Consider the following 138,275-nt stretch of genomic DNA (forward strand, 5'->3'; position numbering starts at 1 on the left):
AGACTGAGGCAGGAGAATCACTTGAACCCCGCAGGTGGATGTTGTAGTGAGCTGAGACTGGGCCACTGCACTCCAGCCTGGGTGACAGAGTGAGACTTCATCTCAAAAAAAAAAAAAAAAAAAAAAAAAAAAAAAAAAGCTTGGGTATTTATTGGCCCACATAACTGAGGAGTCCAGAGGTTGTTCCAAGCTTCAGGCATAGTTGGATCAGAAGTATGGCTTTTCTTCTTTCTGCCATTATTTATGCCATCTGCTGTCTTTGTACCCAGGCTGGCTTCCATCATGGTTACAAGAGGGCTCTCAGCAATAGGACTACTTGTTGGAAAATAATCTTATTATTTCATTGCAGGTTTAATAAATTGTTTTACTTTCCTTCAAAATCTAGTACACACTGCATTACACAAAAGCAGGGTCTTTGACAATGGTTCTTCAAAGTTTCAAAGTGCTGACGCATCAACCCTCTGATAATAGGCAAAGGGTAAGGGGTAAGGTATCATGGGTGCTGTGGATGTCCTCATTGTCCAGTCCTATAGGGTCTCTTCAAGCTGGATAGCTCTGCTTGTCATATGTCAGGGCAGCACCCAGACCTTAGCTTAATTGGGAGCTCTGGCACACAGAGCTAAGCCTTCTTTTGTTGCCGGAGTTCCTCCATTATTAGTTATTTTTAAGGGATTTGGAAAATAAAGCAAAGGATATAATAAAATATTGAGACTGATTTCTGTGGACATTGAGGAAGCCCAAAACACATTGTGAAAAGAAAAACATTTTAGTGTATCATTTTCTATTTATTATATTTTAATATACAGGATTGTTCTATTTTTAGTCCAATTGTTAGGTAGATGAGTTAATTTGTGTAATTGCTGAAACAGTACTGAAGACATTTTCTCTAAGGTATAACCTGTATTTCTTTGGTGTGTGGGTGCATATGAATGTGCAGACTGTATGTGTGGTAGGGAGGTGGGTAGTCAGGGAAGTGAGAATTTGATTCCGCTTCTGAGCTAAGTGGCAGGTAACATAAACTAAGCACAATTATGTGCCAACCACAGTTTTAAGCTCTTTATATACATTATCTCGCTTAATTCTCCTAACTACCAAATGATGTATGTTCCATTATTATTCCCATTCACAGATGGAGAAACTGAAGTTCAAAAAGGCAAACAAATTTCTTGAGGTTGCAATAGCTAGAAAGGGGTTGAGCTGGGATCTGCGTCCATACCGTCCATCTCCGAAGCTTGAAGACTAAAGCACTAGTCTGGACTGTCTTCCATCGCTCTTTCCCCCAAAGTGTACTGTCTGATGTTCCTTAGTAATATGACAAAAGATGTCTCACAGCTCCAGAAGTACTCTCTGAAAAGCCTTTTCCCTGGGAATTCCTTAGACTTATGGTTCAGCATCAATAACAGAAGAGCTTGTCCAAGCCTTTCCTTTTCAGGGAAACATTTCCTTTCTCCTGGTATAATGACCCTTTTCTCTTTTCATATAGTTCAACAGGTTTCAAAACTTACACAAAGAGCTACTGTTTGATTCTTTAAAATATATTTTTCTCATCATGAAGGAAATACATGCCAGTTGAAAACTTCCTAAAGAAAGAAAACATAGAAACACATAAAGAACCACATAAAAATCTCCTAAAACTCCAGAGATAACTGTTAACACTTTTGTGCATTTTCATTTAGGACATACAGCTTCATAATGTGTTTTTTCCTATGTGGTTATGTGGTGAACATTTTCCCATAATTCTTGACGGCGACAACTGTGTATATCTTGAGCAATGTTATATTTCCAGGGCCTAGAACAGTACCTAGCATATAACAATTAGCACCTAATTAGTAATATCTAATTATTTTATTTAATAAATATTTGTTGAATGAATGAGTGACATATGTTCCTCCAAAACGTTTTAAAAGGCCACATAACTATGAATCTATGAAATACAATGTAACTGTCAAATCACATTAAGATAGTGCATAACTCACTTTCAGAGGTTTCTCCAGAGTGAAAGCAAAGTAGTAACACAGAGCTCTGGGGCAGGAGTCAGGCAGGCAGCCTCTAGCTTAGAGCAGCCGTTATAGGCGTAACAATACAGGCTCCATTTTACTTCCTAACACTGCGGTTTCTTCATTAGTACTATGAAGGAGTTGACTGAACTGTTTGCTAAGATTCCCTTCGATGTTTACACTATGTCTTTATTTTATTTTATTTTTTTGAGACAGAGTCTCACCTGTTGCCCAGGCTGGAGTGCAGTGATGCAGTCATGGCTCACTGCTGCCTTGACCTCCAGGGCTCAAACTATCCTCCCACTTCAGCCTCCTGAGCAGCTGGGACTACAGGCGCTCGCCGCCACACCTGGCTAATTTTTTTTGTATTTGTAGAGATGGAGTTACACCCTGTTGCCCAGGCTGGTGTCAAACTCTTGAGCTCAAGCGATCCACCCACCTCGGCCTCCCAAAGTGCTGGGACTAGGCGTGTGAGCCACCGCACCCAGCCCGTGTGTGTCCTTTTTTAGTCTTTGAAAGAGTGTTCCTGTTTTTTAAAAAATGCAGAAGTAGTATGTAAATATACTTTATTTTAAGACTTTTAAGTAATACAGAATTACATAGGGTAAAATATGAAATTGAAATTCCTCTTTTACAACTACCCCCTTCCCAATAGCACTCTCTTCAAGGACTACAACTGGTACAGTTTGGTGTCTGTATGTTCTTCCATCCTTTTTCTATGCTTGAATATATGTCCAAATAAAAATGTGTAGTTGAAAAGAAACACAAATGGAATCATATGATATGTATTATTCTGAGAATTGCTTCTCTCCCTCCCCTTCTCTACAATATGCCTTTGGGGCCTTTTCTGAGTCAGGGCACCTAGATTGACTTCATTTTGACAATATGGTTGTTTAACGATCCCACTAGTGCTAGACATGGGCTGTTTCTAGTTTTACACCACTATAAACAATGCTACAATAAATATCCTTGTATTGCATAGCATAGTGGTTAAGAGCAGGGGCGTTGGGATCAGACTCCCTGCCTTCAAATCCTGGCTCCACCTCTTCACAGCTGTTACTTAACCTGTCCCTGCCTCAGCTTCCTCATCAATAAAATGGGGATCACCAGGCCGTTTTTAGAGATAAATTAGTCAACGTATGTAAAGTTCTTGAACTGCACCTAGCCCATAGTAAGTGCTAAATGCTATTATCATTATTATTAAAACTATTATAAATAAAATTTTTGTGTGCATGTGCAGCCTTTCTGGGGAACTTATATCTAGAGATGGAATTGCTGGGTTGAAGTTATGCACACTTAAAATTTTGAAAGTTTTTTTTTTTTGTTTTGTTTTACCAAAATGCCTTCCAATAAGATTTTAACTATTTCTATTTCCATCAACAGTGGTTGAGCGTGTCTGTTTGTTGTCTTCTGCCCTTGACACCCCAGTTGTTATACATTTTAAGTGTCTGCTCCATTATTAGATATTTATACATTTTTCAAATTGTAGGCTAATTAGCTGATGTTATTCTTAGTGTCTTTTCCTGTCAAAATTGAAACCTAAGACTTCTGATAGTTAAGACAAGTTTGGGCCATTGGCTTTTCACCAGGGTAGCTTTAGTCGGAAGTTTTAGGTTGTGTCTCATCCATACCCATTACTGCCTCTCCCTAGTGGAGCTCATGTGCCCTTAAACATGTATGGTGATTCTTTCTTTTTTGTGTGGTTTATGTAAAATGAAATTAAAATCATTGTTTACCTCCCAAATAGCTGAAAACAAAAGCAGAACACAAAACAAGTATCAAGGGGTTAGTACACATTATGAAATGTTGAAGGTTTAGCAGAACATCACATCTGAGGTGAAAGAAGTGTTATATGTTAGGGAAATGTGTCTGAGCTTGCCCTTTAGCAAAGTGCTGTGCTGTTGTCTTCTGAGTCAGGACTTAAATCTACGCCTGGCTGAAGGAATGCTTCAGGCTCCACCCAGCCCTTTGGGATTGGGGGGCCCTTCAATAGCCCGAAAGCTCTCTAGTGCTCTCCTCTGGTCAAAATAAGGAGGTACAGGCTTCAAAGAACCGTTGTGTTTCTTACTGCCATTGAGTATTTGTTTACAAAGCATTTTGTTTGTTTTTTTTTTTAGTTTTTTTGTGGTTTACAAAGTTAATGTCAAAGAGTTGAGGAGGAAAAAAAATAGTGTTCTAAGAGAGAGAAATTATTTTTGAATAAATGGCCGAATGAAGTGTTCATTAATACGTATTTTTTCAATTGAGAAAAACAAAAGGAAAAAGAAATACAATTACATTTCACAGCATCCTGGTGTGTACCTCCAAAATAATATAAACCAAATCTCCACCATACAAAACTTCCAAAATACCTAAATCCCCAGTGTACTCATTTAGTGTTTTCTGACCGATGTGAGACTTATTTATTCTTATATAGGGAAATATGAAAATAATGTGTTAGTATTCGACTTCCTAAAACTGTGTTACTACTAATTTATCTATGTTCTTTATATCTGAACTGTACCCTGCGGGAATGACTTGGTAATGGAAAAAACTTTCCTTATTTTGCAACCGTCAAAGTCCAAGATTTTCCTTTTGACCTCCTTTAGATCTTCACTCAAACATCATCTTATGGGTGAGACCTTCCCTCTGTGCTCTGTATAAAAATTATATCCGGGGCCTACTCTCCAAAATGTCCTCATCCCTGCTCTGCCCTATCCATCTCCATATTTTTATCATTCTCCATAGCACCTAACTATCATATAATGTGCCATAAATTTTACTTCTAAAAATTGAGATATAATTCACATACCATACGGTTCACCCATTTAAGCATACAATTCAATGGTTTCGGTTCCCAGAGTTGAGCAGTCACCATCACAATCAGTTATAGTACATTCTCATCACTCCCAGAAAGAAATCTTGGGCCCATTAGCGGTCAGCTCCCATTCCTTTTCAAACTCTGCCCCTCTTCCCTGGCACTCCCCCGCAACCCCCAGCCCTAGGCAACCACTAATGCACTTTCTGTCTCTATCGATTTGCCTATTCTGGACATTTTATATAAATGGGATCATATGTTATATGGGTTTTTGTGACCTCATCTTCTGTCATTTAGCATGTTTTCAAGGTTCATCCATGTTGTAGTATGTATCAGCAGTACTTTATTCCTTTTTAAATAGCCAAATAGTATTCTATTATATGGCTATACCACATTTTATTTATCTGTTTATCAGTTGATTGACATTTAAGTTCTTTCCACTTTTTAGCTATTATAAATAATTCTGCTGTGGATGTGAATGGACAAGTTTTGGGGTAGATATGTGTTTTTATTTTCTTGACAATTTTAGGTAAAAAAAATCATGTTTATTGTGTCTTCCGCACCAGCACCAAATACCATGCCAGCACAGAATAGGTGCTCAATACATATCTGTAAAATAAATGAGGTATTCTTTCTCCTCTGCAGAATCTCAAGCCTGTTGCCAATGAGATCCTTCAGTTCCTTTTAATTTTGGTCCCAACTTTTTACCTAAAGCCAGTTTAAAAGTCCTTACTAGAACAAAGGGGAGGTGAGTCCTCCAGGTCACTGCTGTCTCTTCAATACACCCCCCACCCATTCCAGAGCTGTTTACATTACACTCCAGCCCCTATTATGCCTCTGCTCTTATATCAAGTAGATCTGCTTTGCTGTCAACCCCAAGTCCCTACTCCAGATAATAATGAAATATCAAGGAAACTCTGAGTCTGAGTGGATCTCTGAAATGTCAGTGACTGTTATCTATTTTGTTTTATTGAGAGCCAGCTATTATTACTTATTAGTGCTTAGCTTTTTCTTTCTAAAAGAAAAAAGATCTCAAAGAGTTATATGCCCAGAGACTGCAGGGTTGCAGTCCCAGAGACTACTTTCTGCTTTACAGTGAACCAGGAAGAATATAAGTTTTGATAAGAATTTTTTGGTAGAAAATAGTGACTTCTAATTTTAAAATAAGCATGTATAACTTAGATCATTCCTATGTGGAAACAGCCTGCGGATTTAACCCAGAGCTTTCCCAGACAGCCTAACCCACAGATAATAACAGCATACAAATATTCACACTGATTTATAGAATTTAGCACACATCTGTTGAGAAGCTGTGGTGTGACAGCCCTGTGCGAAGTAAACTCTCCAGTGGACATAAAGATGAACAGAACCTGATCCTGGCGTCAAGGAGGTCACAACCTGGGGGTGAGAGGAGGACAGATACACATTTCAGCCCAAATATTGGGGAAAAAATGTACCCATATAGTTGTACAGTTCTTTAAACTTTCACTAGTAGATGTCAAGCATTGTGTTAAGTACTGGGGATGAAAAGATACGAATGTCATTGGGCTAGCACATGAAGTGTTTCCAGTGTATAATATGGGGCAGAAAGTACTCTGAGAACATGAAGGAGGGAAGGGTTGATTTTGACTAGGGCCACGTATCAGAACCTGACCTAGAAATATTTTGGTAGGTGGAGAGAAGTAGGAATGGCATTCCATGAGCAAGCCAGGAGAATGGCTACTGGTTAGATCCTTGGGAACAAGAGATAAAGAAAGATGCCCAGGACCTTAAAATTCTCAAATTCAATTCTGTCATAGCCACATATTCCATTCAAGGTCTTTGTGAGAGCAAGACAAGACCAGGAGTTTTTGGCCACAAAACCTAATGTGGAAACTAGCCCTTGTATGCAGAAACCAAAGACCCTCCTGTTGCTCTGAAGCAGGCCTGGTCCCTAGTGCCCACACAAGCCCAGCAGCACCCTCCCCTTTCTACGCAGGCCCCCACTCGAACATCAGGCTCACTTGAGCCCACTTGAACTTCTGCTTCTGAAGATGACAGCCACCACTTTCAGGATCTACTCCTGGCCACTAATCCAATAAATAGGGTTAAGACACAACATAACTGGCTGGGGAACTGCTGAAGTGGCTAAGGGAGGAAAATAACTATACCCTGAAGGAGCTAGTCAATATATACTGGCAGGAGGTAGGATAGTTTATATGGGAATGAATGCTGAGGGTGCTAGAGCAGGGGTGGGACACAAAGTTGAATAAGGGTGAGTTTATCAGTAAGGCTAGAATTCAACTTCTTAACATAATACACGTGATTCTTTGTAATATGGCTTATGCATATCTCTACAGCCTGAGTTTTTGTCCCAAATTGTCCTCTCTACTCCTGTTATATTCAGCTACCTAGACCAAGTTCTTTTACCCCTGGATAAAGCCACTAACTACTCTCTCTGCTTAGAATATTTACCTTACTCCATCCCCACACTCTGTCCCTGCTTTAGGTGCCTATAGTTTCCTTCTCTTTCATAACTCGGCCAACCTGAGAATTTTATCTGCTAACAGAAGTAGAAATTAATTACATTCTTTTTGGAAAACAGCTTGGCAATACTGAGAGCATTAAAATGTTTCTACATCTTGACTCAGTAATCCCACTTTTCCCTAGAGGAATATCTGAAATATAAGCAAAATCTTAGGCACAAAGATATTCAAAATGGCATATTTGATGCCACAGAAATTAATGTAGCCCAAATGCTTGAAAATATAGGATTATACTCCTTCCTTCCTTCCTTTCTCTTTCCTTCTTTCTTTCTTTTCTTCTTTCTTTCTTCCTTCCTTTTCTTTCTCTCTCTTTCTTTCTTTCTTTCTTTCTTTCTTTCTTTCTTTCTTTCTTCCTTTCTTTCTTTCTTTCTCTCTCTCTCTTTCTTTTTCTGTCTGTCTGTCTGTCTGTCTTTCTTTCTTCTTTCAAGATGGTCTCCCTCTGTTGCCCAGGCTGGAGTGCAGCAGCATAATCTCGGCTCACTGCAACCTCCCTGCCTCGGGCTCCCGTGATTCTCCTGCCTCTGCCTGCCGAATACCTGGGATTGCACGCGCACACCACCACGCCTGCCTGGTTTTTGTATTTTTGGTGGAGAGGGGGTTTTGCTGTGTTGGCCAGGCTCGTCTCCAACTCCTGACCTCCAGTGATCTGCCCGCCTCGGCCTCCCGAAGTGCTGGGATTACAGACGGAGTCTTGCTCATTCAATGTTCAATGTTGCCCAGGCTGGAATGCAATGGCGTGATCTCAGCTCGCTACAACCTCCACCTCCCACCCACCTGCCTCGGCCTCCCAAAGTGCTAAGATTACAGCCTCTGCCCGGCCGCCACCCCGTCTAGGAAGTCAGGAGCATCTCTGCCTGGCCGCCCATCGTCTGGGATGTGAGGAGCGCCTCTGCCCGGCCGTCCCATCTGGGAAGTGAGGAGCGCCTCTGCCCGGCCACCACCCCGTCTAGGAAGTGAGGAGCACCTCTGCCTGGCCGCCCCGTCTGGGAACTGAGGAGTGCCTCTTCCCGGCCGCCCTGTCTGGGAAGTGAGGAGTGTCTTTGCCCGGCAACCCCATCTGGGATATAATGAGCGCTTCTGCCCGGCCGCCCCGTCTGGGAAGTGAGGAGCGCCTCTCCCTGGCCGCCCATTATCTAGGATGCGAGGAGCGCCTCTGCCCCGCCGCCCATCGTCTGAGAAGTGAGGAGCATCTCTGCCCGGCTGCCCCGTCTAGGAAGTGAGGAGCGTCTCTGCCTGGCCGCCCCGTCTGGGAAGTGAGGAGCGCCTCTGCCTGACCGCCCCGTCTGGGAAGTGAGGAGCGCCTCTGCCCTGCTGCCCCGTCTGGGAAGTGAGGAGCGCCTCTGCCCGACCGCCCCGTCTGGGAAGTGAGGAGCGCCTCTGCCTGGCCACTGTGCAACCTTCCAAGTGTGAAGTGATGGCCTTCCTTGTAGAATGGATGAAGACACTGGCACTGATTATGTAACACCTTGGCAGCTATCTCAAGTCATTGATGGTGGAGGTATTGGAATTATAGAAGAAAGCAAACACACAGATTTGACTAAAGGCGATTTTGTGGCTTCTTTCTATTGGCCCTGGCAAACCAAGGTTATTCTGGATGGAAATAGCCTTGAAAAGGTGATATATATATGAACGTATCTGATCTTTTTTCCCCGTATAATTCTTACTTTGTGCATTTGATATTCAGTTGTGTTTGTAATCACGGAAAAATAAAAGCATATATAAAAAAATAAAAAAGAAAAAAGAAAATATAAGGTTATACAAATTATATTTATACCAAGAAATTACATGCCACTCTTGAAAATTATGTGTTAAAGTAATTTTTAATGATATGAAAATGCTTATCTAAATAGAAAAACAAACTATAAAATTTAATATGATCTAAACTTTGTAATAATGTGATAGAAAAAAATACTAAAAGAAAATATACCAAAATCTAGTAGTAGTTATTGCTGAGCGTTGGAATTACAGTTCATTTAAGTTTTCTTCTTTCTTATGCTTTTCTGTATTGTCCAAACTGGCTCAGGGTAGAGGCATTGCTTTCATAATTAGTAAAAAGTAGGTCGTCGGCAAGTCCTGTCCTCTTGCTCTCCTCTGCAGACAGCATGAGCTTCACCACTTGCTCCACCTCCACCAACTACCAGTCCCTGGGCTCTGTCCAGGCACCCAGCTATGGCCCCCTGCCAGTCAGCAGCACAGCCAGCATCTATGCAGGCATCGGGGGCTCTGGTTCCCAAATCTCCGTGTCCCGCTCCACCAGCTTCCAGGGCGGCATGGGGTCCGGGGTCCTGGCTGCGGGGATGGCTGGGAGTCTGGCAGGAATTGGAGGCATCCAGAACGACAAGGAGCCCATGCAAAGCCTGAACCACCTCCTGGCCTTCTACCTGGACAGAGTGAGGAGCCTGGAGACCGAGAACCGGAAGCTGGAGAGCAAAATCCAGGAGCACCTGGGGAAGAAGTGACCTGGCCCAGAGACTAGAGCCATTACTTCAAGGCCATCAAGGACCTGAGGGCTCAGATCTTCGAAAACGCTGTGGACAATGACTGCATGGTTCTGCAGATCGACAATGCCCATCTTGCTGCTGATGACTTTAGAGTCAAGTATGAGACAGAGCTGGCCATGCGCCAGTCTGTACAGTGACATCCAGGGGCTCCGCAAGGCCATTGATGACACCAGTGTCACTTGGCTGCAGCTGGAGACAGAGATCGAGGCTCTCAAGGAGGAGCTGCTCTTCATGAAGAAGAACCACGAAGGGGAAGTAAAAGGCCTACAAGCCCAGATTGTCGGCTCTGGGTTGACCTTGGAGGTAGATGCCCCCAAATCTCAGGACGTTGCCAAGATCATGGCAGACATCTGGGCCCAATATGACGAGCTGGCTTGGAAGAACCGAGAGGAGCTGGACAAGTACTGGTCTCAGTAGATTAAGGAGAGCACCACAGTGGTCACCATGCAGTCCACTGAGGCTGAAGTTGCTGAGATGATGCTCACGGAGCTGATACATACAGTCCAGTCCTTGGAGATCAACCTGGACTCCATGAGAAATCTGAAGGCCAGCTTGGAGAACAGCCTGAGGGAGGCGGAGGCCCACTATGCCCTGCAGATGGATCAGCTCAATGGGATCCTGCTGCACCTGGAGTCAGAGCTAGCACAGACCTGGGCAGAGGGACAGTGCCAGGCCCAGGAGTGTGAGGCCCTGCTGAACATCAAAGTCAAGCTGGAGGCTGAGATCACCACCTACCGTGGCCTGCTGGAAGATGGCAAGGACTTCAATCTTGGTGATACCCTGGACAGCAGCAACTCCATGCAAACCATCCAAAAGACCACCACCCGCTGGATAGTGGATGGCAAAGTGGTGTCTGAGACCAACGACACCAAAGTTCTAAGACATTAAGCCAGCAGAAGCAGGATACTCTTTGGGGAGCAGGAGGCTAATAAAAATATCAGAGGTTAAAAAAAAAAGCAATAAAAGTTATTTTAGCTCTCTTGCTTCTGCTCCAGCCATGTAAGATGTGCCTGCTTCCTCTTTTCCTTCCGCCATGATTGAAAGTTTCCTGAGGCTTCCCGAGAAGTCAAGCAGGTGCCAGCATTGCTGTACAGCCTGTAAAACTGATGGTTCTAGGCAAGATGTTATAGACAAATGAGAATGATGCCATCCCTCAAAATGTTATAAGGACATTTGGGTAGGGACTATCTAGACGAGTAGAATGGACGGATACTGGCTAGATGGAGGAAGGACATTCTGGAATTTGGGGCTAAGAGTTGAAGGCACTGAAAAAAGAGACTTGGTACTTGAACCCTTGTCCTGCCTGGCATCTTATCCTGCAACCTTCAAGAAGTTGACTACACCATGAGAGTCAAGCCAAATTTGGGAAGTGAGAAAGAGACAAGACTTTTCTGTCAAGAAGAGGGACAGTGGCTGTGCATGCTTCACTTTTCAGGACCACGTGGAAGAGTGCGAAAAACTCTTCCACCCCTTTCTTCTTATATAGCACAGAGTAGTTTGATAGTGAAGAAAGAGAGGAGTCAGGCTGAGCACAGTGGCTCACTCCTGTAATCCCAGCACTTTGGAAGGCCGAGGCGGGCAGATCACTTGAGCTCAGGAGTTGGAGACCTGCCTGGGCAACATGGTGAAACCCTGTATCTACTAAAAATACAATAATTACCCAGACATGGTGGTGCATGCCTATGGTCCCAGTTACTCGGGAGGCTGAGGCACAAGAATCGCTTGAACCAGGGAGGTGGAGGTTGCAGTGAGCCGAGATTGCGCCCCTGTACTCCAGCCTGGGTGACAGAGCAAGATTCTGTCTTGGAAAAAAAAAAGAGAGAGAGAGAGAGAGAGAGGGATCCCTTTCTACTATTGTGCTTTTATCACTCTAATGGGTGCTATTGTTATTCATCTCCCAAGAGTATATGGGAAATCTACTTCTCACTCAGTCCATCCTCTTGTATCTGCAGGGAGACTCCAATGTTGCACACTGTTTTGAATTAGCACATTTCTTTGCAGTCCCCCGTATCCACCAGGATACATTCCAAGGCCCCAGTGGATGCCGGAAACTGTGCACAGTACCATACCCTATATATGCACCAATTACTTTTTTCTTCTTCACAATTTCACAGATAGAACATTTGTTCTTACCGTAGATCTTCACAACTTTAGTCGAGAGTTTTCTCTCTTTTTTTTATTAAGTGGAGAGTTAGTTACTTACTTAGAAATGTTTCTTTTCTTATTAAGGTTTGGTTTTTTTTTTTTTTTTTTTTTGAGACAGAGTCTCATTCTGTCTCCCAGGCTGGAGTACAGTGGCGTGATCTCTGTCTCCTGGGTTCAAGCGATTCTCCTGCCTTAGCCTCCCGAGTAGCTGGGACTACAGGTGCCCACCACCATGCTTGGCTAATTTTTGTATTTTTAGTAGAGATGGCGTTTTACCATATTGGCCAGGCTGGTCTTGAACTCCTGACCTTGTGATCAGCCCGCCTCGGCCTCCCAAAGTGTTGGGATTACAGGTGAGAGCCACTGTGCCCAGCCTTTATTAAGTCTTTAAGTGGGAAGCTTTTCTTTTCACTTTTATTTTATTGAAACATTATAACAAATCATTGAAGAAGATAGTGTTATCATTCCATTCTGGTAAAACCAATTAACTTATCCAAGCATGTGCATGCTGTACACAGAAGAGCCATGGTTAAAAAGTCCCTGTTTTTACTTATATTTTTTAGATTCAGCAGATACATGTGCAGGTTTCTTATATGAGTATATTATGTAATGCTGAGGCTTGCACTTTTAATGATCCAGTCACCCAACTAGTGAGCATGGTACCAAATACATAGTTTTTCAAGTCTGCCCCCCTCCTTCCCTCCTCCTTTTTGGAGTCCCCAGTGACTGTTGGTCCCTTCTTTGTGTTCAGGTGTACCCAATGTTTAGCTCCCACTTATAAGCGAGAACATGTGGTAATTGGTTTTCTGTTTCTGTGTTAATTTGCTTAGGATAAGGGCCTCCACCTGCATCCACGTTGCTGCAAAAATCTTGTGCCTTTTCACAGCTGTATAGTATTCCATGTCGTATATGTACTACATTTTCTTAATCCAATCCACTACTGTTGGGCACCTGGGTTGATTCTATATCTTTGCTGTTGTGAAGTGCTCCATTGGACATACAAGTGCATGTGTCTTTTTGGTAGAATTATTAATTTTCCTTTGGATATATACCCAGGAATGGGATTGCTGGGGTGAAGGGTAATTCTATTTGTAGTTCTTTGAAAAATCTCCAAACTGCTTTCCACAGTGGCTGAACAGATTTACACTCCCACCAACAGTGTGTAAACCTTCCTCTTTGCTCCACAATCTCACCAGCATCTGTTAATTTCTGACTTTTTAGTAATAGCCATTCTGACTGGTGTGAGATGGTATCTCATTGTGAAATTCCCTATATTTTTATATGATTCTCAGGGGGTATCATGGGTCTGTATACTGACCCATGCCCTGGGCATGACTTCCACATTGCAGAATTGAGAATTTGACCCAGAAATGCATTTCAGGCTGAGCAGACAATTATCAGAGGAGCTGGCTAGACCACAGCTGTGGTCAGATGTGTCACAGGGACCATGGCCTTTCTGTAGGCTCATGGTCAGAGGTGGAGAGGAGCTGTGAACCTTCTTGTGAAAAAAGTCAAGGTGAAAGCTGCCCCATGGTGATGGGCGCTGGGCCTCACCCACCACATACTGTGCATCTCCTGGCCTGCTGGGCTCAGTCCCCACCCTGCTGCTTGGCACTCGCCTGGCAGAATCTGAGCGATGCCTTCTACACTCCCTGCCCTGCTCTGCCATTGGCTGTGTCTGAGCCAGAGGATCAGTGCTCAGCAGCAGACTCTTCCAAAACCCATCATTTGGGCTGAACCCAGTTCATGATTCCAAATGAAAAGCCAGTGACCATCTGTCACCCGGGAAATTCTGGGGCTGTTGAATACCAGCTGTACTTTGAAGGAAGCCTTTCTGCCATGGAGAGACCAAAACCCCCTGAATGGATTAATAAAGTTGAATTCCATATCCTACTCATGACCTCTCGCATGGCAGGGCTATACAGCTGCTTCTGTCTGGCTGGGGAGCTCTGGTCGGAGCCCAGTGACTCTGTGGATCTGGTGGTAACAGGACGGAAGATCCAGCTGCGTACAGCGCAGATATGGGAATGTCCAGGCGGAGTTCCCCATGGGTCCTGTGACCACAGCCCACAGAGGGACATACCGATGTTTTGGCTCCTATAACAACCATGTGTGATCTTTCCCCAGTGAACCGGCGAAGCTCCTGGTCACAGGCGACATTGAGAACACCAGCTTTGCACCTGCAGACCCCACCTCTTCTGGCTCTTGGGACACCTACCTTTTAACCAGAGACGGGACTCCAGAAAGACTGTGGCCTCTGAGACCACACTGCCCAGAATCTCCTTCAGATGGGCCTACCTTCCTGGTCCTGGTGACTCTGGTGTGATTCCTGTTGAAGACTGGCTCAGCAGGAAGAGGACTAGAGGGCGAGCCAACAGAGCTTCCACTTGGGAATGCGGGAGAAGGTTGAGAACACAAAGACCCCTTGAAGAATGACCAAGAAACACAATGGCCATGGGTGGAACTGAAAACCGATCTTGAGCCTGGGCATTGGGAGCTCTGTGTTGGACCCAGGGAGAAGGGAGTCATTGTAGGAAAAAGGGACAGTGGCATTCCATTTGTCAAAGCATCCTGGAGGAGATAGGAGGTGGGAGAAACAAGCTAAATTTCTTTGGGAGGCAGAAAAAAGAAAAAAGTTGTTTTAAAAACTCAGCTTAAGTATCCCTTCTTTGGAGAAGAAAGGTCCTTTTCTCCTACAATGTGGAATACACACACACACACACACACACACACACACACACACATATACACACATAAATAAATAAATACAAATTATTTGTGTGTGTATATATATATATGTATGTATTTATGTATATATACATAAAAGCATGGTCCTTACCAAACACAATCATCTACTGACCCATCTGTATCTTTCACTAGGATTATGAGGGCGGGGATTTGGTCTTTTACCTCTATAACTGTGGCATCTATGCATTGTGTGGCATGTAACAGATTTCTAACAAGTATTTGCCTTTTGGAGGAAAAGGGAGCTGTTGCTGTTTTTAAACTTTGGACCAGGACAGGTGGTCTTTATTATTCAGAACCTAAGAATTAAAAAACCCATAATTTATCAAAAACAAACTTTTTTGAAGAAACACTAGAGTAAAACATTTGTATGTGTGTGTGTGTGTGTGTGTGTGTGTGAAATATGCAGAGTTAGTATCCTTATAAACAAAGTCCAGGACTCAACGAAAGGAATAAAGTAAGAATAGAGTCGAAACATGATGCATGTTGTAATTATTCCCTAAACTACAGTAACATGATGTTAATATTTTCCTCAAAATAAACTCAGAATTTAACATAGTGTTCTTCCAGACGAGTGTGAAGGAAGGCAGGTGTTTTCCCAATGCTATTCTCCTTGGGAGCTGTCAGCTTCAGTGCAGTATTTCACAGCTAGACTGTAAACAAACGTTAATTCCAATTGGCTCAATATACATTCAACAGTGTATAACAGGAGTGAGTGGTCTCTGTTGTTCTCCAAAATGTATGATCTTGAACAGACTTTTATCGTGAAAATGTTCATAGTTTGCACACATCACTCCCAGCTGGAAGTTGTTGTCCAGTTTAACAGTTACATAATATCTTTTATGTGAGAATTTTGAATAGCACAACAGAGACAAGAAAACAGACTAGCTTCTCCTTGGTATTACCACATCTTGGCAAAAAATGAGAGTCCTGTTTAAAATGTAAAGGAAATCCTATTTGGTGAACCCTGTAATAATAGGTGGGGGATGAGGGGGAAATCTAGGTTGCTAGATTTGTCACTAGGGTTTCCTCTAGTAATAACCAGAGGGTTCCAGTTAGTGTCACCTCCCAGTATGAAAACAAATTTTCTTTCAGGCTTGCTTTGTGGAGTGGTAGGTGGAGCATTTTTTTAGGTCCTGATGACCTGGAGGGTGACTCATAATCACCCTGAAACGTATGAGGGCCCTAAGGAAACCTCCCCTGGGGTAGACAGAGGGCTGGGGTTAGAGCCAGTGCGTTGGGGCTCGACTGGCACCTTCTGGTTGGGCGGCACCTGGTGAGGGTTCGGCACGGAGCCGCACTCAACACTGCCCCGGGCCCCCGACCCCTGTCCTGAGCCCAGGCGCTTGGCCCTGTCCCACCTGGCTCTGAGGAGCGCCCCCCAGCACCCTGAATGCCTCTGCAGGACCCCGGGCTCTACCCGCAGGCCCCCACCCCCTAGCCCTGGGCCGCGCGTCACATCCCTCCCCGAGCCGCAACACCCCACCCCGTGGGACTCCGTGGAGCAGCCGCTCGTTACGGGCCTGAAGCACAGCGCGCCTATTGGCCAGAGCGGCCGAGGGCGGGAAAAGTGGCCAACGGCTGCCCCGGCCCTTGGGCTGCTGAGGAGATGGCGTCGGGCTCCAGGGCCTCGGTGCCCACGGACTCATTCTGCACCATCAGCCCCGACAAGCGAGGCGAGAAGGCTGCCTCCGCTGTCCCTGGGGACACGGCGGCCGCGACCACCCTGAAGGGCACCGCGATCCCTGTGCGGTCGGTGGTGGCCTCTGCTCGCCAGGTGAAAGGGAAAGCGGGCCTGCCCGCGGCTCAGGCCGAGGACCCGGGAGAGGCGGCGGCGGCGGCGGCGGAGGAGGAGCCCCTGCTGCCAGAGCCTGAGGATGAGGTGGAGGCACAGCCCCTGCCCCCAGTCTGCGTGTCCCGTATGAGGGGGATGTGGCGGGACGAGAAGGTGTCACTGTATTGCGACGAAGTGCTGCAGGACTGTAAGGTGAGCAGATCCGGGACAGGAAGACGACGGTCGGAAGCTCGCCGGAACCTGGGGACAGGCATCTGGGGCTTCCCTCTTAGGCGGATGGGGGTCCACAGGGCACAACGAAAACTTGCGTTTCAAAAAAGTAAATGGAGTCAACATGTATAGAGCGTTCACCTTGTTAGAGGTGCCCGCGTCCTGCCCTAGAGGAGTTAAGGTTCGAGTTTCTGACAAAATTCGTCAGTTAACGGGACAGCCCTGAGAGAGAATTTTCTGAGAGCTCCTAAAAAATGAAGATATATTGGCCTTATCATTGCACAGGCATGAATCTTGGTACCTTTATTTAACAGTTTATGTCCAAACATGAGTAAGATCACTTAGCCTTGACACACTAGAATGCTAGAAATTAAGGGTACTTCCCACTTAGCAGTCCACGATGCGGCATGATATATATATATATATATATATGTGTGTGCGTGTGTGTATATATGTGTGTATATATGTGTATATATGTGTGTGTGTGTATATATATATATATATATGGAGTTTCATTCTTGTTGCCCATGCCGGAATGCAGTGGGGCAATCTTGGCTCACCACAACCTCCTCCTCCCAGGTGCAAGCAATTCTCCTGCCTCAGCCTCTCGAGTAGCTGGGATTACAGGCATGAGCCACCACACCTGGCTAATTTTGTTTGTTGTTTTTTTTTTTCGTACAGACAGGGTTTCTCCAGTTGGTCAGTCTGGACTCGAACTCCCGACCTCAGGTGATCCGCCCGCCTCGGCCTCCCAAAGTGTTGGGATTACAGGCGTGAGCCACTGTGCCTGGTGGCATGCTGTTTTTTTAATAGAAAACACATATCTGATAAAACGGAATAGAGCAAATATTTCATGTTTCTAACCTATTTTTTTAAGTTGTAGCAGAAGAATTCGTGTACCTGAGTATTCACTGCAGTGATATTTATAAAAAGTTGAAAATTAAGACATAAACAATAACTAGCTGTCTTATCTATGAATTATTCGAGTGAATAGATTGCTTTTAAGTTTAATTTTTTGTTGGTGATGTTATCCATTAGATGTGGTTTCAGTTAAAATCTGTAATTTTCCAGGTCATTCATTGTTTAAGGCTATATTGGTTCCATTTTAAAATAGAAATCAGTTAAAAAAAAAAAAAACCACTTGGTTAAAAATCTATAATTTCATATATTTATACGTAGATCAATTTTTTCTCTTGTTAGGCAGAAGATGCTGATGAAGTTATGGGTAAATACCTATCAGAAAAATTAAAGTTGAAAGACAAATGGCTTGGAGTCTGGAAGACTAATCCCAACGTATTCTTTGTGAAATATGAAGAAGCTTCTATCCCTTTTGTTGGTATACTAGTTGAGGTAAATAAATTTTATTTGATCTTTTTTTTTTGAATCGGTTCTTTTAAAGACTAAAATATGACTTTATTATTTGGAGATTGATACACAAGAGTTGACACATTTTACTTCTGTTTTAAGTTTCTGAGAAAATTAATAGTGTAAAAAGAAGGTTAGGGGAATATTAGTGCCTGTAAACCATTATCATTAAATGCAATCTAGTAGTATCAGACAATATTTATTAGCCTAGTTTTTGCTCAACTAATGTAAAAATAACAAAAGTGCATTTCTTATGAAATTAGTAATTTAGTCTTTAACAAACTTGGGCCTTCTTTTTCTGTCTTTTCCCTTTAATCTTCATTTATCTGAATTATGAAGTTTAGTTCAGATGAGGAAAGAAAAAGAAATGGATCAGAAAACTACTGGCAAAATTTGAATTTTTTTTTCCTTTGAAAAGTACCTTTTCGGGAGGCTAAGGCAGGAGAATGGTGAGAACCAAGGAGGCGGAGCTTGCAGTGAGCTGAGATCGTGCCACTGCACTCCAGCCTGGGCAACAGAGCGAGACTCTGTCTCAAAAAACAAAAAAGTACCCTTTTAGTATAATATCTTCCAAGCCTTTATCTGACAAAATTTTTCTCTTTTTTTTTCTTTTGAAACAGAGTTTTGTCCTGTCGCCCAGGCTGGAGTGCAGTGGTGTGATCTCGGCTCACTGCAACCTCTGCCTCCCCAGTTCAAGCGATTCTCCTGCCCCAGCCTCCCGAGTAGCTGGGATTACAGGCACATGCCACCATGCCCAGCTAATTTTTTGTATCTTTGGTAGAGACAGGGTTTCACCATGTTGGCCAGGCTGGTCTTGAACTCCTAACCTTGTGATCTTTAGTAGAGAAGGCGTTTCGCCCTGTTGGCCAGGCTGGTCTCGAACTCCTGGCCTCGTGATCTGCCTGACTCAGCCTCCCAAAGTGCTGGGATTACAGGCATGAGTCACTGCGCCCAGCCCTAATAAGATTTTTCTTTGTTAGGCCTGTAGGCTAAACATTGTGGCATGTTTGATTCTGTTAAAGGTTAATTATCCTTATATAGAAATTAATATTTATAATCACAAATGATACCCTTGCCCCAGATAGATAATTTAAATCTGTATTTTTGGGTACAAGAAAAACTTATGTATGTAACTCATTATATTATATACTACTTGAAAACAATTTAAAAATATGTGTTCTATGGAAAAGTCAGTGTCAGTTTTACAGACAAAGAATGGCGGCTGGGGCCAGGTGCGGTGGCTCACGCTTGTAATCCCAGCACTTTGGGAGGCCGAGGCGGGCGGATCACGAGGTCAGGAGATGGAGACCACGGTGAAACCACGCCTCTACTAAAAATACAAAAAATTAGCCGGGCGTGGTGGCGGGCGCCTGTAGTCCCAGCTACTCCGAGAGGCTGAGGCAGGAGAATGGCGTGAACCCGGGAGGCAGAGCTTGCAGTGAGCTGAGACTGCGCCACTGCACTCCAGCCTGGGCGACGGAGCTAGACTCCGTCTCAAAAAAAAAAAAAAAAAAAAATGTCGGTTGGGCGTGGTGGCTCACACCTGTAGTCCCACCACTTTGGGAGGCCAAGGTAGGTGAATCACATGAGCTCAGGAGTTAGAGACCAGCCTGAGCACCATGGTGAAACCCCATCTCTACCAAAAAAACAGGCACACACCTGTGGTCCCAGCTACTCAGGAGGCTGAGGTGGGAGGATTGCTTGAGCCTGGGAGGCAGAGGTTGCAGTGAGTCCGGGCGACATAGTGAGACCCCATCTCAAAAAAAAAAAAAAAAAAAAAAAGAATACCATATTTTCAGTCATAGAGATTACAAAGGAATGTAAAAGATTATTGGGATTAGTTAATTTTTCAATAAGTCTATTAGTTAATTTTTCAGTAATACTGTTTCTTTTCCTTTTTCTTTTATTTTTAAGATAAGATCTCACTCTGTTGCTCAGGCTGGAGTGCCGTGGTGCAATCTCAGCTCACTGCAACCTCTTCCTCTCGGTTCCAAGCAATCCTCCCACCTCAGCCTCCTGAGTAGCTGTGACCACAGGCGTGCACCACCACACCTGGCTAATTTTTGTATTTTTAGTAAAAACGGGATTTCACTATGTTGGCCAGGCTGGTCTCGAACTCCTGACCTCAAGTGATCCACCCACCTCAGTCTCCCAAAGTGCTGGGATTACAGGCGGAGCCACCATGCTCAGCCAGTAGTACTCTGTTTTTTAGAGGTTTGCTCATCTTCAGACTTTGAGTAGCTTTGCCGAGATCTTTCACAACTTCTCTGGATTTTTTTTCATCTGGATAAAAATGGTTTTCATCTGGCTTTATGGCTTTTTTTTTTTTTTTAGCAGTATAAGTTTGTGGGTTTTTTTTCAATCAGGTTTTATGTGGAAGCTTAACATTAAAGCAGAACATTTCTGATTGAAATGGACGATGGTGTCTTAGCATCTCTCTCAATACCTCATGATAGCCCCTATACTCCATAAAACTTTTCAAGATCTCTAAAGTTCCATGGAAACTCAGTAGATTAGGTAAACTAAAAGTTCTATCAATTTCTAAGGTTTTACCTGCAATACATTGATTATTTAATCTGTCCCTGCCTTGCTTTAGAATCTGTGAGGGTCTAGTAATGTCCTCTAAATGTTAGAAAGACAGGATGAAACATAAGAACAGAGGAAAAAGCAGAGCAGTATATTGGCAGATTCTAATTCTTTTGTGGCAGAAAAACAAGTGAGAATGGCTCTTGGGACCTCTTAAGATAGTGCTGCACAATTCATATTGTTGTTTTATCTGACTCTGCTTCTTTAGTCTTACTTCAATTGAAGTATTAATAATGCTATATAATACTCTTTGTTCTGATGTCACAATAATTTATTCCTATGGGCCCCTGATCGCTTTTTCTTTAGATGCTGTATTAGTTTTCTATTGCTGCCACAGCAAATTACCACGTTCAGTGGCTCAAACAATACAAATTTATTATCTTACAACTCGGTAGGTGAGAAGTCTGACATGGGCCTAACTGAGCTAACATCAAGGCGTATGCAAGGCTGCATATCTTTATGGAGGCTGTGTGGGAGAATCTGTTTCCTGGCCTTTTTTAACCTCTAGAAGCAGCCTGCATTCTGTGGCTCATGGCCCTCTTCCTCCATCTTCAATGTCCTTCTCACATTGCATCTTTCTGGTTCACTGCAGGCTAAAAAGGCGGTCCCCTTTTAATAGACTCATGATTAGAATGGGCCCAACTGGGTAATCCAAGATGACCTCCACATCTCAATGTCTTTAGTTGTAATCACATCTGTGAAGTCCATTTTGCCATGTAAGGTAACATATTCACAGGTTAAGATTAGGGAATGGACGTCTTTGGGGGCCATTATTCTGCCTATCATGAATTCATACAATAACCAACTAACAAACAAAAAACTTAGAAACATAGTGTTGACTCCTGAACAGTGCAGGGCCCTGCACAGTCAAAAATCCGTGTATAACTTTTGACTTCCCAAATACTTAACTAATAGCCTACTGTTGACTGGAAGCCTTGCTGATATCATATACAGTTGATTAACATATTTTGTATGTCATAAATATGATAAACACTATATTCTTACAATAAAGTAAGCTAGAGAAAAGAAAATGTTATTAAGAAAATTGTAAAGGCAGGGCACAGAGGTCTGTGCTTGTAGTCCCAGCATTTTGGGAGCCCAAGGCAGGAAGATCGCTTAAAGTCAGAACTTTGAGACTAACCTGGGCAACATAGCAAGACCTCATCTCTACTGAAAATTTTAAAATGAGCTGAGTGCTGGTGCACACCTATATAGTCCTCTCTACGTGAGAGGCTGAGGCGAGAGGATCACTTGAGCCCAGAAATTTGAGAGCAAGACCCTATCTCATAAAAGAAAAATCACAAGGAAGAGAAAAATAGATTTGCTATTCATTATATAGAAATAGATCAACATAAAGATCTTCATTTCTGTTGTCTTCATGCTGAATAGGCTGAGGAGAAGGAGGAAGAGGAAGAGGAGGAGTTGGTCCTGCTGTCGCTAGGGTAGCAGAGGCAGAAGAAAATAGGCATATAAGTGGACCCATCCAGTTGGAACATGTGTTGTTCAAGGGTCAACTGTACTTGATGGGAAGGAAATCTAGCATATCCTTAATTTTGGTTATAAAATGGTCCAGAAATTAAGAAAACTTTTTTATAACTTCTGTACAAAGCAGTTTGGCAAAATATATCAAGAACTTTAAACTAGCACTTTATTTCTGGAAGGGTCTTCTGTGAAAATTGGAAACGTGGAAAAACATTGCTTCTTGGCCTTTTGCCTAAGATCCAAGTGTAGAAATGCAGAAAAAGATTTAGGTGTTAAGGTGATCATGGTGATTTTTTTTTTTTTTTTTTTTTTCCTGCCTCAGCCTCCCAAAGTGCTGAGATTACAGGCATGAGCCACCATGCCCAGCCACCTGGGCTTTTCTTTGTATCATATATTCTAGATGGGGTACTAGAAGAGCTAACAACCTGGTAACATCAACATGTGTAAAACAGCAACAACAAAAAGCAGAATGAAGGCAGGACAATTATTGTACTTGAAGATAGAAAAATAGAAATTATCAAATCCTAACACCATAAAGAAAATAGACTTAAAAGGACAGAACCTCAGGAATATGTTGGACTATAACAAAACACCTAGCATTCATGCCTTCAGAGTTCCAGAAGGAGAGAAGAAAGAGGGAGGGCTAAAAAATATTCAAAGAATGACAGAAAATTTACCAAATTTGGCAAAACATATAAACCTACAAATTTAAGAAGCCAACTTGAGGAGCATGGTTAAGGGTAGGAGTACTCCCATTGGGAAGAAGGGAATTACATGAAAATTTACTGGTACTGAATATTGGGATCCTCTATATTCTACCCTCCAACTCTGCTTCTAGAACACAGTCAGCTAAGGCATATCACTCCAGGAATGAGATTTGAAATATTTTTGTATGATCATATGTTAAAAAAAAAAAAGACCTAATGATACTGACTTACTACAGAAAGAGCCTGGGTGGATCAACCAGTGAAGAGGAGATGAGGAGGAGAAGAAAGGAAGAGAGAAGAGAGACGGGGTAAGAGGTTGGTGGCAAGAACAGAAGAAAGCAAATTGTCAAATTGTAAAAGTTTCTCAGAACCAAAGGACATAAATTTCTAGACTGAAAGGGCCCACTTAGTGTCCAACACATAATGAAATCTGGGAATACTGGGACCAAAGAGAAGGTCCAATAAGATTCCAGAGAGAAAAAAGATAGGTTTGTATAAAGAATTTTTGTATAAAGAATGGCATCAGACATCAGACCTTTCCTTTTTTTTTTTTTTTAAGACGGAGTCTTGCTCTGTTGCCCAGGCTGGAGCACAGTGGTGCAGTTTGGCTCACTGCAACCTCCACTTCCCAGGCTCAAGCAATTCTCATGCCTCAACCTCCCGAGTAGCTGAGACTGCAGGCATGCGCCACCATACCCAGCTAATTTTTGTATTTTTAGTAGAGATGGGGTTTCACTATGTTTACCAGGCTGGTCTGGAACTCCTGGCCTCAAGACATCCTCCCGCCTCGGCCTCCCAAAGTGCTGGGATTACAGATGTGAGCCACCACACCCAGTCCAGACTTTTCAAAAGTAATTCTTAGTTTTAAAAAGCTATGAAAATATTTTCAAAAATTTTAGGGAAAGTGATATCCCACTGTATAATTTTATACCTAGTCACACTATAAGTTAAGAGTAGAAAAAATACATTTTCAAATATGTGAGGTCTCAAAAGTTATGTCCAATGCACCTTTTCTTAGGAAGTTAATGGATGTCATCTACAGTCAAGGGAGTAAATCAAGAAATATGAAGACATCAGATTGAAAATGTAGAGAAGCCACAACATAAGAGAAAAACAAAGGGAATTCCTGGGATGATGGCAAAGTGATAACAGTTATGTACATAGCAGGCCTAGAGAGCCACTTCAGAATAGAACTGGTCAGAGAACTCTGGAAGAGTGCTTTAAATAAAATGAAACCAGTATTTTATTTCAAACACAATCTATTGGCTTTGAACATATTGAAAGGAGATTTTTATAACTTAAGGAATTTGGGGCTAAATTAATGAAAGCCACATAGAAAATGAGCAAATGGCTGGGTGCAGTGATGCACACCTGTAATACCAGCACTTTGGGAGGCCAAGGCGGGTGGATTGCCTGAGGTCAGGAGTTCGAGACCAGCCTGGCTAACATGGTGAAACCCCATCTGTACTAAAAATACAAAAATTAGCCGGATGTGGTGGCACACGCCTGTAGTCCCAGATACGTGGGAGGCTGAGGCAGGAGAATCACTTGAACCCGGGAAGCAGAGGAGTTGCAGTGAGCCCGAGATCACACCACTGCACTCTAGCCTGGGCGACAAAGCAAGGCTCCGTCTCAAAAAAAAAAAAAAAAAAGAAAAAAGAAAATAAGCAAATGAAAAGCAATACAATTATTGACTGCTGGGAAAACAACATTTTTTGCAGGAAAGGAAAATCAGTTCACACCATATGGCTCACCTGTGAATCACATTTTTCAAACATATTAAGATAAATGCTGAATACTTAAGATATAACCATATTGGTGAATGAAAGGCCAGGAAAGAGTGGCTGTATATTACGGAAATGAGGCAAAATGAAAGAGACAACTAAATTCTTATCTTTCAGAGTTGGAAGTCAATATCCAATGCCAAAAACTGGGAACAAAACTTTAAGTAGCAATATAAACATATTATTTAATGATAAAGATATAAATGTCAAAAAATAATCAGCTAAAAATGTTAAAAATGGTTGCCTCTGAGGAGCAAGAATTAGAGGGTGATAGAAGACTGTCAAGGAATTCTATTTTTCTTTCTTTCTTTTTTTTTTTTTTTTTGAGACTGAGTATCATCTACGGCCATACCACTCTGAGCATGCCCAATCTCGTCTGATCTCGGAAGCTAAGCAGGGTCGGGCCTGGGTAGTACTTGGATGGGAGATGGAGTCTCGCTCTGTCACCCAGGCTGGAGTGCAGTAGCGCGATCTCGGCTCACTGCAACCTCTGCCTCCTGGGTTCCAGCGATTCTCCTGCCTTAGCCTTCCACGTAGCTGGGACTACAGGTACACGCCACCATGCCCAGCTAATTTTGTATTTTTAGTAGAGACAGGGTTTCACCATGTTGGCCAGGCTGGTCTCAAACTCCTGACCTCAGGTGATCTGCCTGCCTCGGCCTCCCAGCCTCTTTTATTTATTTATTTATTTATTTTGAGAAGGAGTCTTGCTCTGTTACCCAGGCTGGAGTGCAGTGGTGCGATCTCGGCTCACTGCAACCTCCACCTCCCAGGTTCAAGCTATTCTCCTGCCTCAGCCTCCTGAGTAGCTGGCATTACAGGCACGCACCACCATGCCTGGCTAATTTTTGTATTTTTTAGTAGAGACAGGGTTTCACCACGTTGGCCAGGCTGGTCTTGAACTCCTGACATCAGGTGATCCACCCGCCTCGGCTTCCCCAAGTGCTGGGATTACAGGCGTGAGCCACCATACCCAGCCTGAATTCTATTTTTCATAGCAAACCTGGTACAGCTATTTGATTCTAAACGTATGCATGTATAATACTGAAAAAAATTAAAACTAGGCCAGGCCAGGTGCAGTGGCTCACGCCTGTAATCCCAGCACTTTGGGAGGCTGAGGCATGTGGATCACTTGAGGTCGAGAGTTTGAGACCAGCCTGGCCAATATGGTGAAACCCTATCTCTACTAAAATTACAATAATTAGCCAGGCTGTGGTGGCGCATGCCTGTAATCCCAGCTACTTGGGAGGCTGAGGCTGGAGAATCGTTTGAACCTGGGAGGCGGAGGTTGCAGTGAGCTGAGATTGCACCACTGCACTCCAGCTGGGGCAACAGAGTGAGACCCTGTCTCAAAAAACAAAAACAAAAACAAAAACAAACAACAAAAAAACTAGGCCAGGCATGGTGGCTCATTCCTGTAATCCCAGCACTTTGAGAAGCTGAGGCAGCAGGATCACTGGAGGCCAGGAGTTCAAGACCAGCCTAGGCAACATAGTGAGACCCTGTCTGTACCAAAAAAAAAAAAAAAAAAAATCGAGCATGGTGGCACAGGTAGTGCTAGCTCATTGGGAGGCTGAGCAGGGAGGATTGCTTGAGCCCAGGAGTTCGAGGCTGCAGTGAGCTAAGATCGTGCCACTGCACTTTAGCCTGGGCAACAGAGTGAAACCCTGTTTCTTAAAAAACAGAGAGAGAACTAAAATATTAAAATATAAAGATCGGTATCATATTTCATAATGACTCTTTGGAAATATATTTTTGTCCTGTCACAAATATGGATTGCAGATCATTTATTATCTTCAAACACCCAGTTTTAAGTTGTTATTCTATTTTCTAAGTTTTCTTCTGTCCCATAACTGCTTTGAAGAACACAATTTATATTAAATTAGTTATAAACTTTCAAAGTTTGGTTAGTGATTTGAAGATATTTCCTGTATTTAAAAGATTATTGTTTTATGTGCTGATGATATAACACACTGATATTTAAAATATTTTTTGTGACATAACTCTACCGAAAAATAAAGAATTTCATTGGCTGTACTTGAAAATTTTCAGAACAGATTTTGGAAGTGTTTGTGTTAATACTAATTTTGTGCCAACATTTTAAAATTTGTATTAATATGTAATTTATTAAATTTTTTAAAAACTATCAACTTTGGTTCTGAAGCACTGATTTTCAGACAAGTGCAGGGAAGTATCACTATACTATGGTGAAATAAGATGAATAAACAATATAGCATGTTATTCATGAAGCTAAATCAACTTAAGAATTTTACTCTTGGTGGGTCTCAGTAGCTCGGGCGGCGGGAGGAGTGGCAGCGGCCAGGCAGCCCAGTTTCGCGGAGGCTCTCGGCGCGCCGCGGCCCGCAGGCACCCGGCACGCGCCCTCCCCGCCTCCAGGATGCCCAAGAGGAAGGTCGGCTCCGCCGAAGGGGCCGCCAAAGAAGAGCCCAACAGGAGATTGGGCGGTTGTCAGCTAAGCCTCCTGCAAAAGTGGAAGCAAAGCCGAAAAAGGCAGCAAAGAAGGATAAATCTTCAGACAAAAAAGTGCAAACAAAAGGGAAAAGGGGAGCAAAGGGAAAACAGGCCGAAGTGGCTAACCAAGAAACTAAAGATTTACCTGCAGAAAATGGGGAAACGAAAACTGAGGAGAGTCCAGCCTCTGATGAAGCAGGAGAGAAAGAAGCCAAATCTGATTAATACCATATACCATGTCTTATCACTGGTCCCTGTCTCCCTTCTTGTACAATCCAGAGGAACATTTTTATCAACTATTTTGTAAATGCAAGTTTTTTAGTAGCTCTAGAAATATTTTTAAGAAGAAGGGAATCCCACCTCATCCCATTTTTTAAGTGTAAATGCTTTTTTTTAAGAGGTGAAATCATTTGCTGGTTGTTTATTTTTTGGTACAACCAGAAAATAGTGTGGGATATTGAATTATGGGAGGCTTTGACTGTCTCGGGTGTCAGCTGAACATTCCATAGGTGGGGGGTTAGTTTTTACATCCTATAATACAAGGCATATTAAATGGCAGTATGGAATCAGTCCTGCATTTAATGTCTTGAACATTTAAAATTATTTCCATTCCCATGTTTTTTAGAAGAATTGTTTCGTAAAGAAAACCACTCTTTGATCATGGCTCTCCCTGTCAGAATTGTGTGCACTCTGTAACATCTTTGGTTGCGGTAGTCTTGTTTTCCTAATAACTTTGTTACTGTGCTGTGAAAGATTACAAATTTGAATATGTAGTGTAGGTGCTATTCAGTTGTGAACTGGTGGGCCGTATGTAACAGCTGACCAACATGTGAAGATACTGGTACTTGATAGCCTCTTAAGGAAAATTTGCTTCCAAATTTTAAGCTGGAAAGTCACTGGAATAACTTTAAAAAAGAATTGCAATAAATGGCTTTTTAGATTTTCGTTACGTATGTTAAGAATTGTGTACAAATTGAAATGTCTGTATTGATCCTCAACCAATAAAATCTCAATTTAAAAAAAAAAAGAATTTTACTCTTTATGTCTTTTCTCCTTTTTTTTTTTTTTGGTGTTTGAATAGCCATTCTTCTACCAATGGTGTAATACAGATAGCAGGGCTTTTTTTTTTTAACATGCTTTTGTTTGTTTGTTTGTTTTTTTGTTATTATCATTGTCATTTTTATTATTTTGCTACTTTATTCAGTGCTTACTGTATGCTAGATGCCCACTGGAAGCTTATAATTATGATTTATTATATTTAACATGCTTTTATGGCAAAATTTGTTCAAAAATTTTTCGATAATATTAGCTGGGCACAGTGGCATGTTCCTGTAGTCCCAGGTCCTCAGGAGGCTGGGGTAAGAGGATGGCTTGAGCCCAGGAATTCGAGGATTAGTGTGCAATGATTATACCTGTGAATAGCCGCTGCACACTAGCCTGAGCAACCACAGTAAGACCCTGCCATATATATACACACACACACACACATACACACACACACACACACACACACACACACATTGTTTTATGAAATCTCAAAGTCAGGCAACTCAATCTTAGAAACAAATAATGTAGGAGATACAGAATTCCTTTCATGAAACTGAAAAAAATGTGTTTAAGAAGTAGGGTTTGAAAAACTATTGATAGTATATTTAATATTGATCTATAATTATTCTGTATGTTGATTGTTGAAGAATTCATAAATTTAAAAGAAGAAACTTTATAATGAGCTCATATATGAGAAAGAAATCCTGTGGTTTACTGATATTTGTAACTATATCTCTTATCTCTTATGATATTTATCTTAGGTAACTTGTGAACCATACGAAGACTCATCATCTCGTTTCAAAGTTACTGTTTCTGTTGCTGAGCCCTTTTCTTCCAACATTGCAAATATTCCAAGAGATTTGGTTGATGAGATTTTGGAGGAACTGGAACACAGTGTGCCTCTTTTGGAAGTGTATCCTGTTGAGGGACAAGATACTGATATACATGATATTGCTTTGGCCTTGGAAGTTGTCAGGTATTAGGGCCTTTACTTTTGAAAGTTAAATTTATTATATCCAAAAGTTAATGTGAAGGTTTTGCTCATATAATCACTTTATAAGCATTTAATGATTTAATTTTCACTCACTGCTGCTGGATTAAATTTGTCCATTTTAAATTAACATATTGTATTTGTAACTTTTAGTAAAAACATTTCCTTGCAGAAACATTATATATGGGTAAGGAAAAGTTTGCAATTTTTTGATCTTGCATTTTATAAAAATAAAATTTAAAAGAATTCTTGAAATAAGTAACATTAACTTCTATTCATATTTAAGCATCTTAAATTTATTAGCATTCATTTCTCAAATTTAAAGGCATTACAAATACTAGATATCATCATTCACATTATGATTGCTTCTTATAAGTTGATACAATTTGAGGGAAGCTATCCACAAACGAAATACAGAATATTTTTTGGCATGTTTTTGTTTTTCTAATGTTTTCCTCCCATACAAATTTGGTAGTATCTTACATATTATTTATTTTTTGAGCAAATAATAGCCAAAATCTATAAAATTTAGAAATGGAATTTTACCGTCCCACTCATTATCTCGTTTACCATAACCTAAAATAGAATGCAAATCATCTAACTTTTAAAGTTTTACCTTTTATTTTAGTTCACTCAAAGGTCATTTTAAAATATTTTGCTTAAGAATTAAGATTGAGGTAGAGAATTCTGACATCAGAATATCTGTTTAGCTCTAAATCAGTAGTGGCTGTTTTTGATTACTGTCATCTTAATTTGGTTTATCGTAGGTTTTTTTATGACTTTCTTTGGAGAGACTGGGATGATGAAGAAAGTTGTAAGGATTATACTGCACTTATTGAAGAAAGAATTAATTTGTAAGTATAGTTTATAAACTTATACCACACATTAGAAAAAATAAACATTGTAATTATGTTGATAATTTTCAGGTGGTGTGATATACAGGATGGAACAATACCTGGTCCTATCGCACAACGTTTTAAAAAAACTTTGGAGAAATATAAAAACAAACGTGTCGAGCTCATTGAGTATCAGAGCAATATTAAAGAAGATCCATCTGCAGCAGAGGCTGTTGAATGCTGGAAAAAATACTATGAGACAGTCATGCTCTGTGGATTATTGAAAATGTGGGAAGATTTACGCCTCCGGTAATAATTTACTCTATTTCAAATAGAAGCAAAAGTTTACATGGTTATTATTTTATCATAGCACTTAATTTGTGGTATATGTTCTGATTAAAGTGAAGTATAAAATTAGATGTTTAATTTATGAGGTAAGCACAAGGTACAACTATCAGTATTGGAAAATTATATTAGCTGAATTCACTGAAATCATTGTTTTTTTGACCAAAAGAACTCATTAATCCATTTCTTTCCTTATCTTTCATTTTAACTCTTTTGATTTTGGCCAAAGCGTAAGAAAGGAAGAGGTAGACCTCCTCTATATATAATACGTGAAGTAAATAAGATAACTGGATTATAGCTAAAAGAGTAGCAAGACACAGACAGAGTCTGTCTACAGAACAGTTTTTGAATGAAGCACAAAGACAGGTTAGATATGGTGGCTCACACCTGTAATCCCAACACTTTGAGAGGACAAGGTAGGAGGATCACTTGAGGCCAAGAGTTTGAGACCAGCCTTGGGCAGCATATTGAGGCCCCATCTCTACAATAAACAAACAAATTTTTAAAATTTAGCTAGGAATGTGGTGGGGTGTGCCTGTAGTCTCAGCTACTTGGGAGGCTGAGGCAGGAGGATCACTTGAGCAGTAGAGTTTGAGGCTGCAGTAAGCATTGATCATGCTACCGCATTCCAGCCTGGGCAACAGAGTGAGACCCTGTCTCTTTGTTGTTGTTGTTGTTGTTGTTTGTTTGTTTTTTTGACCCTGTCTCTTAAAAGAAAAAGATAATAAGAAGAAGCACAAGCCAGGCGCGGTGGCTCATGCCTGTAATCCCAGCACTTTGGGAGGCCGAGGTGGGCGGATCACCTGAGGTCAGTAGTTTGAGACCAGCCTCAACATGGAGAAACCCCATCTCTACTGAAAACACAAAATTAGCTGGGTGTGGTGGTGCATGCCTGTAATCCCAGCTACTTGGGAGGCTGAGGCAGGAGAATCGCTTGAACCTGGGAGGCGGAGGTTGCGGTGAGCCGAGATCATGCCATTGCCCTCCAGCCTGGGCAACCAGAGCGAAACTCCGTCTCAAAAAAAAAAAGAAAGAATAAGAAGCACAAAGACAAGACGGAGGACAAAAACAAGGAAACTAGAGGAATTTGAAGCTTCTGACACCTACAGCTATAGTACCCATTAAACACAACCTGGCCAGATTAATATAAAACCTCACACTAAAGACCTTTTAACCTGTTCTGTTACCTGATTTGTTATGTTGGGCTTTGAACAAGAAATTATAAGGCATGCTAAAAGGCAAGAAAAAAAAAAAACAGTTCAGAGAAACAAAGCAAATATCACAAAGAGACTCAGGTGTGATTTTGGAATTCATCAGTCAGAGAATTTAAAATTCATCAATAGCTGGGATACATGATCTATTGTGGGAAGAAATAATTAATGAGTTTAAAGATTTGTCAATAGAAACTTCCCAAACTGCAATGCAAAGAAAAAAGAATGAAAGAAACTGAAGAGAACATTTAAGAACTGTGGGACAGTTTCAAAAGGTGTTAACATATGTGTAATTGTAATACCAGAAGAAGAAGGAAGAGCAAATGGATCAGAAGAAATACTTGAATTAATAATGATGAGAATTTTCCAAAATTAAATACAGACACAAAACCACAGATCCATAAAGCTCAGAGAACACCAAACAGGATAAATATCAAAGAATCAACACCTACGCATATCATATTTAAACTGCATAAAACGACAAATAAAGAAAAAATATCTTTAAGGAAGCCAAAGTTAAAAACCCACATTACCTACTATAGTGAACAAGAATTTCTCAGAAGGAACTATGAAAATAAGATGAGAGTGGAGAGAAATATTCAAAATGTTGAAAGAACCACCAAACTAGAATTCTGTATCTAGTGAAATTATTCTTCAAATGTGAGCAAGAAATACTTGCTCAGACAAAACAAAACAAACAAACAAAACTGAGAGTTTATCATTAGTAGGCCTGTTCTGCAAGAAAGGTTAAAGGAAGTTCTTCAGGGAGAAGAAAAATGACAAAAACTCATGTCTACATATAATAAGGAACAATGTGGGAGAAGGAATAAAGGTAAAATAAATTATTTTTTTTTATTATTATTTTATTTATTTATTTTTCTGAGACAGGGTGTTGCCCTGTCACCCAGGCTGGAGTGCAGTGACGTGATCATGGTTCACTGCAGCCTCGACTTCCCAGGCTCAAGTGATCCTCTCACTTCAGTTTTCTGAGTAGCTGGGACCACAGGTGTGTGCCACCATGCCTGGCTAATGTTTTTATTTTTATTTTTGTGGAGACAGGGTCTCACTATATTGCCCTGGCTGATCTCAAACTCCTGGGCTCAAGTGATCCTCCCACCTTGACCTCCAAAGTGCTGAGATTACGGGTGTGACCCACTGTGTCCAGCCTCTATTTTTCTTATTGTTGATTGATCTAAAAGATAGCTATTTAACATAATAGTAGTAATGATTCATTAGGTAATTAAAGCTTATGGATTACTGAAATAAATGAAACAATATCATAGAAGATGGGAGGATAGAATTGGAATGCTCTGTTATATGGTATCTGCATGACATGTGAAGTAGTATAGTGTTATTTGAAAGTGGACTTAAATTAGTTAAAAATATATGTTGCAATCCTAGGGCAAATATTAATTTTTTTCTAAAAAGAAGTATAATTGATTTAAGAGAGTAGATACAATGGAACAAAATAAAATGCTAAATTAAAACTAGAAGAGGCAGGGCCAGGTGTGGTGGCTCATACCTGTAATCCCAGCATTTTGGGAGGCCAAGGTGGGCGGATCACCTGAGGTCAGGAGTCCAGACCAGCCTGATGAAACCCTATCTCTACTAAAAATACAAAAATTAGCCAGGTGTGGTGGTGCATGCCTGTAATCCCAGCTACTCAGGAGGCTGAGACACAAGAATCACTTGAATCTATGAGGTGGAGGTTGCAGTAAGCTGAGATCATGCCACTGCACTCCAGCCTGGATGACAGAATAAGACTCTGTCTCAAAAAAAAAAACAACAACAACAAAAACAAAACAAAACAAAACAAAACAAAAAAGCAACCAAAACGCTAGAAGAGGCAGAAAAGGAAAGGGAAAAAGGAAACAAAGGACAAGTGCAACCTCTGTATTAATAGAAACCAGCTACAATATAGTAAATGTTAATTATGTCAAAATAACTGTAAATGTAAATGGTCTTAATAAAAAAGCAGAGATTATGAAAATGGATTTAAGAAAACAATATCCAACTATATGTGATCTGTAAGAAACCCACTTTATAAAGGTTCAGATATGTTCAAAGTAAAGGGATGGGGAAAGATATTTCATGCTCATGCTAATTAATAAAAATCTGGTGTGGCTATATTAATTTCAGATGAAGCAGCCTTTAAGAACTAGGACAATTATCCAGGACAAAAAGGGATATTTCATGATGATAAAGGGTTTGGTTCTCCAGGAAGATGTAACAATTCCTTACCATTCCTATTCACCTTCATACTAGAAGTTTTAAATAATGCAATAAGACAAGAAAAAGAAACAAAATGTCTACGGACTGGAAAAGAAGAAATAAAACTATCTTTATTTGCAGATGACATAATTGTCTATGTAGAAAATCCCAAAGAATCAAAAAGGGACAAAACTCCTGAAACCAATAAATGAGTATAGCAAGTTTACAGGAAGCAAGGTTAATATTAAAAAATCAACTGCTTTTTTATATACCAGCAGTGAACAATTTATTTTAAATTTTAAAAATTATTGACAATAGAACCAAAAATGTGAAATACTTAGGTATATACCTAACAAAATATAGGACCTATAATGCAGAAAGCTACAATACACTGATGAAAATAAATGGAGAGATATCTTATGTTCTTGGATTGGAAGACCCAATATTTTCAAAATGTCATTTCTTCCCAACTTGATCTGTAGATCCAGTGCAATCCCAGTGAAATTCATAGCAAAATATTTTGTAGAGATTGGCAAACTGTTTCTAAAAGTCATGGGAAAGGCAGGAAACCTAGAATAGCCAAAAAGTAGAAGGACTCATACTACTCGATTTTAAGACTTACTATGAAGCTGTAGTAATCAAGACAGTATGGTATAGGTGAAAGAATAGATTAATGGAAGAGACAGATAGATCAGTGGAAGGAAATAGAGTCCATAAATAGAGTCCTTTTATAGTCCAGATTAGAGACTCCATAAGATCCACACATAGAGTGGACTGACTTGACAAAGGGCGAAAGAAATGTAATAGAAAAAGGATATCTTCTTCAACAAATGGTGCTGGAATAATTGAATATCTATATCCAAAAACGTGAACCTAGATACAGACCTTTCACAAAAATTCACTCAAAGTGGTCCATAAACCTAAACGTAAAACTCAAAACCATAAGACTCATAGGAAATTATAGATATTCTTGTGTTTGGCAGTGGGTTTTTAGGTACCACAACAGTACTTTATGTTCTGTGACAGAAAAAAGTCATAAGTTGGACTTTGTTAAAATTGAAAAGTGCTCTGAAAAATACACTATTTAGAGAATGAAGAAACTAGCCACAGATTAGGAGCAAATATTTGCATAATGCATATCTGATAGACTTGTATCTAAAATATACAAAGAGGTCATAAAACTCAAACATAACAACCCAATTAAAAATAGGCAAAGATCTGAATAGACATCTTACCAAAGAAGATATACAGACAGCAAAAAAGCATATAAAGAGATGCTCAACTTCATTTGTCATTAGTATGTTGCAGATTAAAACAGCAATGAGATGCCATTACATACCTATTAGAAATGGCTAAAATGCAAAAAGCTGATAATATTAATTGCTACTGAGAGTGTTGAGCAAAGGAACTCTCATTCTTTTTTGGTTAGAATGCAAAATGGTACTGCCTCTTTAGAGCACTGTTTGGCAGTTTCTTACAAAGTGAAACATAGTTTAACCATAGGACTCAGCAGTTGCAATGCTACTTGGTATTCACCCAATTAATTTGAAAACTTAGGTCCACATAAAAACCTACACTGAAATAAAAAGGATTACAAAGGAATAGTATAAATAAGCCAACAAATTAGATAACTTAGAATAAATGAACAGATGCCTAGTAAGAAACAATCTACCAAAAATGGTTCAAGCAGAAACGTAAATTCTGACTGGCTCTATAACAAGTTAAGTAGATTGAATTAGCAAATGAAAAACTACTCACAAAGGAAAGTCAAGGACTAGATGTCTTCACTGGTGAATTGTGACACACATTTAAAGAAGAATCAACACTAATTCTTCAAAAACTCTTCCAGAAAATAAAAGGTAACAATTTCCCAACTCATTCTGTGAGACCAATATATTATTCTGAATCCAAAAGCAAAGACATCACAAGAAAAGAAAACCTACACGAATATCACTAATGAATATAGATACAAAATCCTCAAGAAAATACTAACGAATGGAGTCCGGCAACATATAAACAGATCAGACACTATGACTAAGGTGAGATTTATCCCAGGAATCCAATGTTGTTTTAAAATATGAAAATCAATCAGTATAATAATATTAATAGAATAAAAAAACAAGACACACAGTCATCTCAATAGACACAGAAAAATCATATGACAAATTAACACCCTTTCATGATAAACACTCTAAAAAAAACTTGGAATAGAAGGCATTTTCCTCAACCTGTTTAAGGCTATCTATGAAAAACTCACAGCTAGAGTCATCATTTTTTGTGGTGAAAGAATAGATGTTTTTTCCCCCTACAATCAGGAGCATGATAAGGATATTTACTCTTGCCACTTTTATTCAAATTGTACTGGAGATTCTAGCCAGAGCAATTAGACAAGAAAAAGAAATAAAAAGCATACAGATTGGAAAGGAAGAAGTAAAATTATCTCTATTCACAGATGACATGGTCTTGTATATAGAAAATCCTATAATGAAATATTACTCAGCAATATAAAGAAGTAAATTGCTGGCCGGGTGAGGTGGCTCATGCCTGTAATCCCAGCACTTTGGAAGGCTGAGGCAGGCAGATCACAAGGTCAGGAGTTCGAGACCAGCCTGACCAACATGGTGAAACCCCGTCTCTACTAAAAATACAACAATTAGCCAGGCGTGGTGGTGTGTGCCTGAAATCCCAGCTACTCAGGAGGCTGAGGCAGGAGAATTGCTCGAACCTGGGAGGCGGAGGTTGCAGTGAGCTGAGATCACGCCACTGCACTCCAGCTTGGGTGACAGAGTGAGACTCTGTTTCAAAAAAAAAAAAAAAAAGAAGTAAATTGCTAACACACAATAACAATAACATGGATGGATCTCAAAAATAGGCTGAGTGAAAAAAGCAGACACAAAAGAATGCATAGTATATTATTCCACTTTAAAATTCCATTGAGAGGCTGAGCAGGATGGCTCACGCCTGTAATCCCAGCACTTTGGGAGGCTGAAGTGGGCAGATCACCTGAGGTCAAGAGTTCGAGACAAGCCTGGCCAATATGGCAAAACTCCATCTCTAATAAAAATACAAAAATTAACAAGGCATGGTGGCGCAGGCCAGTTGTCCCAGCTACTTGGGAAGCTGAGGCAGGAGAATCGTTTGAACCCGGGAGGCAGAGGTTGCAGTGAGCTGAGATCGTGCTGCTGAGATCGTGCCACTGCATTCCAGCCTTGGCAACAGAGCGAGACTCCGACTCAAATAAATAAATAAATAAATAAAATTCCATAAAGAGTTCCTAGAAAGGTGTGGAGCAACAGGAATTCTCACTTATTGCTGGTGGGAATGCAAAATAGTATAGTCACTTTGGAAGACAGTTTAGAAGTTCCTTACAAAACTAAAGATGCTCTTATCATATGATCCAGCTATCATATAATTACCCACGAGTTGGAAACTTATGTTCACACAAAAACCTGCACATGGTTGTTTATAGCAGCTTTATTCATAATTGCTGAAACTTGGAAGCAACCAAAATGTCCTTCAGCAGGTGAATATATAAATTGTGGTACACCCAGACAAGGAATGTTATTCAGCACTAAAAAGAAAAGACCTGTCAAGCCATGACAAGACATGGAAGAAACTTAAATGCATATTACTAAGTGAAAGAAGCCAATCTGAAAAGGCTACATACTGTATGACTCCAACTACATGACATTCTGGAAAGACAAAATTGTGGAGGCAGTAAAAAAAAAAAAAAAATTCTGTGGTTCCCAAGTATTAAGGGAGAGGCAGAGCATAGAGAATTCTTAGGGCAATGAAACTCTTCTGTCTTCTGTATTATACTATAATGGTGGCTACATGTCATTATACATTTGTCCAAACTCCTACAATGGACAACATCAAGAGTCAACTCTGATGTAAACTATGGACTTTGGGTGATAATGATGTGTCAATATAGGTTCATCGGTTGTAATGAGTGTACCACTCTGGTGCCAGATGTTGATAGTGGGGCAGGTTGTGTGTGCAGGGGGAACAAGGGATACACAGGAACTCTCTTCCTTTTGCTCAACTTTGCTGAAAATCTGAAACTGCTCTGAAAAATAAAGGCTATTAAGAAAAATTTGAAGAAAGGGACATACCTAATGACAGAAAGCAGACCAGTGTTTGTTCAGGACTGCAAAGATGCATGAGGAAACTTTTCAGTGTGATGGAAAGTGTTTATATCTTTATTATTGTGATTGAGTTAAAAGCATATATACATTTGTGAAATCTCATGGAATAGTTCACTTACAATGAATACCTTTTATGTAAATTATACCTTAATAAACTTGACTAAAAACACCTATATATACCTTTGATTTTAAAACTAAGATAGCATGATAAACTACTGTGGTTTCCTGAATGTTTAGGATGTCTTACTTTTGGAGCAGCGAATTAACTGGTATATAGCAAAAAAAAAAGTACGAATGGTTCCCCGTTTCTCAAGATCAAGACCACTTGCTTAAATAGATATAAAAATGCTGAGTGGGTTTGATTTTGAAATGTTTAATGAAACTTTTGGAGGATACTGCTATATGTTTAAATTCAGTTTTTTAATAACTTGCATAGAAAATTATTAGAAAGTTTCCTGAAATCATAAGTTTTACAAAAATATATAATAATTGAGATACAGCTCAAAAATATTGGTACTGGCCAGGCTCATGCCTGTAATCCTAGCACTTGGGGAGGCCAAGGTGGGAGGATTGCTTGAGGCCAGGAGTTCAAGACCAGCTTGGGCAATGTAATGAGACCCTGCCTCTTAAAAAAAAAAAAAAAAAAAGCCGGGCAAGGTGGCACATGCCTGTAGTCCTAGCTACTGGGGAGGCCGAGGTGGGAGGATTGCTCGAGCTGCAGTAAGCCATAATTGCACCACTGCACTCCAGGGCAAGACCCTGTCTTTAATAAAAAATATGTATATATATATACATATATATATATGTATATATATATACACACTTCAGGGCAAGACTCTGTCTTTAATAAAAAAAAATATATATATATATACACACACACACACACACACACACACACTAAAGCCACATCCTCTTAGCATAAAGCAATAATCAAAGTGCTGCAGAGAATGCAAAAGATTATACTAAAGAGATTACTGGTAAATCCATATCTACTGGAAAAAGAGTGTCCCTTTTGGCGGACAGTAATGATAAAAGCCAACAGTTATACTGAAACTTTTTATCTGACTTTCTGTTGAAGACACTTAAATGATAGAGATAGGAAACAGGAAACATAAAGAAAAGCAGGAAGAAGAGAAAGAACTAATTAGAAGTGCTGAATAGCAAACAATATAAAAACAACTAAGAGAGAAGCTGGAACAGTTCTGCTGGGAGGCCAACAGCCAACAATTTTATGGAGATAATATCCTTTGAAACAAAATGATATGTTAATTGAACATAGTATCTAAAATTAGGCATATTCGAAAATATTCTGATGCCTCCTGTCACAGGCATAACCCATCTTTGTGTGAGTCTACAACTCAATGGATTATGAAAGTACACCCAGGAAATTTTTCTACTGTATTGGAAGGTTGAGATAGCTGAGGCAATGGTTGCAGAGGGTTGCATGCAGATTTCCAGGTACTATCAATTAAAATGAAAATATTTTAGAGTTTAAGGATTTAAACATGCAGTTATCTAAAAGATCTGCTCTCAAGTTGCTCATTGCTCTCAAGGAACTTATAATTGATGAAAACTATTTCTCAAAGATGCTTAGTACCAAGTTTTTATTTAAAAGTAAGGACAAGGTCAGTCTTTTTCATGTTAATTTAATTATAACTAAATATTTTCAACTATAGAGTTCATGGACCTTTCTTTCCAAGAATTCTGAGGCGTAGGAAAGGAAAAAGAGAATTTGGAAAGACTATAACACATATTGTAGCAAAAGTGATGACTACTGAAATGGTAAGAAATAAACTATTCTTATTTGTTATTTAAGTATTAGCTGTGTATAATCGGAAAAGAAGCTCCCTGAGGGTGGAGTCCTTGTCTAATTATTAATGCCTTATTTTCTCAACTACCTCCAGCTCAGTTATTCCCATATAATAGATACTAAATAAATAAATGGTGACAACTATTTACTGAGTACTAACCTTGTAGCCAGGTACTATGTTAGTTGCTATGGTGAAGATGAGACATAAACATGAGAAAGACTGCATTTAGGGGAGACAAAATGTTGATCCAGACCCACAGTCTTCCTTCTTCACACATTTGAAAATTTCAAGCATGGTGGAAATATGGACACAAGTATATAGGCAATTACAATTATGACACAGAATGATAAATGCTATGATAAGCGTATGTACAGGGTACATGTAGGATGGGTACATAAGACAGAATTAGGAGTCTGGAAATGCTGGATAGAAGAAATAACTCAGCTGAATCCTGAAGGATGAATATAAATTTATCAAGCTCAAGAACAAACAAATGTTCTAAGCCAAAGAGCAAATATTTTCATTTCACTTGACCTCTCAGTAGCATTTCAAAGCTCTCTCATTGAAATAATCTCTTTCATTGTTTTATGTTAGTATACTTTCCTAGTTTTCATTCTCTCTAGTTACTTTTTTCTCCTGTCCTCTAAATGCTTGGTACTTGTCTTTTTTACGCACTATATTATCCTGAAGTGATTTAGCTAACCTTCTCCCATAACTTCACTTATATATACAGGTACTTTTCCAGAGTGTATTTGCATAGCCCAAACTTTTGCTCTAAGCCCCAAACCTATGTGTCCAACTGCCTATTGCTTATGACCACTTAATTGTCTCACCAGTACATCAATTAATTGTCTGCAATTAATTTCATAATCTTATTCCGTTGACTTGCTTTCATTCTGGAGTTCTCTGTTTCAATAAATGGTACCATCATCTACTTGGTTGCTAATAACAATTTTCTGGGAGTTATCTTGTTCATATTTCTCATCACTTTCATACACACTCACTTTTTTCCTTCACTCACCCCACATCCTGGGATAAGCTGTGTTGTTTCCTCTGCCAGCTGAGCCACTGTTCATCCTTCAGGTCTTGATTTAAATATTTCCACAGGAAAAGGCTTTCTCAACCTTTCATAATACATTAGACTGCTGTATACAATTATAGTACCTTGTATTTTTCCCTATTGGCACTTTCCTTTATCATGACTACATTTAACACTTTTGTGGCTATCTATTTAATGTCTGTCTCTTTCACTAGTATGTGAGCTTCGTGAGAGCAAAGAGTATTTACCACTCATCCAGTCACCTAGTATGATTCTTGGTACACGGTAGGTGCCCAGCAATTTTTGGTGAATGAATAAATTAGTGTATGTGACAAGAGAGGTTAGTACATATAAGGAACTGAAAGAAGGCCACCAAGGCTGGTGGTTAACATCTAAGAGAGTGATGAAAGATAAAGCTGGCATATTAGACAGTCTTGTCTGCTATTCTACCAATTTTTATTCTTTTCAACAAAATTTAATTTTCCTTTTAATTACTTATTGGAGCATATTATTCAATCATGTTGATTATTCTACCAACATCTTTATAAACACCTTTTAAAACATCTTTTTAAAAAGGTATAAATCTTGCTTTTATCCTCAGCTTTATTTTGTCATTTTTATTTTTACTTCTCCTTTTCACTTTTAAATAGGTCCTGGCTTTATTCACTTTCTTATATGACAGAAATTTCTATGATTTTTTTTGTTCAGTGCTTTGCAATCCTGTTTTCATTTGTGTAGTTATACCTAAACTTTGGAGGCCAGAATAATTAGAGGGAGACTACTGTGAGGAGAAAGTATCATCAGCTTCCACTTTACTTAGACCTTGGATTTTAGATTTACTTTTGAGGTTCATGAAATATTATAGTTTGATAGTAGTATAGCTGTGCATATAAGCTTTCTTTTTTTTTTTTTTTGAGACGGAGTCTCGCTCTGTCGCCCAGGCTGGAGTTCAGTGGCACAATCTCGGCTCACTGCAAGCTCCGCCTTCCGGGTTCCTCCTGAGTAGCTGGGACTACAGGCGCCCGCCACTACGCCCGGCTAATTTTTTGTATTTTTAGTGGAGACGGGGTTTCACCCCATTAGCCAGGATGGTCTCGATTTCCTGACCTCGTGATCTGCCCTCCTCAGCCTCCCAAAGTGCTGGGATTACAGGCGTGAGCCACCGCTCCCGGCTGCTGTGCATATAAGTTTTAACAATTTCTTCATCTTTGAAGGTTTTTGACTGAGAATTCTTGTTCTATACCCACCCCTTAGATGCAGTTTATTCATGCCCATCATCTTATGTTGGTAATCTTTATAAGCAGTGCAGTGGAAAGGCATGGACTTTGTAGTTAAGTACCCAATGTTCAAATACCCTATCTGAGACCACTTAATAAGTAATCTTAGGCAAAGCGCATAACCTCTAAGCCTCAATTTCCTTACTTGTGGAATGCTTTAAAAAGAGAGAGAGAAAAATATATATATATATACACATATATATACTGTGCCAGTTAAAAGCATGGGCTCTAAAGACAAATTGCCTGGATTCTTGGTTTTGCCACTTACTAGTTAGGTGATTTTCAGCCAATTATTTAACCCATCTGTACTTTAGTTTCTCATATGTAAAATTGGGATAATAATCCTATGTTCCATATTTATAGAGTTGTTGTAAAGATTAAATGAGTTTATATTTGTAATATGCTCAGTATAATGCCCAGCACATAGTAAGTGCTCAATAAATGTTTACCACTTGTTTCAGTTTCTGAACTAAAGTTGAACATTAGTCATTCTCCCAGATCTAGGAGAAACAGTGGTATCCCCATTGTGTATCAAAGGCCTTTATCCTCTTGTTGATCACAGGCTGTTCCTTCTTTCAATCTAGGGATGGTATATTGTGATGTTGGAGAACACAGACTTTAAGATCATAAAAACCTGGATTTGATTCACAGTTTTGCTTCTTAATATTTCTATGAGATTAAACAAATTACATGGTTTCTCTTATTTCCTCATCTGTAAAAGAGAATAATGAAGTCTGTCCCATAGAGTGTTAGGCTTAAGTGAAATAATTTATATAAATCTTTTAGCAAAATGCCTAGCACATAAATAAATGTCAACTGATATTATTATTACTATTTTGCAGTTTATATCCCAATAGTATAGTCATCATTTTTGCCAGATTTTTCCTGAAGTGCTACAGAAGGTGATAACCACGTCTGAAAATATACAAAGTACAAAGAAGAATTTAATCAGTTTTCTTCCATCTGTACTGCTGATTCTGTTGCCATCTGCCTCCTCAGAGACAGTGTGCTCTCGGTTATTCCTTCTTTCTTTTTGTATCTTTTTTCCTTTCTTAAAAAACTTGAGGTGAAATTTACATAGCAAAATTAACTGTTTTAAAGTGACATTCAGTGACATTTAGTAGAGTCACAATGCTGTGTACATCTGTCTGGTTCCCAACCATTTTCATTACCCAAAACCAGAACCCCATACCTCCATTTCCCCTTTCCCCCAGCTCCTGACAACCAACCATCTGCTATCTCTGTAGATTTATGATTCTGGATATTTCATATAAATGGAATCATAAAATATCTGACCTTTATGTCTGGCTTCTTTCATCTAGCATGATGTTTTTAAGGTTCATCCACATTGTAGCATTTATCAGTACTTCATTCATTTTTCTGGCTGAATAATATCCCATTGTATGTATATACAACGATCTGCTTATATATTCATCAGTTGGTGGACATCTGAGTTGTTTCTGCCTTTTGACTATTAGGGAAAGTGGGGCTGTGAACATCTGTATACAAGAGTTTGTCTGACTACCTGTTTTCGATTCTTTGGGGTATATACCTAAGACTAGAATTACTGGGTCATATGTGCAACTTTATGAGGAATTGCCAAACTGTTTTCCACAGGGACTGAAACATTTCACATTGTCATCTGCAAAGTATTAGAGTTCCAATTTCTCCAGTCCTCACCAAAACTTTTATCTTTTTTTATTATTTATTTTTTATCTTTCTTTTATTTTTAAAATTACAGTGATCCTAGTGAGTGTGAAGTGGTATTTCATTGTAGTTTTGATTTTCATTTATCTAATGACTAATGATGTTGAAGATGTTGAACATCTTTCCATAGACTTGTTGGCCATTTGTTTATCTTCCTTGGAGTAACGTCTATTAAATTCATATCCCATTTTGTAATTGGGTTGTCTTCTTGTTATTGACTATAAGAGTAATTTATATATTCTGAATACTAGACTTATTAGATATATGCTCTGCAAATTTTTACCCCCATTCCTTAGGCCTTTTCACTTCCTTTTGTGCTCTTTATTGCCACTTAGGGGATGCTAGGAGCATTGCCTGCCCATGATCACTGTCATTGCCATTAACCTTATTCACTATTTAATACGCGATCCCTCTTGCTCCCCCTTTCTTTCTTTTTTCCCTTCTTTCCTTCCTTTCCTTCTCTTCCTTCCTTTCCTTCCCTTCCTTCCCTTCCTCCCCTTCCTTCCTTCCTTCCTTCCGTCTCTCTCCCCTTCCTTCCTTCCTTCCTTCCTTCCTTCCTTCCTTCCTTCCTTCCTTCCTTCCTTCCTCCTTCCTTCCTTCCTTCCTTCCTTCCTTCCTTCCTTCCTTCCTTCCTCCCTTCCTCCCTCCCTCCCCCACCTCCCTCTCTTTCTCTCTTTCTTTCTTTTGTACTTGGATCGGAATAGCACTGAATCTGTACATTGCTTTGGGCAGCATGGTCATTTTAACAACATTGATTCTTTTGGCGGGGCGCGGTGGCTCACACCTGTAATCCCAGCACTTTGGAAGGCCAAGGAGGGCTGATCACAAGGTCAGGAGATCAAGACCATCCTGGCTGACAAGGTGAAACCCCATCTCTACTAAAAATACAAAAAATTAGCCGGGCATTGTAGCGGGCGCCTGTAGTCCCAGCTACTCGGGAGGCTGAGGCAGGAGAATGGCATGAACCCAGGAGGCGGAGCTTGCGGTGAGCAGAGATCGCGCCATTGCACTCCAGCCTGGGCGGCAGAGCGAGACTCCGTCTCGAAACAACAACAACAACAAAAAAACCTGTCTTGATTCTTCTTATTCTTGAGCATGGAATGTTTTTCCATTTGTTTGTGTTGTCTCTTAATTCTTTCAACAGCATTTTGTAGATCTGCGATTCTTATTGTAGAGCTTTTTCACTTCTCTCTTTAGCTGTATTCCTAGATATTTTATTTTGTGTGTGTGGCTATTGTGAATGGGATTGTGTTCTTGATTTAGTTCTTCAGCTTGGACATTGTTGGTATATAGAAATGCTATGGATTTTTGTACATTGATTTTCGTATCCTGAAACTTTGCTAAAGTTGTTTATCAGATCTAGAAGCTTTTGGGTAGAGGCTATGGGGTTTTCTAGATATAAAATCATATAGTCTCTAAAGAGATAATTTGACTTCCCCTCTTCCTATTTGGATGCCTTTTATTTCTGTCTTTTGCCTGATTGTCTTTTACCTGATTGCTCCAGTACTGTGTTGAATAGAAGTGGTAAGAGTGGGTATCATTGTCTTGTTTTTCAAGGGGAACGCTTCCAGCTTTTGCCCATTCAGTATGATGTTGGCTGTGGGTTTGTCATAGATGGCTCTTGTTATCTTGAGGTATATTCCTTAAGTGCCTAGCTTGTTGAGAGTTTTTAAGATGAATAGATGTTGAATTTGTAGAAAGCCTTTTCAGCATCTGTTGAGATGATCATGTGGTTTTTGCTTTTAGTTCTGTTTGTGTGCTGAATCACATTTATTGATTTTTGTATGTTGAACCAACCTTGCATAAAGCTAATGTTATCATGGTGGATTAGCTTTTTGACTAATGGCCACTTAGGTCATTGATGTGCTACGAGATTCAGTGTGTTAATATTTTGTTGAGGATATTTGCGTCTGTGTTCACTAGGAATATTGGCTTGAAGTTTAATTTTTTTGATGCTTCTGCCAGGTTTTGGTATCAGAATCATGCTGGCCTCGGAAAATGAGTTAGGGAGGAGTCCTTCCTCCTCAATGTTTTGGAATAGTTTCAGTAGGATTGGTAGCAACTTTTATACATCTGGTAGAATTCAGCTGTAAATTTGTCTCGTTCAGGGCTTTTTCTGATTGGTAGGTAGGCTCTTTATTACCGATTCAGTTTTGGAACTCATTATTAGTCTGTTTAGGGTTTCAGTTTCTTCCTGGTTCAATCTTGGGAGATTGTATGTTTGCAGGAATTCATCCATTTCCTTCAGATTTTCTAGTTTTTGTGCATAGAGATGTTTGTAATAGCCTCTGAGGGTTTTTTCGTATTTCTGTGGTGTCAGTAGTAATGTCCTTTTTGTTGTTTCTGGTTGTGTTTATTTGGATATTGTCTCTTAGTCTAGCTGGCAGTCTATCTTATTTATTCTTTCAAAAAACAAAGGTTTTGTTGATCTTTTGTATAGTTTTTCACATCTCAAATTCATTCAGTTCAGCTCTAATTTTGGTTATTTTTCTTCTTCCAGCTTTGGGATTGGTTTATTCTTATTTTTCTAGTTTCTCCAGGTGTGATGTTAGGTTGTCAATTTGAGATCTTTCTAACCTTTTGATGTGAGCGATTAGCAGAATAAACTCCTCTTAACACTACTTTAGCTGTGTCTCAGAGTTTCTGGTATGTTATATCCTTGTTCTCATTAGTTTCAAAGAATTTTTTGATTTTTTGATTTCTGCGTTAATTTCATGACCCAAAAGTCATTCAGGAGCAGATTGCCTAATTTCCAAGTAATTGTATGATTTTGAAAGGTCTTCTTAGTATTGATTTCTTTTTTTTTTTTTTTTTTAGACGGAGTCTTGCTCTGTCACCCAGGCTGCAGTGCAGTGGCGTGATCTTGGCTCACTGCAACCTCCACCTTCCAGATTCAAGCGATTCTCCTGCCTTGGCCTCCCAAGTAGCTAGGATTACAGGCGTGCACCACCATGCCTGGCTAATTTTTTGTGTTTTTAGTAGAAATGGGATTTCACCATGTTGGCCAGGCTGGTCTCGAACTCCTGACCTCAGGTGATCTGACCTCAGGTGATCTGTAGATGTCTGTTAGGTCCATTTGGTCAAGTTTCGAGTTCAGGTCTCAAACATCTTTCTTAATTTTCTGCCTCAATTATCTGTCTAATACTGTCAGGGGGTGTTGAAGTCTTGCACTGCTATTGTGTGGTTATCTAAGTCTCCTCATAGGTTTCTAAGAACTTGTTTTATGAATCTGGGTGCTCCAGTGTTGGGACTATATATATTTAAGATAGTTAATTCTTCTTGTTGAATCAAACCCTTTATCATTATGTAATGCCATTCTTTGTCTTTTTAAAATCATTCTTGGTTTAGAGACTATTTTGTCTGAAATTAAAATAGTAACCCCTGCTTCTTTTGGTTTTCCATTTGCTTGGTAGATTTTTCTCCATCTTTTTGCTTTGAGCCTATGGGTGTCATTGCATGTGAAATGGATTTCTTTTTTTTGGAACTGAGTCTTTCTCGTCACCTAGGCTGGAGTGCAGTGGCGTGATCTCAGCTCACTGCAATCTCTGCCTCCTGCCTCAGCCTCCCAAGTAGCTGGGATCACAGGCACGTTGCCACTGCGCCTGGTTAATTATTGTATTTTTAGTAGAGATGGGGTTCTGCCATGTTGGCCAGGCTGGTCTCGAATTCCTGACCTCAGGTGATCTACCTTCCTTGGCCTCCCAAAGTGCTGGGATTATAGGTGTGAGCCACCACGCCCTGCCTGAGATGGATTTCTTGAAGACAGCATACAGTTGAGTCTTCCTTCTTTATCTAACTTGCCACTTTGTGCCTTTTAAGTATGGCATATAACCCATTTACTTTCAATGTTAATATTAATATGTGCAGATTTGATCCTGTCAAAACAAACCTAACAAACCTATTAGCTCGTTGTTATGCAGACTTGATAGTGCAGTTACTTTATAGTGTGGTCTATGTCCTTAAGTGTGTTTTTGTGGTGGCAAATAACAGTCTTTCATTTCCATGTTTAGCACTCCCTTAAGGACCTCTTGTAAGGTCTGGTGGTAATGAATTTTCTTAGCATTTTCTTACCTTCACTTATGAAGCTTAGTTTGAGTAGATATGAAATTCTTGGTTGGAGTTTCTTTTCTTTAAGATTGCTGAATATAGGCCCCCAATCTCTTCTGGCTTGCAGGATTTCTGCTGAAAGGTCCACTGTTAGCTTGATAGACTTCCCTTTGTAGGTGACCTGCCTCTCCTCTCTAGCTGCCTTTAATATTTTTTCTTTCACGTTGACCTTGAAGAATCTGATGACTATGTCTTGGGGATGGTCATTTTGTATAGTATCTCATAGGGGTACTCTGCTTTTTCTGAATTTGAATGTCAACCTCTCTGGAGAGTTCGGAAATTTTTCATGTACAGTATCCTGAAATATGTTTGCTTGCTTTCTCTCCCTCTGTTTTAGGGATGCCAATGAGTCGTAGGTTTGGTCTCTTTACATAATCCCATATTTGTCAGAGGTTTTGTTCATTCTTTTTTATTATTTTTTCTTTATTTTTGTTGGACTAGTCTTCAAGCTCTGAGATTCTTTCCTCAGCCTTGTCTATTCTGCTATTAATACTTCCAATTATTGGAGTGAGTTTTTCAGCTCCATCAGTTCAGTTTGATTCTTTCATAAAGTGACTGTTTCATCTTCCAGCTCTTGTATTGTTTATTGGATTCGTTAGATTCTTTGGATTGGGTTTCAACTTTCTCCTAAATCTTGATGATCTTTGTTCATATCCAGATTCTGTATTCTGTCTGTCATTTCAGCCTGGTTAAGAACCATTGATGGGGAATTAGTGTGGTTGTTTGGTGGTAAGAAGACACTCTGGCTTTTTAAGTTGCCAGAATTCTTGCACTGCTTTTTTCGCATCTGCTTGGGCCGATGTTCCTTTGAAGTTGATGTCCTTTGGATGGGGTTTTTTTGCTTTTATATTTTTTGATGCATGTGAGGGTTTTACTGTGGTATAAGGTGGGTTCAGTCAACTGGCTTCATTTCTGGAAGATGTCAGGGGTCCAATTCTCACCTCAGTACTACTGGGCTGCATGCGCAACCCTGGGAGGCTGGTACCAGGCCCACAGCACAGGTTTGTTCTCTGGCCTTTCAAGGTTAATCACCTGCTGCAGTGGAGGGTCTGAGGTGTTCACAGTCTGCTGGTGACAACACTTCGATGGTGAGTGCTGAGAAAAGCCCTTTGTTGGGGCAGTGGCAGCAGGTCTGCGCTCCTGCATATGTGCCAACAGTGGCAGCGGTGCAGCAGGGTGTGCATGTGTCAGAAGGGGCGGGGTGCCAGCGAGGGTGGGACAGTGGTGTTTGTATGTATGCATTAGTGCTAGTGGTGGCAGGACAACAAGGTGTGCATGCACGTGTGCTGGTAGGGGAGGGGTGGTGACATCTGCCTGCATGTGTGCACTTCCAAAGCAGTGGGGGATGATGTGGTAGGGGGAGGCTGTGTGGATCCCTTCCTTGATTTAATATGTTACAACAAGCAAGTCATGGCCTCCAACTTTCAGATCTTTATCAAGTTTTGTAACAATAAGAAACATGGATCCATAGTTAGAAAATTCAATAAATATTAAAACAAACACCCAGTTTGATCTTCCTCCGTGAATGACCATTCCAGTTTTATGCCTATAATTGAAATTAGCTTTGACCCATTGACCTGCCCAAAATTACCTTATCCCTCACCCAGTGGTCTATGCATGGTGCCTAGGCTTTTTTACATTCTTGATAATGTCCCTTGATGCCTTACAGTTTTTAACTTTGAGGAAATTCAGCTGCTTTGGTTTGGATGTTTTTGCCCCCCTCCAAAACTCAAGTTTTGGAAACTTAATCCTCAACACAACAGAGTTGGGAGATGGGGCGTAATGGGAGGTATTGCAAGAGGATGGGGCCCTCGCGAATGGATCAATGCCCCTATAAAAAGGAATTATGGGAGCCGGTTCTCCCTCTGTTATTCTTCTGCCATGTGAAGACAGAGTTCCTCTCCAGAGTTCTTGCCTTTTGCCATGTGAGGATCCAAGTGGCAGGCAAGGTGCCATCTTGGAAGAGAATGGCCTCACCAGACACCAAACCTGCCAGTGCCTTGACCTTAGACTTCCTAGCCTCCAGAACTGTAAGCTAATAAATTTCTTTTATAAATTACACAGTCTGTAGCATTCTGTTATACAGCAGCACAGATAGACTAAGGCAGAAATTTATTTTTTCTTTTGTTACTCATGCTTTTGTACCATACCTTAGAATCCGCTGCCAAGTTCAAGATCATGAAGATTTACCCTTATGGTTTTTCCTAAGAATTTTATGGTTTTAGCTCTTATATATAGGTTGTTAATCAATTTTGAGTTAATTTTTGTATATGGTGTTGGGTTTGGGTTCAGCTTTATCCTTTTGCGTGTAGATACTTATTTGTCCCAACACCATTTGTTGAAGAGACTATTCTTTCCCCATTGAATGATCTTGTAACCCTTGTTGAAAATCGCTTGCCCATAATTGGGTTTATTTCTGGATTTTCAGTTCTATCCCACTGGTCTATATGCCTATCTTTATGCTAGTACCACACTATTTTATTACTGTGGCTTTGTAGTAAGTTTTGGAATCAGAAGAGTGAGTCTTCCACTTTGTTCTTTTTCAGTATTGTTTGGCTGTTCAGGGTCCCTTGCAATTCATTACTAATTTGAAGATGAGCATGTTCATTTCTTCAGAAAAAAAGGCTATTGAAATTCTGATAGGGATTACATTGATCTGTAGATCAATGTAAGTAGTATTGCTATTTTAGCAATATTAAAATCTTCCAATCCATGAACATGGGATGGCTTTCCATCTATTTAGACCTTCTTTAATTTCTTTGAGCAATGGTTTGTAGTTTCAGTATACAAGTCCTTCACCTCCTTGGTTTACATTATTTCTAGGCATTTTATTATTTTGGGTGCTATTGTAAATGGAATTTTCTTAATTTTCTTTTCGGATTGTTTATTACTGATATATAAAAACGAAACTGATTTTGTGTTCTGATTTTGCATCCTTCAACTTTGCTGAGTTTGTTTATTAGCTATCATATGTTTTTGGTGCATTCCTTGGAGACATATATGTGTGTGTATATATATGTGTATATATATGTGTGTATATATATGTATGGGTGTGTGTATACACACATGTACACATATGTATGGGTGTGTGTATACACACATGTACACATATGAATGGGTGTGTGCATACACACATACGCATATATATGGGTGTGTGTATATACACACACGTACACATATGTATAGATGCGTATATATATACACATGCACACACATGTACACATATATATCCTATATATAGGATCATGTCATCTGCAAACAGTGAGTTTTACTTCCTCCTTTACAATTTGGATATATTTTATTTCTTTTTGCCTAGTTGCTCTGGCTAGGATGTCTGGTTCAATGTTGAACAGCAGTGGCAAAAGTGGGCATCATTGTCTTTTCTGATACTAGGGGGTGTTATTGGCAGAACTGTGTCCCTCCAAAATTCATATATTGAAGTCCTTACCCCATGGTAAGAACTGAAAATCCAGGAATAAACCCAATTATGGGCAAGCGATTTTCAACAAGGGTTACAAGATCATTCAATGGGGAAAGAATAGTCTTTTCAACAAATGGTGTTGTGACAAATAAGTATCTACATGCAAAAGGATAAAGCTGAACCCAAACCCAACACCATGGGGTAAGGACTTCAATATATGAAGTCCTTTTTACATTTTAAACATGCTTAAAATGTAAGCATATTTGGCGAGCAAGTGTTTAGAGAGACGATTAAATTAAAATGAGGCCATTAGGGTTGGCCCTACTCCAATCTGACTGATATCCTTTAAAGAAAGGAAATTTGGACACAGAAAAAGACATCGGAGTGCATGTGCACAGAAGGATGATCATGTGAAGAGGGAGCAAAACCACAACCACCTGCAAGCTGAGAGAGGCTTTCTGAGAAGAAACCAAATCTGTTGACATCTTGATCGTGGGCTTCCATCCTCCAGAACTGTAAGAAAATAAATTTCTGGCCAGGCGCAGTGACTCACGCCTGTAATCCCAGCACTCTGGGAGGCCGAGGTGGGTGGATCACTTGAAGTCAGGAGTTCGAGATCAGCCTGGCCAACATGGTGAAACCCCACCTCTACTAAAAATACAGAAATTAGCTGGGCATAGCTTTTTCTGCATCAATTGAGATTATTGTGTAATTTATTTTTCCCCTTCATTCTATTAATGTGGTGTGTTATGATTGATTTTTGTATATTAAATCACTCTTGCATTCTTGGAATAAATCTCACTTCATCATCGTGTATAACCTTTTAAATATGTTGTTGAGTTCAGTTTGCTAGGATTTATTGAGGATTTTTGCATTTATATTCAAAAGGAATATTGCTCTATAGTTTTCTTTTCTTCTGGTATTTTTGTCTAGCTTTGTTATCAGATAATGCTGGCCTGAGAATTAGGAAGTGTTCTCACAGATTTTGGAGGAATTTGGGAAAGATTGGTGTTAATTCTTTTTTTTTTAACTTTTATTTTAGGTTTGGGGGTACACGTGAAGATTTGTTACATAGGTAAACTCGTGTCATGGGGGTTTGTTATACATATTATTTCATCACCCAGGTATTAAGACCAGTACTCAATAGTTATCTTTTCTGCTCCTGTCTCTCCTCCTACGCTCTACCTTCAAGTAGACACCAGTATCTGTTGTTTTCCTCTTTGCATTCATAAGTTATTATTTAGTGTTCATGGTGTTAATTTTTGAAATGTTTGGTAGATTTACCAATGAAGCTATCTGATCTTGGACTTTGTTGGGAGATTTTTGCTTACTGATTTTTTAATCTCTTTACTGTTATAGGTCTGTTCAGATTTTATATTTCTTCTAGAGCCAGTTTTGGTAAACTGTGTGTTTCTAGGAATTTGTATACTTAATTTTTGTTGGTGTGAAATCAGTGCATTTGTTGGTGTACAATTGTTCATAGGTGTACATATAATGATAGTATATTCATGGAATATGATTATAAATAATTTTTATTTCTTTAAGGTCAGTAGTAATGTATCTACCTTCATATCTGATTTTAGTTATTTGTGCCTTCTCTCTTTCTCTTAGTCTAGCTAAACTGTTGTCAATTTTGTTGATCTTTTCAAATAATTAATTTTTGATTTTGTTTTTATTTTTCCTATTCTCTATTTCATTGAACTCTAATCTCTATCGTTTCCTTTTACTGTTGGCTTTGGGTTTAATTTGCTCTTTTTCTAGTTTCTTAAGTTGTAAAATTAGATTGCTGATTTGAGATCTTTCTTTTTTAATGTAGGCATTTACTGCTATAAATTTCTCTCTGAGCTCTACTTTTCCTGCATCCTATAAATTTTGGTATGTTGTGTTTTCATTTTCATTTATCTCAAAGTGTCTTAAAATTTTCCTTGTGTTTCATCTTTGAGCCATTTGTTATTTAAGAATATGTTGTTAGGTCGGGCGCGGTGGCTCACGCCTGTAAACCCAGCACTTTGGGAGGCTGAGGGGGGCAGATCACGAGGTCAGGAGATCGAGACCATCCTGGCTAACGTGGTGAAACCCCATCTCTACTAAAAATACAAAAACTTAGCCGGGCATGATGGCGGGCGCCTGTGGTCCCTGCTACTCGGGAGGCTGAGGCAGGAGAATGGCATGAACCCGGGAGGTGGAGCTTGCAGTGAGCCGAGATCGCGCCACTCACTGCACTCCAGTATGGGCGACAGAGCAAGACTCTGTCTCAAAAAAAAAAAATCAAGAATACGTTGTTTAATTTTCACATATTTCTAAATTTTTCAGTTTTCTTTCCATAATTGACTTCTACTTTAATTCCATTGTGGTCAGAGAAGATGTATTTATTGAGACTTGTTTTGTGGCCTAATAGATGGCTTTATCTTGGAGAATGTTCCATATGCATTCCAGAAGAATGTGTTTCCTTTTGTGTTGGACTTGGGGGGCAGTCTATATATGTATGTTAGGTCTAGTTGGATTATACTGTTGTTCAAGTCCTCTATTTCCTTATTGGTCTTCTGTCTAGATGTTCTAGTTATTTTTGAAAGTGGTATAGAAATCTTCAACTATTATTATAAAACTATTTCTTCCTTCAATTCTGTGAATGTTTTACTTCATACATTTTGAGACCTTGTTGTTTGGTTTGCATATGCTTATTGGTACATCTTCTTGATGAATTAACTCTTTTGTTAATATATAATACCTTTCTTTGTCTCTAGCAACAATTGTATTATTAAAGTCTATTTTATCTAATGTTAGTATAGCCACCCCAGCTCTTTTTCAATTACTGTTTGTACAGAATATCTTTTTATTCTTTCACTATTAATCCATTTGTGTCTTTGAATCTAAAGTGAGATTCTTTTTTTTTTTTTTTTTTTTTTTTTTTTGAGACAGAGTCTGCCTCTGTTGCCCAGACTAGAGTGCAATGGTGTGATCTCAGCTCACTGCAACCTCCGCCTCCCAGGTTCAAGCGATTCTCCTGCCTCAGCCTCCTGAGTAGCTGGGATTATGCACCACCATGCCTGGCTAATTTTTGTATTTTTAGTAAAGATGGGGTTTCACCACGTTGGCCAGGCTGGTCTCAAACTCCTGACCTCATGATCTGCCCACCTCGACCTCCCAAAGGGTTGGGATTACAGGCGTGAGCCACCATGCCTGGCCTGAAATGAGATTCTTGTAACATCGTATAGTTGGATTATTTTTCTTTATCCTTTCTACCTGTCTTTTTTAATTGGTGATCTTAATCCATTTACATTTAAAATGATTACTGATAAGGAAGGACTTACTTCTGCCATTGGCCAGTGTTTTTCCTACATGTAATATCTTTTTTTTTTTGTTATGCAGTGCTTTCAGTACCATCTTCTTTTGTGTTTTATGATTTTTTTTTAGTGTACCATTTTGATTTACTCCACATTTCCTTTTGTGTGTATTTTTTAGTTATATTCTTGGTGATTATCAAGGGAATTCTAATTCACATCCTACATTTATAAGATTGAGTTTGAATTGATACCAACTTTGCTTTAATAGCATACAGCTCCATCCTCCCTTTATGTTGTTATTGTTACAAATTACATCTTTATACATTGTTTCCCCATTAGCATGGATTTATAAGGATTGTTTTAGGGATTGGTATCTTCAATTATATAGGAAACAAAAAGAGGAGTCACAAACCAAAAATACAGTAATACTGCCTTTATATTTGCCCTTGGTTTTACCTTTACTGGAACTTTTTTATTTCTTTATATGGCTTTGAGTTACTTCTGTTGTCTATTTCATTTCAGGCTGAAGGACTCCTTTAGCATTTCTTTTAGGATAGGACCAACTTTTGTTTATCTAGAAATGTCAATTTCTTCTTAATTTTGAAAAGGTATTTTTTCTAGATATAGAATTTTTGGTTGTTTATCTTTCAGCACTTTTAAATCCCACTGCTTTCTGGCTTCCATGGTTTCTGATGAGAAATCAGCCTTAATCTTATTAAGGATCTCTTATACTTAATGCATTGCTTCTGTCTTGCTGCTTGTAAGATTCTCTCTTTATAAACTTTGGATTGTTTTTTATCATTATTATTTTTTGAGATGGAGTTTTGCTCTTGTTGCCCAGGCTGGAGTGCAATGGCATGATCTCGGCTCACTGCAACCTCTGCCTCCCGGGTTCAAGCAATTCTCCTACCTCAGCCTCCCCAGTAGCTGGTATCACAGGCATGTGGCACCACATCTGGTTAATTTTTGTATTTTTAGTAGAGATGGGGTTTCGCCATGTTGGCCAAGCTGGTCTGGAACTCCTGACCTCAGGTGATCAGCCGCCTTGGCCTCCCAAAGTGCTGGTATTACAGGTGTCAGCCACCGTGCCCTGCCTATCTTTGGATTTTAATTGTTTGATTATAATATATGTTAATGTGTGTTTTTTTGTGCTTATCCTACTTAAAGTCCATTACACTTCTTGGATATGTAGAGTCATGTCTTTAATGAAATTTGGGAAGTTTTTGGCCATTATGTTTTCAGATATTTTTTCTGCCTTTGTTAGGAAAACCCTCAAGCCATATTTTCCCTCCGTTTTCACGACAAAAGAAGAATTATCAACACAGAAAACTTCTGTGACCCCAAAATATGTGGGGCTTTCTCCCTGCCAGCAAGTAATCAATCAGTTCTCCAGCAGACCCCAACTGGGTGTCCTACGATTCTATTTCAACATATCTACCAGTAGATAGTGTCACATTCTACAGGTTAGAGACTCAGCCTCCAAAACTACCCCTCTCCCTCAAGTCTAGGCCTCCAGAACTTCTGACTGACTGGCTTCAAGTTGGGTTCTCACGACTCCTTTTTTGGGTTTAATTAATTTACTAGAGCAGCTCACAGAACTCAGAGAAACATTTATGTTTACCAGTTAATTTAATTAATTAATTAATTAATTTTTTGAGATGGAGTCTTACTATGTCACCCAGGCTGGAGTACAGTGGTGTGATCTCGGCTCACTGTAACCTCCACCTCCCGGATTCAAGCAATTCTCCTGCCTCAGCCTCCTGAGTAGCTGGGATTACAGGCGCACACCACCACACCCAGCTAATTTTTGTATTTTTAGTAGAGATGGGGTTTCACCATATTGGTCAGTCTGGTCTTGAACTCCTGACCTTGTGATCCACCCGCCTCGGCCTCCCAAAGTGCTGGGATTACAGGTGTGAGCCACCATGCCTGGCTTATGTTTACCAGTTTATTATAAAGGATATCACAGTCAAGTGCAGTGGCTCACGCCTGTAATCCAAGCACTTTGGGAGGCCGAGGCAGGTGGATCACTTGAGGTCAGGAGTTTGAGACCAGCCTGGCCAACATGGCGAAAACCCGTCTCTACTAAAAATACAAAAATTAGCTGGGTGTGGTGGCGCACACCTGTAATATCAGCTACTTGGGAGCCTGAGGCAGGAGAATCACTTGAACCCAGGAGGCAGAGGTTGCAATGAACTGAGATTGCGCCACTGCACTCCAGCCTGGGTGACAGAGAGAGACTCCGTCTCAAAAAAAAAAAAAAAATCGATATTACAAAAGATACAGATGAAAAGATGTATAGGGGAAGGTATCAGGGGAAGGTACACAGAGCTCCCATGCCCTCCTCCAGGTATGTCATCCTCCAGGAAATGTTATGAGATCAGCTTTCTGAAGGCTCTCTGAACCCAGTCCTCTTGGGTTTCTTTGGACAACTGTGTTAAAACGTGATTGGTCTCAAGGTATGGGGTGGAACCCAGTTTATTTGTTTATGTTTTGTTTCTTTTTTTCTTTTTTGTGGATAACAGGGTCTTGCTATATTGCCCAGGCAGGTCTCAAATTCCTGGGCTCAAGCTAAGGCTCCCACCTCTGCCTCCCTAAGAGCTGGGAGTACAGGCGTGAGCCACCGTGCCTGGCGGAACCTGGTTTGGAATGAGGGTCTTATGACCCACAATCAGAAAAAGCACAGGAATATTAGAGTCCTGCCCTGTGGCAGGTGAAAGGAGAGCAAGAGAAGGTCAGAGAGATTCTGTTTCCTGAGGCCTGCTCATGAGGCCTAAAGCACCCAATATTATAACAAAAAACTATAAGGACTGTGGAAGTTATGAGTCAGGAGCTGTGAATGAAAACCCATATATACATACAAAGTAACAACACACCCTTTTCTCTCTTTCCTCTTCTGACACTTCCTAATAAGTATATTTATAAGCTTCATCATATCCCACTGGTCCCTTTGATGCTGTTCATTTTTTTCTATAGTTCTTTTCTTTCTGGTCCTCAGGCTGGATAATTTCTATTGTGCTTTCATCAAGATTGCTGATTATTTTTTCTGCTTGCTCAAATCTGCTGTTGAACCCCTCTAGTGAATTTTTCACTTCAGCTATTACACTTTTCAACTACAGAATTTCTATTTTGTTTATATTTTTATTGATATTCTTTATTTGTTCAGACATTGTTCTCCTGGTTGCTTCTAGTTCTTTATTGTTTCCTTTAGCTCTTTGTGCACATTTAAAACAGTTGAGTTAAAGTCTTTGTCTAGTAAGTCCAAAGTCTTATCTGGGCTTCCTCAGGGATAGTTTCTGTCAATTTATTTTTCCTGTGAGTGGGTCATGGTATCTTATTTTTTTGTATGCCTTGCAATTTTTTTGTTGAAAACTGGACATTTTGGATATTATAATATGGTAACTCTGGAAATTGGATTCTACACCTCCCCAGGGTTTTTCAGTTGTTGAAGACTGCAGCTATATGTTTGTTTAATGACTTTTCTAAACTAATTTGCAAAGGCTGTATTCCTTTTTTGTGTGGCACTTGAAGTCTTTGTTGTGTTATCTCAGTACATAGTGAGTGATCTAACAGTGATTTCCTTAAAGGGCTCAGCTAAAAAGAAAAAACAAAGCCAGGTGCAGTGGCTTACACCTGTAATCCCAGCACTTCGGGAGGCTGAGGCAGGCAGATCACTTGAGGCCAAGAGTTTGAGACCAGCCTGGCCAACATGGTGAAACCCCACCTCTACTAAAAATACAGAAATTAGCTGGGCGTAGTGGTGCACACCTGTAATCCCATCTACTTGGGAGGCTGCGGCAGGAGAATTGCTTGAACCCGGGAGGAAGAGGTTGCAGTGAGCCCAGATCGTCCCACTGCACTCCAGCCTGGGCAACAGAGCCTGGATCCGTCTCCAAAAAAAAGCAAAAACAAAAAAATAGATAAATAACTAGAAAAAAACAAAAACTCTCCCAGTGTTTGCAGATTGTCTCTGAGCTGAGACACTCCTGCAAAGCTAAGCCAGGCTGCCTAAAACTTTGTATTAGCTTTTGCTTCCTGTTTGCGCAAGGCCCAAAGAGCAGCCAAAGGTGCAAGCCTAGGTGGTTCTTGGGTATCTTCTGAGCATACATCTAGCCCTGCAGTGCAGTGTGCATTTCACTACTGATTTCCTGGCATATGGAAAGCGCGGATTCTGTTCAAGCCCTTATTCCTCCAAAAATCTTTCTCCTCAGCCCCTCCTTTGAGGAATTTTGCTTGTCTCTTTCTGTGTTCTTTGTGCTAGGCATCTATGGGGCAAAGGGAAAGCCACTCCAGCCTGGGGTGAAAAAAATATCATCTTTCTTTGCCAGTCCATCAGAGAACTACCAGCTAGGTCAGAATTTACAACCATAGTATTTTGAGAACAAAGCCTATATTGCACCCTACCACCTGGTGGCCTGCTGGCACCAGCAAGCTACGCCAGGAATGTGGGCTGCCATTTCCATTGCTGCTGCAGAGCAGGGGATTGGGGGATGGGGGTAAGCAAAAAAATGCCACACTTGTTTACTGAATTTTAGCAGCCACTTCATTAAGCATTTCCTTTGTTGCTGTGTTTGATTTAGGTTCTAGAGCTCCCAAAAGTTGATTCCATAGTTTTTGCCAACTTAATGTTTGCTTCAGTGGAAGAGCCATTACTTCACCATTTCTGTGATGTCATCTCTTCCTTGTGTCTTTAACCTCTCCTCTCTACTCTCTCCTTCCTGAATACAGTGAGATATGTTCAATTCTGTTCTATTTTAAATAGCAAAACAATATCTACCCTAAACACCACATCTCTGTTTCTTACCTTGCAGAGAAAAACTACTTGAAATATTTATCTGCATTTATTTCCACTTCTTCATATTTATTCCTCTACTCACTGTGATCTGGCTTCTGTCTCCAGAATATCACTGAAAATGCTGTTGTGGTCATGTAGAATCTCCCTCTGGCCAATTGCAGTAGGTACAACTCAGAGATTACCATCTTGTTAATCTTTGAGCAGCATTTGACACTACCAACTACATTTGTCCCTCGGTATATACAGGGATTAGTCCAAGGACACTTGGCATGTTATCCAAATCTGTGTGTACTCAAGTCCTGCTGTCAGCCCTGCAGAACCCACATATACAAAATTCAAAGTCTGCTCTCCATATACTCAGATTTTCATTCTGCAAATGCTGTATTTTGATCCGTGTTTGGTTGAAAAAAATCTGTGTATAAGTGAGTCTATGCAGTTCAAACCCATGTTGTTCAAGGGTCAATTGTACTTCCTCCTTCCATGACATCCTAGTCCCTTGATTTTCTTACCACCTCTTTGCCTGCTTCTCAGTATTCTTTGTGAGATCTTGTGTTTCTGCCAGTTTGTTAAATATTCCTCAGTGTTCTGTGCTAGGTTTCTATCTTGCCCTCTTTACACGTTCTTGTAGCTCATTTCATCCATTCCTGTGCTCTAATTATCATATAAGTAAATAATTCTATGACCTTATGTCAAGTCAGGTCCTATATTCTAGACCCTTACATCCATAGTCTACTGGATACCTCTATCTAGTGACTCCACTGGCACTTCAAATTTATTGGCACCAAAATTAAACTTATTGACTTCCTCTATCACACTTTTTTCTCTCTCCTGTGTTTCTTATTTCAGTGAATAAAAAAAATATAAGTGAGGAGGGTTTCAGAGTTGTTACACATTATTTATTTACGGAGGTAGTCTTGTGCTATCTGCTTCCAATGTATGTAATACCTGCACAAATGAATTTGTAGGTTGCTGATTTAGTTAGGTTTATAGGAATTTTACATATATCTGGAAAAAGTGTTCACTCTCACTTATCAAATAAATGGAAATGAAAATGAGGTGAGGAGTTTTGTCCATTAAAATGGCAAATATTGTACAAATTTTTTAAAAATCCCATGTTGTTTTGTTTATAACAAAACAAGCATTCTTAACCCAAGTTTTAATTGATTAAGCTTTTCTGGAGAGGAATTTGGCAAAGTATATCCAAGACTCTTAAAATGTTTATACCTTTTGATCCAGCAATTTCCTGTCTAGTAATGTTTCCCAAAGAAACAACTAGAGATATACATAAGGATCTGTTATAGTATTTTCATAATGTTGAAAACTCATAAACCATCTAAATAAGAGTGAGAAATTCATAACATAAGTTGTAATATATCTGTTTGATACATTAGTATGTAATTGTTAAAAGTTAGGCTTTGATGTGCTATTCATAATAGCAAAGACAGGGAATCAACCTAGGTGCCCATTGATGGTGAATTGAATAATGAAAATGTGGTACATATACACCATGGAATACTATGCAGCCATAAAAAGAATGAAATCATGTCCTTTGCAGTGGCGTGGAGGCACCTGAAGGCCATTATCCTAAGTGAATTAATGCAGGAACAGAAAACCAAATACTGCATGTTCTCACTTACAAGCAGGAGCTGAACACTGAGTACACATGGACACAAACATGAGAACAATAGACACTGCTAACTACTGGTGCAGGAGGAAGAAGGGAGGGGATGTCTGTTCAAAAACTACCTATTGGGTACTATGCTCAATACCTGGATGCAATAAACGAACATAGTAAACCCTGCACATGCACCCCCGTATCTAAAATAAGTTGAAATTTTAATCATTAAAAAAATAGGCTTTGAAAAATTATTTAAAGACATGGGGAAGGTGATATAATGACAAAATCAGAATTCAAAAGTATATACAATGTATGGTATGATTGATTGGCATATGAATAAATGAATATATGCATGGGAAATATGCTAGAAAGAAATATCTATATAAATGAAGGTTTTCTTTAGTTAAGAATTTACAAGTTAATTTTTCAATTTTTATTATGCTTTCTTTTCCATGTTTTTATAACAAGTATCACTTTTATAATAAGAAAAAAAGGCTGGGTGCAGTGGCTCAAGCCTGTAATTCCAGCACTTTGGGAGACCAAGGCTGGCGGATCACTTGAGGTCAGGAGTTCGAGACCAGCCTGGCCAACATGGTGAAACCCCATCTCCACTAAAAATACAAAAATTAGCTGGGTGTGGTGGCACACACCTATAATCCTAGCAACTTGGGAGGCTGAGGCAGGAGAATCACTTGAACCCAGGAGGTTGCAGTGAGCCAAGACTGTGCCACTGCACTCCAGCCTGGGCGACAGAGCAAGACTACATCCCAAAATAACAATAATAATAATAAGAAGAAGAAGAAGAAGAAGAAGAAGAAGTAGAAAAAGAAGAAGAAGAAGAAAGATATATGCATGATAATGCCATTTTCATTGGGATCAAAGAATAATAGGCATTTTTTCAGAATATATTTCCAAATTTTATATTTGGACTTACTATTTATTTGTTTACTTTTTTTTTTTTGAGACAGTTTTGCTCTTGTTGCCCAGGCTGGAGTGCAATGGCACCATCTCCGCTTACTGCAAACTCCGCCTCCCAGGTTCAAGCGATTCTCCTGCCTCAACCTCCCGAGTAGCTGGGATTGAAGGCATGTGTCACCATGCCTGGCTAATTTTAATATTTTTAGTAGAGACAGGGTTTCACCATATTGGTCAGGCTGGTCTCGAAGTCCTGACCTCAAGTGATCCACCCATCTTGACCTCCCAAAGTGCTGGGATTACAGGTGTGAGCCACTGTGCCCGGCTTGGATTTATATTTTATATTAAAAGTCCTTCACACTGCTGGGCATAGTGGCTCCTACCTGTAATCCCAGCACTCTGGGTGGCTGAGTTGGGTGATCACTTGAGCTCAGGAGTTTGAGAACAGCTTGGGCAATATAGCGAAACCCCACCTCTACAAAAAATACAAAAATTACCCAGGCATGGCAATGTGTGCTTGTAGTCCCAGCTACTCAGGAGACTGAGGTGGGAGGATCACTTGAGCCTGGGAGGTTTAGGCTGCAGTGAGCCATGATCGTGCCACTGTACTCCAGCCTGGGCGACAGAATGAGACCCTGTCTCAAAATAAATAAATAAAGCCCTTCGGTCTTTACGACACTAATAACGAAGTTATCTCCTCTTTTCTACTCCCAGTGCATATTTTAGAATCTTTGATATGTATAATTTTGTTTATTTGGGGGCCAGGAACGCTGGCTCATGCCTGTAATCCCAGCACTTTGGGAGGCCGAGGCAGGTGGATCACCTGAGGTCAGGAGTTTGAGACCAACCTGGCTAACATGGCGAAACCCTGTCTCTACTAAAAATACAAAAGTTAGTTGGGTGTGGTGGCAGACGCCTGTAATCCCAACTACTCAGGAGGCTGAGGTGGGAGAATTGGCTGAACCTGGGAGGCAGAGGTTGCAGTGAGCCGAGATCATGCCATTGCACACCCGCCTGGGTGACGAGTGAAATTCGATCTCAAAAAAAAAAAGAATTTTGTTTATTTACTAAAATTGGAGGGTCATTTTGAGTTAAAGAAAACAAAATGATACATAGGGAAGAGCATGAGATCTGGTGTCATATTGAACTGTATCTAAAGCTTGGCTTCACTACTAACTTTGACAATTCATTTAATCTTGCCACGCTTCAATTTCCTTAACCTTTTTTTTTTTTTTTTTGAGACGGAGTCTCGCTCTGTGGCCCAGGCTGGAGTGCAGTGGCGCAATCTCGGCTCACTGCAAGCTCCGCCTCCTGGGTTCACGCCATTCTCCTGCCTCAGCCTCTCCGAGTAGCTGGGACTACAGGCGCCCGCCACCACGCCCGGCTAATTTTTCTTGTATTTTTAGTAGAGACGGGGTTTCACCGTGGTCTCGATCTCCTGACCTCATGATCCGCCCGCCTCGGCCTCCCACAGTGCTGGGATTACAAGCGTGAGCCACCGCGCCCGGCCCAATTTCCTTAACCTTACAGCTGGGATAATAATACTTACGTTGCCGGGCGCGGTGGCTCATGCCTGTAGTCCCAGCAGTTTGGGAGGCCGAGGTGGGCGGATTACCTGAGGTCAGGAGTTCAAGAGCAGCCTGGCCAACATGGAGAAACCCCATTTCTACTAAAAATACAAAAAATTAGCCAGACGTGGTGGTGTGTGCCTGTAATCCCAGCTTCTCAGGAGGCTGAGGCAGGAGAATCGCTTGAACCCGAGAGGCAGGGGTTGCAGTGAGCCGAGATCACACCATTGCCCTCCAGCCTGGGTGACAGAGCCAAACTCTGTCTCAAAATAATAATAATAATAATATGTCAAGGAACTGTTGCAAGGCTTAAGGAGGTAATATGTAAAGTTCAAAATATGGCACATAGCTAAATACCCAGTATTTAATAGTTATAAAATGATGAACGATTGTAAAGAAAAATTTTATTTCAACATTAATCGATGAACTGGTACTTTGAGCATTTAATAAATGCTAGTCTTTAATAAATATTAAGTCTTTTGGGAAAAGCACTTGTCCAGTAAGTAACTGATTAAAATGACATATTTCAGTTTAACCTATTATTGAAAGTGCAAGTGTTTTATTTTTTTTTAGATAAAGGATTTATCTTCAGACACACTTCTCCAACAGCATGATGATTTGGATTTGGCTTTGGATAATTGTTATAGTGGAGATACAGTAATAATTTTTCCAGGAGAATATCAAGCTGCAAATCTTGCTTTGTTGACAGATGACATCATTATAAAGGGTTAGCAGGGCATCCTTTGTAGTTTTTTTACAGCAATGTATACTGGACAAATTGTGTATTCTAAACATGCTTAATGGAATTATTAGAAATTACAATAGAATTTATGTTTTACAGAAATCCTTTATGTTCCTTTTATAATTAAGACATGTTCTTCGTATTTTCTATTAGCTCCATTTATATTTTTTACCCAAAGTACTTTTTTCTTATCTATCTTTACTGCTTTTCACATCACTTTACTAAGGAAAACCCAGATGTAAAGCTATATTAAAATATGCTCATCATTTTCTCAAAAAGGCTAATATTACATGCTAACTCACCAAAACAGAAGTAGAACAGCAGAATTTACTAAATTTCTTTTAGGTCCTGAACATATTTAGAAACTTTCTCTCTTTTTGACTTTGAAGTAAGAGTATTCTCATTGTCTAACCAACAACAACAACAACAAGAAAAGCTGGACATGGTGCCTCACGCCTGTAATCCCAGCACTTTGGAAGGCTGAGGCAAGTGGATTGCTAGAGCCCCGGAGTTTGAGACCAGCCTTGGCAACATAGTGAAACCCCATCTCTACAAAAAATTCAAAAGTTAGCTGGATGTGGTGGCACACACCTGTAGTCCCAGTTACTCAGGAGGCTGAGGTGGGACAATCACTTGAGCCCAGGTTGCAGTGAGCCATGATCAAGCCACTGCACTCCAGCCTGGGTGAAAGAGCAAGACTGTCTCAAAAAAAAAAAAAAAGAAAAAGAAAAAGATTACACTATAGTTATGTATGTACTATATATTATTTGTTAAAAATATGTGAAGCTGGGCACTGTGCTATGCACCTGTAGTCCCAACTTAGGAGGTGAGGCAGGAGGATCACTTGAGCCCAGGAGTTCGAGACTAGCCTGGGCAACATAGCGAGACCCATCTCTAAAAATGTGCACGTGCGCGCACGCACACACACACACACACACACGCACACGCACACACACAGGGAAAAACTTTAGTAACAGCAGTATTGTTGAATGACAATAAAGGGCCTTAAAATGGGAGATTACTGATTTAATGTATTTTTATCCCTATGAATCAGGAGTTGGAAGGAGAGAGGAAATTATGATTACTTCTGAACCTTCTTGTGACAGTTTTGTGGTGTCCAAAGCTGACAATGTGAAACTAATGCATCTATCTTTGATACAACAAGGGACGGTTGATGGTATCGTGGTGGTGGAGTCTGGTCACATGACTCTAGAAAACTGCATGTTAAAATGTGAAGGAACAGGAGTGTGTGTTCTTACAGGGGCTGCTTTGACGATTACAGACAGTGAAATAACTGGTGCCCAGGTATTTCATTCTTTAAAAAGTATGGCCTTATATGACTATAGATAACAGCTTTGAGTGATCTTAATATACAAATAAAGGGTAGCAATTTCTTCATCTTTTAGTGGAATTCTAATTAAACTTAGTAACTGGTAGACATCAACAAAATGAGTACTAGAGAGTGTCATAGTACATTTAGGAAAAATGAAATGCTAGGTCCAAAGTAAAGAATATTTAGCTTTGTTTTATAAGGGTGACTTTTTAAAATCTGGAAAAGAGTGGCTATAACATAAATCATGAGTCAGTCGTTTGATAGTTTAAAGAAATAAGACATGTAAGTTATCAGATGTTGCTGTTAGGTGTTGTGATTAGTTCTAACAGCTTCTGAGTAATCAGGACATAAAAAACTTTAGGCCAAGCACAGTGGTTCACTCCTGTAATCCCAGCACTTTGAGAGCTGAGGCGGGAGGATCACTTGAGCCGAAGTTTGAGACCAGCCTGGGCAACACAGAAAGACCTTGTCTTTAACAATAAATAAATAAATAATTAAAAATTAAGAGCTTGAGTCTTTAGATAACAATCGCAAAGATAATTGAAGGACTGGAGAATTGAATGAGAAAAAGGATTAAAGAAAGTAGAAAAATAGCACCTTTTTAAAGAATTTTTAAAATTTCCACTAAAATGAGGAAATATACTTTAGTGGCATTACGTGGGATTTACAGTAGATATAAATTTTTATAACTATTGAAACAATTGCTTAAAGAGGTTTTGGACTTCTTTCTAGAGAATCATTTTGGTGGAAGAGTAAGATAGTGGATTATATGACCTCAACCTTCTAAGTCTAATGATTCTCTAACAGATATTTAAATTTTCAATATTTTTAAATATTATCTTTACAATTAACAGTTGCATGCATGATCATGTATTTTCATGTTACTCAATGTTTATACTGGTAATACAGAATTACAATTTTCAAGTCTAAAGAAGATTTTGGAGAGAGGTTTGTGTATATATTTTGTAGATAGTTTTATTTGCTTTTAATTTACAGGGTGCTGGTGTTGAACTGTATCCTGGAAGCATAGCCATTTTGGAAAGAAATGAAATTCATCACTGTAATAACCTCAGAACCAGTGACAGTTCAAAAAGCACCTTAGGTGGAGTTAATATGAAGGTATTCTCTTATTTCTTGATGTAGCATTGTTATAAGAATTGTAAGTAATTACAAGTGCTAAAATATTAGTTTTAGTCTTAAAAGGCAGTCTAAATATTATCATTGATTTGGAAAAGAATAGTACAGGTAACAAAATATGGTTAAATGATGGCTGATGGGAAATAAGTTTAGCCTTATAATTTAATAATTTGTACTTAAACTCTTTGCAAATAACCTTGAATATGAGAAATGGGATAGATTTTTCTCTTAAAGATATTTTAGAGTTTTCTTTGATCAGATCTGTAATACATTTTGGTATTTCAAATTACAAAGTAAAGCAAATTAAGAATAATAGTGTATTAAGAAGCATTTGAAGTCTTACTTTCAAAGTTGTGTTAAATGGTTTAAGCTAACCAATTAAAACATTAATAGCAATAATTTCTAGGTGAAATGTCTTCCATCCTTTCTGCTTCTATAAATCTTGTCTTTCTAAGTCCCTCTGTAGGCTTGTGTAGTTAATGAACTTTTATGTTAATGAAGTTTTTTCTAGAACATTCTAACTCTTTGTTTTATGAATGTACATTTTGTCTCCTCAAATAGATTATAAATTATCTAAGGGCAGGAATTGTATTATGTATTACTAGTAGTCTCCCACTCTCTGTATGATTCTGGACACTAAGTCAGATAATTGGTTGAAAATAAGGTACAAGGCCAGGCACGGTGGCTCATGCCTGTAATCCCAGCACTTTGGGAGGCCAAGGAGTACAGATCACGAGGTCAAGAGATCGAGACCATCCTGGCTAACATGGTGAAACCCCATCTCTACTAAAAATGCAAAAATTAGCTGGGTGTGGTGGCACGCGTCTGTAGTCCCAGCTACTTGAGTGGCTGAGGGAGGAGAATCACTTGAACCAGGAGGCGGAGGTTGCAGTGAGCCAAGACCATGTCATTGCACTCCAGCCTGAGCAACAAAGCAAGACTCCATCTCAAAAAAAAAAAAAAAAATTCTTATTAAATATTTTTTGTAGTTAATATTACATTAGTTGGTGTCATGAAAACAGTACTTAACACTTGTTCAAAATTGAGAGTCTCGGTTGTTTTAAAAAATCTGTTAATCCATGGATAAAGTCTAAGCTAATTTTTATATGTTCATTATTTCATTTTTTAAATAAAATCATTGAAAAACTAATTTCCTCAAATAATTTAATAGGTTCTTCCAGCACCCAAATTGAAGATGACTAATAATCATATTTATAGCAACAAAGGCTATGGAGTAAGCATTCTTCAACCAACAGAACAGTTTTTTATTGTAGCAGAAGACGCTCTCAACAAAAGGGCTGCTTCAGGAGATAAAAAAGACGATAAAATGCTCTTCAAAGTAATGCAAAATCTGAATCTGGAAATGAATAATAATAAGATAGAAGCAAACGTCAAGGGGGATATCAGAATAGTCACAAGTTAAAGCATCTGAACTGATGTTAAAGTTTTATATTTCACAAATTTGTTTAATAAACGATTCTCATATCCCACTGAAATGGTAGTTTCAATTCAAAGCTTAATTAAAAAATATTTAAATATCATAATGCTTTCACTGAATGATTCATTTTACATATTTTTAAAATAACAGCTTTATTAAGATATAATTCACATGCCATAAAATTCACACATTACAAAGTGTACAATTCAATGATATTAGTATATTTTTAGTATATAGTACAGTCATCACTATTTAATCCAGAAACAAATATAGTTTTAAATATTGTTTTCTAATACTCCTCCAATAAAAAGCATTAGGTGTTCTATATAGACAAGAGACAAAATTTAATTTATTGCTAATTCGCGGTTACCAGAATAAGATAATATGTCATATATTAAAATAGGATAGGTTCTTTAAGCTCATTCTTGTAGGTATACATTTTAGAAGAAAAAAGTGAAAAAAAGAAAAAAATAGGATAGATTCAACAGCAAGAAACAAGGAAATCCAAAATAAGAGAGGTAAACAATACAGAAATGTATTTCTCCCTCATAGTCAAGAAGTGCAGAGTATAGGGCTAATAGATGTTCCTTGTGGGAACTCAGGTAGGTATGTAGGTAGGTAGGTGTTTTGCGTTGTCAGAAATTCAGGTTTCTTCTATATTGTTTCACGATTGTAAGATTTCCATGAAAAATCATCATACGATCCAAGACAGCAATTGGTAATCAAGCTTTCCTGCCTGGTTTTCAGCCAAGCAGAAGGGAAAGAACCTTTCTTCAAAGTTGCACACGTTATTTTGACTTTCATGCTTCTACCTAGAATGTTATTATTATGTGGCTACACTTAGCTACAAATGAGAAATATAATCTTTACATTGGATGGTCACGTGGCCTCTAAAATAGTTGATTTTCTAAGAAACAACAAATGGTCTTTTCCCAAAGCAGAGCTTATGTTGACTTAAGAATATAAAAAGAAATTTAAGCACTCAGGCTTAAATACTTAAACTTTTGACTTTTACTTCATGTTATCTGTAACCTAACAAAGGTTACGCTGAATTGCCACAATCTCTTGAGGCTGAGAGTTGATCTTTTTTGTGTGTGTGTGAGATGGAGTATCGCTCCATTGCCCAGGCTGGAGTGCAGTGGTGGGATCTCAGCTCACTGCAAGCTCCACCTCCCGGGTTCACGCCATTTCCTGCCTCAGCCTCCCAAGTAGCTGGGACTACAGGCGCCTGCCACCACGCCTGGCTAATTTTTTTTTTTTTGTATTTTTAGTAGAGACTGGGTTTCACCGTGTTAGCCAGGGTGGTCTCGATCTCCTGACCTCGCGATCTGCCCGTCTCGGCCTCCCAAAGTGCTGGGATTACAGGTGTGAGCCACTGCGCCCGGCCCAACAGCACTTTTTTAAAATAAGAAAACCTATAGGCAGTTCCATAGATTTTGATTATACATAGTCTGTGTACACAAAGACTTGTTGAAATAATTCCAGGATTGTCCTTGGGGGCCTTAATAAGAAACATCTTTCTATAATGAATGTAGTGAGTGTTAAGGGTGGGGATTTTCCTTTTCCATCCTCTTCCCCTACTTTTCTCAGTTTTTGGCTTCAGAAAGAACAGGTGATGGGCAAAGTAATATCTTTGAAGGTGTACATTAAAAGCGGTAGCCTTGTGTGAACAAACTTCTTACTCTGGCCATCTACCTCCCTTCTGTTGCTGCCACTGGTTTCTAACCTATTTGTCTTTTCCCAGGCCAACTACAGAATATAGTGATGCTGTTTTTTCGTTTCATGATTCTAAAACATGTATAAAGCATTTTTAAGATTTTCTAAGGATTTTGATATTTCATAAAATTAATTTTTTTCCTCTTCTACCTTTCCACCCCTACTTTCACCCCTATACCTTATAAATGAAAGACTGAATTTATATATTGTGTTAGTTTTCCATTGCAGTCATAATAAGTTACCACAAACTTAGTGGCTTAACACAGATTTATAATCTTACAGTTCTGTAGGTCGAAAATCTGACATGGGTCTCACTGGGCCAAAATCAAAGTGTTGACAGGCCTGCATTCCTTTTTGGATGCTCTAGGGAAGGATCTGTTTCCTTGTTCATTTTGGTGTTGACAGAATTCAGTTCCTTGTAGTTGTAGGATTCAGTTCCCTGTTTCCTTGACGGTTCACAGCTGAGTTTCTGGTGGCTGATTGCATTCCTTGGCTCATGGCCTCCATCTATTTTCAAAGCCAGCAACAGTGGATCAAGTGTCTCTCCTCTGAGTCTCTTGTCTATTCTTTTGTCTCATCTCCCTGACTCCTTCTTCTACCTCCCTTTTCCACTTTTAAAGACTCATATGATTAGATTGACCCTGCCTGGATGATCCAGGATGATCTCACATCTCAAGATTCTTAACTTTATAAATATAATTATATATATATGATTCTTAACTTTTTAAATATATATTTATATATGTTAAAAGTTGATAATATATAAGAACTATATATGATTATATACTAGATAATATAATCTATAAACTATATAGTTAAATATATAAATAATATATAGTATAATATACTTATTCTTAAATATTTAAATATGTACATATTCTTAAATATTTAAATATGTATATATTCTTATATACTATATATATTTAAATACATATATTTAAAAAAATAAGATTCTTGGCCTGGCACGGTGGCTCACGCCTGTAATCCCAGCACTTTGGGAGGCTGAGGTGGGCAGATCACCAGGTCAGGAGATCGAGACCATCCTGGCCAACATGGTGAAACCCTGTCTCTATTAAAAATACAAAAATTAGCGGGGTATGGTGGTGTGTGCCTATAATCCCAGCTACTTGGGAGGCTGAGGCAGGAGAATTGCTTGAACCTGGGAGAGATGGAGATTGCAGTGAGATGAGATGGCGCCATTGCACTCCAGCCTGGTGACAGAGTGAGACTCTGTCTCAAAAAAAAAAACCTTGAGATGTGAGATTATTATATAATAGAGATATATATTATAATGTACATATAATGTATTATATTAATACAAAAATTTAAAACTGTAAAATAATGTATTTATTGGTTATTTTTTACATGTTAGCATGAAAAATGTTTTACAGTTATGCCTGTTGAGAAACATTAAACATTTGATTACATAGCCAACTGCTTTGTTACCTTTATCTTAAATTTATTTCTAGGTATGAAAGAAATATGGAATTTCAAAGTCTGAAAATTCCTAAAAGTGCTTCCATTTAAGATAAATCCTAGGGTGACCAATTCATCCCAGTTTGCCCAGGACTTTCCCAGTTTTAGCGCTTCTTCTGTCTTAGGAAAACAGATAGTCCTGGGCCAATTGAGATATTTGGCAACTCTAGTCAGTTCCCAGGAAGTAAAGATTCTTTTTACATCTTTTTTTATGTCTTAAAATTTATTTTTTAATCTTTAATTTTGTGTATACATAGTAGGTGTACATATTTATGAGGTACGTGAGATAATTTGATACAGGCATGCAATGAGTAATAACCACACACAATAAATGGGGCACCCATCACCTCAAGCATTTATTCTTTGTTTTTGTTACAAACAATGCAATTATACACTTTCAGTTATCTTTTTAAAAATTTTTATTTCAATCGTTTTTGGGGAGCAGGTGGTGTTTGGTTACATGAATAAGTTCTTTAGTTGTGGTTTCTGAGATTTTGGTGCACCCAACACCTGAGCAGTGTACATTGTACCCAATGTATAGTCTTTTATCCCTCACTCCCTCCTACCCTTCTCCCGAGTCCCCAAAGTCCACTATATCACTCTTATGCCTTTGTGTCCTCATAGCTTAGCTCCCACTTATAAGTGAGAACAGACAATATTTGTTTTTTCCATTCCTGAGTTACTTTACATAGAATAATGGTCTCCAATTCCATCCAGGTTGCTGCAAATGCAATTATTTCATTCCTTTTTATGGCTGAGTAGTATTCCATAGTATGTATATACTACATTTTCTTTATCCACTTCGTTGATGGGCATTTAGGCTGGTCCTCTATTTTTGTAGTTGTGAATTGTGCTGCAATAAACATGCGTGTGCAAGTGCCTTTTACATATAATGATTTCTTTTCCTCTGGGGAGCTACCCAGTAGTGGGATTGCTAGATCAAATGGTAGATCTACTTTTAGTTAAGGAACATCTATACTGTTTTCCATAGTAGTTGTACTGGTTTACATTCCCACCAGCAGTGTAAAAGTGTTCCCTTTTCACCACATCCATACAAATATCTATTGTTTTTTGATTTTTACATTATGGCCATTCATCTAGGAGTAAGGTGGTAGCTCATTGTGGTCTTAATTTGCATTTCCCTGATAATTAGTGATGTTGAGCATTTTTCATATGTTTCTTGGCCATTTGTATATCTTTGTAATTTTAAAATTTTTATTATTCTATTGTTTTTTATTTTTGAGATGGAGTCTTGCTCTATTGCCCAGGCTGGAGGGCAGTGGTGTGATCTCAGCTCACTGCAACCTCCACCTCCCATGTTCAAGCCATTCTCCTGCCTCAGCCCCCCGAGTAGCTGGGATAATAGATGAACAACCACCACACCCGGCTAGTTTTTGTATTTTTAGTAGAGATGGGGTTTCACCATGTTGGCCAGGCTGGTCTTGAACTCCTGACCTCAGGCGATCCACCCACCTCAGCCTCCCAAAGTGCTGGGATTACAGGCATGAGCAACTGTACCCGGCCTGTATAACTTCTTTTGAGAATTATCTATTTATGTCCTTAGCCCACTTTTTGATTTTTTTTTCTTGCTGATTTGAGTTCTGGATATTAGACCCTTGTTGGATGCATAGTTTGCAAATATTTTCTCCCACTCTGTGAATTGTCTGTTTACTAAGCTGATTATTTCTTCTGCTGTGCAGAAGTTTTTTAGTTTAATTAGGTCCCATCTATTTTGTTTTTGTTGCATTTGTTTTTGGGTTCTTGGTCATGAACTCTTTGCCTAAGCCGATGTCTAGAAGAGTTTTTCCGATGTTATCTTTTAGCATTTTTATGGTCTCAGGTCTTAGATTTAAGTCTTTGACCCATCTTGAGTTGATTTTTGTATAATGTGAGAGATGAGGATCGTTTCATTCTTCTACATGTGGCTTGCCAATTATCCCAGCACCATTTGTTGAATGCAGTGTCCTTTCCCCACTTTATGTTTTTGTTTGCTTTGTCAAAGATCAGTTGGCTGTAAATATTTGGCTTTATTTCTGGGTATTCTGTTCCATTGGTCTACATGCCTTTTTTTATACTAGTACCATGCTGTTTTGGTAACTATAGCCTTGTAGTATAGTTTGAGTCAGGTAATATGATGCCTCTAGATTTGTTCTTTTTGCTTAGTCTTGCTTTGGCTGTGCGGGCTCTTTTTTGGGTCCATATGAATTTTAGGATTTTTTTTTCTAGTTCTGTGAAGAATGATGATAGTATTTTGATGGGAACTGCATTAAATCTATAGGTTGCTTTTGGCAGTATGGTCATTTTCACAATATTAATTCTACCCATCCGTGAGCATGGGATATGTTTCCATTTGTTTCTGTCATCAATGATTTCTTTCAGCAGTGTTTGGTAGTCTTCCTTGAAGAGATTTTTTCACCTCCTTGGTTAGGTATATTCCTAAGTATTCTATTTTTGCAGCTGTTGTAAAAGTGATTGAGTTCTTGATTTGAGTCTCAGCTGAGTTGTTGTTGGTTTATAGCAGTGCTACTGATTTGCATACATTGATTTTCTATCTTGAAACTTTACTGAGTTCATTTTTCAGATCTAGGAGCTTTTAGGATGAGTCTTACTGCATATCTAGGGTTTTCTAGGTATGTGATCACATCACTGACAGTGACAGTTTGACTTCCTCTCTACCGACTCAGATGCCCTTTCTCTTGTCTGATGCTCTGGCTAGGACACTTTTAGTTTTCTTTAAATGTACAGTAAATTATTGTTGCCTGTAGTTGTCCTGTTGTGCTACCAAATTCTAAATCTTATTCATTCAATCTAACAATATTTGTGTACCCATTAACCATCCCCACTTTCCTACCACCACCATTACCCTTGCCAGCCTTTGGTAAGCATTACTTTATCTCCATGAGTTCAACTGTTTTAATTTCTCTATTCTGTTCCATGAGTCTATGTGCCTGTTTTTATGCAAGTAATGTTACAGTGGGTAGCTAGTTGGGTATGAGTGGGGCAGAAGAGAGCTCTGCCCCTCCCCTCACCCCCCCATCATACACCAGGAGAGTCAGGCAACCATCAGGTGATGGTCAGGTGGTCAACTGTCTCTCTAAACTAATAATGGGTCACAGCCAGTGCCAAGGAAGGGCAGTCTCTTCTAATAAATAGAAAACACCTGAAACGTGATCAGCAGCTTCCTGATAAGAGCTCAGGAGTTTGGCAAGTGGGGAGAAGTAACATAAAACCCCAGAAGTATGCCAATGTATAAAACCCGAAGTCAAAATGTCAAGCCGCGCACTTGCCTCTCGAGTCACCTACTTGGCCCTCTTCCAAGTGTACTTTCCTTCCTTTTATTCCTGTTATAAAACTTTTATTTATTTATTTATTTTTTGGGAGACAGAGTCTCACTCTGTCACCCAGGCTGGAGTGCAATGGCATGATCTCAGCTCTCTGCAACCTCCTTCTCCTGGGTTCAAGCGATTCTCCTGCCTCAGCCTCCTGAGTAGCTGGGACTACAAGTGCCCTCCACCACGTTTGGATAATTTTTGTGTTTTTTTTTTTTGAGACGGAGTTTTGCTCGTTGCCCAGGCTGGAGTGCAATGGCGCAATCTCAGCTCACTGCAACCTCTGCCTCCCGGGTTCAAGCAATTCTCCTGCCTTAGCCTTTCTGAGTAGCTGCAATTACAGGTGTGCACCACCATGCCCAGCTAATTTTGTATTTTTAGTAGAGTCGGAGTTTTTCCATGTTGGTCAGGCTGGTCTTGAACTCCCGATCTCAGGTGACCCACCCACCTCGGCCTCTCAAAGTGTGGGGACTACAGGCATGAGCCACTGCGCCCGGCCTTAATTGTTGTATTTTTAGTAGAGATGGGGTTTCATCATGTTGGCCAGGCTGGTCTCAAATTCCTGACCTCAGGTGATCCACCTGCCTGAGCCTCCCAAAGTGTTGGGATTACAGGCGTGAGCCACCGGGCCTGGCCCTTGTTATAAGACTTCTTAATAAAACTTTTACTCTTGCTCTAAAACTTGGCTCAGTCTCTCCTTCTGCCTTATGCCTCTCAAATTCTTTCCTCTGAGGAGGCAAAAAATGAGGTTGTTGCAGACTCATATGAATTCACCGCCAGTAACATACGTTGGTGCTGTGTGACTCAGATATGTTCTGCTGCTAACAGTACCATGTTGTTTTGGTTCCTATAGTTCTGCAATATAATTTGAAGTCAGGTAATGTGATTTCTCCAGTTTTGTTCTTTATGCTCAGGATGGCTTTGGCTATTCTGGGTCTTTTGTGGTTCCATTTAAATTTTAGAATTATTTTTGCTATTTCTGTGAAGAATGTCATTGGTATTTTGATAGAGAATGCATTGAGTCTGTAGATTGCTTTGGGTAGTATGACCATTTTAACAATATCGATTCTTCCAATCAAAGAACAGGAATATTTTTCCATTTTTTGGTGTCCTCTTCAATTTCTTGCATCAGTGTTTTATAGTTTTTATTGTAGAGATCATTCATGTCTTCGGTGAAGTTTTTTCTTAGATATTTTATTTTATTTGTAGCTATTGTAAATTGACTTACTTTCTTGATTTCTTTTTCAGATTGTTTGTTGCTGGCATAGAAATGCTATCAATTTTTGTATGTTTGTATCCTGCAACTTTACCAAATTTATCAGTTCCAGTAGTTTTTTTGCTGGAGTCTTGAGGTTTTTCCAAATATAAGATCATATCATCTGCAAACAAGGATAATTTGACTTTCCTTTCCAATTTGGATGCCCTTTCTTTCTCTTGTCTGATTGCTCTGGCTAGGACTTCCAGTTATGTTGAATAACAATGGTGAAAGTGGCATCCTTGTCTTGTTCTAGATCTTAAAGTCCTTTCCCGTTCAGTATGATACTAGCTGTGGGTCTGTCATATATGGATTTTATTGTATTGAGGTATGTCCTTCTATACTTAGTTTTTTGAGGGTTTTATTTAAATCATGGAGGGATTTTTTTTTTATTATTATACTTTAAGTTCTAGGGTACATGTGCACAACATGCAGGTTTGTTACATATGTATACATGTGCCATGTTGGTGTGCTGCACCCATTAACTAGTCATTTACATTAAGTTTATCTCCTAATGCTATCCCTCCCCCCTCCCCCCACCCCACGGGATGGTTGAATTTTAACAAATGCTTTTTCAGCATTAATGGAAATTATGTTTTTTGTCCTTCATCCCATTGATATGATGTATCACATTCGTTGATTTGTGTATGTTGAACCATTCTTCAGCTGAAGGAAAGAGTCTTTCTAGAAGCCGCAAGCTGTGCTCTCTGGTTTTGGGGGAGGGGTGACATAAACACTCCATTGGCTGCCCCAGCTGGTGTCTCACTAGGTCGTGTGTACCTGAAGTGAACTGGCTTAGAGCCCAGCACAGCACCAGGACTTGTCCAGGAATTGCAGTCCTTGTGGCCTTGACTGTCTTTCATTTAGGACCCCAGAGCACTTTAGTCTGCAGTGGCAGGGCTTGCCAGAAGTCAGGTTCCAACCACTGGGAAGGACAATTCATCTCTGGCTATAAATATCTAGGTGTCTAGGTATCAATATACCTAGCTATCTCTGGCTAGGTATAAATGTTTCCTCCATGGGCGTGGGCTAAATTCTTCTCTGCGCTATGATAGAGTAGCACTGAGTTCCAACGCAAAGTCTCACAATCTGTTCCCCCACTGCCAGGCACACAGATCCTGTCTGTGCCATGTGGCCGCTACCAGGGCATAGAGAAGGGGTGATGTAGGCAAGTCAAGACTGTCTTTCATATCTTCTTCCGTGCCTCTTTCCTCAGTATACCTCTTTCCAGGTACTGTGATCGCTCACCTGACTTTTGGTTCTTACAAAGGTGTTTTGTGTGGATAGTTTCCAGTTTGGTGTTCTTGCGGGGAGATGATATCACTGGAAGCTTCTATTCAGCCATCTTGCTCCACCTCTCCTCAACATCTTTTCTTAGAAGCTAAATTATCACTAAAATAGTCTCAGAAATTCAGGTAACCTCAGTTAACTTTGAGATTCAGTATTAAATTTTCCCCACATGGTCCAGAAATATTTTATACTACATGTAATAGAACAGTCTGCAAATATGAAAGTTACACAAATACAACTTTAAAAAACTTCCCTTTTTGTCTTCTGGGCAGTAATTCAAGTCTAAGTCTTTCTGGTAAATACAGTAGAATTCAGGAGCCATTTTCCCAGTCAAAACCAAAATTCACATCAGTTCCAAATTAGAAATTTCATTTTTGGTTTTCTTTACTATCCTTCTGTCCCAATTCTGTTTCCAGATTGAGAGAGAGGGAAATTGGTATTCAGATACATGCCTGGCTAAAGTTGATGTCTTCTTTCTTGTTGTCTGGGCTGACCCCTAAGTTGGCACAACTATTCATATTCTGATCTGTTCCTATGGCATAGGTGATGTTCAGAGGGTCTGGAGCGTAGCTTCACAGCATAGAAGATCCCACCAAATTGTAGCTGCTTACTTGAGGACACTGTACCTACACATTCTGTTTACACAGGGAGGTCTACAGCATGGTTTCCTGAAACTGGCACATCAGCTTTTTCTTCCAGTTAACTTTCAAGCTGTCAACCACGGACCAAACACGTGCAAATCAGGCCACTCTCTTCCCTGTCTGAACTTCTAGAAGGGCAGACTCAATTGTCACTGCCAACTCTATTACCCCAAACCCCAGTAGATATGTGCTCTGAGAGAAGGGGTGGTAAGCAGAAACCTTTCTACATTATTTTTTCCTTGAATTGTCTCCCATTTCCTGAATGGGAACGGCGTGTATTCAAGCTCTCATTTTGGAAGAACTTTCAGTCATTGCACACTTGCTGTGACATTCTTTAACTATTGTCTTTGTTCTAAGCAAAATGTAGGGATGGCTAAGAAAAGAAATGAAGGCCGGGTGTGGTGGCTCATGACTGTAATCCCAGCACTTTGGGAGGCCGAGGTGGGTGAATTACCTGAGGTCAAGAGTTCAAGCTCAGCCTGGGCAGGTGAAAACCCGTTTCTACAAAAAACACAAAAATTAGCTGGGTGTGGTGGTGGCAGGTGCCTGTGGTCTCAGCTACCCACTGCTTAGGAGGCTGAGGTGGGAAGACTGCTTGAGCCTGGGAGGTAGAGGTTGCAAGTGAGCTGAGATTGTGCCACTACACTCCAGCCTGGGTCACCCTGCCTCAAAAAAGAAATTAAACAGTGGTTGACGTCTCAAGGTATTAATATGTCACAAAATACTCTATATAGCCTTCTGCTCTTTTAAGTCTCATCCAAGAAAAGGAATGATTTCTGGATCTTATAATGGATTCTTTGGTAACTGGATTCCCACTTACAGTTATGACAAGTACAAATGGCACTGAACTTTTCCTCCCATGTAAACAAGTGAAACAGCTGCTTTCAGACATTAGGTAAAAGGCAATGCAGAACTGTGATCCCCCAATAAGGAAAACAAATGAGACAAGTCCACGGCTATGTGGAAGCACTTTCTGGGTCATGGCAGAGGGAGAAAGTACCAAGCAGAGCACTGCAGTTAAGAGACAAACTGGAGTTTAGGGAGGACAGCTGGAATATGTGGGGCACAAGACAGGGGGGGAGCTACATATGGAGCTCCTCAGGTCTTGAGCTGAATATGGTCACATTAGAACTATGCCTTAGTGCTTCTTTCAACCTTTAGAGAATGCACTTTGACAACTTTTGGCCATTTTTCAATTTCACATTTCTAATTGAATTTGTTGGAGGGATGAGTACCATTCAAACGAACCATTATTGATTTTATACCTTTTATGGGAGTTTTCACAACTTGCAAAGGGATAGAAAGCTCATGATCCATAGATGGTGCTAGTTCAGTTTGGCTAGCTACAGCTGTACAGCAGAAATGAAGGTAGAGCCAGAGTGAGTGGCTAAGGGAGTTTAGCCTCTGCCCTGACGGCATTTAAGAACCACTGGTTTAAGTCAGGAGAGGGGGTATGAAACTGGATTTGTTTGGGAATGTTTACTGTAGCGGTAGTGATCAGATTGAGGCAGGCCTGTAGGCAGGATCAGTTAAGAAGTTGCTATGGCACTGTATGTCCAAACTAAGACAATAGAACAGAGGCAACTGATCTATAAAAGTATATTGAAAGACGTTTTGAGCTGACTAGAGGTGGTGGCTTAAGCAATTAAGCAGCTGAAACTCCAAAGAGCAGAGCAGAGCAGAGAACACAGTACTGGCAGGACATAGGGTAGGTTGGGAGGGGAAGGAGGTCAGTTTGGAAAGCACTGAGATTTTTTTCTGTGGGATATTTAAGCAGAGATGGATGTTCAGTATGCAGTTGTTTACATAGCTCAGAAAGGAAATCTCGGTTGGAGACAGACTTGTGAGTCTGCAGATAGGTGCCATCAGCTTAACAATAATTGCTGAAGGTGATCTAAAACATATATGCAGGATAAAGGACTTTGAAAAGGAAACCAAGACAAAAATACGCCCAAGATCATCCACATGGTTGAGAACAGAATTAAGACAAACCCAGTTCTGTGTAATCCAGTACCTTTGCCCTCTCCACTGTACCTTGCTCAAATGAGAAATCTGAAAATTCACTAGAAACTGTAAAGTGTTACAAATGTATGAACATCTCTATTAAAACAAAGTAGCTTAACAAAAACCTTTTGCAACACAGTAAGGTAGGTAAATGTGTCACATTGGTGAAGCTTCATTTACCTTTTATTCGAGAGTTCTATGGATTGATTACATTGCTTTTAATTGTCATCGTGGAAACTAACTTAGAAAAGAAAATGCTGGGCTTGGTCTTATTCAAAGACAGAATACGGGAGGAAGCCAAATGTTCAACCCTAGGTCAAAAGTTTTATTCAGGTTTATGTGGCTTGTGCACTTGCCAGTATTTACTTCAAAAGGTAACAATTCAATTTCAAGGTGATTTATTCTATTACAAGTAGTATCACTTAGTATACTTTTGAAACAGGGTACAACTTCTCTGACATTTAAAATGAACAGATGTAACTGGCATTGTAAAATTTTCTAATATACAAGGTCAACAAACAAACTACATGGCAAGTATTCGGTGTAATACTTTATTTTCTATTGTATTAAACGAAAGCCAGGAAAATACCAGGTTATTTAAAGGCAAATCTTTACTCCTTAAAGAAAAAATACAAACTGTGGTATTTTTAAGAGATTGTTATATTTTACATAATATAAACAAAATCACTAATGCATCTATACGCTTGGTTTCCTTAAACTACAATGAACCACAGAATGGGTGAAAATGCATTTACTTTTTGGTGGCAAATAAACATACTGGAAAAAACACGTAACACATAGCATGCCTTTTTTTCCTTACTGTCTACACACAGGAACTGACATAACCAAGCTTTAATAGCCGCCACCTCCTCTTCCCTGTCCGAAGTAGCCAGTTCCATAGGCCCCCCTACCACCTCCTCGCTGGAATCCCCCAGATCCTCTATAGCCTCCACTAGGCCCTCTGTAGTCTCCTCCAGAGTTGCCTCTAAAGCCACCTCGGGGAACTCCTCTATAGCCTCCACCAACACCTGCACCATATCCTGCCCGAAAGGAGTTGGCGCTGCCACCATAGCCTCCGCTACCATAGCCTCCGCTACCATAACCTCCGCTACCATAGCCTCCACTACCATAGCCTCCACTGCTATAGCCACCGCCATAGCCTCCACCACTGTAACTAGAACCTCCCCTTCTATATCCACTTCCATTGTCATATCGGGCCATCTTGGGAGGACGTGGACCATCTCCATACCTAGGAAAAACACAAAACCATCACTTTAGCAAAGCATTCTTATTATTTCCCAACGACTCACCAAATGTACACATTTAGTTATATTTGAAAATTTAATACATAAAGGGAATGAAGCCAAATGCACAAACAGAAATTGAAATAAAATTGATCTGCTATTCTAAAACAGTCATCAATTGTATCCATCTGTTTTTCTGAAGTTCTTTCTGATTCAATCTCAAAGGTTTTGAATTTTGGCAGTATGTCATTAGAACTTTAAGACAGTCCTCTTACTCAGTTCAATAACAGTGTTCCAAGAAGGCAAGCATTAGGAGAGGGTTCCTGGAGCTGCCAATAAACTATTTGGTCTTTATCACCAAATGTTTTCCTGCAATAATTCTGAAATATGATTTTGAAAAATGTCCTTGGTAATGCCTAAATCTGTTTCATGTGGCAAATAAGGAAAATAAAGCTAATGAAAAATTGCAGAAATGACCGTCAACAACTTCAATTAAACATATCCCCAATCTGCTTATTACTCCTGTGCGGCTTTTCTTCAAGAATAACACTACCAATTCAGCAGCTAAGTCAGAAATATGGCTGTGTGGCTGGGTGCAGTGGTTCAGGTTTGTAATCCCAGCACTTTGGGAGGCTGAGGTGGGTGGATCACCTGAGGTTAGGAGTTTGAGACTAGCCTGGCAACATGGCGAAACTGTGTTTCTACTAAAAATAAAAAAATTAGCTGGGCGTGGTAGTGTGTGCCTGTAATCCCAGCTACTCGGGGGGTTGAGGCAGGAAGATCACTTGAACCCGGGAGGCAGAGGTTGCAGTGAGCCAAGATGGCACCACTGCACTCCAGCCTGCGCAACAGGGCAAGACTGCCTCTCAAAAAAAAATGAATGTAATCTGTCTTCCTTCTTTCATTGCACCATTCCATTTTAGTCCATCACGAATTCCTATTGATTCTACCACAAATCTGTCTAATCCAGTCACATCTCCCCATTGCAATTCTATCTACTACTGTAATTTAGGCCACTACATATTCATACATCCTAAACTCTCTTCATATATCCCTTTCTTTCTAGTTTCCGGACTATTATTCTTCATAGGAACAGATTATATACACAGAGGCTCCTTGCTTACCAGCCCTCCTACCAAAAATAATCTGTCTTCTCCTAAACACCCATGAATATGTCATTTGTTATCTGCCTATGACGCTTATTGAATTATTCTATACATTTAACCACCTAGGAGGGACACAGAATAGCACAGTAAGAGCACTGTTTCAGGAGCCATGTTGCCTGGGTTTGAATCTAGTTCTATCTAGTTATTAGCTGTATGACCTTATGTATGGTCTTAACTTATCTGTGCCCGGTTTCCTTGTTTCTATTAAAGAGGATGAGGATAACAATCTACCCGTCTTACAGATAGACCAAATGCAATACATAATTTTTGATGAGGAATTAGAGGTCATTTTTGGATAACTGGAAGAATTTTAGTACATTAGTATATTATAGTATTACTAAAACATTTCAGGTTTTGGGGTGTGATTGTGGTATTGTGGCCATGTTCTTAAAAGACATGAAGTGTATTGACGTAAAATGTGGTAATGCCTGCTGCTTCATCACAAATGATTAAGCAAATGTACAAAACGCTGAAAATTAGTGAACCTAAATAAAGACTATATGGCTATACATTGTACCACTCTTCTGCCTTTTGGTATCTTGTAAATAAAAATTAGTGGGCAAAGAAAAAAATTTTAAAACCTGAAGCAAATAAAAATTTTAAGAATTAAGATAAATTTCTCATTTCTTTGCTTTAAGATATCCATGCTCTAGTTGTTTAAGATAAACAAAAACACATACACATTTGATAAAGAAGCAATTTAACATCTCATCAATATTTTTCTTTAGAGATGCCAGAACAGTACCATGGAAAAAGGGCTATCTGGGCTGTGTCACTTCCCTGTCATGTGACCCCCTCTGAACTATATATGTGTATTTGTAAGATCCTTTTCTAACACTACCAACATGCAATGACGCAGTAGACCAATTACTAACAAAAGTAAATGACATTCTTTGTTCTGAGTATGTTAGCTGGAACTAAACTCTCTATCTATAGCTCTGTCTATATCTAGAATTTTACTTAAGTAATAGGGCTTCTATCACTAACTTTAGGAATTCTAGGCCTACATAAGATCTCTCCCCTCTACTTGGTTCAATGAGAAGTTAATATGGTACTCACCGTGTACTGCCAATCATAAGGTTGATACCAGCAGCTGAGGGTCTAGAGATTTGACGGATCATGTTCAGCATACGTTCATTTACGGGGTCCAACTGGCTGATGATAGCAGGTTGTTTGGTTACTTCAACAACCAGAGCCTCCATGGCTGCCCGGAGACCGGTGATACAGGCAGCAGCTTCATGAGATATTTGCAGTTTAATCCTAAAGTGGCGAAATACATTAAAAATAAGAGAGGGAGTATATGTAGAAAAAGACCATTATCTCTCAACTTCATACATGGCATGTTATAGAATAAATTTAACTTCTTAAGCATTAATATTTTAAAAAAACTACTTATAATGGCCCAAAATTTAGGCAAACAGATATGAAGAGTAGTAATAATCAGCACTAGCCTCTTAAAATTCACTGCTAGCTATGAGCAGGAGTCTTAAGCCATAAAGTCTATCAAGCCAAATAAAATATAATAAAAATACATGTAATATATAATAAACAAAAAACAAAGTCCAGCAATATGGATCATTCAGACTTTTTTTTTTGTTGCCCTGGCTGGAGTGCAGTGGCGTGATAGCTCACTGCAACCTCCAACTCCCAGGTTCAAGTGATTCTCCTGCCTCAGCCTCCAGAATAGCTGGGACTACAGCTGTGTGCTACCACACCTGGCTAAATTTTTTGTATTTTTCGTAGAGACAGGTTTCACCATGTTGTCCAGGCTGATCTTCAACTTCCTGAGCCCAAGTGATCTGCTGCACCCAGCCAGATCATCCAGACTTTAAAATAATGAATTTAAGAGACCCAGAATGCTGGCATTTTCTAGGTTTTCAAGAATATGATGGCTGAGCCTACTGGCCGTCCATTAAGCTCTATTCCATTTTTGCCCAGTGCTTGCCACTAGTTTTGAATCAATATACAGAGTATGTGAAAGGGCACTCAAGCTTCACTTAATCTGATTCCATAGTGGTGGTGTGCCTAGTGGTAGACATGGCTCAAATTCCTAATGCATTTGCTTCTACTAGTATCAATTTAACATTAAGTATATAATTTAGATATAATTAGTATATATTTAAGTTATAATTAGTATATAATTAAGTTAAGATTAGCAGCTGAATTCCATCATATTGTAATTCTAAGAATTCAGTTTGGAGTTCACATCTGAAAATCCATACCAGTCATCTACAAGCACAATCTGCCCATCAGATTGGACTTTCTTGGAGGCAAAGAGAAGCAACTGCAGGGGGGTGACTAAAGTCATGCCTTTAGCAGAGATGGCTCGAGTTCGAATCTGCAAATGGAGAAAGAGACAATACAAAATGGTTGACATTCCAACTTCCAAATACCGCTATATACTGTGCTTTGAAAATCAAAATTCATGTTCCTAATGATTGTAAAGACAATTTCAACTTTCAATGTAAACTTTTCTAGTCTTTTCTTACCTTTTCACCAAACACAAAGAAGGGAGATGGGTACTTCATGTCTTGGCTACTAAAAGGACAATTAACAGATGATTTGTGGATAAGTGCATTACGGCCTTCAGTGGTGAGAATCTTCCTCTTTTCCTTATGATAGCATACATTGGGGTATACACCAAAGGCCAGGAGGGAGATGACAACATCCAAATTATTATCTGGTCCAGTGTTAGTAAACACTTGTGTCAACAAACAATCTGTTAAGAGGAGCAGAGTGAAAAGAAAAATCAGATAACTGGCTGATCTTCGCATTACATGCAAACTATTCAAGGTAATTCAGAGAACTGACACTTCCTCACTCTTTTCACATAACCTGTCTGTAAAACTTTCTCTTCTCAGAATCCTTATACCCAGATTAAGTTCAAGGAGAAATGTTACTGAGTTTCCACAGTAAGAAAACGAAAACGTCTCTGTTCTCTTATAGACTCAACCATAAATAAGCTTGGGGTGCTTACTTTTTTTTTTGAGACGGAGTCTCGCTCTGTCACCCAGGCTGGAGTGCAGTGGCGCCATCTTGGCTCACTGCAAGCTCTGCCTCCCGGGTTCATGCCATTCTCCTGCCTCAGCCTCCCAAGTAACTGGCACTACAGGCGCCCACCACCACGCCCGGCTAATTTTTTATATTTTTAGTAGAGACGGGGTTTCACTGTGTTAGCCAGGATGGTCTTGATCTCCTGACCTCGTGATCCACCCGCCTCGGCTTCCCAAAGTGCTGGGATTACAGGCGTGAGCCACCGCACCCCACTGGGGTGATTACTTTTTGAAGTCCCCCAATCAACCATCTACTCTGAGAATAAGAGCTTGACTGATAGGACCACAAAGTATTTATCTGCTACTCTTAAATAGCTGTTAGTTGTAGAGAAGATGGAGATCATCTAAGAAGACACCTACTGGAATGAAGGCTGATTTTTTACCCAGTCTACACTTTGAGTACTTAGCTACTGACTGGAAAGCATGACAGTCAACCGCTGAAAGCACAGACATATTTTGTTCTAGACAAACGAGTTCTAGTCTTATAGCCTCCTAATTGGATGAATTAAAGACAATTTATACCTTGGTGCCTGTTTCATTACCTGTAAAATGCATCTCAAGACTCTAGCACATAAAGTTTTCCCTTATAATTTTGAGGAAAAACTAAAATTTCAGCTAGCTTATGACAGAAGAGAACCACTCACTACTTTGTTTAGTTATTCCAATCACAGCCTTTAAAAATTTACCATCTTGCCCAACTACCTTCTTTCTCTCAACAGTCTTATTTCTGGTTATGCATTCTAGTTCTCAATGTTTTAGGAAATAATTCTATATTTTAACCTAGTTGGAAAAGAAAAGTACTACAGCTCATCTATCAAGAAACATGAGTTGGTTTTTTTCCACGTTAGATGTCATAAAGTCCTTTAATCATCTGTACACCGAAAGTATAAATTTAAGCCATTTAAAATTTAATGTGGTAGAATTTACTTCAAGTCTAAATGCTAACAAATTACTTCGCAAACCACTATAAGGTTATCAGCAAAGTACTCATTCTGGGAACTAGACCAGTGTTCACGAGAACTAAGAAATAGTTGGGAATATATAAAAATCATAGGGTCTAAAATTTGAAACTAAAATACACTTTGCTGTCAATTTGCAGGCACTATATAAATGCCACTTTAAAGATATCTTAAGAATGGAAGAAGTCTTACCTTCTGGAAACCCAGAATTAATCAAAATCTCTTTGAGCTGAACTTTGGCTTCCCAGGTCATTCTTAGTGTAGCCATATTAAGTCTTTTGTGCTCACAAAAACGTATCTCTGCTTCTTCTCCACCCATTCTAAAATAAATTGGTATGAGAAATCATTCTCTAAGACCAGAGAACTAAATACAAATGAGAAACTACAGACAGCTCACCCAAATCTTACTCATACCTAGCATCATCCCAGGCTTGGAATACTGATAAAAGGGCTACGTGATCAGAAAATCTGTTTCCAGCAAAATTTCGATGGATATAGCCCAGCCGCTTTCCTTCATTGATGAAAGGCTCTGGAAAGCAGGTAGCAGCAGCAATGGTACAGATAGCATCTCCCACGCTGAAATACACAAAGACAGTTAAATCCAGACTAGATCACAATGTTGTTGCCAGCAGCTCAGGTAGTACTGTCGACTATAGGATGCAGTCTTTCTTTATGGCTATGATTCTACTTTTATTTGCAATGAAATTGGCTTAACAAAGAACTTTTTAGCTGCTCTCTTCAGAATCAGAAAGAAAAAAGTGCTCTGATGCTCTAATGGCCACATATTTAACATAAATTATGACCAAGTATATTTTTCCTTTTACAGTCTCTCTTCCCCATCATACCAAATCTCTTAAACATTTTCTGATAAAATAAACCTCTTTTCCTGACGCTGCTCTTTCAAGACCAACTATTAATAACAAGGGACCCTCCCACCCTGGCCTCCCAAAGTGCTAGGATTCAAGGTGTGAGCCAACTGCCTGGCCTGCTTGCTTTTAACTTTTGAGAAATCAGTGCCCTTTTCCCCATGTTGGGCCCGGATATCCATCTACTGGAACTGTTCATTTTTTTAGTGTTACACTTCTCTAAATATCTAGGTATGTTACTTCCCTGAAGAACATTTAGGATTTTTTTCGTCTATCTGAGCCAATACTGCTTTTACAGGGAGGAGAAGATTCTGAAATTATTCTACCACTTAACGAAGAGAAACAAAGCACTTACTAGAATATACACCCCATTATCATCATTTTGCCAAAACGAGGCTCAATGGGGAGTTTAGCCAGGATTCGTCCCAAAGGAGTCAACTCATCATTGGCATCTAATGCATCAAGCTCTGTGGGGAGATAGTTCTTTGTGAGTAGAAACAAATGAACACTAATTTTAGGCAGACAAAACATTACTCTAAATTAAGGTTAAGATGGTTCAGAGTTCCTCTTTTGTCAAGCCAATCGCTAATACCATGTCTACAGCCAACAATTCTCTGTACTCAAAAATAGAACAAAATCAAAATCTGGAGCACCCAACATAAAGAAGGTATTACAACTACATCCTATAGGTTATAAAAACAAATACAATTCATATGAAGTCTATAAATACAGTATTAACTATAATAGCAGCATAAGTTTCTATATGCCATAAGAAGTCTGACACCCAGCTGTTAATGTTTAAAAAAAGGTAAAATCTAGAGAAAATTCTGAAGTTAACATAGTAGATAAATGCTAGATTCAAAATTCAAATTCAGATCTAGCTCCAATGCCCTTAATTTTCACTGTACTATTTTCACTGCTTCTATAACAAGTTTAGCAAGAAAACATAAATGTTCCAGGCTGGATGCAGTGGCTCCCGCCTGTAATCCCAGCACTTTGGGAGGCTGAGGTGGGTGGATCACTTGAGGTCGTGAGTTTCAGACCAGCCTGGCCAAAATGGTGAAGCCCTGTCTTAGTAAAATACAAAAATTAGTCGGGTGTAGTGGTGTATGCCTGTAGTCTCAGCTACTCGGGAGACTGAGGCAGAAGAATGGCTTGAACCTGGGAGGTGGAAGTTGCAGTGAGCTGAGATCACGCCACCGCACTCCAGCCTGGGCAATGGAGCAAGATTCCATCTCAAAAAAACAAAAAAGTTCTAAGAGATTCATATGAAATACTGTGGGTATCATGAGAAAGTTATGTTCTGATCTTTAGTACACAGTTAAGAGATGCCTTTTTAGGTTTTCTTTTCTTTTTTAAAGTAAGACTCACATTGTCCCTTTCTTCCTTCTCATTGCTCATTAGAACAGTAACTATACTAACTACCTAAGGTAAGACTGGAGGCCTTAATATTATCACAGCCCTGTTGACTACATCTTCATCTTGATTCATTTGTTAAGTGTTATCTGCCAGGATAAGACAGATGGTATGATTAGTATCTGTGTCAAGTAGGTCTGTATTTGTAAGTACCTCTAAGAGTGTGTTCTGCTTCAATCACAGCATCCAAAGGGGGAGGTTCAATTGCTTTGGCCAGAAATTGGCCAATTCCTCCTAGACGCAGAAGTTTTATGCTAAGAGCAATTTCATGCAATGGTGTTCGGAACATCTCTGGTGTCATGTGGGTTTCAAGTCTAAGAGAAAACAAGCATAAAATAACCATCCTCCTTGTGTATATACAGATGTTAGTTTAATGAACTTTTTGCAGCAAGGTAATCAGGGATACAGAGCTGCCCTTTCATCATCCTTTCATTTTACAATTACCACCGAACCTTTTATCATTCACTATACACACTGTTGACAAAATTTAATCTGGTTGCATAGTGGTTTCTGACTTATCCTCACAGCTTGATGGCCTTTTAGGCTGAGAAGAAAAATGAAAAAATTATCCAAAATCTCGAATGTTATTAGCTCCACCCATGGTCTCTTCAGGCCTTGCCTGTTGACAAACATGGGTTAAAAACGACAATGACACTTTTTGTAGGATGATTACTCATACTAACATTTCTCTACAACCTCCCCACCTTCCTAGTTCATGTAATTTTAGTGCCACTAGAAAGGCTCTTATAGATGTAACTCTTTAAAATCCAAAACTTTTTGACTTCTGACACGACACTTAAAGGAAATGCTCATTAGAGCGTTTTGGATTTCATGTTTCCAGATTAGGGATGCCCAACTGGTAAATACAATGCAAATATTACCAAGAAAAAAAATCCAAAACCACTTCTGGTCGCAAGCATTTCAGTTTTAAAAGAGATATCTGACCTGTATAAATTAACAACTGCAAACACTTATTGGGAGATCATGATGTGCTAGACACTGTTCAAAGTATTTTACATTATTAACTCATTTAATACTTATACCAACCCTATGGGTTAGGCATTATTTGCCATATTCTTTTTACAACGGAGGAAACAAGAGACGTTAAGTAACTTAATATTTTATAGAATGAGGGAAATGCAGGCCTAAGGAGTAACCACTTAGTGTTATACAATGTATTAGGCACAAATAATATTAAAATCTAGGTCTCCGTATTTCTAATTCTGGCTTATTCTCTATAAATGATTTGTGATGAAGATCCTTATGAAACATTTACACCTGATTTCAACATGGCTGGCAAGACTTAGATCAGCTTAAACTGGCAGGTTTACATAACTGCACACATCTGTCCCTACAGAGAACAGAACAAAAATCCCTTACTAAAGGTCAAGAATGGGTCTTACCTCTCAAAACGAGCTCGGCTGCACAGGTGAAAGCAGAATCCAGGCCGTACTCGGCCAGCTCGCCCTTTCCGTTGCTCAAGGTTTGTTTTTGATGCCCATACGGTAGCATAGTTGGTCATATTGTTGTGAGCAGTGAAGAGTTTCACTTTCTGCCTACATAGGAAAAAGTTGTTAATTCTAAGACTCGTGTATTATCAATAACTATTACATATCCACTAAGTAGTGAATGCTTTCCACTACGTAGTTAAAGCCATACCTGCTTGTGATGTCTATTCATGAATGGCACAAGTAAGAATCAGCAATCTGACTGCAAACCCCTAGTTGTCAACCTACTAAAAGGCAATGTAACATCCACCTGCCACTTACCAGCTGAACTGCCTTGGCCAAACTTTCCATGCCATTATCTACCTTATAGAGTTTTTTTGGTAAACATTACATAAATTAACAAATGCAAAACCATTTAAATGGAATATGGCACATACACAAAAGAAAGTAATTACTTAAGTCATCTCTATTCCAAAGTTTAGTGTAACTTTTAGGATATCTGTATCTAGTGATGCCTGTGTGGTCCTTTTGAACCCCCAAGTAACCTCAGATTCCTTCAATGTTACATACAGAGACAGCTGCCACTAAACTACTGGGATTAGCACAGAATGCTATTCATCATTTCCTAAAATGGATGTTGGCAGCAAATTGTTTTCATTGTCAGGACAGACTAAGGAATTATATAGAGAAGTCATGGGGCACAAGTTGGCCAGATATAACCAAGTTTCAACTTTTTTGTCCTTTCAATTTATCAATTACCATGTAATTCCTGTATCTACACAGAATGTCTCCTGGTATATTTTCCAGGCTCATCTCATACCAAAATGAAGACCTTTAATCCTTAAAGGAGTGTCTTCAAGGTAGGATATTTGTCATGTGCTAAACACTGGTCATCTTTATTCATCAAACAGCATGCTATAGTACGGCAGTGATCAATGGAAACACCCAATGGGAAATAAGTGAGACACCAGCAGCCAAGAGCAATGAGAAGTAATCATCAGTTACAGTTTCAAGCTTTGTCACTTTCTACCATAACTGATTTGCAGTAATCAACAGAAATAATTACTCTTAATTATCAATTACCTATAATGCTATATAGACGCACAATAATTTTGGAGATTTAAGAACACAGGAGTTTAAAAATAAAGTGTTTTTGATTCTGTTAACTGGTAAGAAGTTTCCAGTTAGTAACACTGGAACAGGCAAACAGGTTTCCCAGTAACTTACTTGCAGGAGTCAATGACATAAACAACATCGTTTATGGTAATGCTTGTTTCAGCAATATTTGTGGACAAAATAACCTGTGAAGAAAGAAAAATTACACTCCAGAAAATATTCTTATTAGTTACTTGAAAGGACTGATTTGCTTATGTAACAAATGACAAGAAAATTACAGAAGTCCTAAAAAGATCACCCAATAACTGATTAATGAACGATCTACTAAGCTCAGAAAGAGAAAGACTCCTTTTTTCTTCCTCAATTTAGATGGGTTACCATTTTTTGGGTAGCTCTTTGAAGACCTGTAACATTTGTTTAGTATCTATGTCACCTTCCACTCCCATCATTGTAGTGTTTAATATTTACCTTGGTTACTCCAACTGGTACTGGATCAAACACTTTGCGCTGTTCCTCTCGAGGAATCTGAGAATGCAGAGGTAGAATCTGATACCGATGGCTTCCTATATAACAATACAGAACAATCAGGGACTAAAAACAGGAGCTGGTTTCAAACAGCTCTCCATTATACCTATTTTTACTCGAAAGTAAAATTTTGTTTTCACATACTGGCTAATGCACTAGCAAAACATTCATTTTCACACTCAAATATGTGAGAATTCAAAGACTCATACCAAAATGTGGATTCATTTCCAAATGCTTCTGCATAGTATAAATCAGATTCCAGCCAGGCAAAAAAACCAACACAGCTCCAGGAACATTAAGGGTTTCAATGTACTTAAGTAGAGCTTCGATGAGTTCAAAAGGAGTTTCCTTTTCGTTCAACTGAGACATGCTCAACCTTGTTTCTGGACCATATTCATCACCACAGATCAAGTTGCAATTTGCCTGTAAACAACAGGGAGACATATTTTTGGATTGTCTCAGTTACTACGGCTCATGAGATAAGTCTTCTAGATTTCTTCTAGTGACTCTAATTACTTGTAATGTCATTATTTATTCTAGTTGACTAGTCACACACTATAGAATACAGAAGAAATTTAATTTCCAAAAATGTAGAGCTTACATCAATATACTGAACTTTTCTACTAACTCATATTTCTCACAGGATAGGACTAAAATTCAAACACAAACTTAAATTTGACTCAAACCTCTCATAGAGCCTTCTACTGAGTATATTTCTATTAATGAAATAATGTGGTATTTTCCAAAACGTTTACATTAGAATCAATGATAAAACAAGTTGAGAAACGGTTGTTGCAATTGGTCTTTTTCCTAAATTTTCTAATCTGCTGTTCATTTACATCTTCAGATCTTTTGATTAAAAAGACATAATCTTACGTTTTCTAGCAAATTCTGCATTGCCGGCTGTCTCAGTCTATTTCCAGATAATCCATTTTTATACTATCGCTGTCCAACTCTCAAGCACTACAAAGTAAGTCTTTTCTTTCCTGTTTCTCCTAGGAAATCCCTCATTGCTCCCTGATTTAATACTCTGTCCACCTGATAATGTCATCTCCCGTCTCCTGTAGCTAAAGCTATAGCTGCTGTTTCTTAAACTTTATTGTATATACAGATCACCTGAGGATCTTGTTAAACTGTAGATTCTGACCCAGCAGATCTAGGGTGGGGCACAGGATTCTGCCTTTCTACCAGTTTCCCAGGTGCTGCAGCCTACTGAAAAACTTTTGAGTAGCAAAACCTTATACAACAGTGTTGTCCCTAACCATGCCTGGCCTTTAAACATCGTATTCTTTCTTCTTTTTCTTTTGATCTTTACGCCAGAAATAATTTGTGATAGAAATAGCTTGTCACTGAACCTGGAATTTTTTTTTGCAGTAAAATACATCAATTAATCCAAAAGCCGACATTACAGTCAGTTTTTAAGAAAGTTTGCTGTAATGCTAATACATTGCCAGGTTATATTAACTCATTTTTTTCTCGCATTGACAATTTGCCCATAATGGAAATTCTTCATGAAATTCACTTACATCATCATCCTCACCACCATCATCATCTTTATCCTTCTTCTTCTTGTCTTTTGGTGGAGGAATAAAGTGGGTCATCTGAATGCAGTCTTCCAGAAAATATTCTGCCAGGGACAATCCAGTCAGGTTAAGTACTATCAACTTTCACAATGGAGCAGACCCAAATTCATTTGCTAATTCATAGTTCAAAACTACTTTAATACCCCTCTAGTCTGATTCTTCACAACTGCCAAAAAATTCCAGTAGCAATAACCTTATTTTCCTCATCAAACTCAGTGTTTCCCTCTCTTAGACCTCGAAGGAGGGTGAGGTGTCTTTTATACATGTTCCCACAGAGCCAGTTGGGGTATCCTCTGTGTATTAACATTCAGTCAAACATTTATCTATACACTTCCATTGTGTGGGAGTTATACATGGAAAGAAGTAACTTCAATACAATATACCACAGTCCATCCTTCCTCTGTCAGTATGCACACACAAAATGGCTTCTAGTTAATCTGAAGAAGGATCTCAATGCAAGGACTGGAAGATCTGTTGATCAATTATGCCCGAGATTCTCAGATGGCCCCAGAATGTCTTTATAATCGAAACACCCTCTATAACCAAAGACTCCCAAAGTGCCAGTCTCATCACATCATATTAAGGGCATATCCTATCAATGTGACTTACTCCTCATGATGTTAAAACTTCATCACCTGTGGTAGTGCCTGCCAAGTTTCTCCGCTGTAAAGTTACTCATTTTCCCTTCTTCCCACACTGTACTCTTTAGAAGTTATTAAACACAGCCCACTCAGTGGTTAGATAGTTCAGTCCCACTTGTTTGAAAAATGGGGAGACCATTTACATAAATTGTTTAAAATTCTTCTGTAGGAGACATTTGTCACTATTCTTATTAAACCACTTATTTACATATCAATATAGACACATAAATATTTTATATTTTGGTAATCTAATACCATGTTATTTTTTTTCCTCAAACTGTTCCAGCTTTGGCCATTGGGAGCTCTTTCAGGTTGGCTCCTGTGTCCCTTTATTCCCATCGTCATGGGCTTCTTTTAGGCACCTCCTTACTTTAAGGGACAAGATATTCCAGGCTCATTTTTGTATATTGTTTCATCCTAGAAGCAGCCATTTCTCCAGGAATATCTGGCTCCTTTAACTGGAGAACGGCATTAAAAACAAAATCTGGATGTGGGGCTATCATATCCCTATCTACTGGGTGTCACTGCTTCTACTCCCACTCAGCACACAGAGCTAGAAAAAAATGTGTATGTATACTAACACATGTATCCACACCTATCTATAATTATTTCTATACCTATCCATTTGTATCTCCATTTAGCTAAACACAAGTTCATACTGATCTCTGAGTGTAATCCAGTACCATATGGTTTGTTCTAGCAATCCCACTTATCCTTAACTTCTCTTTCTAGTAGTAAGAAACTGAGCTCCCACCACTTGCCATCCATTTACTTGTATGTCATTTCCAGTACACATGTACAGCAGTTTTAGAATTAACCTGTACCCCAGTGAATTATACTGGCTTAGCATGCTGGCATAGCCATAACATCACTTTATATCTATCTACACTGTTTCTCTCTTATTTTCATGCCCTCAATTAGAATGCGCCATAATTCTTTTTTTCCCCCACAGCTACCAGATGACTATCCTAGAAAACTGTGCTAACAACTCCTAAAGACAGTAAAGAAGGCTGGGCGCAGTGGCTCTAGACTATAATCCCAGCACTTTGGTAGGCTGAGGCAGGCTGACTGCTTGAGTCCATGAGTTTGAGACCAGCTTGGGCAACAGGGTGAGACCTTGTCTCTACAAAATATACAAAAATTAGCCAGGCGCGGTGGTGTGCGCCTGTAGTCCCAGGTACTCAGGAAGCTGAGATGGGAGGACTGGTTGAGCCTGGGAGCCAGAGGTTGCAGTGAGCCAAGATTGCACCACTACACTCCAGTCTGGGGGACAGAGTGAGACCCTGTCTTAGAAAAACAAAAAGATACCTCAAGAACTTTCACTTATCAGAAATACATAACCTTGATACACTTCCCTTAATCTTAATTCAAAATCAAGTTGCTCAGGCTCTAAAAAGGATTCTTAATTTGATCCTGGCTGCTTAAACTTTTAATAGTAATTGCCATAATTACATATACACCACAGTGATTTCCCTTTGACTATACTTTATACTTTTTAGAAGTTTGGCTTTATAATTAAAGGCCTGGAAACTTACTGGATATGCAAACTACTCAAGTAGTAAATGAAACCTGGTCTCACTTCTCAGACTGTACTCACTACTGTATAAAATTACAGACGAGAAACCCCTCAAAAATGCTATGATACATTTGATACTATAATTTGTCCTGCATTTTAAGTATTCTTTAAATTGTAACTCTAATCTCCAGGATTAAGAAAATACAAACCCTATTGCACAAAAGATGTTCCTATACCACCCCCACAGTATTACCTTGAACTGGGTAAGTCCTCCCATAAACTTCAATGATGGGGCAATTGAAGAAATATTCACAAAACATGCTGGTATCAATAGTAGCGGACATAAGAACAATGCGAACTTCAGGATAAGCCTGAACAACATCACGCAGTACTACCAAAAGGAAGTCAGTCTATTAAAAAACAAACACAAAATTTTCGAAATTACGTTAAGTTTATATAACAAGCTATGCAGTTATACAGCCACAAGACATCAATTAAATTCAGTTTCTTAGATGACTCATAGAAGTACCAAGATAAAGGACCACAGTGGGTCTTTTATCAATTTTTAAGATAACAATAACAAGTTTTAAGAACAGTTGTAGCCTAATGGTTGTGGAGATTAGAAATGAGTGCTATTGGCCAGGCCTGGTGGCTCACACCTGTAATCCCAGTATTTTCGGAGGTCAAGGCGGGCAGATAATCTGAGGTCGGGAGTTCGAGACCAGCCTGACTAACATGGAGAAATCCTGTCTCTACTAAAAATACAAAATTAGCCCAGTGTGGTGGCACATGCCTGTAATCCCAAATACTCAGGAGGCTGAGGCAGGATAATCACTTGAACCCGGGAGGGAGAGGCTGCAGTAAGCCGAGCCATGTTGTCCAGGCTGATCTCAAACTCCTGGCCTCAAGTGATCCATCCGTCTCGGCCGACTATATTTTTAAATTTCACTTACTTTATGGGAATGCATATTTTATGTTGTCTTGGGATTTCCTTTTTTACATACAACAGCATTGCTAAGATTCATCCACACATTACTATACTCATCCTTTCTGATGACAGTTTACTGTCCCAGTGTATGAATATATCAGTTAATTCACTTACTCTTACACATATGTGGCTTCTTTTCAAGATTTACTAATGTGAACATTTGCTACTATGAGCATTCTTGTTCAAGTCTAAACAGGAGTGCTAAACATATCCAAGTTTCTGTAGGTTAAGTGTGGGTATGGAATTGCCAAGCTATAGGGTATGTTAACTGCTGAACTTCGGGAGATAATGCTTAACTATTTTCCTAAGTGGTTCCATTATTTATATATCCCCATGAGCAGTGGATAAGTGATCCTGCTGATCCACATACTCTCCAACATTTTTAGTGTCATTTTTTATTAAATAAATGGATATAAAGCAGTGTCTTGTTGTGATCTAGATCTATACTTTCCTATTGGTCCCAATGAGATTATCTCCATGTTTATTAGCCAAATATTTCCTCTTCTACAAAATGCCTGTGTTTTTGCTCATTTTTCTACTAAGTTGTTTACTTTTCTTACTGATTTGTAGAAGTTGCTTATATATTCCTATACTAACTTATTGGAATCTTTGAGCTTGTGGTTTTCCTTAAAGTAAGGAAATAACCTTTTGACTAAACAAATAACCTTAATTTTAACATAGAATAACATATTGATCTTTTATTTCAAGGTTAGTGCATTTCATGTTTTCAGCAATCCTTTCAGAGGGTCTAAGACTATGCTGCCCAATACAGTAGCATTAATCTGAATTGAGATGTACTCTAGTAAAACACATATCAAATTTTGAAGACACCATATGAAGAAAAATAATGCAAAATATCTCAAATGCAACTTTTAAAATTAACTGCGTGTTGTAAATATTTTAGATATTCTGGGTTAAATATGTTTAATTTCACCTTTTCACCTTTTCAAATGTATTATTAGAAAAATTTAAATTATCTATGTGGCTTACATATTTCTTTTGGGCAGCACTGTCTAGAAGATGCTTATTTATATTTTTATATTTTCTACTTCAGTGTTCGAAAAACTCATGCGTCAACACGTTTAAAGTTCTCAATCTATATGGAGTTGATTTTTGTACTTAGTTATGAGGCAGGAAACCGATTTCAACTACTTTGAAATAACCATTAGTTTCCAGTTCCATTTACTTAATCGCTCATTCCCTTTCTCACTGATCTGAGGTGCCACCACTGTCTCCTAACAATGTTGCATGTAACATGTAACATACAATGTGCTTTTGTGCCCTGTCTTATCCCACCTGTTAACTCATGTACCTCACTGTCTTGATTATTTTAGCTTCAAAACAAGTCTTGTGATCTGTAAACCAAGATTCTCTATTCTGCTCTTCTTTAGAAGTACAAGCTATTTGGGGCCATAAATCAATCTTTTTAAGTATTTATAATCACCTCATCAAGTTATATGGAAAACCTTCCTGGGATTTTAATTAGAATTGCATTCAAAATGTGGACCAACTTGAAAATAAATGATATGCTATTAAATCCTTCTATATATAAAACGTCGTCTTTTCTTTTTCAGTGTTTTGTAATAAAACTTATTTTTCTTGTAGAGATCTTGCATTTTTTTTTTATTCTTAGGTACTGAATACTTTTGACTACTGCAATGGGATCTTTGTTTGTTTTTCTAGTTATTTGTCTAAGTATAAAAAATGCAACTGCCTTTGGTATATTAACCTTTTATCCAGCCATACTGTTAAATTCTATTATTTGTAGTAAATGGTCTGTAAGTGCACTTGGGTTTTCTGTGTAAGGTGACAGAACTAGGTAAGATTTATCTTGAAAGAGAACATGAAAAGTTTCTGCAGGCTGGGCACAGTGGCCCACGCCTGTAAATCCCAGCACTTTGGGAGGCCGAGGCAGGCGGATCACCTGAGGTCAGGAGTTTGAGACCAGTTTGGCCAACATGGTGAAACCTCGTCTCTACTAAAAATACAAAAATTAGCCAGGTGTGGTGGGAGGCGCCTACAATCCCAGCTACTTGTAGGAGAATCGCCTGAACTTGGGGGCGGAGGTTGCAGTGAGCTGAGATGCAGAAACTTCACTCTAGCCTGGGCAGAAGAGTGAAACTCCAAGACAAGACTGGACCGGACAAGACCAAACCAAACTGGACCAGACCGGACCGAACCGGGCCAGACTGGACTGGACCAAACCAAACTGGACCAGACCAAACCGGACAACACTGGTCAGGACCAGATAAGACCAGTCAGGACTGGGCAAGACCGGACCAAAGCAGACAAGACCCTGTCAGGACCAGATAAGACCAGACCAAACCGCGGCAAACCAGATAAGACTGGTTGGGATCAGACAAGACAGGACCAGACTGGGCTGAACCGGATAAGACTGGTCAGGAGTCAGGACTGGCCCAAACCAGACAAGAGCAGACCAAACCGGGTAAGACTGGTCAGGACCGGAGAAAAATGGACCAAACAATACCGGACAAGGTTTCACTGTGAAAAGTACACAGACCTCAAGAGACCCATGCACCTCAGCCTCCCAAAGTGCTAGGATTACAGGCGTGAGCCACTGTGCCTGGCCCAGACTTACATCTTAAGTTGCTTAAGCTGACCAAAACTTACTGTTTTAGAAAAATACCAACGATAATCCATGACATTATTCCAGTGTTTGGAATAATTTAAACCCTAAGAACATTGCTACATTAACAAGCAAAGATAATATCGAAACATTTGTCAATTAAGTTAATTAGGAAAAACCTATAAAGTTTCCAAGAGATTATAAAGGACAAAAGAGCAAAAATTTTGCCCTACTGAAAAGTTACATGATTTATAGTCATGATAAACCACCTAAACCAGTCTTATTTGCTTTAGCTTAGTTTTGACAAAACTGAAGACGTTTAACAAAAACAGATATAAAAGTAAGAGGAGAAAATCTTTTAAGAAATGCTTTGAGGTCAGTAGGGTGGATCACCTGAGGTTTAGAGTTTGAGACCAGCCTGGCCAACATGGTGAAATCCTATCTCTACTAAAAATACAAAAAATTAGCCAGGACTGGTGGCAGGCACCTGTAATCCCAGCTACTTGGGAGGCTGAGGCAAGGAGAATTGCTTAAACCTGGGAGGCAGAGGTTGCAGTGAGCCGAGATCACGCCATTGCACTCTAGCCTAGGTAACAAGGGCAAGACTCTCCCTCAAAAAAGAATTAAAATAAGTGTTACATATTATCATAAGATCTAAAATCCAAATCCTTTTATTAACCTTATTTTTAATTTTATTAAATAGAAAATACATCAAATAATGTCACATTTCAAGCATAACAGTTAAATTTTTTTTGACTGTTATGCTTGAAATTTAGAAATTCCCAATCCCTGGACACTACTGATTTGTCACCACAGATCAGATTTGCTTTTTTCTAAAATTTCATATGCATAAAATTATATGGTAGGTATGTCTCCTCTAGCTTATTTCTTTTAGAATAATGTTTTAAAATTTATCCACACTGATGGATGAATCAGTACTTCCTTTTTGTTGCTGAGTACTATCCAATTTTATGACTTATGATATTATGAAATATATATTTTGGTCTTTGACCCCCTTTCCTGGCATACAACTCCTAAAATACTTAGAAACTCTGAAGTGATGTCTTGTGCTTGCTAATGACTGACTGAACTTATGGCTGGTAGCCCCTGGATAACTTCAGGATGGGGGATGGGAGAAGAAAAAAGAAAAAGAAAAAAAAAATAGAAATGCTTTGAGTTATGGTTGACAGTTTAAATAAGCATGCTGCCCATGCACTGAAACCTTTGAAAGTCACTATACTACTTAGCTTGGATATAATTTCATATCATTTAATTGCACAGCAAGTTGATTTTACAGTTTTTGTCAAGGACCAAAAGAAGGAGGGGTTGGAAATAAATTCTAGTTTCTTCCTAATTTTTGGCATGATTCTCATTAACATCTGAAAAGACCAGAGCTGAAAACATCTAAAAGGACTCTTAATTATAAACATTATAGGCTGGGCACAATGACTCATGCCTGTAATCCCAGCATTTTGGGAGGTTAAGGAAGGTGGATCACCTGAGGTCAGGAGTTCGATACCAGCCTGACCATCATGATGAAACCCAGTCTTTACTGAAAATACAAAAATCAGTCGGGCATGGTGGTGGGCACCTGTAGTCCCGGCTACTCAGGAGGCTGAGGAAGGAGAATTGCTTGAACACGGGAGGCGGAGGTTGCTGTGAGCTGAGATCACGCCACTGCACTCCAGCCTGGGTGACAGAGCAAGACTCTGTCTCAAAAAAAAAACAAAACAAAAAACCATTATAAAATCTATCATAAACTTCCAAATCAAAGAAAAATGAATCATAAAAATTCCATCAGCTATTTAGTCATAAATCATTAGTTCAATTGCTGAATTATGCCAGCTATTACTGATTAACTGCAGTTATACTTTACAACATAGGTCTTCACCTCCAGAATGCTTTCTATAAAGTTTAACAACAAATAAAAAAAAAGATTGAATAATCTCACTAAAAAAAGATTTTCAACGTCTTAGTGACTAAAGGTCATGGTTTTGATAACCATAAAAACGGGGGAAAGGGAAAACAAAGACATTCTGATTTCTCTTAGAAACAGCAGAATTAAGTACCTTACTGTACCTCTCAAGTTACTTACATTAATATCTCTTTCATGTATCTCATCTACAATTACATGACTGATTCCTCGAATGCCTGCTTCTAATTTTCTTAGGAGCACACCTTGAAAAGAAAAACAATCAAAAAGAAAAGTTCAAAGTAGTAAATCTCTGGACAATTATCTATATTTCAACTAAAAGACCCCAGCATCATTTTAGAAAATAATTGCATGTACATTTAAACTATTAAAAAGCGATAGTGTACTATGAAATATAGTTTTTTCCGCTGATTTTATGATTTCATTTTCTCTAAGCTACAAGATCTAATGGGTATATCATACTTTCCATGAAGGAAAAAACTGCCAAAAGTTTTATTTAAACAAGAAATCTGAGACTGGCTCATTATTTCTTTCGTCATTCTGTTCTGCTATCAAGTTTTCTTCACAACCACAATATAAACCCCAAATGAAAAATCAAAATACATTACTGACCTACAGTACAAAACATTATACTGGCATGAGGACGAGGAAGTATAGACTCAAATCGAACACTGTAGCCACAGCTTTTTCCAGGCTCTTCTCCTCTTTCAAATGCAACTCGCTCTGCCACAGAAACTGCACTGATTCTTCTGGGCTGAGACAGAAAAAAAGAAAAGTGACTTAACAACTACAAAGTTAGATACACTTGTTTATTAGCATTTTTGGATTATTGTAGTAAATCTGTCCTACTGCCAGCTGAATAACAGAAACAATAAATGTACAAAAAACACTATTTGATTCTATGGCAGACACTTAAAAAATGTTTTTCATTTTGCATATAAAATGATTCTATAATTTGTCATTGCCTCCAACTCTTAAAATAGTATTCAAAGTGATTTTCCAGTAGGAAACAGGGCATAGCATACGTAGGGGGGTTTGTTTTTGTAACTGATAGCCACACTAAAAACACAGTTTTAGAAAATTATTTAACTGAGACCTATGGGAATCAGGAAGGTGAACAACTGCCTTCTTTGTCATATGTACTGTGATCACCTTCTGCTCACTTATTAACTCAGTAATCAAACATTCAATGCACTTTTGCATCAGGTGCCAGAGAAGGTGCTAGAGATAGGAAACTGAAATCACTTTTTGATGAGCTCACATAGCAGGAAAAACTGTGTGAATTGCTATGTCCAACAATCAATCTGCAAAACTCTAAGGGGAATGCTATAGATTAATGTTTAAGTGTTGGATCTTTTTATGAAAACTCTTCTGAAGTGTTCCATGTCTTCTAAGTACAAAAACAATCTTTACTTGGTGGATAGTATGAGGACATGCCTAATGTACAGCTACAGAGGTACACGAACATTTAGATACTGCATGCTTTTAAGGTGCCTTGGATTTGATTCTGTCTATAAGTTCCTGATGACAGGCTAGATTTCAGTTCCTTGCTTGTGTATACTATCACCTGGCTCATATTTATCCTGCCCATAAAGATAAAAGATCGAAAGCTACTTTGTTAAACACACTGTGTAGAATTTTGGTAGCTTTTACTGATCACTATCTTCTTTGTACTAAGCAATCCTTTCAATAATCTTATTTAGCAATGGATAAGGATTTTTCAAGCTATGTCTCCATTTTCTTGAATTTCTCTATATTTCATAGAAATTATCAAAGTTCTGAAGGTTTAACTCCTGTAAGTCAGATCAGCTGTTTATATATCAACACATCATATATATATGCACTTTCATCCAGAGATTTAATTAGTGAGAACAAAATGAGATACAGACACAGTGCTCTGCACCTGTTACCCTGAAAAATAGCGTTACATGAAAGTAGGAGCTCTGTATCTGTCCATCAAGAGTTCTACATACTTGAGTCAAGGAATGTGAAAATGTTATTTCACTAGAGGTACAAAATGTAACCACCAAGTTTTCTGCATCCTTTCAAAAAGTTGCTTGTATTCTACAACCTATCATCTCCCTTTTCTACTACTGTCTTTCCTATAGTTTTTCTTTTTTTCTTTTCTAACACTTTACTAACAGCTGGCTTCTAGAAAGACTTAAAATATTAGGATATTTGACTCTTCTGAGGTGTGTTCACATGCTACTGGTACTCAGAGATTGCTTTGTCACTTTGGGGTTATTTTCAAGTCTACGATCTTTGTGGTTTCCAGATTACTCCTAAACTGAATATGTGCAGGAGATGGTCAGTTTCCCAAGCAATTATCTATTTTAGTTCTTAACTACCCACAAAACACAAATGTCTTAAATCCCAAGGAAGACATGATAGAGGTTTTAAATACTAATACAGGAGGTGCTAAAAAACCATGATCAGAAGCACTTTTTTGCTGCATTTCTCTAAGTACGACTAGAACATTAATATCATCGCTTCTCGGCCTTTTGGCTAAGATCAAGTGTCTAGAACATTAATATCAAGACAACTATTCCAACAGCAAAGAAGTAAATGACCCCGTAATCTCTTTCCCATATTTTGTATGCTTCTCTGATTTACTAACTTCCAGTTTCCTCAATAGCCTTTGACTTAAAACAAACAAAAAACATTTAAAATACAAGTGTTTTTCATCCCTAGTTGATTTGACTAGAAATCTGTCATTTTTCTTGAGTGTGGCAAAATGCATAAAACTTAAAATATGCATACCCTCTGACCCAACAATTCTGTGTCTAGGAATTTAATCCAATTATGTTCATCCCAGCACACATATCAAAATATCAGAAACAATCTTTAAGTCCGGTGCGGTAGCTAGCCAGTGAATTCCAACATTTTGGGAGGCCAAGGCATGAGTAATGCTGGAGGCAACAAGTTCAAGACCAGCCTGGGCAACATCTCTACAAAAATAAACATCAGTTAGGTCTGGTGGTAGAGGCCTCTAGTCCCAACTACTTGAGAGTCTGACACTGGCCGGTTGCTTGGCCCAGGAGTTTGAGGTTGCAGTGAGCAATGATGGTGTGTCACTGCAATTCCAACAGAGTAAGACCCTGTCTCTCAAGAAACAAGAAATTCCTCCCAGGTTCAAGCGATCCTCCCATCTCAGCCTCCAAAGTACCTGGGACTACCCTGGGGTGCCATCACACCTAATTAATTTTTGTATTTTTTGTAGAAATGGAGTTTCGCCATGTTGCCCAGGCTGGTCTTTAACTCCTGCACTCAAATAATCCACCTGTCTTGAACTCTCAAAGTGCTGTAATTACATGCGTGAGCCACCAAGCCTGGCCTGGGTTTTGGATTTTTAAAAAATTATTCTATTCTTAAAATTTCCCCAAGGTGTATGTATTACTCTTGTAGTACACAAAAAGCAGTAAAAAAAAAAAAAAAAAAAAAAAATTCTTCTAATTCTTAATTCTTAGCTCATTAGAAATATTCACAGGACAGGCATTTTGTGTGGGATAACAATGCCTAACGTGAGTGTATCAATGAATATTTAAACCTTTCTCAGACTGCACGCCATCTTACAGTGTATGAAGATGCTCTACTTATCACTTAAATAATCTATCACTTTTCCCTTGATCTTCTGTGCTTCAATAATTATTTTATATATTCTGCCACAGTGAATAACTACAAGGCAAGGCTCATAGGTAAAACAAGTTCTATCTATACCTGCAGGGCCACTTCTATTATAAGGAATAGATACATATTCTATATTCCTCAAATATAAATAAGAACATAGAGACATCTAGAAATCATACTTGTGTAATATAACAGTAAAAACCATGGCAGCATATATGCCTTATTTATGCTTCAGAATACTAGTAAAATCTTTTCCTGCTGCATTCTAGTAGATTAAAAACACAAGTTCAAAAAGGTTATTTTGCCTAAGGACACACAAATGACTTAAGACTTCAAATTTCCTTTACTCCCAATATAATCCTTTCCCCAATTATTTTACTTTTTATTATTTTAACTATGTTACACTTGGATTACTAAATATGTTAAAAATAAAACAATAACCGGCAAAAGTGAGACTAGTTAGAAAGTACCAGTGATGAAAGCAAAGGATAATATTTTTCCAACAGAAAGGTGGAAGAATAGTTCCAACTGTCCTCCAGATATGTGCTTTTAATTTTCATTGCATATATCTGCTTATCTCATTTTCTCTTTAGAATTTTATTCCTCTTGCCTGGAGTCCAGCCATAGTAGCAGGTAATTTCAAGTGCTAACTTCTTCCTCACACTTCTGTCTGGTTTAACTGGTAGCTCTAATAATATGTTCTGAGCAGTCACTGAAATCACTATGTACCAAGTACTGGGTAACACTTTCTATACCATAAGAGGTTGGAGATCTCTCCCAAACTGTTATTTTGTAGTATTCCAGAATCCATACCTTTGATGTACACCTCTTGCTATTTACCAAGAACTACAGCGATTTCTTCCATCTTTCAAAACTGAAGTTCTAAAAGGTCCCAACTTTGCTTTTTCACATCTGAGCGTTAAATACACAGTAATATGACTAAGCTGCCACAAAATGTCAAGATCCCTAATGCACTAGATACTACAAAATGTATCAGGCTCCACCATCACTATCTTTTAAGGTTCTGAATGTATTTTATATAAAGAACCGCTCTTATCCTGAAATGATGGTACTATGGGGTAAGTACAGGATTGATAAAATTACATTAATATACTTGATCTACATCCTACAACTACAATTCACCTCTTTCAAATAACTTTAAAGGTAGAAGACAGCTATTTCCTACTTAAAATTTTCTGCATACAGCCCACAGGTTTTAAGTGGCTTGAGTATGGGATATCCCGAACGATAGAATTCAGTGAGTTTGGTTGAGAATTTACACTAAGGCTGATGTCATGGTTTGAGCTACTCATTCTGTTATACTCCAGTCCATAACTCTAAACTTGTGCTCTGTGAACTGAGATAATACACTTAAAATCAGGAACATAAAAAAACTTTCTAATACTTAACTGATGACTTCATGTGGTTTCCTATAGATGGCTACAAGTGCAAGATAAGGAAAAAATGATTCAACAGTGGTATTACTACAAAAATAACTAATGCTATGTCAGACTGTGCCAACAGAAGTACAGTATATTAAAAACAAAAATAATAAAAAACTGTATTCTATAATAACCAATCAGCGTGCTCAGGCCTACTTTTCATGTTACAGGTAGGTGCTGATGAATTTGAGTGTGTTTAAATCTTAGACTTACTGTACCTTCATGGCTGAACTATAAATGTTTAGTTGAGACTTTCGAACTAAGTACATACTAGGACACAATATAGTTTTTTAAAATTTTGAAGACTTGTTACAGGTAAGAGGTATGAGACTGATTTTGGGACAAACACTAGGACAAAAACATGCAAGCCACAGAATGTAGATGCAATATGAGTTGTAAGTAATTCACCCCAAATCAGAAGACACAGGTTTGCTAATACATTTCCATGCCACTGAACATTTTAAAAGACAGTGAGACAAAGCACTTCTCACTTGGGCAGGAACTTTTACTCTATTTATGACATGCAGACAACTTGAGACTCCTGTCTTCAGCTCGCTTGTTAAATTCTGCACTTCTTTTTGCTATATGCCGGAATTGCTTTTGAGATTAGAAATGCATAGTGGTAGGAAAAGGGAGAGGAAGGGAAGAGCAGAGCAGAGCTGAGCTCAAGGCTTCTCTTCTGTAAAATTGCACACTCTTGAACAATGTTCTTCCTGAAAGATGAGGTAAGAATTAAGAGTAAGAATATTTTATTGGAGTATGATGACATCTGGGGCTGCAGCCTTCACTGTAAGTCAAAAAATCCATAGCCACTTTTAGGGGTGAGTCGGAAAATCAAAGAAAATTTTGTGAACAAGCTAGGAATCCTTTCCCAGTAAAATGTCAACTTATCATATTTTTTCAAGCCTAAGGTATCATCAGCCTTAGGATGCAACATGATTCCTTCATAGCAATTTTCTTTTTTTTCAGGAGAAAACCCAATTCTCACATAAAATATACAATTATACTAATTATACAATTATACAATTATAAAAATGTATCTCACTTTCAGAAATGTTAAAAAGTTTCAGATATATGCTTTATACATGCAAATGTAAATGAACATGCACACATTTCAAAGTTGGTAACTCTCCTCTGAAAACTGATTATGTTTCCCAGGTTAAGCAACATTAACCCATTGGGGAAAAAAATAATTTCTAAGTCAAGATGTAAGCCTACCTCAGAGGTAGGAACCTGGCTATTTGCAATGCTCTCCCACAAAGTGCCAGAAGTACAGGGTAGAGCCAGCGGAACTGCTTTAACCTCAGAGCACTTAGAAGAGCTAATCAGTTCTTCCCTAAGTACTGGGACAAACTTGCAGGCGCTGCTCACTGCTAGTAAGGTAATACAGTGTTAGTTAAAAGGAAGAATCCTAAAAGGCAGATTGCTTGGTTTTTTAATCCTAGTTCTACCACTTTCTGTGTTAACCTTGGGCATTTTATCTTCTTTGTGCCTTAATTTACTGAAAGAGAAATACTATGTGAAATAGTACTTAAATCTTAGGGTCATTATGAACTTTGAGTTTTTTCTAAAAAGCTACTGCTTAGAATAGAACATGGCACACAGTAAAAGTTAACCATTACCTGTCTGACTGGTTTTTATTCAGTATCAAGGTGGTAAGATAGAGATGACCAAGATTTGGATGAACTTTAGGACAAAGAATTCTTAATCTCGACAGTCTGATTCTAGGCCCAGAGACTCTTTAGACAAGATAAAAAGAATCCCTCACATAGTCCAGTTTAGCGTACTAGTGTAGCATACTGGAGATTAGAAAAAGACTAAGTTCTTTTTATGTTTTTTTTTTTTTTTTTAATTTAATTTCAAGGGCACAATGCTCTCTCGATCTTAAATAATTACAAAAATTAGTTAAAGAACTAGAAATAGTCTGGTCTCTAGGTATTTCATGGTTGGTTTACCACTTACCTGAGTTACTACAATGTTACACTCTGCTGCTCGGTCATTCTGGATAAAGTCATCTAGAATGAACTGGGGAACCTGTGTGGTTTTCCCACATCCAGTAGCCCCTCTAATAATGACAACCGAATTTTGACTGATTGCTTCCAGAATCTCACTTTCAAATTTCTTCACAGGCAGTAACTCTCTCTCCTGCAAGATCTGCATTAGAAAAGTCACAGTTTAGTCAAATGTCACCAACACATTAGAAGCAACTGTCTTGATCCTTTAAAAAACTTCTATCTCTAGAGACCAGGCGCGGTGGCTCACGCCTGTAATCCCAGCACTTTGGGAGGTTGAGGATCACGAGGTCAGGAGTTGGAGACCAGCCTAGCCAACATGGTGAAACCCCATCTCTACTAAAAATACAAAAATTAGCCAGGTGTGGTGGCGCGTGCCTGTAATCCCACCTACTTGGGACGCTGAGGCAGGAGAATTGCTTGAACCCAGGAAGCGGAGGGTGCAGTGAGCCGAGACTGCGCCACTGTACTCCAGCCTGGGCAACTGAGCGAGACTTTGTCTCGAGAAAAAACAAAAAAACCAAACTTCCACCTCTATAAAAACTTACTCGTTTCCATTGGCTTAGTGATGAAAATGTTTTTTTCAAAAAAGAATGTGTATATATTTATATCTCTAATAGAACTACTTCTTTTCACTAAACTTCTGAAGAATGTATCTTTTGGTGTTGTCCAAAAACTAAATTTTCTCATTGTCCCTGAACATTGCACATGCATTCTTTTTAACATTTTAATTTTTTATTTGGAAAACACTAAAACAAAAAAACCAACAGCAAAAGGAGTTACTGCCTTAAATTTCTCCACTTTTATTAAATTACATTAAGAAGTGAAATTCTCTCATAGGCCCTCAACTCATAGCCACTAACTTCAGGGGTAACTACGATTAGCAGTTTGGTACATATCTTTTGATATGCCCTCCTTAAAAGGGCAAAATGTATTGCTCATTGACTTTTTACCCATACCTAGAACATTCTGAAGCTCTGAGCACTATATGTCTAAATAATTCAGACTTACTCCTTGCAAATCATGATCCTGTTCCAACTGGTACATCAATTCATTCTTGAGGTCCATGCTTATTTGCTCTGGAGTAGCCTGTAAAACAAAAAGCCAACACAGTCAAACAAAAACATAATTCTGCTTCAAAATAAATCCATTTTTTACCTAGACATACTAATCAAATATAGTCAAGAGTAAAACACAAGAGTCCAATCTCAAAAACAATATTGCACTCACAAAAGCCAGAGGCCCCTCATCAATGTTGCTACTAGTCCAAGGATTCCAGTTGGATTGTGGAGGTGACCAAGGAACCACACCCACTTGGTTTTGTCGCTGAGATGGTTCAAACTGAGCCAATTTGCCAATGTTGAGTGCAACTGGCACAGAAGGATCTTCAGGCTATTAAAAAATAAGAAAAACAAACAAAAAAATATGATTTGCTTGTCTACTGAGAGTTCTATGTAAATGTGAACTAAACAGCTTTATGCTTACCGGGGGCAAAATCTCAAGATTTAGCTCTTGAATGATGTTTTGCAGCTGATGCTCTAAATCTTGAGAGAGGTTTACTTTGTAAGGCTCCACCTATGGAAAAAGGATAACACATAACAACACTACTCAAATCTACTATAATGGGGCTAAGACTATACAGTCAACACTAGGTCTACAATATTCCTAAACCAATAGTCAGTTCCCTTTAGTGAGAGAATTACTTCAATGATTATTTACTCACTGCCTATTATGAACATCATGCCAGACACAGAGATGATTAGCAGGGCCATTTTCATTTCCTGAGGTAAGATTCTTAAAATTAAACTTCTTTAGCCAAATACTAAACAAGAGCTAAACTGAATCTCACACTATCTCATAAGTCTATTAAATCTAAAGACTCACTGTCTCTCCTTCCTTCTTCTTTGTAAGTCCAGAGTAAGCTTCAACCACTCCAAGATGGTACAGTTGTCTGACAAGTGACAGGGCACAGGACTGTGCTGCCAATTTCTTATTTGATCCATGTTCTCGTGCAAAAATCCCTATAATATAAGGTCAGGATTATCAGACAGAAAGAAATCACCTGAGTAAAGAAACATCTTATCACAAGAAACTACGGGCTTACGTACACAAGAAGCCCTAAAATACAGGGTATGCCATGGCTTCTAGTTCCTTTTTATTCTATTAATATCTGCTAAACAAAAGAAATTGCCAAACAGCGTATCAACTAAATAACCAACAGTTTTGATTACTGGCTGATACTAGGACTCATACAAATCAGTATTATGAAAGCAAATAACCTATTTCAACGAAGTTGTCACTGTTAATATCAGACATTAAAATAGGGGAAGAAAACATAGTTTGAAAAGACTAAGAGTAAAAAATAAACCAGTAAAAGTAATTGGGTCCAGAGTGGTTACCTAGACCAAGATTTGGGAAACTTTTTCTATAAAGGGTCAATTAATAAATATTTTAGGCTTTGCAGGCCATATAGTATCTTGTCGCAACTACTCAACTCTGCCTTTAATGTGTGAAAGCAGCCACTGACAATAGAGTTTGACAAACCACAGGCCTGGGAATGGCTTCACGTTTTTCAAGAGTTGTAAAAATAAAATGAAAATAACAATGTGTGACCTGTAAAGTCTAAAATATGAGTGTAGCTGTTACAATAAAACAGTTCTTATAAAAACAGGCAGTATGTTGGATTTGGCCAGAGGGCTATAGTTTGCTGACCTCAGCATTAAACTAAAGCTAAGTTACTCATATCCTTAAAGAAAATATTAATAGAAAGTTTTCTCTCCTCCAGTATCATTCATCTTTAGGAGAGATGAATATAAAACAAAGGGGTACAAAGGTATCTTTCTGCCTAACTAGCCAAATTAACCTTGATAAGTGAGCTGACAGAAGTTAGCCTGCCTTTATCCTCTCTCCCTTAGTACTACCCATCCACTCAAAATAACTCATTGTATACATAAAAATGAAAAAATGTTTTAAGACCGGGCACAGTGGCTCACGCCTGTAACCCCAGCACTTTGCGAGGCTGAGCCAGACAGATCACTAGGTCAGGAGATAGAGACCATCTGGCTAACATGGTGAAACCCCGCCCCCACTAAAAATACAAAATAATCGGAAGGGCGTGGTGGCGGACACCTGTAGTCCCAGCTACTGGGGAGGCTGAGGCAGGAGAACGGCATGAACCCGGGAGGCGGAGCTTGCAGTGAGCCAAGATCACACCTCTGCACTCTAGCCTGGGTGACAGAGCAAGACTCCGTCTCAAAAAACAAGAAAGGTTTAAAATTATTTGACACTGGCAGACTCCTAATCATCCCACTGTGTCTTATCTTTGAAAGATTACACTAACATGTCTGTTTTCACATGCAAACTGGGAGACTTTGCCTCTAATTTATATAATTACTAATATTCTAATACTCTAAGATATACCCTAGATGCTGTCTTATATCATGTGCTCTTTCAATACAGCTTCTGTATATGTGGCTCAAGACTTAAAATGTGAAGATTCCTTCTCTATACAAAGACTTGGAATATTGGGGAAACAGTACACTTACTTCTGCCCAGCTGCTTGATATAAATGGTCATTTCTGCAATAAAGCTCCTGTAACAACATATACAAGCAAGGTTAGAAATTTCACTGTTAGAAACCGGCAAATCCAGGTCTCCCAAGTCAGGCAGGCTTTCCAACTGCTTAGGCAAATCACAGAAAAAAAAAATTACCAACATTTATTTCTGCCCAACCCTAGAACAAATGAAGTATATAAACTTCAAATAATATACAACATGGCATAAGACAACTATAATCAAAGTTGATGAGCCAATTGTTCATGAAAGGAAAACGTTAGGGTATTAGATTTTATATTTACTTACTCTTATTCCAAAGGCTGGAGTCTCAAGAGCTAGAATACATTCAATGAAAAGGAATTTTCCACTTAGCTTGGAGCCAAGAAATAAAGTAGGCCCCGAATGTTTTACATTACGGTTATAATTATTTTAAGATTCCTTTGCATAGGCCACCCATTAATGACTGCGATCTATTAAGCTAATATATGCAAACTCACACATGCACCTACACTTTGTGCATATCAATGGCTCCTGAGGCAGAGTTCTCACATCTGCCTGCAGTTGGAAGCAGCCCTGGATGACAAAAAACTTAGCCTATTTTTATCACATTTATTTAAATCAGGTCCTGGAGAACAAAACACATGTTGTAACATTATATCTAAAATTGCTAGCAGAGTCTAAAAAATGAATTTAGGTTTTAGCAAGGGAAAAACTGCCCTTTGATAACTGCATTCTGGTCCTTTCACTGCTCAGATACATTCTAACCTAGACTTGGTGGTGTGAATAAAAGCTGGGTGAGGCTTAAGAAAAAAATAAATGTTATAGACTCCTTCCTATACCTCGTGTGAACTGACCTTCAGGCACAGCGGCTTCAGGGGTCAAAGGCCACTGGCTTTCAGGGGAACAACATCCACCCTTTCATTAATGACATCGATGCCAGTATGTTTCTCAGCCAGGCTTAAAGTCAGCACTCAATCTCATTCTCCTCCACCTAGGGGGAACAGCGACACCAGAAATCAGTTTACAATAGTTTCCCATGTGATTGCTTAGTTCAGCCTAAGCAGCAGCACATGTGTGTATGAACACAGATCTCTGGTGTTGCTGTCTGTTATGCCTTTAAATAAAAGGACATACAAAGAGCAATGCTGTCCTGGCTCCCCCAAATGTCTGTGCCTCCCACATTGTCTTTTCCTGAATTCTTCACTGCTTTGTATCAGAAATCTATGATAAGATACTGATAACAAAAAATGTCTGCAACGATGAGCTTCAGGCACACTTAGGTATCTTATTGTTCTTAAAGTCACCAAGTGCTACCAAGCCCAATCCGTTCAGAAAGACAAAATATGAAAGAAAACAAATCATCAACAAATGTATCACTCCTTTGCAACCTGACGGTTTCAAAAAGGCTGACACCAGAAATATCTGAGAATTCAGGATTGAACAAAACAGTGGGAGGAAGGGGGAACCATGCTCTAAATATCATTTTGATCAGTGACAAAATTTTGTATTAATATTAATTATTTCAGGGTCGCTAGATGCATCCAAGGGAGAACACTTTGATTTTTGAGAAAAATATTTTTAATGTATTTGGATAATTTATTTCGTAAGTACGGACAGCAAACGGAATCATTCAAAAAGGTTTCCATTACAACCACCCCTCCGTTCTAATAAAAATAACATCGCTCCCCAGAAAAGTCTAACCCATATGAGCCTTCCTGGGAGTAATAATTACTACACCCTGGAATGCTCTCAGGAAGAACAGCAAGCAGGCTGAGAAACATACTGTTAAAATGACCTCCCTTTATATTCAGTTTTATACATTTAACAGGAAAAAAGGACACCCCACATGCAAAGACCAAGGCTGTTCCTTTTCGACCTTACGATAAACCCTTAAATTTCACTAGAACTCCTAGAAAAGCTGGCAGTTTTCAAGGCTTAAGTGAAATGTGGATGTAGATGCAATACAATTTACTTCTGGGACTCAAAACTTAAGTATCTAACCTGACCCATTAAAGAAATAGTAACTGCCTCTAACAATACGAAAGTGAAAAAAAAAATCACCACCTTCGGCTGGCTTTTAAATCAACTAGGGACAAACCAGCACTTGTGGTTATGACTTTTGCCTTTCAGATTCAAATGAGCATCTTAAATGTGTAGCATGACAAAAAAGAGTAGCATGACAAAAAAGATTTACGCTGAACTTCTTACACAGCTAAAATGCACTCATATGAAAACCATGGAAACTGCACAATACAAATCAGGAATTATTCTTGTGCAAATTAACGTTATCTTTTAACAATTCACTTCTAATCCACACAATTAACCAGACAACGTACAAAAATAGATTATATTCAACAGTGAATATCCAAAACCACCTTAACTTACTACAGAAGGAAAAGAACGAAACAAGCAAACCTGTTGTGATCAGGACCCACTTGGGTGTACTTATATTCTCCTTGGATCTTTTCTTTCTGAAAATATTGGTTTAGACGAGCTTTAGCATTTTCCAAGGTCCAGTTTCCATGAAGCCCAGCATTTAAATCCACTTCTTCTGATTCTAGAGTCTGTAGAATCAATGATAATTAAATTTGGCTCTGTTTAGTTATACAAACTTAAGGCACAGAAATTTTTAATGTCGTCTTTGTACTATCCTTTATGATGCAAAAGCTGTTTTTGATAGTTTATAGTCCTAGTCAAAAACTGAACCAGAATTAGTTTTTATTGCATCTAAAGGCCCTATTATATAAACAAGCTATTAGTTAATACATTGCATTTAAATTCTTCCTAAAAAAAAAAATGACAACTTCTTTGTGCTTGTTTTAACACTCTGAATACATGAAGTGGAAAAATAAGCTATACTACTAAAGACATTTTTTTTACTCTAAATGCTCATAAAATAAGGTCCCCTGAGATAATTACATTTCCTATAAATCTGAAGAGATCTTTTTATTACTACCAAGAAAAAATGCTGTTTTTCCTCCATAGGCAATGTGAATAACAAGAGTAAATGGGTAGTTTAGCTTTATGATGACTTGTGCTAATAAGTAGTCTCAAATAACCTTTTAAAAGACGCACCCAATTATTAACTTGTGAATATCCTAAGCCTTGCTGTTAACTAAGTCCCAAATCACATTCTCAGAGACGTAACCCAGGGTGCTGGCCTTACCGCTTGCACTTCTTGTTCTTCCTTTCTTGAGTAGTAATCCTTCAAGTTGGCTCCTCGGTCCCAGGTGGGCCCAGGAACACCATAGCCAGAGGCCCCTACCTCAGAATTATTTTCTGTTAAAAGAAAAAAAATTGTTCTCTTAATGAGTCATAACTGTAGAAAAATCCTAAATACACGAAAGAATTATCCTAATTTATGGCCGGGCATGGTGGCTCACATCTGTAATCCTAGCACTTCCGGATGCTGAGGTGGGTATCACTTGTGGTCAGGAGTTTGAGACCAGCCTGGTCAACATAGTGAAACCCCGTCTCTACTAAAAATACAAAAATTAGCCGGGCATGGTGGCGTATGCCTGTAATCCCAGCTACTAGAGAGGCTGAGGTAGAGAATTACTTGAACCTGGGAGATGGAGGTTGCAGTGAGCCAAGATTGCACCACTGCACTCCAGTCTGGGTGACAGAGCAAGACTCTGCCTCATTTAAAAAAAAAAAAAAAAAAAAAAAAAAAATTATCCTAATTTATATTTTGGCTCCCCATGTTTAGAAATTCATGGTTTCAATTCGGAGAGGGGGGAAGCTATCTCAGTGTTGAATTACAGGAAATGGCTGATAATTTAGCATGTATTATCAATATAGCTTTGTTTTAAACTTGTTACATTTGTAACAACAGATTAAATGATAAAACCATTTCTTTGATAAATATGACTCTGAAGAGATAGCTACCTGCTAGGACTAGTGATGGAAATAAGGTAACTATTGATGAAAATTCCAAATAAGCAAAAACAGCAGCCAGCACTATTAACTCTAAGTTTATTACGTGCATTTAAAAAAGTTTATCCCTCGAAGCAATCATATGAAGTAGATACTACTGCTATTTAATAAACAGTAGATATGAGACTTAAGCAATATGACCCAAATCCTAATCTACCATATGGTAGACATCCCAATAAAAGCTGTGACTATACAGTAAGTCCTCAATTAATGTCACTGCTAGGTTCTTGGAAACGAAGACTATAAGCAATGTTGTAAGATAATAACATTGAAGGAAACAGTTATTCAAGGACCTACTGTAAGTCATTCTGCAATGGCCTGGATCCACAGGGTAAACAGACAAGTCAACAATGTATTTAGTAAGAATAAGGAACAAGAAAAGGCAATTCATAAGATTCTTTCACCAAATATTCTAGCCTGTGCAAAACCTATTTATTCAGAGAAAAATTTAGTAAAAGCTAATGACAGCAAGGAACTATGCTGTACCACATGTTCTATGAAAAAAATAAATGATCTGGTAGTATGTGCAAATTTATGAAGGCCTTGGGTTGTCTCTTAACATCAAGAGTTTACTGCAGGCCGGGCGTGGTGGCTCACGCTTGTAATCCCAGCACTTTGGGAGGCTGAGGCGGGTGGATCACGAGGTCAGAAGATCGAGACCACGGTGAAACCCCGTCTCTACTAAAAATACAAAAAAAAAATTAGCTGGGCGTGGTGGCGGGCGCCTGTAGTCCCAGCTACTCGGAGAGGCTGAGGCAGGAGAATGGCGTGAACCCGGGAGGCGGAGCTTGCAGTGAGCCGAGATCGCGCCACTGCACTCCAGCCTGGGCGACAGAGCAAGACTCCATCTCAAAAAAAAAAAAAAAAGAGTTTACTGCAGTTCTTTCTACCCAAAATGAGAAACAGAGATGGTGATCAAGATTGTGTACATCTTATTCTCCACCACGTGCATGCATTCAAGTTCCTTACCTGCTTTGAGAGCCAGATGTGGAGGAAGAGGTCCTCCCATGGTTGCTGGTAAATCTCCTTCAGCATTTGCTGTAGTGTCAGGAGTATCAGTAAGTGGGGGAGGAGATGCTACCTGCAAAAGAAAAAGTCAAGGCAGTTGTCAGTGCTTTTGCCTTCACAGGGACTAGTAAATTCTTTTAACATTTAAGAGAGACCCAGGTGTCATACCTCCTTTCTTTGTAATATTACCATCTTTGTTTAGAGGTTAAGTCTCTAGAGCAGTGCATCTCAAAATGTCTGCAATGAAGAACTGGCTGTTTCCCCTAATCCACTGGGAACAACCTGTCACAATACCGTATTTCTAAATGTTTACTCATTTCTGTACTTACCACCTCCTCACAAACTGTAACATTTTGAGTAACACTGCTCTGGGGCTCATTTTTATTTAGTACAGTGTTTACTACCTTAATACCTTTTAAAGCAGTCAAGAAAGTATTTTTCTACTCCATTTCTTAAGTATTTTATTGGTCATTAGTGTTTAATTTTATCAAATGCCTTTTCAAAAGCCTTTATTAAGATGATCATGGAGTAGATATTTTTCTCTTATAAAGTCATTAATGCGATGTATTAAGAAAGTTTACAGGGTTTTGCCTCGGATGTGCTGTTACATAAAATATATTCATTTTCTAAACTAAGGAAAATTCTGAATTCTTAAACCCATCTAACCACATGGGTTTTAGGATGAAGAACTGAGATCTATGCAACCTTTTCCTTAACTAGATGGGATGGAATATTTCTGTTTGCAAAGAACATTTAAAAATTTTACTTATTTTTACTTTCTAATTCAGCAATTTCTGATTTTATTGCTATTAATTTCTCCTGTTTCATTCTGAGATGAAAGCTAATTCATTCAAAAAGCTGCTTTTTGTGCAATAGTATAACTAATATTATTTTGAATAAATGACTGTTCCTCTGACCACTCCAGAGTTTTGACACTGTTATCTAAATAGTCTATGATCATAATTTAAAATTTTCACTTAGATCTAAATTGAAATTTCCAATTGTCTATTAGGGTTTTTTGGGCGCTTTGTTACTTTTTCACATTACCACTTTGCTTCTGCCAACATATACAGCAGCATTTCTAATGCTAGGTGTTATTAGTACATTGTGAATTTTTTTCTTTTCTGCTTTCTTCTAGGGAGCTTATACCTTGAAGGATAGTGTTCCTCCAAGGTTGGGGTTATGGAGACAAAGTAGAACCTACTCAAGGGTCAGCCCTAATAACCAAGGCACAGGAAAAATTCAGTGGGCAGTCCTGGCATCACAATGCTAACTTGTCCTCCTCTTTCTACCACCTTGCCACTCCAGGACCTCAAATTCCTCTCTACCCCACTCTCTATCTACACCAACCTAAAAGAAAATTCCTAACCTATGAGAACTGACGTGTCTGATGTAACTTCTATTTTCCAGTGATGGGGAAGATTTCCTTTTTTAACATTTCAAAATCAATTAAAATAGGTGAGGTATTAAGAGTATTGAAAGTGTCACAGTGCATAATCTTGGCTCTGCCTAAGGAGGAGTCAGCAATATGAGAAAATACTTTTTCAAGTAGGTTATAAAATAGTATACACAATATATATTTTATCACATTAAAATATACATTTAACTATCTAAACAAAAATACACAGATTTTAGCAACATTGGCAATGCTAGTCCATTTATTTCTTTTTCTATTCTCACAATCTGTTCCCATTTAAAAACTTTTTTTTTTTTTTTTGAGACAGGGTCTCACTCCAATCACCCAGGCTGGAGTGCAATGGTGCAGTGACAGATCACTGCAGCCCCAACCTGTTGGGCTCAAGTGATCCTCCCACTTCAGCCTCTCGAGTAGATGGGACTACGGGCAGCCACCACCATTCCCAGCTAATATTTCTATTTTATTTTTGTAGAGATGGGGTCTATGTTGCTGAGGCTGGTCTTGAACTCCTGGACTCAAGCGATCCTCCTGCCTCTATCTCCCAAACTGTTGGTATTACAGGTGTGAGCCACCATGCCATTTTTCTTTTTTTGAGACAGGGTCTGGCTCTGTCACCCAGGCTGGATGATTTAGCCTAGGTAATAGTCAAGTACTGATGTATTCATTACAAAAAGACACAAGTATCTGACAGAATACCCAAGCTTGTAGTAGTATTATGAATGAATACTTAAGGATATGGTTCCACATTCTACCAAGAGGAAGATTAAAAAAAATTAAGGAGCAGTCAGAGACAGAAAGGTAATTAGAGAATCCGGTGCCAGAGAAGACAGAAAAATTTTGTTGGGTTGGAGAATGTGATCAGTAAAGCTGAACGCTGATGAAATTAAAAAAGGCGGGGGGGTGGGTACGTGTGTACACTTTACATCGAACCAATTTTTTTGATATGGCAAAAAACACAAGTAAAAATAAAGTTATAATGGGCAAACTGAGAAAAAATATTTGTGACACATCACAGATAAGGAGTTAATATTGTGAATATATTAACACAGAGGAGAAGACCAAGAATCCAATAAAAAAAACGGAAGATATATGTAGAGGCAGTACACAGAAATATATATGTAAATGATCCTTAAAGCCCAAAAGATGTTTGACTTCACTCATAATTTTAAAAAGCAAATTAAAAGAATACTAAGGTATCTAAAACTAGTGGTGAGGTTATAGACCAACGTTTCTCAACATTAGCACCACTGACATTTCAACCAGGTAATTATTTGTTGCAGAAAGCTGTTCTGAATACCATAGTTTTTAACATCCTTGGCTTCTACCCACTAGATGCCATCAGCACACCTTCTTCAAGTTCAAACATCTCCAGACATTACCACATCTCCCATGAGGGGTAAAGTTTATAAAACCATCAGAAAAATGTAAACATTAATTGGATATCTCATTATATTAAGACACTATTCTTAAATTTTTCTTTTAGGTTTGATTATAATACTTTTTTTTTTTAAATTATGTTTTAGTTAAAAACTGAAATATTAACAGATGAATAAGATGTCTGGGATGCTCCAAAATAATCTAAGAAAGGGGAGTAGTTAGAAATGAATAAAATTGAAAGTGTTGCAGCCAGATGAAGGAAACATGGAGTTTCACTATGTTATTCTCTTATACACATCTACAATTGTCCACAGCAAAAAAATTTTAAAATATCCTCTACATGCTCACTTTTGGCAAATGCAATTTATGGCATGAAAGGGTAAGCTCCAGATGAAATAACTGATTATGAAAAAGGATTTCCCTAGAATGAGGAGGTAAGATAAAGATGGTAGCTGGTAAGTTTGGTTACGTCTCCCTGCCCAAATCTCATGTCAAATTTTAATCCTCAATGTTGGAGGTAGGGCCTGGTGAGAAGTAACTGGATCATGAGGTGGGTTTCTCATGCATGGTTTAGTACCACTTTCCTTGGTACTGCTATCCTAGCAACAGCGAGTGAGTTCTCTTGAGATCTGGTCATTTAAAAGTGTGTGGCATCTTCCCCTTTACTTTCTCTTGCACCTGCTATGTAGGACATCCCTGCTTCCCCTTCACCTCCTGCCATCATTCTAAGTTTCCTGAGGCCTCTCCAGAAGCCAAGAAGATTCCAGTACCACGCTTCCTGTAAAGCCTGCAGAACTGTGAGCCAATTAAATCTCTTTTCTTTATAAATTATGCAGTCTCAGGTATTTTATAGCAATGCAAGAATGGACTAATAATACAGTGGGGTTAAAAGTAGAAATGGGTTGTTATAATTTTTTTTTTCCAAATTCATCCATTCATTTATTCAGTCAACCAAAAAACATTTAAGTATCTGCTATAGACCAGGAACCATTCTAAATGTTGGGGACACAGCAACAAACTAAAAACAAAAAAATCCCTGCCCTCACGAACTTACATTCTAATACAATCAAACAAAAATAAATTACGTTGGAACAACATCTTGGTGACATTTTAGGCTGGTTAATTCTTTGTTGTAGGAGGATGTCAAGTGCATTGTAGGTCATTAGCAGCATCCCTGGCCTTCACCTTCTAGATGTCAGTGGCCACCTCGAGTTAAAACAACAAAAATTTATCTCCATACATTGCCAAACGTCCCTTGCAGGGACAAAATGGTCTCCAGTTGAGAAACACTGAGTTGAAAGTAAGTGTTACGGAGAAAAATGAAGCATTGAAGGAGTTTAGGAAGTAACCTGAGGGTGACAGTGAATTTGTAATGTTAAATAGGACAGCTGGGGAAGAGTCCTTCAGGTAGAAGAAACAGGTATGAAAGTTTTGAGGCAGAAAGATGAGGGCATATTTGAAGACCTATGAAGAAGTACAGCTACTGTAGCTAGAACAGAGGAAATAAGGAAGAAAGTAGGAAATCCACGGAGCATTTAATAGAAAACACCTGAGCCATGTTAAAACACTAATAAAAAAAATCACATAGGGGATTACTTCTGGTTGTAGCCAAGTAAGTTCCTGTAAGACTGACCCTCCTGCGGGTAACATAAACTTTAGGGGGGAAAAAATACAAACACACACACAACACACCAGAACTATATGCAGGCAATAAAAAATGAACGAAAAAAAGCAGGTAGATTCTTGAGAGAAGTTAAAAAGGGGAGGCATGGAGTATCAAGGGTCTAATTCCAGTTTACTGTAGCTTTTAGCCCGAGAAGCCATCCCAGGCAGCTAAACCTCCAATGAAACCATCTTTTTGGCCTGAAGAATCAGAATTAGAGTTCAGGGAAAGCAAAGCTGCTAGAAAGTGAGGGAATGCTGGAAAGGAAACAGCCAGAGAGGAGGAGCCCCAAATTCTGTATATGAAATCTCTGGCTAACCCTTGAAAACCACTCATGTACAGGGCAGATTCCAAGCTGCCCAGCAAAGGAGACCTGAAGGACTCTTCCATGGCTGTCCTAAATGATCAGAAAACTGAGGTGATCTGAGTTAACATCCAAAAGACAGCATTTGCAGTTTGAGTCCAAATTAAATGCCTGATTAAAAACAAAACGAAACAAAAAAAACCAAATCAATGCTCTCTGGAGAAGCGTAACATTATTTAGAGTCTCCACAGCATAATATTCCAATGCCCAGAATCCAGTAAAAAATTATTTGATACACAAAGAGGAAAATGTGATCCAACCTCAAGAAAATATACCTATCAACAGAATCCAACCCTGAGATGACTCAGATGTTAGTAGCAGTAGGCAAGGATTTTAAAGCAGCTATTAGAATTAAGGAAATCCATATTTACATTACAAACATACACTTATAACGAATGAAAAGAAATGCCATCAGAGAAAACATATACAAAAAAAGAATAAGCTGGAGATTTTAAAAGTGAAAAAGGTAGTGTCTGAAATACACTGGGTAGGCTTAGCAAAATGGAAGGGACAGAAAAAACTATCAAAGAATGTGAAGATAATCAATGAAAATTATTCAATTTGAAGAACAGTGGAAAAAATGATAGGAAAAAAAAAAGAGAGCCTCAGGGACCTGTGGGATATCAAGTCTTAAATATAAACACCAAGAGGAAAGAAGAAAAAATAAAAAATACCTTAAATAATAGCCAAGTCTCTCAAAGCTGGTGAAATACATAAATCTATGGATTCAAGAATCTCAGCAAACCTTGAACAAGTTAGAAAACACACATACAGGCCAGGCGCGGTGGCTCACGCTTGTAATCCCAGCACTTTGGGAGGCCGAGGCGGGCGGATCACGAGGTCAGGAGATCGAGACCATGGTGAAACCCCGTCTCTATTAAAAATACAAAAAAATTAGCCGGGCGTGGTGGCGGGCGCCTGTAGTCCCAGCTACTCTGAGAGGCTGAGGCAGGAGAACGGCGTGAACCAGGGAGGCGGAGCTTGCAGTGAGCCAAGATTGCGCCACTGCACTCCAGCCTGGGTGACAGAGCGAGACTCCGTCTCAAAAAAAAGAAAACATACATACAAAAAAACCCATGCCCGGTCACACAGTCAAACTACTAAAAACCAAAAATAACAGGAAAAGATCTTAAAAACAGAGACTACCACATTACATATGCGAGAGAGTGATTTGATTATAGCTGACTTCTTACAGAAAACAGGAAGTAGAAAATGTCATATTATCTTTAAAGCATATCTGGTCTCTGGCTGGGCACAGTGGCTCACACCTGTAATCCCAGCACTTTGGGAGGCCGAGGCGGGCAGATAACCTGAGGTTGGCAATTGGAGACCAGCCTGACCAACATGGAGAAACCCCGTCTCTACTAAAAATACAAAATTAGCTGGGCATGGTGGCACATGCCTGTAATCCCAGATGCTCCTGCCTGAGGCAGGAGAATCGCTTGAACCCAGAGGCGAAGGTGGCGGTGAGCTGAGATCATGCCACTGCACTCCAGCCTGGGCAACAAGAGCGAAACTCCATCTCAAAAAAAAAAAAAAAAAAGTATTATCTGGTCTTCAATCCCATTTCCCCGGCACTAGAACTCCTAAATCCTTATAATCTCCTAAGTGGAGACTGTTTGTATGCTAATGAGTTGACTGCTGGCTAGCAGGCCCTAAGTAGCTTCAGTGTGGGGGATGGTCACCGGAACCACCAAGCAAAGATTAGAGGGCTGAAACTTTCAGTCCCACCTCCCAACCTCTGGGGAGGTGAGAAGGGCTGAAGGTCAAGTCACCAATGGCCAACGATTTAATCAACACTGAATAATGAAGTTTCCATAAAAACCAAAGGGCAGGGTTTGGAGGGCTTCCAAATGGCTGAACACGTGGAGGTTCCTGAAGAACGGTGTTCAAGGCAGGGCATGGGAGTTCCCTGCCACCTCCGCCATATATTGTTCTGTGTATTTCTCCAACTGTATTTTGTAGTATTCTTTATCATAAACTGGTAAATGTATGTTTTCCTGAGTTCTGTGAACCACACTAGCAAATTAACTGACCCCAAAGAGGCAGTCATGAAAACCGTAACTTGAAGCTAGTTAGTCAGAAGTTCTAGAGGCCCAGTCTTGCAAGTGGTGGCTGAAGGGGCTGGGGAGTCTTGTGGGACTGAGTCCTCACTCTGTGGGATCTGACGCTATCTCCAGGTAGTGTCAGAGATGAACTGGAGGATACCCTGCTAGTGTCTGCTGCAGAACTGATTGTTTGCTTGGGGTGTGTGGAAAAAGCCCCCCACCTCCACCCCACATTTAGTCACAGAATCTTCTGTGTTGATTGTTGTGGTATGAGAGAAGAGGAAAACTGTTTTTTTTTTTCCACTTACATACCAAAAGGGGGAAAAAAAATCCGGCACCCCAGAATTCTATATCCAGTGAAAATATTCTTAAAGAAGGTAAAATAAAAGTATTTTCAGAAAGAGAATAAGAGAATTTGTCACTAGCAGATCTACAAGACCGTAGAGCCTAAAAGATAAAGAATGGAGGGAGACTTCAAACACGTAAAAGATATCTGCAAAACTGCTTTCTCAATCAGAAGGCATTTTCAAGATGATCTTGCCCAATCCCTTCATTTTACGGATAGGCAAACCAATGATATTAAAGACTGTAAGACACGATAATCACCCAGCAGTTAATCTACTGGAAAGTAAGTCTATCGGGTTCTTAAGTCAAAGGAATGGAAGGAAATAAGATTTCTTTCATAGCGAGTCAAAATACTGTCATAAACAATTCAGAATACAAAAATTCAGTAACAGGACCCTCTTAAAACTGGCATAGACAGGCTGGGCACAGTGGCTCATGCCTGTAATCCCAGCACTTCGGGAGGCTGAAGGGGGCGGATCACTTGAGGTCAGGAGTTCAACAGAAGCCTGGCCAACACAGTGAAAATCTGTCTCTACTAAAAACACAAAAATTAGCTGGGCCTGGGCCGGGCGCCGTGGCTCCCGCCTGTAATCCCAGCACTTTGGGAGGCCGAGGTCAGGAGTTCGAGACCAGCCTGCCAAAAATGGTAAAACCCCGTCTCTACTAAAAATACAAAATTTAGCTGGGCATGATGGCAGGTGCCTGTAATCCCAGCTACTCAGGAGACCGAGGCAGGAGAATTGCTTGAACCCAGGAGCCGGAGGTTGCAGTGAGCCCACATTGTGGCACTGCACTCCACCCTAGATAACAGAGCAAGACTCCACCTTAAAAAAAAAAAAAAAAGCCTATTTCTTAAAAACTACTAGAGCCCAGTGTAGAGGCACACACCCACAGTCCCAGCTACTTGGGAAGAGCTGAAGTGGGAGGATGGCTTGAGGCCAAGAGTTTGACGGAGCCTCAAAAACAAAAGGCAGAAAAACAAAACAAAAATCCCAAAAAACAACCTACTAGACAGATAGTTGTTGCATACTTACATAATATAATTAAAATAATCATGATGTAAAAAACACAAAAATACTCCATTGCATAAAATACTATTTTGTTATATAAGGACATGTCAGCCAGGTGCAGTGGCCCACGCCTGTGATCCCAGCACTTTGGAAGACGGAAGTGGGTGGATGGATCACTTGAGGTCAGGAGTTCAAGACCAGCCTGGCCAACATGGTGAAACCCCATGTCTACTAGAAACACAAAAAATAGCTGGGTATCGTGGAGCGTGCCTGTAAACCCAGCTACTCGGAGGCTGAGGCAGGAGAATCGCTTGAACCCAGGAGGCGGAGGCTGCAGTGAGCCGAGATCACTCCAGCCTGGGCGACAGAGCAAGACTCTGCCTCAAAAAACAACTTGCCAGAAGTGGTAGCACGCACCTGTAGTCCAGCTACGAAGAGGGGGGTAAGGATGAAGGACTGCTTGGGCCCAAGAGTTTGAGGCTGCAGTGAGCTATGGTTGTGTCACTACATTCTAGCCTGGGTAACAGAGCAAGACCTCATTGCTTACTTGGGGCGGGGGGGGGGGGGGAGTGTCAATGGGAGCAAACGTGTCTAAAATATTACTGATTTTTCTATTCTATTTAAAGTATTATCATTGGTAATGAACGGAACATAACAAACTCTAAAATTTCTGGTGTATAACTACATGAAATAAATAAAACCATAAGACACAAAGATTAATGGAATTTCTCAAGCCCCTAGGACAGGTATATAATAAGGATGCAATCCACATCTTCAGAAATTCTGTCCAGTGCTGAGAGAAAACAAGATGTCAAATTTCATTATGAAACACGATATATCTGAAAACAGTGAAAAATTACTATCTCGAGTCTCTTAACACATATTGAGTTTGTACAACTTTACAACATACATCTCAAGTGCTTCGCCATAGGTACTTACCCCAAAAGCTGGAACTTCTTCACTCTTTATTTCATTTATTCGAACCAAATAGTTAACAAAGTCTCTGGCAGCATTGCTTTGTGCATCTTTTTTATTGGTGGAATTTCCCATGCCAGTGTAATTATACCCTTCCACCTGAACCTTAAAAAAAAAAAAAAAAAATACTAAGAGACTGACCTGGGTAATTCTGAGATTTAAAAAATTCGTAATTCAGTAGTCCATTAAGAGACAACAAACAGCTAACTTTAGGAAATATACTCTATAAATACACTGAAAATAATACACCTAAGAGAATTCATGAGCTACTGAAAGAAAAAGCTTGAATTGTGTTGTATCCAAAAATAATGTTTAAGTGGCTCAGATTTTTTTTTCTCATATAACAGAAGGTTCATATTAAAATCTGATTCTGTAATATCCACGAACAAGCTCTCCATTTGTATTTAAGCACTTTGATTTGAAGCAATCAAGAATTGCTCTGCTTTCTAAAGGTGCTTGTAAAACTGCAAACAGTTGATCCAACTTTTCCCAAACCCACTACTGGTACTGAGGAAGCTGAGGAAGATATAGGCTCTAATTAGAATAATTTACCTGTCAGATTGTTTTAAGAGTAATGCTGACTTGAAAATGATTTAGAATAGCAGTCAAGTCACAATAAAGAACTGTCGTTTCCTAATGTGCAACACGTTAACATCTCCAAACAGAAAACATTTTTCTTTTAACCCCAAAAGGAACCCCGTAAATCACATAAATGCAAACTGTATTCTTTAGTACCTCACACATGAATTTCTGCCTGTTTTTGTTCCCCACTGCTCTAATTTCATAGGATGGGGTCATCTTCCTCTTGCCACACCAGGCATACAGAAAATTTTTAACGTCACCCATGATTCAAGTGTCTTCTTCAGATCTAAGAAAACAAAAGTCAGTTAAAAACAGCATTTATAATAGCAAAAACTGGGAGGAACCAATTATGTAGATTACTGAATCTGGGTTAAACATAGGATATTCTATCATGTTGCTATTAAGACTCCCCATAAACTTTATTGACATAATTGGAACGTTTATATGTTGTAAGAAAACGGATTCAAAACGGTATGATTTGAACTTCATGAAAAGGACATATACATGATCAAGACTGGAAAGAAATACCCCTTAAAATGGTTATCTTTGCGGACTAAGAGTGATTTTTATCTTTTCTTACAAAGTATTTTATATAAGGCCCTATATTCTACAACGGGCACCTTATATATTTAACTCAGTTCATCCTCACAACAATGGCACACAGATATGGTGGGTACTATCATTGTCTTTTCAGGAAGTAAGAAACTAAGATTTAGAAAAGTAACTTCCAAGTCACCCACAGTGGAGGCCTAAATTAAAATCCAAACTACTATATATTAAGAAATAGTTATCATTTGCATATAAATTCAATGTTTTATTCTCATTCTGATTATGATCACTAGCACATTGTCCCCAAAGTTGTAGGCCATGTATTAATAATATAATAAAGTTCAAATACATTAAGCATTCAGTACTGAAGACAGTAACCTATTAACTTAAATGTTCTATACCAAATCTCTCCTTTAGGCCTTATTATTTATTAAAATTTGAGGATATTGAAGTTTTCTTGAAGTGCAACAAGTCTATAAGATACCACAAGATATGGAGCCTATCAGTCAAAATGCTGACTCTAAACTGTAAGATATGTGAGACCACATTTATAACCAGAGAAAATAAAATATGCTATGAATTTAGTTTGCTGTGAGAAGAAATCCCATTACCAGCATTAAACCGTCTGCTTCACGTTTCACGTTTGATGCATTTTGTTAGCACCTAAGTCTAACGTCATCAAACTACACCCCTAGCATAAATTTGTTACGTCTGAGTGGCCACAGTCTAACTCTGGTCATCCATTTGGCGAAGGGAATGTCCTATTAACAAAAAAGCCATGGAAAGCTGAAAATGTTTATCTGGAAATTCCACCTCGTGAATAATTAAACAACAAGCCCTCATGGTGAATGAGTAATATGAAATACAAAGGACTATACTATCAAACTCCTGTCTCCCTAGTATCATACAACCCCATAATGCTCAATACCAACTACATGCTATCGATGACCAAATATATATATTGAAAGTTTAGTCTTTTCTCTTTTTTTGAGACGGAGTCTCGTTCTGTAGCTCAGGCTGGAGTGCAGGGGCGAGATCTCGGCTCACTGCAACCTCCGCCTCCCAGGTTCAAGTGATTCTCCTGCCTCAGCCTCCCAAGTAGCTGGGACAACAGGCGCCCGCCACCACGCCCAGCTAATTTTTTGTATTTTTAGTAGACACGGGGTTTCACCGTGTTGGCCAGGATGGTCTGGATCTCCTGACCTCTTGATCGGCCCGCCTCAGCCTCCCAAAGTACTGGATTACAGGCGTGAGCCACCGCGCCCGCCCGTCGTTTCTCTTTAAAGTCCAAAATTAAGTTCGTCCAACTGTGGCACTAACTCACCTATGTGCATGCTAACTTGGCACCTCAGTCAAAACAGAATTTTAAATTTCCCCTCTAATCTGTTCCAACACCCTACCCCTGCATTTCGGTTTCCATAAACGGTACAACATCCACCAAGTTACTCCTGGCACAAGTTGAGAGTCGTCCACTCCCTGAAGATTTTCCATAGGTATCCCTTGTAGAACCCTTAATGTGTGTCAAACAATATCCATAATAGATCATCTAAATGGATGATGGACTATTTTACTTAATCCTTAGTAATCTTGTATAGGTAAGATCACTATCCCTTTAGAGAAGGGAAAACTGAGACAAAGAATATCTTGCCTCAGGAAGACAGAGCTCCTAATTATAAGAGTAAGAATTCGGGCGGGCGCGGTGGCTCAAGCCTGTAATCCCAGCACTTTGGGAGGCCAAGGCGGGCGGATCACGAGGTCAAGAGACCGAGACCATCCTGGCCAACATGATGAAACCCCGTCTCTACTAAAAATACAAAAATTAGCTAGGCGTGGTGGCGCGCGCCTGCAGTCCCAGCTACTCGGGAGGCTGAGGCAGAAGAATCACTTGAACCCGGGAGACGGAGGTTGCTGTGAGCCGCCATCGCGCCACTGCACTCCAGTCTGGCGACAGAGCGAGACTCCGTCAAAAAAAAAAAAAAAAAAAAAAAAAAAGCACAAGAATTCCAAAAAACGTAGCCTGACTCCAGATCTACTACCTTCCACCACTACGCATTTCTGCTTCAAAATACGTCCCCTATCCATTCGTTTCCCCCCATCTCTCCTACCACCACTACCGCACAGCCGGGCTACTGAAATATTGTCCTACACGGTTTCTGTTTCCACTCTTGCCACCCTAAAACACATTCTCCTTTGAAAGCCTTCTCGCCACACTCCAGTCACATGGCCTGCTTTCAGCTCCCGCCCAGTTTCTGCCCTTAAGCGATAACTAATCCCTTCCGCTTCTGCAGGCTCTGCTTTTCCTTCGCGTTGGCCGAGGTTATCAGCTCAAAGCCTCCCTCCTTCGAGACGCCTTACCTCGCTATACTAGCCAAAGGCGCTCTCCCTTTACATTCTTTAATTTCTTTTTGCCCTACACACAAGGCCTGCACGACGGCGCCAGTTATTCGTGGCTTAAATGAATGACTGAAGGGCCCTAGACTAGTGGCGCCCCGGCGGCAACCACCACAGGCGATGCACCCCCTTCCCTCAGCCGCCGCGGTGCCCCGGCGTACGCAGGCCAGAGGAGGAAGCGGGCTTTGGCGGCTAGAGGCAGCAGCGGAAAACGCTGGGCGGAGGGGAGGGGAGGGGAGGGGAGGGGGCCACAAGCTGCCCGGGCGGCGCAAGCGCATCGCGGCGAGGCGCGCACGCAACCCGCAATCCGGGGACCCGCGGGCGGCTTGTCCCTTCCCCCACCCCCAGCCGCCGCCGCCGCCCGCGCTTCGCAACAAAGCCGGCTGCGGAGCTATGGTCCACGCTGCCCGCCCGCGACCCCGCCGCCCCGCACGGTAGCCGGAACATCTCTCCCTTACCAGCCTTCGCTTCCTGGTGCCCAGCTGTTAGGATCGTGTGTGACTCTGGCCTTCTACCGAGACAACAGAGAAACGCACAGCAACTCGCATGGAGGAATCAGCGAAATGGCTCCGACCGCGGCGCGAGGGGGCGGGGCCAGCGAGCGTACGCATGCGCAGAACGCGCGCCGGGGCGGGGGATGACGGGGGCGCGCCAATGGAGGGGGCGGGGCTCAGCCACCTCGCGGCGCGGAAGGGCTCCGTTGCTAGGGAGATGCGCAGAGCCGGGCGGGCAGCGCGCCAGACCTGGTACTCTGGATAATCCACTACCCTGGATAATCCGCTACCCGCTTTTGCGCATGTTAGGGAGTTGACGGCCTGTAGCATTCTGATGCAGCAAAATATTTCGCAGGGTCTGTCATAGGGATCTCCGGTGAGAGGAGGTTCCCTTCGAAGGCAGAACTGGAAACCTTGCTAACTTGGTAGGGTTGTTGAGATAATTACATGAGATGGCATATGAAGGGGGGCTTAGTTCAATACCTGGCACGTAGTAGGTGTTCAGTGGGCGTAGTTACCGGATTGATTCAGAGAGTCTGAACGCCACTGTCTCTTGAAAGAAAGAAACTGGCCGGGCGCGGTGCCTGTAATCCCAGCACTTTGGGAGGCCAAGGCGGGCGAATCACTTGAGGTCAGGAGTTTGAAACCAGCCTGGCCAACGTGGTGGAACCCCGTGTCTACTAAAAAAATACAAAAATTAGCCGGTCTTGGGGGCGGGCGCCTGCAATCCCAGCTACTTGGGTGGCTGGGCGGGCTCCTGCAATCCCAGCTACTCGGGAGGCTGAGGCAGGAGAATCGCTTGAACCCCGGGGTCGGGGGCGGCGGCGGAGGTTGCAGTGGGCCGAGATCACGCCATTGTCTGGGCGAGAGAGCGAGACTCCATCTCAAAAGCAAACAAAAAACCATGAAAGAAATAAGTTCAGTGAAGGCGGGCATTCTGCCGGGCTAACGCAGGTCGCTCCTTGCTGTGCCTGGAACATTAAGTGCTCAGCAAACTACTTTAAGGTAGGAATAAAATCCGCAAGGTTGCTTTTGTTTAAATTGGATAACCTTTTGTGTTCCAAGTCTTTGGAGTAATTTTGTGTTCCAAGTCTTTGGAATAATTGTATCCTTAAACTAGTCACTGTTAAATTTTGAACTCCAGTGCTTCCCATGAAGGTAATGATACAAAACATTTCCAGCTGGGATTGTTCCAGGGAATCCAGACTAATCAATTATCTGGGCTCATATCTATGGATCTTTATTTTTCACCTCTTTCCTTATGTTTTTCTTAATCCTTCTAGCTGATAGTGATCACTCCCTTTAAAACTGTCATTCTTAAAATCAGAACAACATAGTTTAGCATTTACTCATTTTCTTCATGTGATTGTTCTCTTTAATTAAGAATAAAATCATTGAAGGAAAGACCTTAATTTTTTTTTGTACCCTTCAGGGTGTTGAAAGCAGCAGGGGCCTAGAAGACATTAAACCGATACCACAGAAATACAAAGGATCATTAGAGACTATTATGAACAACTATATGCCAACAAATTGGAAACTAAATGGAAATGGATAAATTCCTGAACAGATACAGCTTACCAAAATTGGACCAAGACGAAACAGAAAACCTGAAAAGACCAACTATGTGTAATGAGGTTGAATCAGTAATAGTCTCCCATCAAAGAAAAGCCCAGGCCCTGATGGCTTCACTGCTGAATTCTACCAAACAGTTAAAGAAGAACTCATACCATTTGTTCTCAAACTCATCCTGTGAGTGCAGCATTACCCTGATACCAAAACGAGATATGGACACAAGAAAAAAAATCTACAGGCCAGTATCCCTGATGAACACAGATGCAAGAATCCTCAACAAGGCCAGGCGTGGTGGTTCACGCCTGTAATCCCATCACTTTGGGAGGCCAAGGCAGGTGGATCACCTGAAGTCAGGACTTCGAGACCAGCCTGGCCAACATGGCAAAACCCCGTCTGTACTAAAAATACAAAAATTAGCCGGGCAAGGTGGCGGGTGCCTGTAATCCCAGCTACTTGGGAGGCTGAGGCAGGAGAATTGCTTGAACCTGGAGCGGGGGCAGAGGTTGCAGCGAGCTCAGATCGTCCCACTGCACTCCAGCCTGGGTGACAGAGTGAGATTCTATCTCAAAATAAGTAAATAAATAAAGAGACTCAACTAGCATAAATGAATTGCAAGTGTTTTATAGCATATAATGAGCACAACAAAAGTATCAATATATTATATGGAAATACATTTTTCAAAGCCGGATCTTTAGCTTCCAAGGATTAAGGAGAATTTTGTTACTGAGTTGGTTCTTAATTCAGGCTCTGCACCTGAGACCTAGAGTCCCCTGGGATTTGGGTCCGAGGACTGGCATTACCTTTGTAGGTGGCCTTTGGCAACTAGCACTATCTAAGATCTTAACATTTGCAGATGAAGCCTTAAAACATGTCCCAAAAGTATGGAAAGTGGGCCGATTTCAACACAACCATTACCTGTTCCCAGTAGCTGACCAACTAGGAGATTTCAGAGGTTAGTCAACTGGGACAGAGCAGGATAGGGAATTTTTTTTTAAGCTTTATTATAAAACAGGTAACTGTCCCTATCTTAAGAATTTGGAACTGAGGCTATAGGTCACTCAATGATCAAATAATGAAAGGTCTGCTTCAACTGGACTACTTAACATTTCACATTTACCTTTTTGACTAGAAATAACTGATGAAAGTTCACTTAGTTTGGTGGGAAATGAGAGATACAAAGATATCTTCTCCTCCAGGATGAGACTCCCAAAGGCAAATGTTCTCTGAGTACCACTGTTGCTCAAATTTAAGACCTTTGGAGTTCCTCTGAGCATAGTTCTGCTCTCATATTTCTGATCACTCCATCTAGACTCCTACTCAACTTCTCTTCCTCTGTGTGCACTCCAATTGCAAGTCACACCCAGGTTCTGTTCTTAGCACTCTATATACCCTTTACCTGGAGAGTCTTATTCTTCCTATATTCCAACCACCATCCATATGCTGATATGGACTGAATATTTGTATCTCCCCCAAATTTGTATGCTGAAGTCCTAATCCTCAATGTGATGGTATTTGGAGATGGGGCTTTTAGGATATAACTGGGTTTAGATGAGGTCATGAAAGTAGAGCCCCCATGATGGGATTAGTGCCCTTATAAGAGGACAAGACCAGAGCCTTCTCTCCTCTGATATAATTACCCACATAAACCTTCACATATTGAAGAGTTGGTTGATCTCTTAACGAAGGGGTCTCCAACTCCTGGGTTGCAGACCACTACTGGTCCATGGCCTGTCAGGAACGGGGCCGCACAGCAGGAAGTGAGCAAAGGGCGGGCAAGCATTACCGCCTGAGCTCCGCTTCCTGTCACAGCAGCAGCAGCATTAGATTCTTACAGGAGTGTGAACCTTATTGTGAACTGCAGATGCAAGGGATCTAGGTTGCGTGCTCCTTATGAGAAAATGCCTGATGATCTGAGGTGGAACGGTTTCATCCTGACACCATCTCTCCCAGGCCCCTGGTCCGTGGAAAAATTGTCTTCCACGAAACCTGTCCCTGGTGCCAAACAAGTTGGGGACCACTGGTTTAAAGGACTGATGACTCTTTCAATGCAATGAGTGACACAGATGAAGTATATAATCTGGATTCCAGCAGAAATGGTAGTCTAGATTTTGAGAATGAAGAATAGAACCTATCTGATACTTTTAAAATTATTTTCTTGTTAATAATTATGGTCATTCAAAAGCCAATTTCTATTAGACTTCTTCCTTTTTTATTGCTTGTTGTACATATGTATAAGTGAATATTTGTCTTTTCTATAAGCAGTTGTAACATTGGAAGTCATTTTTCTGTCTCCATCGTACCAGTTCTTCTTGAACCATTTGTTAATCTACAAGTTCTATGGCTATATAGAAATCTATTCACATTCACAGCATTTTGGAATGTGTTTTGCTCCATTTTTACAGTTACATTTGCTTTCTCTGTATTTATTCTACAGGAATTAATTTATTTTATAGTTTGGCTTGCTTCTTAGTTATGTAGTCTTGAAATGCGATATTCACATTTGTTTTTATGGTTCCCATATTAAGGTTCAGGGCTTTATTTACCCATGCATTTGTATATTTGAGCATTTTTGTTGCTTGCTTTATACAAGCTTTAACTGAGACTAATACATGTCTTTCTTTTCTTTTTGTAGAGACAGGGTCTTGTTATGTTGCCCAGGCTAGTCTCAAACACCTGGCCTCAACTGATCCTCCCACCTCAGCTTCTGAAAGTGCTGGGATTACAGGCATGAGCCACCACAAGAACAACACATTTCTATAAGGTTATGGGGTTTTACTTTTTTCCAGTGTTAATTAGTTTCACATATCTAGAATTTGTAATTTCTTATTGGATACTAGTATAGAATTACTGTATTTATTTACCTGAACAAATTAATGTTTCCCTCTACAAACTACTTTAGAAAGATTTTCAATAAAGGTAAATGGGATGTAATAATCTATTAAGAAAAAATGACTCAGAGTGGAACCTGTAGCAAAATATAAATTTGCTGTATTTAAGAGTAATTGAAAGCAAAAGATTCCAAAAGCTTGAAAAAAATGGAGATGCCCTCAATAAACTTACCATTGAAAAATAACAGAAAATGTTGAATACAAAAAAAAAAAAAGTATTGCTGTACTGCCAAGAAAGAAAATGCTTTAGAGGTAAACATAAGTGAATGAATGAATCCGGAGAGGCAAGAGAACCCTGACGTAAGCACCTACCCTGAAAGGGTCTGCCGATTTTTAATGAACTTGAGCTTCCTTTTAATAAAAGCTGCATTGGGCCTTAGGAGAAAGGAGACAAAAGAGACTGCCCAACATGCAGAGGCTAAGAGGAGACCTACACATAAGCCAGAATGCCTTATATCTTCAGTGAAAAGTGAACAACAATAGCAACAATGAAAAACCAAACCAACCAGAAGAGGGGTATAATAAGGAAACTTGTCTATCAAAAACTAGATGCTAGGTAGAATAAAAAAAGACTCACTTCCTATGATATCCAAAAAAACCTCAAGCCAATTATTTAAAGTGGTTATTAGTCAGCAGAGATAAATCACTTAGAAGGATTAAAATTATATTCTCTTTGGTGGAATATTCTTCTATCCAGACCTCAAATAATTCCTATAAAATTCCACTGAACATAAGCTCAAGTTCAAAAAAATCATAGAACAGGTAAGGATCTTAAGTACCTCTGATGAGTGGCAGGGTATAAGTGGCTCATGTGGGTGATCCCAACACTTTGGGAGGTTGAAGTGTGGGATCACTTGAAGCCAGGAGTTCAAAACCAGCCTGGCCAACATAGTGAGACCCTGTCTCTGTTCTTAAAAAAGAAAGTCCAATGAGTTGAGTGCCAGCAGAAAAAGAAAACTGACAGAATTATATATAAATATTTTAGATACTAGAATTATCTGCTACTGAATAGAAATATACCTTTTCCTCGTTATTATGTTTAATTCACTCCTGAAAACTCTACTGCTAAGTGAAAAGCCACTAAATGAAAATAATATTTTAACTGGAAAATCATGATGCATTCTGTGTAAACCCAAGAAAACTAAACAATTTCAGACCAAAAAAATCAATTTTTCCAGAGACAAGGTTATATCAACAAGTTGAAATAATAGACAGTTTATTTACAAACTGTAATGTAATGAAGGCTTGTTGTAAACTTTCTTCCTTCTGTACCAATTTTTCAGTCTTTAGAGGGGCCTATAGTTATTTTACACTCTAAATTTATAGCACTTAAAGTTACAGCACAGAAAAACACTGTGAGTTTAATGTTCCTATGACTTACAACACCTTACAGGAGCTGGCTCCTTTGCAGTCCCTTTAAATTAATCACTTCCTACTCCTTCTCCCTGGTGTCTGAGCTTTGATTCATTGGCTTCTGTTCAGTTTTTCACACTCCAGACTCTCCCATGGCTCAGAACTGTCAAATATGTGGGTCCTACCACCTGGAATGCACCCTCTGCTACTCTTCACCTGACTGGTTTCTTTCCAACATTCTAATTTCAGATTAAGTCTAATGGACCCAGAGAAGCCCCCTCTCACTACCTTGTGGAAATTGGTCCCTCTTCTGCACCTCCATCCCCCACCACTTTCCTCTGGCTATACTGAAGGATCTTGAAAGACATACAGATAGGTGCAGTTCTATATAGACAAATGAAAGAGCAAAAGGCAGAATATACTTAGCATTTTAACTGAATGATTCTGGAGTTCTGCTCAAATTGGGAAGTCAAACCTGATTGAGGTTATTACCTTAGGAAAAGGACAGTACTAACTGGTCAATATTCAGGGGAGTTCAGATAGTAACTGCAACCTGAAGACCAGCTAGGCCTGTGATATGGTTTGGTTGTGTCCCTACCCAAATCTCATCTTGAATTGTAGTTTCCATAATCCCCATGTGCCGTGGGAGGGATCTGATGGGAGTTAACTGAATCATGAGGGTGGTTACTCCCATGCTGCTGTTTTCATGAGAGTGAGTTCTCACGAGCTCCGCTGGTTTTACAAGGGTGCCTTTTGCTCAGCACTTCTCCTTGCTGCCGCCATGTGAAGAAGGATGTGTTTGCTTCCCCTTCTCCCATGATTGTAAAGTTTCCTGAGGCCTCCCCAGCCATGCTGAATGGTAAACCTCTTTCCTTTATAAATTACCCAGTCTCAGATACATCTTTATTAGCAGCATGAGAATGAACTAATACAGCCTGTGAATATTATTTGCCACTCTAACATGCTTTAAATGTGTCCACTCATTCAAGCTCTGAGGGTGGATCACTTTGTTTCACCCTAGTCTGAGGATTCTCAAGAATGTAGTAAGTGGTCATTATCCCACCTCCTTCTACCTGAGGTAGGATAACCTTAAAATGGTGCAAACTGGTCTTGAACTGTAGACCACACTGAGATGCTGATGCACGTGCCCGCTTGTGGGAACCCACTTCCCCATGACATCAAAGATAACCTTGTTATGTGTGCTTGCTGATAGATGAGAAGGCTTGTCTCTCACACCAAAGGCTGGCATTTGTGACAATTTCTGTGCCTATAGGGCCTAACCCAACATCTGGCTCAAACGTGGGATGCTGATATTCATTAACAGCATTCTAGCAGAATATATCAGAGAAAATATATCAGAAGTGAATGTGTGATTGATGTATAATCTCCTTAGGTGGTCCCTCTGGAATAGAACTTGAACACTCTCTGTAACTGGTCTACAGATAAAGGTAACACATCCTGCTGGATATAGTTCTGTATGTATTTTGTTGAATCCATTCCATTATATTTATTAATTGTGTGATTAAGACTTAAGAAAATGCTTTAGGGTTTTCCTTCTAGTTGTGTAACTTAATATGCTAAAATGTATTATGTATCAAACAATTTCCTAAGAGTCACCAAGGGGGTTCACAGAGAAACTATGATTTGGGTTTTTTTGTCCACCCAGATAGCCATTTCTCAGCCCCAGAAACAAAGTGTGAGGTAGTGCTCTGCCTCTACCTGGGGCTTAGCTCTGCTATTTGCATAATTTTGGTTCCAAGTTTCCCTCTTACTTCCACTGGAGGAAATTGAGGGTTGAGTCAGCATGTGATAAGGAAATGGTTAAATGGCTTGGATATGTTGTTTCCTCTACTTGATTTGATGGGTTTGTAGATCCCACTCCATTTCCTCTGTATTAAAAGCCTTGGTGAGCCCAGGTGGGTACCTAAACTTGGGTTGCAGTCACTCTGCAAAGCCCCTTGACCCAGCCTTAGACATCAGCCTCCTAAGAGTTTGGATTTTCCGTGCCCTTCAGGTGATCAGAAAGAAGAAATTTCTCTCAAGTTGTGGCAAATACCCTTTCTAGGAAAGAATATACATTACTCCCACTGCCCCCCAACCCTACTTCCACCTCACCCCCATGGCATTTTCCTACATCTTTCAATAAACCCAAGAGAGATCTTTTTTTTTTGAGACGGAGTCTTGCTCTGTTGCCCAGGCTGGAGTGCAGTGGCGTGATCTCGGCTCACTGCAAGCTCCACTTCCCGGGTTCACGCCATTCTCCTGCCTCAGTCTCCCGAGTAGCTGGGACTACCGGCGCCCGCCACCACGCCCGGCTAATATTTTGTATTTTTAGTAAAGTCGAGGTTTCACTGTGTTAGCCAGGATAGTCTCGATCTCCTGACCTCGTGTTCCGCCCACCTTAGCCTCATAAAGTGCTAGGATTACAGGCGTGAGCCACCGCACCTGGCAAGAGAGATCTTAAGTAAAACCAATTCCTAAAATCACTCCTGTCCCTCCAACCATCCCCAGTGGACTGATCTCAGATTTCTATCTTGAAACAAAGAGGTTGGAAATCAGCTTTTAGTACTGTGTTGAATGAAATATTTCACATGCCATTACTGTAGTTTTAATGTTAAAAACAATTTAGGAATAGATTATAAACAAAACGATAAGTTCATAGTATTCCAAAATTTTACTTGTTAAGTGCACTATTAATAGCCTAGTGCTATATGATATTCATTTCTTCTCTCTTCTTTTTTTTTTTTTTTTTGACACAGAGTCTCGCTTCGTCACCAGGCTGGAGTGCAGTGGCGCAATCTCAGCTCACTGCAATCTCCGCTT

At 39.4% G+C, this 138,275-nt stretch overlaps 2 protein-coding genes and 3 pseudogenes across 2 annotated transcripts; 4 read left to right on the plus strand and 1 right to left on the minus strand.

Annotated features, from left to right (window-relative positions):
* Positions 1-421: 421 nt before the first annotated feature.
* LOC116457987 (keratin, type I cytoskeletal 18-like) lies at positions 422-10,708 on the plus strand (annotated as a pseudogene).
* A 2,893-nt stretch (positions 10,709-13,601) lies between these two features.
* Positions 13,602-14,401, plus strand: LOC116457988 (natural cytotoxicity triggering receptor 1-like; annotated as a pseudogene).
* Positions 14,402-15,941: 1,540 nt separating this feature from the next.
* SHCBP1L (SHC binding and spindle associated 1 like) lies at positions 15,942-68,198 on the plus strand. Its single transcript, XM_032137532.2, is given in 14 exon segments — positions 15,942-16,134; positions 16,137-16,210; positions 16,212-16,244; positions 16,246-16,327; positions 16,330-16,697; positions 17,916-18,065; positions 28,920-29,134; positions 29,917-30,003; positions 30,076-30,294; positions 39,577-39,682; positions 64,016-64,169; positions 65,239-65,489; positions 66,514-66,636; positions 67,826-68,198. Coding segments are annotated over 14 exon segments (2,145 nt in total). The 5' UTR covers positions 15,942-16,103; the 3' UTR covers positions 68,078-68,198.
* On the plus strand, positions 26,959-27,370 carry LOC116458008 (non-histone chromosomal protein HMG-14-like; annotated as a pseudogene).
* An 11,986-nt stretch (positions 68,199-80,184) lies between the features above and the next one.
* DHX9 (DExH-box helicase 9) lies at positions 80,185-129,354 on the minus strand. Its single transcript, XM_058430420.1, is given in 29 exon segments — positions 80,185-80,684; positions 80,686-81,052; positions 83,273-83,473; positions 84,436-84,551; positions 84,703-84,932; positions 86,418-86,545; positions 86,640-86,801; positions 87,447-87,558; positions 88,661-88,821; positions 89,911-90,063; positions 91,183-91,256; positions 91,540-91,634; positions 91,806-92,019; positions 93,123-93,223; positions 95,590-95,746; positions 101,007-101,089; positions 101,457-101,598; positions 107,876-108,067; positions 108,937-109,014; positions 109,156-109,317; positions 109,411-109,500; positions 109,810-109,946; positions 111,471-111,517; positions 113,896-114,044; positions 114,647-114,759; positions 116,386-116,497; positions 125,588-125,728; positions 126,359-126,491; positions 129,110-129,354. Coding segments are annotated over 28 exon segments (3,996 nt in total). The 5' UTR covers positions 126,470-126,491; positions 129,110-129,354; the 3' UTR covers positions 80,185-80,516.
* Between the last annotated feature and the right edge of the window lie 8,921 nt (positions 129,355-138,275).

Source organism: Hylobates moloch, unplaced genomic scaffold (genome assembly GCF_009828535.3).
Source record: "Hylobates moloch isolate HMO894 unplaced genomic scaffold, HMol_V3 SCAFFOLD_18, whole genome shotgun sequence".
NCBI lineage: Eukaryota > Metazoa > Chordata > Mammalia > Primates > Hylobatidae > Hylobates > Hylobates moloch.